At 38.8% G+C, this 121896-nt stretch overlaps 1 protein-coding gene and 1 long non-coding RNA gene across 4 annotated transcripts; one reads left to right on the forward strand and one right to left on the reverse strand.

The window, feature by feature from the left end:
- Nucleotides 1-67557: 67557 nt before the first annotated feature.
- Nucleotides 67558-68942, reverse strand: LOC139034727 (uncharacterized). Its single transcript, XR_011487236.1, has 2 exons — nt 68584-68942; nt 67558-68489 (listed from the first exon to the last, which is right to left on the reverse strand). It is a non-coding gene; the product is annotated as an uncharacterized lncRNA (long non-coding RNA).
- A 604-nt stretch (nt 68943-69546) lies between these two features.
- Nucleotides 69547-119054, forward strand: ZNF800 (zinc finger protein 800). Of its 3 annotated transcripts, none has more exons than XM_070466196.1 (6): nt 69547-69637; nt 70109-70227; nt 75215-75310; nt 84980-85123; nt 87267-88962; nt 117955-119054. In XM_070466196.1, exons 2-6 carry the CDS (start codon nt 70167-70169, stop codon nt 118139-118141), a joined length of 2184 nt encoding a protein of 727 aa, XP_070322297.1. In that variant the 5' UTR covers nt 69547-69637; nt 70109-70166; the 3' UTR covers nt 118142-119054. The 3 variants fall into 3 exon arrangements, with proteins under 3 accessions (XP_070322297.1, XP_020765996.1, XP_070322301.1); XM_020910337.2 differs by lacking the exon at nt 117955-119054 and adding an exon at nt 90182-91968; XM_070466200.1 differs by lacking the exon at nt 69547-69637 and adding an exon at nt 69929-69992.
- The last annotated feature ends 2842 nt before the right edge of the window (nt 119055-121896 follow it).

Below are 121896 nucleotides of genomic sequence, written 5' to 3' on the forward strand. Positions count from 1 at the left end.
TTTGTTTCTGTCAGGAACCTGGAGGAACTACCGAAACTTTAAATTGACTTCTTAGCTTGTGGTGTGTGCCCCCACCCACCTGCTAGTAAGAATTTAGCATGAAGGCTGGCTTGTGGTTGAAATTTTTTAGGGAAGAGTCCTGCCCTCCCCAAGACTAAATTTCTAGGTAGGTAACTTTCCTTTCAGTCTCTTGAATGGCAGAATTTTTTTCCTAGTTCCCTCTTACACGGGCTCTGTGGCCTTTTGAGTCTCAATTTTTATGAAGGGAGCTCTCCAATTAAATCTCTCACACTGAATTGTGGGCTTTGTGACCTCTCTTCTGTGACTTTATGGGACAGAGAAAACAAAAAACCAAGTTCATTCATTTTAGCAAATGCCCCACAAAGCAGAAAAAAAAATTCATATCTTTGATTATCTGTCTAGGTTCCTACTTTCACCGAGTTCTCCTTATTAAATATCCAGATAATTGACATTTTAAAATATTTTTTCTTGTATTTTATCCAGTATATTGTTTTCTGCAAGAGGGCCAAGTGGGTACTTTGTTAAATTGCTGGAAATAGAAACCTATATGTCAACTTGAAATTACAGTTGACCTTTGAACAACAAGGGTTTGAACTGGGCAGGTCCACTTATATGAATATTTTTTCAATAGTAAATGCTACAGTACTGAATGATCCAAGGTCCTTTGAATATGTGGGTGCAAAACTGCAGGTATGGAGGAACTGACTATAAGTCGTATGAGGATTTTCCGCTGTGGGGGTTGAGGAGGGGGACAGCTGATGCCCCAACATCTGCACTGTTCAAGGGTCATCTGGATATTGGGGAAAACTTGCCTAATACTGAATAACTGGATAGCATTTGACTACCATGAAGTGACATGTTGATAATACTCTTTACATAGAAAGCTAATAAAAATACAGTCAGCAATAATACTGTAAATACATAAATAAGATAGTAAAGCAGCATTTGATCATTACAAATCAGTACACTGATTTGTAATGCAAACATGTACACCTGATTTTATAACTTAATACATTATTTATGTTAATAATTGTGTGAACTGAACTGAACTGAATAGAAAGACTTTGGGTTTTGCAGGGGTGAAATATCATATTTCCCTTGCCATCCGCTCTTCAAAGACCCTCTAGTACCCTTCATTTTTCTTCTCCCCTCCTTGCAGAGGCTGGTACCCTGAACTCCACCGGTCTTCACCACCATTGCATCCTGACTAGGCTCTTTGCTTTGCCACCTCAGAGCCTTTCAACTTGTCCTTCCTCCTTTTCCCACCTACGCCTTGGTTATTTTTGCAGACAGATGGTTTTTGGCAAATAATGCCCTTCTTCCTTTCTCTATTTCTACCTTGAGGTTTATTTAAAAAGCAGCCTTTCGAAAGCTCACACTGACAAGATGTGATCTCTTTTTTTGCCACCAAGAGCCTTTTAAAACATCTCTTAAAGCGCTTGTATTCTGCCTTGCATTATCATTTTATGTTTTTCTTACTTCTTTTTTGGTTGGAATGTAAACTTCTTGGATGCAGAGACTCATATTCATAAGCGTGTTCCTCCTCAGATGCCAAAACCAGTGTCAAATACATTTGGTGTAGGTACAAGAAAAGCACTAGATGTAGTACAATCAAAAAAATATCTACTTAATTGGATGAAATAGACTAGTCAGACTGATCCCCTGGAGGACTGTATGGCAATCCACTCCAGTATTCTTGCCTAGAGAATCCACATGGACAGAGGAGCCTGGCAGGCTTCAGTCCATGGGGTTGCAAAGGGTCAGACACAACTGAGTGGCTCAGGCACAGCATAGCACAGACTAGTTAGAACACAGAGCACTCTTTTATTTTTTTCAGTATTAGTGCATGCAAAATTATGTATGGAGATAATAAAATGTATGGGAAAAAAATGTGTGGTTTGTATGCAAACAGGATTTGGAACCCTTGTGCTATGCAGAAGAAAGAAAATGATTTTTCAGAATATAGGTGAAAAAATAAGATAAATGATTGATTTGTTATATTGATCTTGTGCGTAAGTCTTTTTAAATGGGTCTTTATTAAATTTCACAGGATTATTGTCATGAATGAGAATTAGAGGAATTCTTCTAAGATATAATTAAGCACGGGCTAAATGCAAATTGCATAGTTTGAAGTTCACCCAAGAGTAGCTTAAGTTTAACATGACAGTTTTTCAAAATGTTATTTTCTGATGTGAGGACACCAGAATAACCGCAATCATTTTTTGTTGTTGTTCTTTTTGCAGACAGCAGATCTTTATTTCTGCTCCCTGTTAGGTCTTTGTGTCTTAAAACGCCTCTGCTTTTATGTGAGACATCACCAGTGGCCTCGTGGTTTCACCTTCTCATACTTTTCACCAGATACAAAGCATTTGGGTTTTGCTCTGAACTTTTGACTTATTCAAAACATGTTTACCATTTTTTTTTTTAATGCTTGCAACCCTATGAAGTAGGAAGCCTGAATCTTTCTACCCACTTTTTACTGACAATGAGAACATGAGCCGCAGAGAAGTTAAACGGTGGGTTGGAGGTGGTGGCATTTCCCCAGCAGCCCACGCTGCTTCCTCTTCCTGAGTGAAATTACACAGGCCCACAAGTTTTCCTGGAACAGACACGGGGCAGGCTGTGCAGTGCTGCTTGACATGCCTGAGTGACTGTGTACTCCATGGTGTCCTCCAGAGGACTGCAGGAAAAGTATTGGGTCAGAGAAGGCTTGTTTATGCATTGCTGTGTTGTTTGAACCAGTTTTCATAATGACGTCACATCATCACACTGAGTTATTCTCCAGCTGACTTGGAGAGCGGTTCACTTAATTTATGTCTGCTGCTTTCTAACTCTTTTACATTCAGATATGAACATTTTATTTTTAAAATTAAGTTTTGGGCTCCCAAGTCCCAAACTTGGAAGATCAATTAACATGCCTTTCGTTAATAGCAAAGTAAACACATCCTCAGCTGAGAAGCAAGGACTACTTTCAAATTATTTGCTTCTAGAACTAAATCCATGAATTAGCCCAATGGGTATGATGACATTATTCAAGAATCTAGGAAGAAATGAAGGATAAAACTGTTCACATCTTCTTGCTCCTTTAGTAATTCATGTACAAACTTCCCAAAAGGTGAGATTTTTCATCATACATTTGTCAGAGGCTTATTTATACTTTGATTTCCATTTTAAGGTTTTATTCAGCTTTGTGGCATGTTTTCACAGTTTTGTCATTTAGAGTCATGTCATTCGTCAGTTTTGCAATAAAGAATTAATATAACTCTAATGTTCTCTATGAATAAGACCTTTGATTCCAAAACTTGCTTTTCACTAATGAAGTAGTTTTAATCCTTGGATGATTGTGATTTGCTTCCAGACCAGATAAGTTTGTTCTTCCTTTTCTCTATTATGATGACCTAAGTCAGGACTATAGACCAGAACTTTCATTTTGCAAGTAAGGGAAAGTGTCAGCTATTCAATCATGTCTGACTCTTTGTGACCCCATGTCACCTGTGGCCCGCCAGGTTCTTCTGTCCGTGGAATTCTCCAGGCAAGAATACTGGAGTGGGTAGGCTTTCTCTTCTCCAAGGGATCTTCCTGACTCAGGGACTGAACCCGGGTCTCTGCATTGCAGGCAGATTCTTTACCATCTGAGCCACCAGGGAAGCCCATTTTGCAAATAAAGAGACCTCAACTTTTACTGCTTCCATTAGCTATTTTCAAGTGGTTCCCTTAAAAGTAATTCCTGGCCTTAGTTTGTGCACAATGAAAGTGTTGAGGTGAGGTCACCAGCAGGCCAGGAGTGAAGTGGGATGACTCTGTCTTCAATAAAGGGCTGCTGGAGGTTGGTAACTAGGGCAGCAAATGGGGTCTGGGGAGGACTAGGGTCATCGATGACCCTTTACTAGTTGAATGGAGGCTATGTAGGTGCAGTTTAGAGTAGGGCAGAGGTGCTGAACTTGGGTACAGGCTAATGTTCTAGATCCTCTTCTGTTGCTTTCTCACCCTAAGACCTTAGATAAATTACCTAATCCCTCTGAAGATCCTATTCCTAATTTATAAGATAGGAACAATAACAGTACCTCCTAGGGTCATTCTGTATATGTTATCTGTTGTTAAGTAACAAACTATCTCAAAACTCAGTGGCCTAAAACACAGTATTTCATTTGCTTATACTTTGGGTTGAGTTCAGCTGGGAAATTCTTATGTTGGCCTTTCCTGGGGTTACTCGTGTGGCCACAGTGATCTGGTGGTTTGCCTGGTGGATCCAGGGTGGCCTCATCCTGATTTGGCAGTCAGCTGGGACTGTCACCAGAATGCCATAGTCCTCTACTTGGCTGCTTCAGCAGCAAAGTTCAGGTTTCTTACATGGCAATGGCAGTAATTCCAAGGAGGCAAGTACAGATGTGCAAATGCTTACAAATCTCTGCTTACCAAGTGTCACATCTGCTAAATGTCTTGGCCAAAGGAAGTCATGACCAAGCCTAAGGTCAATGAGGGCGGGAACTTTGCCACAATGTGGAGGCTTGATATATGTGGGACAATTCATGTGGCAGTCTATACATACTGTCGGTCAAACATGACAGTGCATGGGAAATTTTTTAAAAGTGTTGTATCAGTGCAAGTTTTGTATGGTGTGTATGCACAAGTAGTGGTGGGACAGGGAGAAGACATGGTACCTGAAAACTTTAACTGATATTGAATTTACTGTCCTGAAAATTATTATTTAGTTTTTAATCTCTGAATTCCATTATAAAATTAAAATTAGTTAACTCTAGGTGAGCTCAGAAGTATAGCATGTGGAACCCAGATCAAATGATCAGTGTGTGAAGCTTGGAAAAATGAACTCATCTACAGAGACTTGGTCTTCCAAGAGAATTGGTTCACGAAACTGATGGATGAATGAGTCATTCATCAGAACCTGAAGGTCTGTTCTAAGTGAGTTTAACTTGAAGGTCAGAAGTCAATAGTGGTCAATGTCATGAGAACTCACCACACTCTCAGACTGTGGATGGAGATTGTAAAGATGAGGATTCATCTGAGACAGACTGGTGGAAACTAGGAAGGAAGCATCCCTACAACTGGAGGGGACTCGGGGAGGACAGGGGACATAAGGAGGCAGAAATCAAGACAAATGCCTACTTCTCTGGACTAGAAAAAAACACATGGGAAAGGAGGGCAAATAGCATATGAATTTGTGATTCAGCGCAGGGTCAGGCAGGTGCTTAGAGTCTGTGTATCTTGAGTGCCCTTCAAGTTAGTCTTTAAGGAATCTTGGGATGCAGAGGGAGGATGTGGGAATTCAGCAAACATTCTGAACCACAGGGCCCATTGTACAGGCAGGGCTGACTGTGGGACTGAAGCTATTAAGCTTCCTTAATAGCTTCAATATTATTCAACTTAGGAACTGAAGTGAAAGGGGCAGGTGTCAGTGGGCCCGAATGAGAAACTTCAAAAGTCTGATGCAAGTGTCCTGCAGGATGGTGGGTCTCATGTGTCAGTGAGCCCGGGAAGTTCATGGTTAAAAGTGCATGTTTTTGGACTCTTCCAGGATATTGTGACTTAGTACATCTGGCATGGTGCCTAGGAGTTTGCATTTTCAGGAAATGGCTTAGTGCTAATCATCTAACCTGTGCTGTACAATATGGTACATGTGGGGCTATTTGAATTTAAATTAGTTAAAATTATTTGGTAGAAACCAATGCAGTACTGTAAAGCAATTATCCTTCAATTAAAAATAAATCCAAAAAGAAAATAAAGGAAAAACAAAGAAGTAGGTTGAAATTAAATACAATTTAAAATTTAGTTACTCATCTACCAGCCACATTTAAAGTGCCCAATAGCCACATGTAGCTAAAGGCTCCAATATTGAGCAGTGCAGAATTAGAACATTACCATCATTGTAGAACGTTCTATTGGACGTATTGGTTCAGTCACTTATTCAATGATTGCTTTTCTTTGGACCACATCTGGTTCTGCCAGGTCTTCCTGGTTTTGTGCGTTATCCTACATCCATAGCTACATCTAGTTTCCAGGTGAACAAAGCCTAACCTACACAGTGGTTCAGGACCATGGACAACAGCACACGTAACTGTCTCTCCCCTCAAATGGTGTTAGTCACACAGTGTTTAAATCTAAGCAAGTGAAGAGCCAGGAATGGGAGGATGAAGTTAAGGAATCCAGTGGGGCAGCAAGCCATACTGACACGAGAGTCTTTGACCCACACTGAAAACTTCAGTCTGTAATGCCTCAGCTCACTGGTAGTGACTGCTTCTGGCTACATCAGCTCTTCTCAAGGAGGGACAGGAGGAAGGGAGCTTTGAATGGTTGCTGTTTAGAATGTAGCACTAAAATGCACCGTACCTCTAGGGCAGTGAAGTAGGAGAAAAGCATAGGGAGGATCAAGTAGGACTCTCTAAATTCTGGGCTGCCACTTACTTGTGGTGTGACCATGGGGATGTTATTTAACCTCTTCAATACTCAGTTTTACAATCTGTAAAATGGCTATAATAACATCAATGTCATGAAATGACAAAATATTTGTAATGCACCTAGTGTAAGGCCTGGCACACAGCAGATATTCAATAAATACTAACCTCTTCAAGATTCAGTTTTACAATCTGTAAAATGGCTATAATAACATCAATGTCATGAAAAGTGGTTGCCAGTAGCTTGTTGGGGGGACAGGGATAGGATAGGGAGAGATTAGCCATAGGGTACAGGCTTTCAGTTATAAGACCCATAACATGATCTAATGTAAAATTTGGTGACTACAGTTTCTAGCACTGTTTTATATAATCAAAACTTGCTAGAGAGTAAAACTTAAATATTTTCACCAATAAAAGGGGCAGGGAATATGTGAGGTGATGGGTATGTGAATTAACTAGAAGGAGGAAATCCTTTCTCAAGGCACATGTATATCAATACATCATATTGAATACTTTAAATGTCTTACAATTTATTTGTGCCTTAATAAAGCTAAAAAAAGAATCAAAGCATAATTTCATACTGATCTTAAATGATGAGTTTAAATCACCTGATTCCTGTGTAAAGAGATTTCTTTGGAAAATGATAGGATCACCTATGTTCTCAAGTAGATCAGCACACTAACAGTTTGAAATTTGGGGGGCTACATGTTAACTGACATAAGTATAAATATACATAATAACACGGACACAGTGAAAGATCTAGATGCTAAACCCTGTCTGGCCATTTGCCAGCAATACAGTGCTGAGCAAGTCGCTCAACTTCTCTAAGCCTCAGTGTCCTCGTATGTAAAACAGGGATAATAAGAACCTGCATGGATTTTTAAGAATCAGAGATAATATGCAATGCTAGGCACAAAAATGGTAGAATTGATTTTAAGTTATTTATATTTACCCTTGTCTGGGAAAGAGTTAGAGAACCTAGTATTAATAATGATAATGAATGTTATTAGGGAGTCCTATTAATTTTATTAAAAGCAAACATAAACTCACATCATATAATCTTAATTTCATTCTTTGTATTGAAGATAGTTATTTTAAGCCTACTTAATAGAAGATCACATAATTCTGGGATATATTACTTGTAAAATTAAAAAGAAATGGAATAGGTTAAACTACCAATTTTTAAAAATAAATAGTTCTGAAGTTTCACAACTGGAGAAAGTGTTTCCCTTTCAAATTGCTCTGAAAGCATGGTTTTACTTATCTGATGCATAACTTACTGTCTCATTTTAATCTGATAAAATGTGCCCTCCAGAGAATGAATTTTAATTTTCTTTGTTTTGACTTAATATAACTAGGAGTAAAACCTTTGATATGAAGGGAGAAAGGATTATGATTTGAAGTTCTTTATCTTCAGTTATTTTGACATTAATTTATTGTTAAGGGGAAGAAAAAGCCCTAAGAAATCTTTCTGTTTTGCATTTATGCCAATAAGCAGAAATCAAATGTGCTTCACTTGGATTTTTCTAATTACTGTATGTAACTCCTTTGTGAAGGTAAAACACTTGATAATTTTACCAATCTTTACTCTCTTTTGCTCTAGTGTATTTTTATTACAAAATAGAATGTACTATTTAAAAGAACTATTTACTTTCCTAATGACTTCCTCTTTCCACATTGGAACAGTGAAGTTTTCCTTCCTTTTTTGTTACATCTGTCTTCAGTGAGTAACGTGAAATCACTCAGTTGTTTCCGACTCTTTGTGACCCCATGGACTGTAACCTACCAGGTTCCTCCATCCATGGGATTTTCCAGGCAAGAGTACTGGAGTGGGTTGCCATTTTCTTCTCCAGGAGATCTTCCCAACCCAGGGATTGAACCCGGGTCTCCCGCACTGTTGGCAGATGCTTTACCATCTGAGCCACCAGGGGAGTCTTCAGCATCAAGCTATAAACACAGTTTTGCTCTTCTTTATACACAACAAACGCATACAAATTTGCTTGCAATGGAGACTAAGGTTAGCCTTTCTACACAGGTATGGTGAGTCTTTTGCTTTTATTTATTTATTTTGAAGGGCTTACCTGGTGGTTCAGTAGTAAAGAAACTGCCTGTCAAAGTAGAAGGCATGGGTTCAAACTCTGGGCAGGGATGATCCCTTGGAGAAGGAAATGGCACCCCACTCCAGTATTCTTGCCCGGAAGTCCCACGGACAGAGGAGCGGGGCGCGCTTCAGTCCACGGGGTCGCAGAGAGTCAGACACGACTGAGCAACCAAGTACGCATTTATTTTTTCCGGAAGTGTAGCTGATGTCTAACATACGTCAGAGGCGTGAGTGAGTGAGTGAGTGAGCGAAAGTCGCTCAGTCGTGTCCGACTCTGCGACCCCACGGACTATACAAGCCATGGAATTCTCCAGGCCTGACTACTGCCGTAGGTAGCCTTTCCCTTCTCCAGGGGATCTTCCCAACTCAGGGATCGAACCCAGGTCTCCCGCATTGCAGGCGGATTCTTTACCACCTGAGCCACAAGGGAAGCCCATGTCACAGGTATACAATATGCTGCTGCTGCTGCTAAGTCACTTCAGTCGTGTCTGACTCTGTGCGACCCCATAGACGGCAGCCCACCAGGCTCCCCCGTCCCTGGGATTCTCCAGGCGAGAACACTGGAGTGGGTTGCCATTTCCTTCTCCAATGCATGAAAGTGAAACGTGAAAGTAAAGTCACACAGTCGTGTCTGACTCTTAGCGACCCCATGGACCGCAGCCTACCATGCTCCTCTGTCCATGGGATTTTCCAGGCAAGAGTACTGGAGTGGGGTGCCAACAATATAGTAATTCACAATTTTTAAAGGTTATATTTCATCTATATTACTATGAAATTTTGGCTATATTTCATGTGTTGTACAATATATCTTGTAGCTTATTTTATACATAATAGTTTGTACCTCTTGCATACCTACCCTTTCTCCCTAGTGCTATCCACTAGTTTGTTCTCAATATGAGTCAATTTTATTTTCTGTTACATTCACTAGTTTGTTGTATTTTTCAAGTTCCACATATAAGTGATACCATGCAGTATTTGTCTTTCTCTTTCACTTAACATTATGCTCTCAAAGTCCATCCATGTTGTTGCAAATGGCAGAATTTCAATTTTTAATGGCTGAGTAGTATTCCATTGTATGTATATGTGTGTGTGTGTGTGTATCACATATTCTTTATCCATTCATCTATTGATGAACATTTAGGTTGCTTCCATATCTTGGTGATTATAAATAATCCTACTATAAACACTGGGGTGCATGTATCTTATTGAATTAGTGTTTCTGTTTTTTTGGGGGGAAAAACAGGGGTGAAATTGTTGGGTCTTATGGTAGTTCTATTTTTAGTTTCTTGAGAAACCTCCACACTGTTTTCCACTGTGGCTGAACTAATTTACAGTCCCACCAACAGCATACAAGTGTTCCCTTTTCTCCACATACTTGCCAACATTTGTTCTTTTTGATGATAGCCATTCTGCCATGTGTGAGGTGCTATCTCATTGTGGTTTTGATTTGCATTTCCATGATGACTAGTGATGTTGAGCATCTTTTCATATGACCATTGGCCATTTGCATTTCCTCTTTGGAAAAAAGTCTGTTCAGTTCTTCTGCCCACTTTTTAAATCAGGTTGCTTGTCTTTTTGATGTTCGAGTATATGAACTGTGTACATGTCAGATATTAATGCCTTATTGGTCTTATGATTTGCAAATATTTTTTCCCAGTTAGTAGATTGTCTTTTCACTTTGTCAATGGTTTATTTTGCCATGCAGGAGCTTTTAAATTTATTTAGGTTCCATTTGTTTATTTTTGCTTTTATTTCTTTTGCCTTTAGGAGACATCCAAAAAAATGTTGATATGACTTGCGTCAAAGAGTGTTCTGCCTATATTTTCCTCTGGGAGTTTTGTAATATCCAGTCTTACATTTAGGTCTTTAATCCATTTTGAATTTATTTTTGTATATCATGTTAGAGGATGTTCTAATTTCATTCTTTTATATGTAGTTGTCCAATTTCCCAGCACCACTTATTGAAGAGACTGTCTTTTCTCCATTGTATAGTCTTTCCTCCTTTATCATAGACTGATTGACCACAAGTATGTGGGTTTAAAGCATTTTTTGCTTTTAAAGCAATATATTTTATAGTGGCATGTGGTGGTGATTTATTAGAAACCACTTCATTGAGGTATGACTGATACACAAAACACTGTACATATTTATTGTATACAACTTGACGAGTTTAGAGATAATACAGTTCTTCGGGTCAAAAAGAGTCAGACACAACTGAGCACACACACATGTGAAATTATCACCATAATCTATGCCATAAGCATATCTATCACTCCAAATGTTTCCTTTCACCCTCTTCATTTACTATTATTTTTTGTGTGTAATAAGAACATTTAACACAGATTTATTGCTTTAGCAAATTAAAAAAGATATACAACACAGTATTGCTACCATGAGCACTAGGCTGTATGACTGATTCGTGATGCCAGTTTAAAAAGTAATATGAAAAAATAAATAAAAATTAAAAAATAAAATATACTATTCCAAGGAAAACCAGTCATACATTCCACCTTAATAAGTTAAAAAGGTAATATTATTTCACAAACATTCTTTAGAAGAGCGATCACCTATCTTTTTGTGTAACAGATTTTCAAACATTTATCAAAACCAGTTGCCCAGTGGGTTTCCTCTTCTCCTGCCTGAATTTTCTGTTGCTATTTAGTCGCTAAGTTGTATCCAACACTTTGTGACCCCATGGACTGTAGCCCGCCAGGCTACAGTCCATGGGATTTCCCAGGCAAGAATATTGGAGTGGGCTGCCATTTCCTTCTCCAGGGGAATCTGCCTGACCCATGTGATCTAACCCATGCACCTGTATTGGCAGGAGGATTCTTTACGCAGAGCTACCAGATAGGCCTCTAATTTTGTGTGCTCTTGCCTTATTTCATCCTAGTTTTATCCCACTGTTTGCATTTAATGAACATATTGTTCAGCAGTTTCTGCTTTATATAAGTAGAATCATATTAGGTATTCATCTCTGACATGCTCCTTTGCTTCAGTTTTGGATTTTTGAGATTCATCCTTGTTGAGGCATGATATTCCAGGTCATATATTCTCACTAGTGCACATTATCCCAGTGTATACACACACCATCACTTAGCTATTTGTTCTAATATTGACTAACTCTAGTGTTATTTCCTGTTTCTTTGCTATTCATACAATTTGGTTATAAATATGTTTGTCTCCTCATGTACATGTGCATGGTTTTCTTTAGGATATTTAACTAGTAGTGAGAATATGGAGTCACACAATATATAGATCTATATATATATATAGATATAAATGCTTTCCAAATTCGTTGTAATAACTGTGACAGCTAACAATCCTACCAGCTGTATATGAGAATTTCTGTTGTTTCAGTTCTTTGTCAACACTTGTTATTTCTGTACTATATTTGTGATGTGACCGTAGGCTATTGAGCTGTAGTGAACCTGGGTTAAAAATCCAGGTTATAGCATGTGACCTTGAACTAAATCATATCAGCTGGCTGAGTTCTTGTAATGATTAAATGATGCAACATATTAAAAGATGACTATGCATCTTTACACATGAAACTATGAATCATTATTGCTATTATTATTAATATCTATTCTTTCTGATAAGCTTTAAGGCTCTTGAAGAAAATTAAAGATAAAAAGATTCATTCATCTGATGATATTTAGAACAATTCCAACTTCCTTTCTAACAATGTCATTTGATGAATGTATATACAATATGATGCATACATATTTTACCCACATTCACCTATATATACAAGCAAATTGAGGAACAAATCACTTCTATTAATATATGTGGTGGAGAATATTCTGTTGGTTTGGCTAAGAACAAAAATATTGAAATATGTAGAACTATTTATCTTTCTTATTAAATAAGCGTTTAGCCCAGGAAAATTCTTTTCTGGATTTCCTTGAAGGCAGACAGGGCTAGTTTCCATTCCTTACCATTTTCTGAGGGAATCCATGATGGATTAAAAATGGCTTCAAGTTGTTTGACACCCCTCACTTTGAGAGCTCCTTTTCTCCTCCTTTTGAATCAGGGCTGGCCTGGAGTGCTTTGATCAACAGAGGACAACAGAAGTGAGGATGCCTATTCTGGGGCAAGACTCTAAGAGGTCTGACGTACCTCCTTTTGCTCCAGGAGTCCTGTTTACAAGTCAACCATCAAATAAGAATCCTGCTGGAGAAAACAAGTGGAGAGGTCCTGAGATTATATAGTGGGGCAGAGGAGCTCAACTAGACCCAGCCATCTGCAGCATTGCTAAGATATTGGGCTAGTGAAGGAAGCAACTCTGACTAGCCTCCAGCCAAGCCCAGCCACTGGCTGAATAGCATACAAGTGAATAGCACATGTGACTGGATGCCACGTGGAGCAGAAGAATCACCTAGCCCAGCCCTTTCCAAATCATAAAATATAACTTTAAAAGGTGCTATTTTGAGTCAGTGGGTGTTGAGGTAATTTGTTACACAACAGTAATTAAGTGGAAGAGTACATTTTTAAGGACGGTGTGGTGGAATGCTGCATTATTCTGTTTCTAGCCAACTCGCGTTCTTATGTTTGACTCTAGAAAGGGAGATTCTTTGTATATGTAAAAGTGAAGCAAGTGAGTGAGTGAAAGTAGCTTAGTCATGTCTGACTTTTTGCAACCGCATGGACTATACAGTCCATGGAATTCTCCAGGCCAGAATACTGGAGTGGGTAGCCTTTCCCTTCTCCAGGGGATCTTCCCAACCCAGGGATCAAACCCAGGTCTCCCGCATTCAGGTGGATTCTTTACCAGCTTAGCCACAAGAGTAGCTGAGGAATACTGAAGTAGGTAGCCTATCCGATCTTCCCAACCCAGGAATCGAACCGGGGTCTCCTGCATTGCAGGCAGATTCTTTACTAACTGCGCTATCAGGGAAGCCCAAAGCCCAAAATGTGTCAAAGACCAACAGTTATTCTGAACAGTGACCTGTGTTTTCATCAAATCTCAAAAAACTAAGAATTGCAGTATTTGGCAGCACAGTGATTTGTCCAACTCAGCCGCTGAAGTAGTACCAATGGATAGATTGTAAAAAGTTTGGATGATATAGTGTTAGTCGCAAATGTTTAGGATTTTTCTCTCAGATATCCTACTTTAATTATATTTTATTATTTGGTAGTTATACCCTGTGTAAGCATCTTCATGTTCTTAGATAAAACATTCTTATATTCTTGTTTTATTGGAATTAAATTACATCTTTAAGCTTTAAGTGGCATATTCTAGTTGTGGCTTTCTAGGATGTCCTGGGAAAGTCCCTACTATACTATTTATACCTCTATGAATTTACAACCTTTACAACCAGTCTCTGATTTTGTCATCTTTTGGTCTCTTGTTTTCATACATTTCCCTTGAGGTATTATGAAATAATTAATTACCCATCTCTGTATTTTTAAGTTTCTAATAGTACTTTTTGGCAATTAGTATATAGGATAATGGCTTCCCTGATGGCTCAATGAGTAAAGAATCTGCCTGCAATACAGGAGACACAGAAGACATGGGTTTGATCCCCAGGTCAGGAAGATCCCTTGGAGAAGGAAATGGCAACCCACTCCAATACTCTTGCTTGGGAAATTCCATGGACAGAGAAGCCTGGCAGGCACATATGGGATGGAATAAATTTCCTCTTCTATACTCTGTCTGATTCTAGCATTCTTTTGGGATTATGATTCAGAGCAGCTCACTGGGATGATGTCCTGAAAATTTGCCTTCTCTGTTATTATAGACATCCTGCATATGATTTCTCATTGGCAGGAGTCTTGAAAGTTCATCTAGCATTTTCCTTTCCCTCTCCCCAGCATATTAAACACTACCTCTGAAACCCTCAGTTTCTGCCTGGAGTCCTAGTTCAAATAGCACAGAATCAAATTAGCTCAGAATCACGCCTGTATTTACCAGACTTTGGGCATCACCTCTGCCTGATGATACCTGATAAACTTACCATTCAGCTGAATCAGATTCTCCAGAGAGGCCCTTGGCTTAGAAAAGATGAGCACCCTTGGTCATTCTGCTGTACCACATCCCCTTGTCTTGAAAGATGTGTTTTCAGTTTCTCCTTATGTCCTTATGGACCATGTAGCATAGTACAGGATGACTCCAGGCCAAAATTTTTTCCCAGGAAATGTGAAAAAAACAAAAAACAAAAAACCATCTTTATTATGGAAATAGTCAAACATACACAAAATAAAGAGACTAGAAAAGCAAATCCCCCAGCAATTATCAGTATATGTCCAATCTTGTTTCACCTATATTCCTAACCATTCTCATGTCTTCTCATCACCCTGCTGGATTATTTTAAAGCAAATCCAAGATATCATATCACTTCATCATAAATTTCTTTAATATTTACCTCTAAAAAATAAAGAATTTTAAAAACCATAATACTGTTATCATGCCTGCAATAGTTATCAATAATTTCAGGAAACAATGTATCCCAGGAAAATAACTTGAGCCTATATAATATTATTAATGTAAGTTTGAATTGCTTTTCTTAAGATGCATTGCCTAACCTTATTCACACAGTATAAAATCATCCAACCATTAGTTCATCTTCACTGACTTGGCATACACTGTTGAAAGATATTTAAGGATCACCTACAAGCTCTGTTTCCTATGTAATTGCCTTTTTTATATTAGCATTTAATAAGGTCGATTTGAGTAGTAATCTCTCATGGAAGAAATCCTGTTGTTGAAAACATCTCCACCCAGGGACAGAGGTACTTAGTATTTACTCCTTTGTCTCCCATCTTTTTTGTTTATTTATTTATTTTTTGGTCTCCCATCTTTTTGAAGCCAATTCCCATCCACGTAAAAATATCACTTTTAGCTCCTATTTTTAAAAATGAAAAGAATCTATTATCAGAAGAGTTTTAAAATAGTTTTATTGAGGAAGAATTTACATACAACAAAATACACCTACTTGGATAATTCAATGAATTTTTTTTTCATTTATTTTTATTAGTTGGAGGCTAATTACTTTACATCATTGCAGTGGTTTTTGTCATACATTGAAATGAATTAGCCATGGATTTACATGTATTCCCCATCCCAGTCCCCCCTCCCACCTCCCTCTCCACCCGATCCCTCTGGGTCTTCCCAGTGCTGGGAAGATCAATGAATTTTTAAAAATACATTCAATTAGGTAACAGACACCACAATCAAGCTATAGAACAATTACATCATCCCTAGAACTTCCCATATGTCTCCATGCCCATATGGCCCATGCCAATGTTCATATGGCTCATGCCAATGACCAACCTGCTTTCTATCACTATGTGCTCAGTTGCTTCAGTTGTGTCCAACTCTCTGCAACCCCATGAACTGTAACCTGCCAGGCTTCTCTGTCCATGGGGATTCAATAGGCAAGAAATCTGGAGTGGGTTGCCACGCCCTCCTGGAGATTTGATATTCCCGACCCAGGAATTAACTCACATCTCCTGTATTGCAGGCAGATTCTTTACTGCTGAGCCACCAGGGGAGCCCACTTAATATAGGGGAATGATTAAATAGGTGGTGATATATACATTTGATGAAATATTATGTAATGATTAAAATTTTATGTTTTAGGGGACTGTAAGACCCCAGGATAGATAATTTAAAATGCCAAATCATTTCCTAGTAAGATTGAGTCAAGTTAACATCTACCAGCAGAGTTTGAATATAATCATAATGTGATCATCTAACTATTGCTGTTGAAACAAGTACTTTGAAAAGATAGAATGTGGTTTAATCCTGTGTGTGTGTGTGCACAATATGGAATTACACAATAAAGCCAGAGCCAGTTTAGATGGCAAATGTGGTATCTCATTTTAAATTGCAATTCTTTGATCATTCCATTCCAGTCCCAAATTTCATTCCAGTTTTCATTCCAATCCCAAAGAAAGGCAATGCCAAAGAATGTTCAAACTACAACACAATTGCACTCATCTCACATGCTAGCAAAGTAATGCTCAAAATTCTCCAAGCCAGGCTTCAACAGTACGTGAACCATGAACTTCCAGATGTTCAAGCTGGATTTAGGAAAAGCAGAGAAACCAGAGATCAAATTGCCAACATCCGTTGGATCATTGAGAAAGCAAAAGAATTCCAGAAAAACATCTACTTCTGCTTTATTGACTATGCCAAAACCTTTAGCTGTGTGGATCACAACAAACTGTGGAAAATTCTTTAAGAGATGGGAATATCATAACACCTGACCTGCCTCCTGAGAAATCTGTATGCAGGTCAAGAAGCAATAGTTAGAACTGGACATGGAACAGCAGACTGTTTCCAAATAGGAAAAGGAATACATCAAGGCTGCATATTGTCACCCTGCTTATTTAAGTTATATGCAGAGTACATCATGCGAAATACTGGGCTGGATGAAGCACAAGCTGCAGGGAGAAATATCAGTAACCTCAGATATGCAGATGACACCACCCTTATGGCAGAAAGTGAAGAAGAACTAAAGAGCCTCTTGATGAAAGTGAAAGAGGAGACTGAAAAATTTGGCTTAAAACTCAGTATCAGAAAACTAAGATCATGGCATCTGGCCCCATCACTTCTTGTCAAATAGAGGGGGAAACAATAGAAACAGTGAGAGACTTTATTTTGGGGGGCTCCAAAATCACTGCAGATGGTGACTGTAGCCATGAAATTAAAAGATGTTTGCTCCTTGGAAGAAAAGCTATGACCAACCTAGACAGCATGTTGAAAAGCAGAGACGTTACTTTGCCAACAAATGTCCGTCTAGTCAAGGCTATGGTTTTTCCAGTAGTCATGTGTGGATGTAAGAGTTGGACTCTAAAGAAAGCTGAGCACCAAAGAATTGACACTTTGAACTATAGTGTTGGAGAAGACTCTAGAGAGTCCCTTGGACTGGAAGGGGAGCAAACCAGTCCATCCTAAAGGAAATCAGTCCTGAATATTCATTGGAAGGACTGATGCTGAAATTGAAACTCCAATACTTTGGCCCCCTGATGGGAAGAACTTGACTCATTGGAAAAGACCCTTATGCTGGGCAAGATTGAAGGCAGGAGAAGGGGATGACAGAGGATAAAACGATCAGATGGCGTCACTGACTCAATGGACATGAGTTTCAGCAAGCTCTGGGAGTTGGTGATGGACAGGGAAGCCTGGTGTGCTGCAGTCCATGGGATCACAAAGAATCGAACACAAATGAGCAACTAAACTGAACTGAACTGACTAAATATTTTTGTTTATCTGGCTATTTATGTATTTCCTTTGTGAACTGTTTTTCTTTTTAAAACAAACTTGGATAAATTCTACAAGTTTGATCTGTTGAGAAGGCACCTGGTTAGTGAGGTTTTTGTTTTTTTATTGAGAAATCTTATTTACTATGCTACAATGTGGTTTGTGAAAGATGGTTTAAATATTTAAAATATTCTTTAAGTTTACTTGGAAAGTCAGTAACTTAACAATACTTTAAATTGGAAAAGGCTCATACCGAACTAATTTGATCAGTAAATACTCTTCATTCTTTTCCCTTATTTCTTTGCTATTTAAAAAGCTTATTGTTAGGTAGGGCATAACTTGTTATGTTGTTGATTCTGCCGATTGTTTTAGAGATTTTAAAATATGTATTTCTTGCCTATATGAGTGCTAGATATTCAACTGCTCTACTCTTCATGTTTTTGAAAGTATCTGCTCCTATAACTTTTGACATTAACTTTTAATTTGAGGGAATTCTCTGGCTATCTAGTGGTTAGGATTCTGAGCTTTCACTGCCAGGTCTCAGGTTCAATCCTTGGTTGGGGAATTATGATCCCACAAGTCGAGAGGTGTGGCCAATAATAATAATATTAAATTTAGTGTGAGAAATAAAAAATAAAACTAATGTGCTAGTGCCAAAAGAAAATTGTTAAATGTACAGCTAAGAAATGGAAAGCACTCACCATCTGTCACTGCATTCCTTCTCTGAAGTACAATGAGAAGATGTAGAAACATACTATATCATTGTATTCAAGAAAATACAGAGTTGGAGTTAATGTGACCCATTTAGAAGACATGAGAGATGGTTCACAGGGAGAAGGATGTTGGCACCGAAGAAAAGCGAGGAGAAGGTAGGACCAAATCATGGAAACCGTAGGTGTCATTCTGAGGAGTTTGAAGTTCTTTCTGTAGGTAATCGGTAGAAATGAAGAATAAGAATTTAGAAAAGAGATGTAATGAGGTAATTTCCTGGTGGTCCAGAGGTTAGAGCTCTGCATTTCCACTGCAGAGGGCCCAGGTTCGTTCCCTGGTTGGGGAACTGAGATCCCACATGTGGCGTTGATATAATGAGAATAACATAAAATATATTTTTTTGGTACTCTTGAGTCTATATGTTCATAGCCAGGCTATGAAGGGTTTCTGTCTTAGTCCTGGAGATACTGCCTTTTCCCTCCAGATCACTTGTGTTTGCTCCAGTGGGTTGACCAAAGCAAAGAGAATGATTCCAATCACCACTCACTTAAGCAAAAGGAGATTTAATGCTTTTAACAGGAAGCATGTCTGAGGCTTCCCTGGTGGCTCAGTGGATAAGAATCTGCCTACCAATGCAGGAGACATGGGTTCAGTCTCTGGTCCGGGAAGATCCCACATACCAGGGAGCAACTAAGCTCGTGTGCCACAACTATCGAGTCTGTTTCCTAGAGCCTGGAAGCTTCAGCTACTGAGCCCACATGCCACAACTACTGAAGCCGATGTGCCCTAGAACTTATGCTCTGCATCAAGAGAAGTCTCTGCAATAAGCCTGTGCGTTCAACTAGAGGAAAGCCACTCCCCACAACTAGAGGAAAGCCCGCACAGCCTAAATAAATGAATGAATGAATAAATAAAGCTAACCCATTCCAGTATTCTTGCCTGGGAAATCCCCTGGACAGAGGAGCCTGGTGGGTTCCACTCCATGGGGTCCAAAAGAGTTGGACACAACTTAGTGATGAAACAAACAACACAGACCAAATAAATAAATAAATAAATGAATAAACAAACCAAAAAGAATGTCTGTTACAGTCAAAAATATTACCAAGGTCAGCAAAGATGAGTTCTGTTTGAGGTAGCTTCAGTGGACTGTCCGTGTCCATGGAAGTGTCCGCTTTATGACTGTGGTCCTGCCATTGCTGCCTGGTCCTTGATGGCCGGACATCCATTCTCATTGTCCATCCAGGGAAGGACATGGAAGTGCACCTCTGATGGTGTGATGACAAGGACCCTATACACCCTTACTCCAGTGATGCAGTTTCTTTGGATCACCAAACACCAGCTTCAGTAGGACTAGAAGACTCTCACTTAAAATAATAAGAGAATTCAACCACATGTCTAGTTGTCCCTTGAAAGGTAGAGGGGGAGGACTCCTGAAGCCCATTCTTGGTTGTCATCTAGTCAGCAGAGAGAGGTATAAGTTGAGTTCTCCCTTTGCTGTGCTGATTAGCAACTCTTCTATGAGAGGAGGGAGATAGTCAAAATTAAAGACTGGAGGACTGTGGATTCCCCTGCTGTTTGTGTTTGGCTGAGATGTTCTCTTAATATTTCACTGAACTGAGGACCAGGGGCCATTTCCCTGGTTTCAAAAGAACATACTTAAAGTTGGACATACTCCCAGAAAGATAAAAGTTTAAGTGTATGTGGATGTTATTCAATCGTTTATTCGACAAATATTCATTAAGGGTATACTGTGTGCCAGGTACTGTTTAAGAATTGCAGCTTCAACAAAACAAATAAAAATCACTGCTTCATTAAAAACCTATATTCTAGGCTCTGTTTTTACTGCAAACTTTGTGTAAAACCACCAGTATATAGGATTGTAGAGAATGGGTCATGGGTGAGTGTGTTAGACTCGCTCTGGGTTATTAGCAGGTGCAAAAGCAAAACAGTTCTGGAAAGAAGTTCCCATCCCATTTGATTAGTGGCAATGGCAGCTCCATGTCACGCCCACTTGAGTTACCTGCAGCCCTAAGACCTAAGATCTGTCCACCATTCCCTACAGTAGATCAGGCTTGGCAGTGTGGGCATGACCATTTGTGGGAAACACTGATGTTACTTCCATCCCAAATTTGATGGGTAACTTCCCCTCTGTGGTCTGGGACATTCCTTTTCACTGAGGGATGGGGACCATGGAGAGGACCAGCATGAAGAGGGGGTTAGTGGGAGCAGAGAAGAGTGCATCCAGGGATTGTTTTTTTTTTTGTTTGTTTGATGAAGGGAAGAGTTTGAGAGAGAGGATATACTAATAGCTTTCACCTATTGTACAGAAGGTAGAAGCAGAAATTATGTTTGCTTTCAAAGGCCGAATAAACAATATGATTTATTATATGCTTTTCAAGTGAAATAAACTTTATATTATTTTCCAAAGTCACAAATTCATACACTTAAATCACTTCTTATATGTACATATATATACTTATTAATTGAAGTACACTTGATTTACAGTGTTGTGCTAATCTCTGCTTTATAGCAAAGTCACTCAGTTACGCACACATATACATTCTTCTTAAAATATTCTTTTCCATTATGGTTTATCCCAGGTGATTGGATACCATTCCTTGTGCTATACAATAGGATCTTGTTGTTTATCCATCCTAAATGTCATAGTTTGCATCTGCTAACCTCGAACTCCCAGTCCATCCCTCCACCTCCCCGCTCCCCTTTGGCAACCACAAGTGTGTTCTCTGTTTCTGTTTTGTAGATAGGTTCATTTATGCCATATTTTAGATTTCCCACTTAAGTGATATCATTTGGTATTTGTCTTTCTCTTTCTGACTCACTTCACTTAGTGTGATAATCTCTAGTTGCATCCCTGTGGCTGCAAATGGCATTATTTTGCAGCTGAGTAGTATTTATGGCTGAGTTGTATTCCATTGTATAAATGTACATCTTCTTTATCCGTTCATCTGTTGATGGACATTTGTGTTGTTTCTATGTCTTGGCTACTTCATATATTTTTCTAGTGGATATTTACTTATTTACTTAGTTTTGGCTATGCTGGGTCTTTGCTGCTGCGCTCAAGCTTTCTCTAGCTGAATGGGCTTCTCATTGTGGTGGCTTCTCTTGTTGTAGAGCCCAAGGTCTAAGGTACCTGGGCTTCAGCAGCTGTGGCACACAGCTCAGTAGTCATGGCACATGGGCTTAGTTGCCTCGTGGTATGTGGAATCTTCCTAGACCAGAGATGGAACCCATGTCTCCTGTATTGGCATGTGGATTCTTAACCACTGGACCACCAGGGAAATCCTACTTCATGTATTTTTCAAAATTACAGTGATTCAAGAAAGCCTCCAAATTGTTATGTGGGGAGTATTAATAAGTGCTTTATCAGAAAACAAAAAGGAAATGGAAACAATTCAAATTGGGTTTCATGTTCTAAAATAAAACCAGCATCAATTAGAGATGAAAATTCATGAGGTTGGTTTTAAATGGTAACAGAGTATATAGACTCTCGATTGCTTTCCATAAATTTGGGTGAAAAAAGACATTCCATTTATTTTTAGCTAGTCTGGAATCAGTCCTTACAACATTCTCACTGTGCTGAACCTGTGGGACAGTTTATCAGCTTCCACTCCTGGTTGCTGACTCTCTCTGTTCTAGACTTTTGTGCCTACAGTATCACAACTTTTACCTCTTCTTATATAGATGGTATATGACTTGACTGGGCTGTTAGCATGTGTGGGGGAGGTTTTGCCTAAAGTATTTTAATCAGCATGAATTCTGTAATTAGTACAGTTCTCAGCATTGGCCTCTGCACACACACATCAGTACTTCCCAAACCCTGGTATACGCTGAATCTCCTGATGATCTTTAAATATACTGACGCTTGGTTCCCACTCATATATGTTTCAGTTTAACAGTAATGGGATGCAACCTGGGCACTGGAATTTAAAAAATTCCCCCAGTGCTCCTCATGTACAGTGCCCAAGATTTGGGCACTGCTGTACTAGATTATTATTTAAGGACTCTGAGTGTAAACCGCTCTCTGAATAAAAAGGAAAGAGCATTAATCCATGCAAATCATTGAGACACAGAGTATATAACTATTAAACTGCTCAGTTGTGTCTAAAGGCAAGTGGTAAGAAATGGTCCAATGACATCATTGAAATAATTTTGCTACATTTTTTCCAGTTCTTAATTTTTTTTCATATCATTATTCTTAGCTCCAGGCTCAATGCTTTCTCTTTCTTTCTGACATTAATATCTTTTACATATTTTTGTAACTCTCTCTCTTCACTCTGTCATCTCTTGGCAAGTCTTGTGTTTCATTTCTTGCTGTTTTTTGGGTTTTTTTATGAATGAATCCCTGAAGGCTGCTTTTATATGCTTTGCTAGAAGCACTGTTCATGGGTTTCTTGTGTTCCCAACTTGAACATTACCTGAAACTAGGTGATGTCAGCCAACAGTGAGGAAAGGCAGTCTTGCCTGGATACGCAGCCCAAATCTGCACTGACCTGTTTTTGCTGACGTCATTGGAAACTAATCTCTAATTTGTTTTCCATCATCATTCCAAGAACTCCCGCATTTCTCTGCTGCTGCTCCTCCTTGCCATTTGTTGCTTTCCAGGCTTCTCTATTATTGAATAACTATGCAGAAAAGAATTTCCCCAGAGGTATTAGATTGAATTTTTTCAAGATTAAAAAAAAAAGTCCTTCTTTATTAATGAACTGTGTGGACAGTTTGTGTCTGGGTTGACCTGTTTTTGTAGTTCTGCCTATCGTTTTGCCAAGATACAGTTTGAAATATGACCTAATATGCCTTGAACTTCCTTTTGGAAGCTATTAATATATTAAATAACGTCAGAACCAGAGCAACAATAGCCCACATCACAATTGCCTTAAATGGATAGGCTTAGGACTTTTTCTTTTTCCACACACAATTCTACCTAGTGCCTGCATTTCCTTTAATCACTTTTTCTGATTATAAAAATAATATGTGATGAGAAAAAATTGAAATTGCAGAATAATATTTTTAAATTGAGAGGGAAATCACCTATAATTATGCTGACATAATCACTGTCAATACTTTGGTATATTTCTGCTTAGTCTTTTTTCTATACATATTTTTCCTATCATATTTATGATAGAGATATTAAACATACAGGAAAAAAAAGAAAGAAAAAAGAAAGGCTGACACATAAACCTACCACCTAGATTCAATAATTATTTTAATTATTAGAATTTTCCATAAATAATTCCTTTTCTGTCTCTTATGGCTCTTTTTGTCTTTCTGGAACTCTTTCCATCTCTATCTCTGTTGCTCTTTTAGAAGAGTAAACCATGCTTCTTTACTTTCCCAAATATAAAAACATTCTCTTCTGTAACAAGAATAACATCATCAAAATTAAAAATAGCTTCCACATATAATCTTATACCCAATTTGTATTTAAAATGTCCTCAGTTTCCCCTGGATGGGGGTTATAATTACTTGGTTTTCCAAACCAGTCAAGGGTGGCCATTGGGTTATAATGTTTCTTTAGTTTCTTTTCATGACATCATCTTTTGATGAGAACCAGTCTTGTAGAATGTCTCACATTTTGGTGGGTGATGCTTCTTCCAGGTAATATTTAAACTTGTTCTGTTCCCTGTGTTTCCTACAGACAGGAAGTTAGATCTGAGGCTGTGGCTAACATTTTTGCAAGACTTTCACAGGTGATGCTGTGTAGCTCATGTTAGTTCATTTCAAGAGACATAAAATATCAAATTGTCTCACTAGAAGCTGTGCTGTTTGATTTCCTAATTAAAGTGATGCAGTCACATCCTTCCTTTTTTTTTTTTCTCTTTGTGATCAGCAAGTAATCTATGGCATGAAATTTTGGCACTTTCAAATAGGATCCAGTCTCTCATCATCTTTTCACCTAATGTTGTTAGCATCCACTGAGATTTTTGCCTGAGTTAGTTATTTCACTGGGGATTTCAAAACGGTGATTTTCTAATTCTATTCTTTCTATATTTATTAGCCAGAGTTGGTAGCTATTAAAGAACTTTCCTTCATACATTTTTTCCCTCTTAAAATGACAGGGTAAGTGCCTAATGATTTTCTCTTTTTACTAAATTTCAGAGTAAGTATTTCATAATTTTTTTAAGGTACAAAGTTAAGATCATAAGGCATATAGTTTCTGTATTTCTTTTTAGTTAGTATACTAGTATACCAGGGACTTCCCAGGTGGCGCTAGTGGTAAAGAACCTACTTGCCAATGCAGGAGACATAAAAAGAGATGGGGGATTCAACCCTTAAGTAGAGAAGATCCCCTGGAGAAGGAAATGGCAACCCACCCCAGTATTCTTGCCTAGAGAATCCAATGGACAGAGGAGCCTGGCGGGCTACAGTCCATGGGATCCCGGGTGTCAAACACGACTGAGGGACTAAACTTAAACTTTGGTCTATTTCTCCTATTAAAAAGCTCCATCATTTTGTGTATAAAGTCTGGGATTGGCAAGGGGGCTGCTAATGGGTTTCCTAAATTACGCCCATGCCCAGAAAAATATATTGTTAACCTTGGTGGAAATGATATTTTTATTTTAATGCAAAACCTACTGTATCATCTGTGGTGTGCTGCTGAGAGGTCCTAGGTATGGAATAATTAGTGAATCATGTGGTTGGATGTCCCTCTAGCTGGTGTGGCACTATCTTCTCCTGGAAAGGTTTTATTGACAGATGAGTCTACCTAAAAGTGGTGAACATTTATCTTGGGACATCCATGTTTGTTACCTGAGTGTGCAGGCATGCTCAGTGATGTCTGATTCTTTGCAACTCCAAGAACTGTAGCTTACCAAGCTCCTCTCACCAAAAGCTTCATGGCGGTTTTCTAGGCAGGAATACTGGAATGAGTTGCCATTTTCTACTCCAGGAGATCTTCCCAACTCAGGGATGGAACTCATGTCTCTTTCATCTCCTGCATTGGCAGGTGGATTCTTTACCACTAGCGCCATCTGGGAAGCCCTTACTGTTACCTGCAGTGGTTGTTATTTATTTGATATTGCTAGACATCAGTGATGGCCTTCAAACTACCTCTTTTTTTTTTTTCTTTTTTATGATCTTTTTTTTTTTTACATTTATTTTTATTAGTTGGAGGCTAATTACTTTACAATATTGTAGTGGTTTTTGCCATACACTGACATGAATCAGCCATGGATTTACATGTATTCCCCATCCCGATCCCCCCTCCCACCTCTCTCTCCATCCCATCTCTCTGGGTCTTCCCAGTGTACCTGCCCTGAGCACTTGTCTCATGCATCCAACCTGGGCTGGTGATCTGTTTCACCCTTGATAGTATACTTGTTTCAATGCTATTCTCTCAGAACATCCCACCCTCACCTTCTCCCACAGAGTCCAAAAGTCTGTTCTGTACATCTGTGTCTCTTTTTCTATTTTGCCTACAGGGTTATCGTTACCATCTTTTTAAATTCCATATATATGCATTAGTATGCTGTATTGGTCTTTATCTTTTTGGCTTACTTCACTCTGTATACTGGGCTCCAGTTTCATCCATCTCATTAGAACTGATTCAAATGAATTCTTTTTAATGGCTGAGTAATATTCCTTAGTGTATATGTACCACAGCTTTCTTATCCACTCGTCTGCTGATGAGCATCTAGGTTGCTTCCATGTCCTGGCTATTATAAACAGTGCTGCGATGAACATTGGGGTGCACGTGTCTCTTTCAGATCTGGTTTCCTCAGTATGTATGCCCAGGAGTGGGATTGCTGGGTCATATGGCAGTTCTATTTCCAGTTTTTAAAGGAATCTCCACACTGTTTTCCATAGCGGCTGTATTAGTTTGCAATCCCACCAACAGTGTAAGAAGGTTCCCTTTTCTCCACACCCTCTCCAGCATTTATTGCTTGTAGACTTTTGGATAGCAGCCATTCTGACTGGTGTGTAATGGTACCTCATTGAGGTTTTGATTAGTATTTCTCTGATAATGACAAACTACCTCTTTTAATGGCTTATTTTCAGGGATGACAGATTTGTTGTTGTTTAGTTGCTCAGTTGTGTCTCTTTTCTACCCCATGCACTGCAGCATGCCAGGCCTCCCTGTCCTTTACCGTCTCCTAGAGTTTGCTCAAACTCATACCCATTGAGTCGGTGATGCCATCCAACCATCTCATCCTCTGTTGTCCCCTTCTCCTACTGCCTTCAATATTTCCCAGCATCAGGTCTTTTCTAATGAGTCAGCTCTTCACATAAGGTGGCCAAAGTATTGGAGCTTCAGCAAAACTTGTTCTTTGAGGATTCTTTGGTTTTTATTTCAATAGCATTAAAGCTGATATTTGATTCAATATTATTACCTATAATCTATTGGACAGTCTTTCTTGGCTGTATTTCACATATATTATTTTCTTTAAAAAATCACATTAAATTTCTTTTGTTTGCTTGTTTGTTTGAAACATTTAATCTTCAGGAATGTTTAGATCCAGAAGTATGGTGTTTATTAAACTAATATGGGTAGATGAACAGAATTATTCTTCTCTATGAACAAACTATATCTCTGTTACATAGACCACAGAGTAAGCCTGGAAATACATGATTACATTTTATTTTTTCATTGTTTTGAAATGGGAGAGAATTTCTTTAATAGACTGCTCTATATCAAGGGCAGTAATCATGTCTTCTTAATAAAATCAAATCTCCAGAGCCCAGGATATTGCCTAGTAGGTGCTTAATAAGTTTTTCTTGAATCAAAGAATTAATTTTTCTCAATTACTGTTACTGGGGCCTAATGAAAGAAGAAATAGAGTCGTTCCATTAGTTTCTGAATAAGACAAAACCCTTTGCTCTTCTTAGATGATAGTTAATGCTTCCTTACAGCTTAAAAAAAAGAAAAAAGTACTTTAATCTTTGTCTTTTGGGCCAACAAAGTAGACATATTTTCCTTTACAAGGTGTTTTTCACATAACACACATACACATACACAAACATCATGGAAAGACATATAAAAAGAAATTGGACTTCAGTATTTTCAGTGCTGTATAAGCCTTAGTCCCATTCATTGTCATAACACCCCTGTAAAATGAGTATTTTTATCTTCTGCGTATAGGGGAGTAAATTGGCACCATGTTTGCAGTGAATGTGTTGAATCATTAGTGTCATAGAGTTTCTTATTCTTCTCTTAGGTAAATAGAATCTATCTGTACTTTTGATGGAATACTGTTTTCCATTATTATTAATTGCACTTAGTACAAAATAATTTCTTAATTATGGGAAAGTATCAGTCAGATTTTTAACACAGAGACTAGAAGGTAACTGAAGTATCCTCTGATGGACAAAGGTTTAATTGGCAAAGGAAAAAAAAGAACAGTGAAATAAAAGAGACTAACCACTACACAGAAATCCTTGCTATATTTGTACTTATCCCCAACCATCCTGTTATTGTCAAACCCATTTCAATTCCCCAGTTCGTGACCTAGAGTTCTTACTTTTGTTCTCCTTCTCTGGTTACCCTAAGAGTCAGACCTTCTTCCACACACAGTCCTGTCTGACTTCTCAAACCCAGAGGTTGCTCTGGGACTGTGTCTTTCATCCATTTTACATGGTTCATCTGTTCCTTAATTTCTAATACTCCATTTATCCCCAGGAAAATGAATCTACATGTACCTAAATGTACACCTGCATAGCCACCTCTTTTTACCCCATTTCAGAATCCCTATCTTATCCATAAACTGGCTTGAGGAAAGGTTGTACCACTGTCCTTTCAAGGGAAAACATACAGGTTGAACAGATGTTTGAAGTGCTAGGGGAGTGTTTAGATTTTGTTTCCTTCTAGGATTTTTTTTTGTACCACCAGCCTCCAACCCCACCCTGGAAACTCAAGGTGTACAGGACTCCTATAGACACTCTTCCAGTGCTGGTTAAACCTTCCCAACCAAGCCACTGTGACCTGATAAAACACAGAGTGTGCAAATGGGGTGTGGATGTGGCAGAGAGAGTGTGACCAAGGTAAGTTAGATGCTTCATTATGGAGGCAAATTTTATTTCTCCTGAATTACACTCTTTCCATTGCCTTCTTTAGTTACTTCATGCTTCCTGGAGCACTTGAGTCAAGGCAGAAACCATAATTACTCTACAGTTTTATGGTTTCTCTATTACTTATTTCTTTAATCCCTGTGATGTAGTTAATATCATTCACATCATATAGTTGAAAAATGTGGAATACAAACAAGTGATTGATAGCATCAGTAAGTGGTGGAAATTGAATTTAATCCAAAACTTTTGACTCCACCTCTGTGCTTCCAAACAAAACAGTATATGGGAAGTGACAAAAATGTATATAAGGGAAAAAGACTATATTTAGGATTGAAAAAAATTAGTTTAGCAACATTACATACAGAGTCATTATTGGAGTAGAAAATTGTAGAGAAATAGAATGCCAAATTTTCTTCTAGCTCACTAGATTGGTACATGTCAGCCCTATAAAAAGCTGTGCTTCATTGATTTCAGAAATGACAACTATAGCAATCATAAGAATGGAGGCCCATAAAATTCACGGGAAGTACCTAAAGGAAATTTAAATGAAAAACATTTAAAAATAAAAACAATAGATCTGTGTTAAGGAAAACACATCTTAAAGAATCGAAGTGAGGAAAATAAAAAACTCCAATCTTAGTTGTGGCAATAAAGAGTGAGTAGCTAAAATATGAATCTCTTTTCATTACAGTATAACTGCCAATCAACCAGAGAGAGTAACAGCCCATGGTGCTGAGGACCATTAAGCTTGACAAGGGGTTATATACAGTGACGCTCTGTATTATAAAAAGGTTTTCTCTGTAGATTCCAAAGCACACTCTTTATTTAGTGTAGAAAACATTTCAATATTGAAAAAAAAATCTCTGTTACAATTAAAATAAATCTATTTGGGCATTTCCCCTAGAATTAAATCCAGTCTAATTCCTATGTAATATACAGTAGTTAGTCCGTCTTTCATGTTAGAAGTAAAAGAGAAAATTGATAGGGGGAAAAAGTCTCTGTTCAATCTTGTTTATTGAAAAAGCATTCTATGTCAATTTAGAAAAATCTTTCTTTACCTATAGATAGTATATCTAGCTACAGACATTATAAAGATGGATTTCTCTCAGGTTTGATAACCATATGCTTATCTAACCTTGTCTTAATTTTTTTTTTAAAGAGGTATTTATTTATTTTGACTGTGCTGAGTCTTCACTGCTACATGCAGGCTTTCTCTAGTTGAGCAGGGCTACTCATTGTTGCAGTGTGCGGGCTTCTCATTCCCGTGGCTTCTCTTATTGCAGCGCACAGGCTTAGTTACCCCGAGGCATGTGGGATCTTCCCAGACCAGGAATCAAACTTGTGTCCCCTGCACTGGCAGGTGGATTCTTAACCAGGGAAACCCTACTGTTACCTTAATATTTTTAAGAAAAAATTTGTTAATACAACAGTATAAAGACAAGAAAATTCATCCATAATTCCTCTGCCCACTTTTAACATGTTGGTGTATTGCTTATCCAGATTTGAGAATGCTAAATGGAATAGGTTATGCTTCAGGAGGATATTTTCATAGGAATGGCACTCTTATTTATAAGAAAATGGGAAATCAAAACTTTGAAAAAAATTAAAGTGCCAATTATTTGTAATTATGCAATTATTCAATCAGGAGATTGTTCTCTTTCAATGCTCATTGACTCTAAGTGTTGAAAGGTACCCAAGAGGCCAGAATACATGGATCACTTCAATAGGTGGTGTTGCGCCTTTGACAGAACATGATTTAGTAATTGGCTTGGGTCATTCTGACAGCTTTCCCTTTTGAATCATTTTTATTGATTAAAGATTTTATAGTTCACTATTTAAGACTTTTTCAAAGTTATAAAAATATTTATTAGAGAACAGTGGTTGCAAAACATACATACTCATCAGAATCACCTGGGCAGGCTTACCAAAACACAGATTTCACAGTTTCTGATTCAGTATGTCTGGGGTGGGGCTTGAAACTTTGTATTTCTAACCAGTTCCCACCTAAGGTGATGACGGTGCTCCTGGCCCAGGGAACCACACTTTGAGAACCACTGATCCAGAGACTACTCACATGAACACAGCTTAGAAGAGGCAGTTTTCCCTTAACGTTGCAAAAAAGAGTTTCATTCTTTACAATTCAGCATCTTCCGTTTAGTTGGACACAACTAAGCACATTTAGGATGTCTCACACCACAATGATGAGCTCCAGGTTTTACTTAGGATTTTTAACATGGAATTTTGTAGTCTGGTTTTGAGGATGTCATGAGTATGTCAGAAACAAGCTCAAGCATAAACTATAGGAGTTCAATGTAGATCTCGAAAGGCATGAGAGAAGAAAAGCAATTCCTTCAAAAGAAAACCTCCAAACTGCTAGAATTCCATACTGATGTGCAGATTGTCTACGAAAAGTGAAAGTGAAGTCACTCAGTTGTGTCCGACTCTTTGTGACCGCATGGACTGCAGCCCACAAGGCTCCTCTGTCCATGGGATTCTCCAGGCAAGGGTAGTTGAGTGGATTGCCATTTCCTTCTCCAGGGGATCTTCCCGACCCAGGGATTGAACACTAGTCTCCTGCATTACAGGCAGACTTTTTACCAACTGAACCACTAGAAAGCCCTATAAAAGCGTATCAATCTGTATGTATGGTGAAAATGTCTGTTTCTCATGTTCTAATCCCCAAGAGTTTGAATTTTCCTCTTCAAGTGCTAAACATTGCACGTGAGGGTCATCTGGCTGTGACATCTGTTATCCCATTGATTTCCAGGGTTGACTGGGCTGATCTGGCTGCCTAACTGGCTGTCTTCTTCCCCCCTATCTACTCCATCACACATGTCCATCCTGAAGCAGCACGCTGGTGGAGGGCAATCTTCCTGAATACTGGAGCATCTTTCTTAGGTCAGATATATGCAGGTAGCTGTGCTCTGCTGCTGGAACCTCCAAACAAGCTCTTGAGGCCCATTTGTAGGAGAACAAAGGGTAATCAAGCTACAAAGACTTTAAATATGTGCAATTGAGCCTCTGCAAGTGGCTGTCTGCCTTTCTTAAAAAATAAACGTATTTTGTGGCAAAGAGATGGTGTAAAAGGAAGCCTTGACAGACTGTTTTCTTGGGCTTCAAAATCGTTGTGGACTGTGACTGAAGCCATTAAATTAAAAGACACTTGCTCCTTGGAAGAAAAGCTATGCTAAACCTAGACAGCGTATTAAAAAGCAGAGGTATTACTTTGCCAACAAAGGTCTGTTGTTGTCAAAGCTATGGTTTTTCCAGTAGTCATATATGGATGTGAGAGTTGGCTCATAAAAAAGGCTGAGTGCCAAAGTACTGATGCTTTTGAACCGTGGTGCTACAGAAGACACTTGAGAGTCCCTTGGACTGCAAGGAGATCAGTCCTGAATATTCATTGGAAGGACTAATGCTGAAGCTGAAGCTCCAATACTTTGACCATCTGATGCAAAGAGCTGACTCTTTGGAAAAGACTCTTATGCTGGAAAAGATTGAGAGCAGGAGGAGAAGAGGGGGACAGAGGATGAGATGGTTGGATGGCATCATTGACTCAATAGATATGAATTTGAGCAAACTCCGGGAGATAGTCAAGGAGAGGGAAGCCTGGCATGCTGCAGTCCATGGAGTCGCAAAGAGTTGGACACAACTGAGTGAACTAACAACAACCCTCCCCTAAGCCTCATTTGCATGACTCTGCCACTTCTCTTACCCATGATCAGTATCCTGCTACCTTCACAGATGTTCCTAGTCTAGAAGGCTCACCCTTCCTCTGCAGTACTCCAATCTTCTGATGCTGTATAAAGCATCTGCAGAGCATGAGATAAGAGCAAGAGATCCAGGGACTTCCCTGATGGTCCAGTGGTTAAGACTTCACCTTTTAGTGCAGGGGGTGTGGGTCTGGTCCCTGGCTGGGGAGCTAGGATCCCACATGCCTGGCGGTCAGAAAACAAAAAAATAAAACAGAAGCGATGTAACAAATTCAATAAAGACTTCAAAAATGGCCCACATTAAAAAAAAAATCCTAAAAAAAAGAATCAAAGATCCAGGGAGTCTCAGCCCTTTGTCAAGCCATCCACACTGGTGCATGAACTCTATAAAACTTGGTATTTCAAAATGTTTTTGTGGTCATCAAGGCAGGATACGGCATGGGTATCAAGTGACCTCCGTTGCAGCTCTACTTCTGCTGTGACTCAGAACAACAGGCAAACTGGTCCCAGTAAGCAAATTGGTGGGCTTCCCTGATGGCTCAGAGGTAAAGAATCTGCCTGCAATGCAGGAGACAGGGGTTTGATCCCTGGGTTTCTGGAAGATCCCCCCAGAGAAGGGCACATGAGCCCAGTCCAGTATTCTTGCCTGGAGGATCCCATTGACAGAGGAACCTGGCAGGCTATAGTCCAAACAGTGGCAAAGAGCTGAACATGACTGAAATGACTGAGCACATACGCATGCACAGGCAAATTGGTGAACTCATTCCTGTGTTATGTGTCCAAGAGTTCAGGACTTTGGGGTCCTAGAGGACCTGGCTTTGAACCCTGGTTTTCTGGTAGTCACTGACTCTGGGAATCTGTAAAAAATGGGAATAATAGTAATATATACATAGAGCAGGGTGGATGTAAAACTCAACATGTATATATATATATATATGTATATATATATATATATAAAACATATGTGTGTATATACATACATACATACATACATATATATATATATATATATCCATCCCAGTGTCTGCCACACAGTAGGCACCCAATACTGCTAGTTATTATTGCTATACGTAGAATGATAGAGTTGGGCTGGATAATTGGTACTCAGGAACTTAATTGATGCTTTGGTCACAGTGCTATGATTTGAAGTAAAATATATAGTTGAAAAATAATGATGGCTCTATTAGTCATCTAGGGCTGCCATAACAAAGTACCACCAACTGGGTGGCTTAAACAATGGAGATTAATTTTCTCACAGTTCTGGAGGCCAGAAGTCTGAGACTGGGGTATCAGCTGGATCAGACCTCAGACCTCTTCTGAGGTCTTTCTCCTTCTCTGGTAGGGCTGTCTCCTTCCTGTATCTTCACATGATTTATTCTCTGTGTCCAAGTTTCCTCTTCGTATAAGAAAACTAGTTATATTGGATGAGGGCTCACCCTAATGACCTAATTTAAGTTGCTTACCTCTTTAAAGACCCTATCTCTGAATACAGTCACATTCTGATGTTCTAGGAGTAACACAGGAATTTTGCAGCAAAACAGTTCAGTTCATAGCAATGGCTAAGCAGGCAGTGTTGGCCTTTTTTTCTACTGGGTTGGATGAATTATGAGGAATTTATCTTTAATGGAGTTTCAGTTTCTGTTTTGGTGAGTCATTTCATGGTGAACCTTTGGGGAGTCAAAAACAAAAAAACAAAAGAAACCCAAAACACCACCACCATCACCACCACTGAAACGCAGAGACAAGCAGTGGCATCAATCATGTCAAACAAAATAATTCGCAAACCACTGTTTGACGTGAGAATGTACATTCTGTTTTAAAACTTTTTTTCATTTAATTTCATTTAATTAACCCAATCTATTCCAAGTTATTTCAACATATAAACAACAGAAGGAAGTTATTAATGAGATGTCAACACGCACTTTATCTTTTAAATTTTATTTATTTATTTGTTTATGGCTGTTCTCGGTCTTCCTTGCTGCGCACAGGCTTTCTCTAGTTGTGGCAAACAGAGGTTACTCTCTAGTTGCGGTGTGTGGGCTTCTCATTGTGATGGCTTCTCATGTTGCACGGCACGTACTCTAGGAGTGAGGATTTCAGTAGTTGTGGTTCATGGGCTCAGTAGTTGTGGCTCACCAGCTTAGTTGCCCTGAGGCATGTGGAATCTTCCCTGATGAGGGATTGAACCCATGTCCCCTGCGTTGGCAGACAAATTCTTAACCCTTGGACCACTAAGGAAATCTGAGAGAGTACATTTTTAAATGCTCACAGATTTACTTCGTCTGGCTCCATTGTTCAGTTCAGTTCAGTTCAGTCGCTCAGTCGTGTCCGACTCTTTGTGACCCCATGAATCGCAGCACGCCAGGCTTCCCTGTCCATCACCAACTTCCAGAGTTTACTCAAACTCATGCCCATTGAGTCGGTGATGCCATCCAGCCATCTCATCCTCTGTCGTCCCCTTTTCCTCCTGCCCCCAATCCCTCCCAGCATCAGGGTCTTTTCCAATGAGTCAACTCTTTGCATGAGGTGGCCAAAGTATTAGAGTTTCAGCTTCAGCATCAGTCCTTTCAATGAACACCCAGGACTGATCTTCTTTAGGATGGATTGGTTGGATATCCTTGCAGTCCAAGGGACTCTCAAGAATCTTCTCCAACACCACAGTTCAAAAGCATCAGTTTTTCTGCACTCAGCTTTCTTCACAGTCCAACTCTCACATCCATACATGGCCACTGGAAAAACCATAGCCTTGACTAGATGGACCTTTGTTGGCAAAGTAATGTCTCTGCTTTTTAATATGCTCTCTAGGTTGGCCATAACTTTCCTTCCAAGGAGTAAGCATCTTTTAATTTCATGGCTGCAATCACCATCCTCAGTGATTTGGGAGCCCAAAAAAATAAACTAGGACACTGTTTCCACTGTCTCCCCATCTATTTCCCATGAGGTGACTGGGACCAGATGCCATGATCTTAGTTTTCTGAATGTTAAGCTTTAAGCCAACTTTTTCACTCTCCTCTTTCACTTTCATCAAGAGCCTTTTTAGTTACTCTTTATTTTCTGCCATAAGGGTGGTGTCATCTGCATATCTGAAGTTATTGATATTTCTCCCAGCAATCTTGATTCCAGCTTGTGCTTCTTCCAGCCCAGAATTTCTCATGATGTGCTCTGCATATAAATTAAATAAGCAGGGTGACAATATAAAGCCTTGACATACTCCTTTTCCTATTTGGAACCAGTCTGTTGTTCCATGTCCAGTTCTAACTGTTGCTTCCTGACCTGCATATAGGTTTCTCAAGAGGTAGGTCAGGTGGTCTGGTATTCCCATCTCCTTCAGAATTTTCCACAGTTTATTGTGATCCACACAGTTCAAGGCTTTGGCGTAGTCAATAAAGCAGAAATAGATGTTTTTCTGGAACTCTCTTGCTTTTTCGATGATCCAGTGGATGTTGGCAGTTTGATCTCTGGTTCCTCTGCCTTTTCTAAAACGAGCTTGAACATCTGGAAGTTCTCGGTTCACGTATTGCTGAAGCCTGGCTTGCAGAATTTTGAGCATTAATTTACTAGTGTGTGAGATGAGTGCAATTGTGCGGTAGTCTGAGCATTCTTTGGGATTGCCTTTCTTAGGGATTGGAATGAAAACAGACCTTTTCCAGTCCTGTGGCCACTGCTGAGTTTTCCAAATTTGCTGGCATATTGAGTGCAGCACTTTCACAGCACCATCTTTCAGGATTTGAAATAGCTCAACTGGAATTCCATCACCTCCACTAGCTTTGTTCATAGTGATGCTTTGTAAGGCCCACTTGCCTTCACATTCCAGGATGTCTGGCTCTAGGTGAATGATCACACCATCGTGATTATTTGCCATACTCCAGGCAAATTTGACCTTGGAGTACGGAATGAAGCAGGGCAAAGGCTAATAGAGGTTTGCCAGGAGGACGCACTGGTCATAGCAAACACCCTCTTCCAACAACACAAGAGAAGACTCTACACATGGACATCACCAGATGGTCAACACCGAAATCAGATTGAGTATATTCTTTGCAGCCAAAGATGGAGAAGCTCTACACAGTCAGCAAAAACAAGACCAGGAACTGACTGTGGCTCAGATCATGAACTCCTTATTGCCAAATTCAGACTTAAATTGAAGAAAGTAGGGAAAACCACTAGATCTTTCAGGTATGACCTAAATCAAATCCCTTATGATTATACAGTGGAAGTGAGAAATAGATTTAAGGGACAAGATCTTATAGACAGAGTGCCTGATGAACTATGGACGGAGGTTCATAACATCGTACAGGAGACAGGGATCAAGACCATCCCCATGGAAAAGAAATGCAAAAAGGCAAAATCACTGTCTGAGGAGGCCTTACAAATAGCTATGAAAAGAAGAGAAGCGAGAAGCAAAGGAGAAAAGGAAAGATATTCCTGTCTGAATGCAGAGTTTCAAAGAATAGCAAGGAGAGATAAGAAAGCCTTCCTCAGTGATCAGTGCAAAGAAATAGAGGAAAACAATAGAATGGGAAAGACTAGAGATCTTGTCAAGAAAATTAGAGATACCAAGGGAACATTTCATGCAAAGGTAGGTTCAATAAAGGACAGAAATTGTAGGGACCTAACAGAAGCAGAAGATATTAAGAAGAGGTGGCAAGAATACAAATACAAAAAAGGTCTTCACGACTCAGATAATGACGGTGGTATGATCACTCACCTAGAGCCAGTCTGGCTCCATAAGATCTGGTTTATTCACTGGTGCTATTATGGGTTTGTTTTTTGTGCTAATATGTGTCTCAGGACTGATAGCCTTACTTTCTGCAAAAGAATACTGATCACCTGCAAATGAGATATATTAGTGGCAAGAAACGATTTTAACATTCCATGTTTTTTGCTATGTGGACATCCATTAACTAATAAATTAATGCCCTCATGGGCGAGTGCCTGGCAAAGCTCTGAGATCCCTTGTACCTCTTGTTTCTGCCACACGCTCTTAATTCATGACACACTAATGATTTCTAGATCAGTAAATGTACTTGTTAAAATGTGTTTAAACATAGTGTATTGGCAAAACAATACTTTTTTCTTTAGAGCTGAGAAGAACATGTTAGCTTACCATAGTTTGGGAGCTGTTTTTGCAATGAAGTTCTCTAGGGTATGAAAAAAGATCATGTTTAATAAACTTAGTGCTTGGGATGTACTTGGTGATAAAAAGTGTCAATTTGTTATTCATTTTATCAAAAGTCTCAATTCATTGTGGGTATAATTGTGAAATGATTTTACCTTTTCAAGTTATGCTCTGCCTCTGGGTCATGGTTCCTTTGAGGCATTTCAGTGCAATTCCACAACTTTAAAGGCACGTAGTTATTAAACTAGTCCATTGATCATGTTTTTAAATGGAGCTTCCCTAGCCGCTCAGATGGTAAAACATATGCCTGCAATGCAGGAGACCTGGGTTCTATCCCTGGTTTGGGAAGATTCCCCCGGAGAAGGCAATGGCAACCCACTGCAGTATTCTTGCCTGGATGGAGAATTCCATGGACAGAAGAGCCTGGTGGGCTATAGCCCATGGGGTCACAAAGCGTCAGGCATAATTGAGTGACTAATACACATACACACAGCAATCATGTTTGAAGTATTGCTGTTGTTTAGTCACTAGGCTGTGTCTGACTCGTTGTGACCCATGGACTGGAGCCCACCAGGCTCCTCTGTCCATGGGATTTCCCAGATAAAAATATTGCAGCGTGTCACCATCTCCTTCTCCAGGGGATCTTTCTGACCCAGGTATTGAACCCGAGTCTCCTGCATTGGCAGGTGGATTATTATCTGTCTGAGTCACCAGGGAAGTTCCATTTAAAAGTAATAAGCTCACATACATTCAAAAGTAAAAATATATTCATATTAAACACATCTTTGACCCAAATCTCTGGTCATATCCTTGCCCAAACAAGTAAGACCTTTGCCTCTAGCTGCTTGCTGCTGGTAGTGCTGGAGGTGGCAGGGTGGAGGTAAGGGGAATAGTAGTGGTTGTTGGTGGTGGTGGTAGAAACGGGAGCAGTGGTTTGTAGCCTGGCTTTCTGGAGTGGACAGAGCACACAGTGGACACTATCTGAGGCCCCTCCCCTCCCCCTGCCTTCTCACTGCTTCCCGTATGGGGCTGGGGTGGGAAGCAAGCAGGAAAGGCAGAGATCTCCATATAGAATGGGCTGTGATGAAGTAGCAGCTTGTGACTGGCACCTGCACATTTGCATTTTGTATTATCAGCCAAACGCTATTCTGAGTTAGCTTTGTCGAGTCTTTGAAGAGTGCTGATAGGGACCTCCTCTTTGCCCAGTCCCTAGTATGAAGGGTCTGGCTTGGACTCCAGCCCCTATGGCCGTGGCTTCTGCCACTTCAGTTGGGGTCCACATCACTTGGAGTCCCATCAACTGTTAGGTGATTGTTCTGTGTAATAAGCTGATGGGAGATGACTCAGGCACATAGACCTCTTCAGTAGTGTCTTCACCCACAGACACTCAAGAATCCTTGTTGCTCCAAAGAGTAGAAATGAGGTGACCTCTCCCAGAGAAGTCTTCTCTCAGATCTGTCATCTGTCTCTGAAGTGTCATCAGGTACCTGGCCACTCCAGTCCTCAATCCCCTCTTAGATAAGGTATTTATCTATAGCCCCAGTGTAGTTGAGGAGGAGAGTTTGAGAATCCTTGACCTTTATGATCATCTTTCTTTGGTTTTCAGGAGGTAAAGGAAGAGAATAGCCTCATTTTAATAAAGCTATAGGCTCCCAAATCATGACCTTTTCTTTTCCAGTTCCTCTCTTCTTGGTTCTTCCAACATGGCACTTCTCCACAAGCCCCATGGGATGCTTCCTTCTCTTCAACAACTATGGCTTTGATTCAGAGTTTGGGGATTTTCTGGAACTTTTCTTTCATCTCTGGGTCTTAGTTGCCAATTCTAGGTCTCAGAACCTAAAGCCCTCCTGTTGCTTTAGTAGTAGTTCCCCTAAGTAGGAAATGAAAGGGATGGAGTGCATGGTCTTGAATATCCATCTAACTATGAGATTTGTAAACCATTTGATAAAGAAGAGGACTAAATTGCTCAAAAATAGTTTTGCAAAGGAAAGTGTTGTGCTATATATTATAGGGCTGGGACTACAAATGCTTTGGATCGTGCTCCAAACACCATCAGAATAGGTGTTACTTACTGCTTAATTGTTCTTCATTTACTGGGTGTTCTAGACTAAGGTCTGTGTTGTCTCTCATTGTTATAATATATTGCAAAGGGAGTATTATTAATTTTACCCATTCTGTGAATGAAGAAATCAAAATTTAGAGAAGTCAAGTGGTTGTCCCAATAATGCAAAACTTTCAAAGTGACATTGTCAGGACTTGAATATGAATATTCTCATTCTAACATTTGTATTATATGTTATTGTTCACAAAATGCTTTTACTAACTATGTCAGGGTGGTCTAAACTGTGGTATCAAGTAGACACAAGCCTGGACTCAACGCAATAGCGTTTCTTTCTCTCTCCTATGGCAGCCTTAGCATTTGTGTGGGTCAGGGGCTACTCTCCTTCATGTTGTCATGAAGGTTCCCTTCCTCTGAGGCTTTGCTGTCCTCTAGCAGGTTTTTTTTCCCTTTAAGTCAGGTTTATTTAGGTACAATTTACATATAGTGAATTTCTTCCTTTTTAGGCATACAGTTCAGTGAGTTTTGATGAATACATACAGTTGCATGACCACCGTTACATTTGAGATCTAGAACATGTCCATCAGTCCTGAAGCACTTTATGCCACTTTGCAATCGATCTCCCTCCCTTCCCCACTGATTTCTGTCCCTATAAATTTTGCCTTTTCCAGAATGTCTTATAGATGGTATCACATAGTAAACAGCCTTCTGTGTCTAGATTTTTTTTTCTCCTTGGCATAATCCTATCAGGGTCCTAATTTTTTTGTGTCATGAGTCACTTAGGCAGTCTGTTTGAGCTGCCAAACTTCTTTCTTGGGATAATGTTTAAAATACATGAAATAAAATATTAAAGATTCAGTTCAGTTGCTCAGTCATGTCCGACTCTTTGTGACTCCATGGACTGTAGTATGCCAGGCTTCCCTGTCTATCACCAACTCCCAGAGCTTGCTCAAATTCACGTCCATCGAGTTGGTGATGCCATCCAATCATCTCATCCTCTGTCATCCCCTTTTCCTCCTGCCTTAAATTAGGTAATTTAAATTAAATTAAATTAGGTAATTTAAGATTACCTAATGAAAATTAGGACTTTCCTGGTGGCTTAGTGGTAAAGAATCCACCTGCTAATGCAGGAGACATGGTTTTGATCCCTGGGTCAGGAAGATCCCCTGGAGAAGGAAATGGCAACCCACTCCAGTATTCGTGCCTGGAGAATCCTTGGACAGAGGAACTTGGTGGGCTATAGTTTTCCATGGGGTCACAAAAGAGTCAGACATGACTTAGCAACTAGACAACAATGACAATTATGTTGAAATATAGTCATTAAATTCTTAAAAGAGCTAATCTGTGATATAGTGGTGTATATTGCTGTTAACTAGTACATTAAATAAGAAGGTCTAGCAGTGGGTCTAATGATGACTATACTATCAAAATAGTGACAAGTATACATTGTATGTCAAATTTCTCCAGCAGCTGTAGTATTGGTGACTTTTATTGGTGAAAGGGCCAGTTACTGCTCATAGAGCTGTGCTTTGTTGCCTACATTAACAATGAAAGAAAATGCTACATTTCAAATAGAGGTTAGTGGAAATAAAGATTTCAAGTTTTTCCTCATGTAGATCATAGATTCCCTGAATTCTATCTGTGGATCCTTTGAGCTCCATGTACCCCAGATTAAGAATTCCTGCATCTAGGGCTTCATTATCATTTACAAGCAGCTTGCAGAACAGGGAAGGCTTGGAGGAGCAGCTGTGGGAGGTTTTCCGTGCCTGTCCTGGGAGAGGCTAGCATCACTTCTGCTCACATGCTGTTGTAGAGAACTTAGTCAGATGGCTCCACCTATCTGTAAGAAAGACCAGGAAACTTCGCCTAGCTGTGCACCCAGAGATGAGCTGGGTGGACTTTGGTGGCTAGCTTGTGGTTTCTGTCCCATGAACCTTACTGAGCTTAACCCTTTATAGGAGACCACTTTACAGTACCATTGTACTGACAAGAGCATGGTTTTCAGAAGTTTAATAATAATCTAATTTAGTTAGTAAACCAGAAGCTCTAGACACAAATATGGATCTTTTCATTCCAAACCCTAAGCTGTTTGCACTGTGTCTTGGTGCCCTTCTGATACCATGTAATAAGGACCACTGCAAAGATCTACTTGTATGAAAACATTAGGCCCTAGTCTATAGCGTCCTTACCTTTGGGTTTAATGCTTTGTGGCTACCGTCTTGAAACTCTGTAATAATTTTGTCTTTGAATTTGTGGTTTGGAAGTGAAGTCTGTTGGGACAACGTAACATCCTCTGGGGACTTGGAGCCTTAGTTCACACACAGTGCCACCTGCCCTCCTCTGCCCTGGAGGAGGGTCTTGACCACCTGCTCCCTGCCCCTGGGTGCCCTGGCTGTGCTTTGCCCCCTCTGCCCCAATGCCACCCTCTGCCTGGCCCAGCAACGTGGTGTCTTGGGAGGTGGCAGCATCCTGCACATTTGGAAGGTGATTGGAGACTCTTGAACATCCCCAGTCCAGGTGTTGACTATGTACTGGCATGGAGGCTATAATCCTTTGGAGCTTTCCTGTCCCCTGTGAATTGGGGCACTGGTTCTGGGGCCCTGCATTTTCACATTGCGCTGGATCCTGCAAATTATGTAGCCATCACTCCTTCAAAATCCCAGAAGAAGCCACTATGCTAAATTATACAACAGATGCATCTGCCGTTATTTCAGAAGTGTTTTTTTTTTTTTCCAGCATTGATTTTCCTACAAGAGGTAGAAAGATTCTTATTCTGTCTCCCGCAACCACATTATTGTGGATCAAATTCTTTAATTTTGCAAATTGTGATGAGAGATGACATTTTAAAGAGTCTGATCCCAAGAAAATTCAAAACTGGCATATTTCTGCAGATGAATTCCTCATAACATATCCTGAATGGTTGTGATGGGATGGGCCACACAGCGTGGGTAGGCAGAGTGTTTATGGGACCCAGAGAAACCTGGTCAGGAAAAACAGTTTAGATATGGAAGTGCCTGAGGCAGGTGCTTCAAGGGCAGGAAACAAGGTGAAGAAGAGGAAGGAATAGTCAAAAGGCAGTTCTCCTTTACTTCATAATTTTGCTTGGGTTGGGTTTTGCTTTGAAAATTCTTAATCTTGAGGAAAATGGCAGTGGGAACCTGAGGGTACGTCAGCAATGTTTATATGCACAAATCTAAAAGTAGCCTTTTTTCTTTTTCACCATAAAGTAGGTCCTTGTTGGGCTTCCCTGGTAGCTCAACTAGTAAAGAATCTGCCTACACTGCAGAAGACCTGGGTTTGGTCCCTGGGTTGGGAAGATCCCCTGGAGGAGGGGATGGCAACCCACTCCAGTATTCTTGCCTGAGGAGTCCCCATGGACAGAGGAGCTTGGTGGGCTATAGTCCCCCTGACAATCATAAGTTTGTGCTCTAAGTAAAAGTAACAATTTCTTGACAGTGTAAAGTTTGGCTGGAGATTTTGCATATTCTTCTATGACAAGTAGTTGTATCTCTAGTGCTATTATATCATGTCTCATAAAAAATGCTCAAAATGACTTATAGATACTTACAGTTGTCCAAGACCTGTGGTATTTTTCTTCCTCAAAATCAAGAAGGAAAATAAGCTGGAGGACTTAGAAATTGAAACTAGAAGTCACAGTTGCCAAACCACTCATCAAAACCACTCTTTAACTTCCTTTCCCACAGCCATGACTTCACAGGCAAAGCATTATTGCTTTAAGTAAAAAAGGTAAATGTCATGGGTTGAATTGGTCCCTCTACCAGTCCACCCACACCCCTCCCCCACCACTCCAGAATCATATGTTGAAGTCCTAATCCCTAGTACCTCAGAATGTGACCTTATTTATTTATTGAGTTTTTAAAAATTGTTGAACTAAAAAAATGTGCCTGATTTGCAATGTTGCATTAATTTCTGCCCTACAGCAATGATTCAGTTATATATGTATGTTATATATACTTTTTTATATTTTTTTATGGTTTATCACAGAATATTGAATACAGTTCCCTATACTATAGAGTAGGGCCTTGTTGTTCATCCATTCTATTTATAATAGCTTATACCTGCTAACCCTAACCTCCCACTCCATCTCTCCCCCACCCCCTCCCCCTTAGCAACCACAAGTCTATTCTGTATAAGCGTGTGACCTTATTTAGAAATAGAGTTTTGCAGAGTAACAGTTAAGATGAGGTCCTCCTGGAGCAGGGTGGATCCCTAATCCATTATGACTTATGTTCTTATGAAAAGGGGGAATTTGGACACAGAGGCATGCACACAGGGAAGACACCATGCGGAGATTCCTTCTATGATCCAAAGAATTATCAGGAGCTAGGAGGAAGATCTGAAACAGATCCCTCCCTACTTTCTTCAGAGGGAGTATGATCCTGCTGACACCTTGATCGTCTAGCCTCCAGAACCTTGAGGCAATATTTCTATTGTTTAAGCCATTCAGTTTGCTGTATTTGTATGGCAGCCCTAGAAAACTGACTCAGTAAGCAAAAGAATTGCTGAATCTGTAGCATCAGAAGTCATATATCACTTGTTTTTTAGTTGCTCAGTCTGAAGAGTCTGACTCTTTGCAGCCCATGGACTGTAGCCCACCAGGCTCCTCTGTCCATGGGAATCCCCAGACAAGTCTACTGGAGTGGGTTGCCATTTCCTTCTCCAGGGGATCTTCTGACCCAGAGACTGAATCCACATCCCCTGCAGTCCAGGTGGATTCTTTACCTCTGAGCCAACAGGGAAGCCCATGAAGATACTCCATTTTATTAATAAGTGACTGGTCAGAACAGAGAAAAGAAACAGAAAGCAGGCATTACTGAGGTGCACTGCAATGTTATTTTATTAAAACTTTTTTCTTCTATTCTTTTTTTTTTGGCCATGAAGTACAGCTTGTGGGATCTTAGTTCAATGACCAGGAATTGAACTCTCACCCTCTGCAGTGGAAAAGCAGAGTCTTAACCACTAGTCTGCCACAGAAGTTCCAAACTGGCACCTTTAATCACATCGTCAAGCAGCAAATGACCCCCAAAACTTTAAAACCTTTTATTTTAATTATAATTCTTAATGAATCACAGAATTCTCTGTCTGAAAGAAACAAAGAAGCCCAGTACATCCTGTCTTCTCTCTGTCCATTTCCAATAGAAACAGACATATATTTTTCTTATTGACTATGTCCCATATATTATAGCCTTTCTCAGGAATCTCTTTCTTTTGGCCATCTTGAGTAACATATTCCATGCTACATAATTTATATTTACTGCCTCCTCAAATAATTTGAGGCAGTTGATGACTCCTTTCTCTCCAGGCTGGAATGTCATAGCCATATTGGTGACTGGATCAATGATACAATGTTCATTGAACAGTTCACATGGACCAATGTAACTCTCATTGCCATTAATGCCCCATGATAATATAAGAGATGTCTTGATATTGGGTATAATTTAACTTCATTGAATCATATATTAAAATTGAAATACAATGGAAAGATTCAGAGACAGAAAGCAAGAATGCATCAAGCCTCTATGTTTTCCAGTTCATATAACTCAACTGGGTCTCATTCTAAGACCTGCCTTCATTAGCTAGAAGTTGCAAGGACCAAGACCACAGTTGAACAATCATGCTACTTGGAAATAATCACATAAAGATAGGGTATAAAGGAATTACATTCTTAAGATATGAAGCTACTCCCCAACTATATGTTTGATGTCTTTGTACATTATACTATTATGCTGTTAATCCCCTAAGGTCCCAGAAGACTTTTAGTGATAAAAGATTAATTTAATGATACCTGGCACCATGGGGAAGCCTGGGGGTGCACTGGCCACATTTGCACTAGATTTCAAAGAAAACCAGAAAGCCTGTTGAATTTGTCTTGAGTCAACACATGAGCTTCTCACAGTCAACTATCTGCATAATATCTGCAGTTTATAGAGACCAAACATGATCATATTACCTCCTATCTTGCTTTAAATATTTATAGTTAGCAATAATTAAAATAACATTTAAATTTGTCACTTAAATCATGAGTTTTATCATCTTCCTCATTTTGAGGCTAAGGCTTAAGGAGATGAAAGGGAAGTTAACTGACTTCTTTAATCTTGAAACCAGGCTTAGGCTAGAGATGATGATCTGAATTCCTTTAGTATATCACAGACCAAGCCTACTTACTTGAGAGCATAGAGCCTGATGTAGGGAAGATAGTCAGGCCTTGAGGCTTGCTGACCAGGGTGGATGAGGATATGATGCAGAGCAGTGGGTCTCAACCCTTTCAAATCCAATGTCCTGTTTCTACAGCTAATGTTTCATAATGCCTCCTTTATTATCTTAAATTGGGAGTCATAGGTAATATAAATTATATCCACATAGAATTCAAAAAAATCAATATAATAACATAGGTATAATATAAAGAGGAAACCAAGGAGAAGTAATTTATTATGAAATAATATCTTTCCATATGTAAATGCCTGGGCATGTCTAGACTAGAGGATATCCTGGAGGAGTCAGATGCTTGAGTTTCATTATAATGAAAAAGTTTGAATTTGAGAGAAGTAAGAAATTCCTCTGTACAAGAAATACCAGAAAATGAAAGAGCAAAAGTCCAAGTGGAAACGAAAATATCAACTAGAATGAGGATGTGTAATACAGACCAGGATCAGGCTAATTTGTATATGATGAGAGAAAGAGGGAAATAACTGTGACTGAAGTGTAGGTAAGAGCCAAGACAAATTACTACAGTTAAAATGGAGAAAATGAGGAAGAATTATATTCATGCACATGAATTTGGTCTTATTTGTTAGTACAGTGTAGAATAATTCCCTTCATTATAACATCAGACAGACAGTGATGAAATAGCACGCATACATGTGCACACACACACACAAAGCTTGTCTCCTGTCTTAAAATCTCAGCACACTCAATCTTTGGTATTTAAAAAGCCTTGGATATTATATCCTTAGACAGGCAAAGAGGAAGAAAACAGATTGGAAAATAATACTATATTGGAAGAGACTACCAAGAGGGTTGTTTGACAGGCTGCTGGGAACTTAAAATAAGACTGAAAGACAACAGACCATTATAAAGTAATTTTAATATTTAGTTTTTGCAGCATACATAACACTGTGTTACACAATACTAAAATATTTAACTTAGAAATGACATAGAATATTTACAAAAAACCCTTATTATTAACATTCATTGAGACCCTTGCATTTCTAAATGTATTAAAACGAGTCTCAGATTGCCTTGAATAGTTGTTCGTGTGTCACAGCAGCAAACACAGACTGATATAGAAAGGCATGTTGCACCAGCAATTCAAATACCACAAGCGGTCTGCCATTGACAATGTGCTTTGAAATGATGAACAGATCTTGCTAAGCTTCCAAACATAACATGCTGCAATCGATACTCAATTTACCTGGTAGTCATATTCCTTGAATTCATAGCATATTAAAATTATGCAAAAATATTTCATGATTATATGTGACCTGGAGCTAAATTCTAAGCTCAGATAATTATAACCAATTTTTTCACCTTTAAGAAAGTCTAGTAGAAGATTCAAAAGGCAGGCATGGTATTTCTCCAGAGAAGATATACAAATGGCCAGTGAACCCGTTAAAAGATGCTCAACATCATTAGCTATCAGAGTAATGCAAATCAAAACGACAGTGAAGGAACTCTCCTGGCAGCCCAACGGTTAAGACTCCCAGCTTCCAATTCAGGGGACACAGGTTCTATGCCTTGCTGGGAAACTAAGATCCCACCATGCTGTGTGGTGTGGCGCCCCAAAAACAACAACGACAACAACAACAACAACAATTACCCACAATGAGATACCACTGCATGCCAACTAGGATGTTTATAGTAACAATAATTAAAAACAAACGATAGCAAATGTTAGTAAGAATATGGAGAAATTGGAACCTTCATTCATTCCTGGTAGGACTGAAAAATGGTGCAGCTACTTTGCAAGACAATCCCCAAGGCATTTCCTCAAAAACTTACACATAAGGTTACCATGTGACCCAGCAGTTACACTCCTAAGGATATACCTAAGAGGAATGAAAACACACATCAACACAAAAACTTGTATATAAATATTCTAGCAGCACTATTTATAATAGCCCCAAATGGAAACAACCCAAATGTCTATCAGCTGATAAAATGGGTAAATAAAATGTGGTACATTCACACAATGGAATATTATGTGGCAATAGAAAGAAATGAAGTACACATTACAACATGGATGAATCTTGAAAACATAATGTTAAGTGAAAGAAGCCAGACACATAAGCATATGATTCCATTATAGGAAGTGTCCAGATAGGCAAATACACAAGCAACTTTGAATATTCATTGAAAGGACTTATGGTGAAGCTGAAGCTCTAATACTTTGGACACCTGATGTGAAGACCCAACTCAATGGAAAAGACCCTGATGCTGGAAAAGATTGAAGGCAAAAGGAGAAAGGGGAGACAGAAGATGAGATGCTTAGATAGATCCCCAACTCAATGGATATGAATTTGAGCAAACTCCGTGAGACACTGAAGAATAAGGGAGCCTGGCAGGCTCCAGTCCATGGAGGAGCGAAGAGCTGGACACGACTTAGTGACTGAACAGCAAAAACGTCATAGACAGAAAGTAGGTCTGTGGTTGCCAGAGGCTGGGGGAGAGGGGGATGGAGAGTAACTGCTAGTGGGTATGGGACTTCTTTTTGGAATGATGAGAAGGGTCTGAAATTAGATGGTGGTGGCTGCACACCTCTGTAAACATAGTAAAACCCACTGAATTGTTCATTATAACAGGATGATTGTATCAGTTATATGTCAACTATATCTCAATTAAAAATATATGTGTATATGTACATCTACATATATACACATTGTATACACACACTTAACGGGATGACATTATGTTTTGTGTGCATGTTTTGAGTATAGTGATTGAATCTCTAATCCCTACACACTGAGATATTTTACTTTGCTTTGAAGGCTAAAGGATGACTACTCATGGCCTTCAAGTGTCTTTCTAGCCTCACCTCACACCATGCCCCTGCCTTCATTCTTCCATGAGATCTTTGCACTTGCCAGACCCTACTCCTTTAGCCTCACTTCACCTAATTCTTTTCTTTTTTTTAAAATCAGGGCTGCACAGAAGCCTTGTACTTGCTTGCTTATTTATTTTTGGCTACTCTGGGTCTCCACTGCTGCTCATAGACGTTCTCTAGTGTGGCCAGTGGGGGCTCCTCGCTAATCGCTGTGTGTGGGCTTCTCATTACGGTGGCCTGTCTTCTTGCACACACAGGTTCTAGGGCACATGGGCTTCAGTAGTAGTGGTCCTGGGGCTTAGGTGCTCTGAGGCATGTGGCATCTTCTTGCATCAGGGATTGAACCCATGGCCCCTGCATTGGCAGACAGATTCTCAACCTCTGGACCACCAGGGAAGTCCTGGGTAATTCTTTGTCACTCTTTGTGTATGTGTGTGCTCAGTCATGTCCGACTCTTGGCATCCCCATGGACCATAGCCCTCCAGGCTCCTCTGTCCATGGGATTCTTCAGGCAAGAATACTGGAGTGGGTTGCCATACCCTCCTCCAGGGAATCTTCCTGATCCAAGGATCGAACTCACATCTCTGATATCTCCTGCATTGGAAGGCAGATTCTTTACCACTAGCGTCATCTGGGAAGCCCCAGTTCTTTGTCACATCCTTTAGCAAGTCTTCCCTGACCTCCCTGACAAGGTCAGACCCTTCTGCCTACCCTCTCATAATACCATACCTCTTATCATGTCGCTTGTCACATTATACATATTATATTTCCTTTTGAATGGGTGGCTTTTGGATTAATATCTGTCTTTTCAGTTACACTGTTCTACTTGAGGGGTAGTATGATCATGTCTGGTCTTGCTTATACCTATGTACCTTGAGACAGTATCTAATGTACACTGCCTGATCTGTTTAGATAGATGAGAAAATGTTTATTAAATAGTTAACAAGAGAGTCATGTTCTCTTTATTTAAGCCTTGTTATACCGCCTCTGCCCATTTGTTCATTCATTCTAAAATGTTCATTGGGTGCCTACTATGCGCCAGACCATATAATGTTGCCTGTGACTCATGAAATGATAACTGGTTTAATCAACCATGGTTAAAAAGGGAGGAGTCATTTTACCTGCAAACAATTCTGAATAGGCCTGCAAGAATGTAGGAATTCATCTCATAATGTGGCTTTGTATTTCAGTTCAGTTCAGTTGCTCAGTCGTGTCTGACTCTTTACAACCCCATGGACTGCAGCATGCCAGGTTTCCCTGTCCATCACCAACTCCTGGAGCTTGCTCAACTCATGTCCATCGAATTGGTGATGCCATCCAACCATTGCATCTCCTGTCATCCCCTTCTCCTCCCACCTTCAATCTTTCCCAGAATCAGGGTCTTTTCAAATGAGTCAGTTCCTTGCATCAGGCGGCCAAGGTATTGGAGCTTCAGCTTCATCGTTAGTCCTTCCAATGAATATTCAAGACTGATTTCCTTTAGGATGGACTGATTTGATCTCCTTGCAGTCCAAGGAACTCTCAAGAGTCTCCTCCAATACCACTGTTCAAAAGCATCAATTCTTTAGCAGTCAGCTTTCTTTATGGTCCAACTCATACCCATACATGACTACTAGAAAAACCATATCTTTGATTACACGGACCTTTGTCGGCAAAGTAATGTCTCTGCTTTTTAATATGCCATCTAGGTTGGTCATAGCTTTTCTTCCAAAGAGCAAGTGTCTTTTAATTTCATAGCTTTGTATATGGCAGCAACTTAAAGCTTCCTAGATTCTCCCTTCAGAATTTTGATGTTATTCTTGGTAATGTCACTCAACTAAATCACATGACTTAATCTTGTAAGTTTTTTTTTTAACTCCTAATCTAAATCTTATTATAAACTTCCAGCTCAACTATAAACTTAATATTGTAGCAAATCAAGCTACTGGGCTGTGTAAGAACTAGACACACTAACCACAAAGTTTTCTAATGCTTATCTAGACCATAGTACCTAACTGAAAACTACAAAACATCAGCCAATTAATTTTCATAAGTGATTTTGACTATTCAAGTAATCGTATTCTCTTAATGAGTCACATTTTATGCAAATTAATTTTTCCATATAATTAATCATAGCAAAGAACATTCTTGCAAATATTATGCATATTTGCACTAACTCCATAAATATACATGTACTTTGTTAGAAATATGGTTTCTCAAATTATGTATGAGGGCTTCCCTGGTGGCTCAGATGGTAAAGAATCTGCCTGCCAGTGCAGGAGACCCAGGTTCAATCCCTGGGTCTGGAAGAGGCACTGGAGTAGGAGATGGCAATTCACTCCAGTAGTATTCTTGCCTGGGAAATTCCATGGATAGAGGAGACTGGCAAGTCACAGTCCATAGGGTTGCAAAGACTGAGTGACTAACAGACACACACAAATATGTATTGAATAAATTAAGTCCTTCTAAGTTAATAATCATATTTCTGCTAAATGTTTAATAGAAGGAAATATTTTTTCTCTTTCAATTAATTTGACATTTTTAATCAGAAAGTAAATCAATGCAAGCTTATGCATGGAAACAATAGATTTCATGTCATCTGCAGGGAGACAGTGATTATACTAGACTGTATAAACGTCATGAGAGCAGAGATCATGTTTGTTGTTGTTGCTGTTCATCATTTTATCTCCCACCCCAAACCCTAACACTGTTATTGGCATATGGCAGGTGCTCAATAAATAGCTGTTACATGAATGAATCAAACTACTCTAATTCTTTCCTTGATATTTTTAGAGGATAAACTAATGGTGCCTGACCACAGTGTTGGCATTAACAGGTCAAGTTGTTGGTTTGTGTCTCCATTTATGAAAGGAACTGGTGAGTAAAATTGTATATTCTTGCTTGGAATTAGTAAAATTATATATTCTCACTTGGAATTAGGAATGATATATTCTTACTTGGGATTATTTTCACTTGTATAGTCTCACTTGGAATTAGTGGAATATTCTCACTTGGAATTGGACTTAAAGGGGAGAAGAATGTGATTTCTTATTGTATGGTTCATGTGGGAAAAGTTTATTCCAATTTACTCTATTTTGAACTCTGAGTTCTGAGGCGTGAGGTTTGGTTCAATCACCAGTCATTTGTGCACAGTGTCTGGATTGGAAATCACTGAAGAATCATCTTTTTAAACCCTAAAGTTTGTATCTCCTTTACAATATTTCTGCCAAGGGCCTCACCAAACTGAACATTTCCAAGTGATAGGGAATTTAACACCTCCTGAGACAATTCCTTCCAGTTAAGGACAGTTTGCTTAAAAAATTCTTTATTCTATCATACTGAAATTGTCTTTCCTGCACTTTTCATACCCAGCAAAGATGGGTGTATAGAATACCTGTTTTTCCTCTTCCATCTGATGACCCATATGTGTTTTTTAAATTTTATGTATGTAATTTATGGAGAAAGAAATGGCAATCCGCTCCAGTATTCTTGCCTGGAAAATCCCAGGGACAGAGGAGCCTGGCAGGCTACAGTCCAAAGTGTCACAGAGTCAGACCTGACTGAAGCGACTTAGTATTAGGTATCTAGGTATGTATTTTGTTTTTAGCTGTGCTGGGTCTTCGTTGCTGCGGGAAGTCTTTCTCTAGTTGCAGCGACTGGGGACTACTCTCTGCCTGTGGTGTGCGGGCTTCTCATTGCAGAGCACGGGCTCTCGGGCAGGCAGGCTTCAGCAGTTGCCGTGTGTGAGCTCAGTAGTTGGGGTGCACAGGCTTACTTGCCCCATGGCAAGTGGAATCTTCTTAGACTAGGGATCAAATCCATGTCCCCAGCATTGGCAGGGGGATTCTGAATCACTGGACCATTAGGGAAGTCCACCCTAGTATATATCTGGAGTCTTTGGTGGCTCAGCAAAATTTCCCCAGTTTGTATGAGTTCTCCACATAGGACATGATTTCACATCTCTTCCCTTCCCTGGTCATTCTCCCAGTGAATGTGCCTCTATTTGTTTGGATCTCTTTTGAAGTGTAGTATCCAGACAAATCCCAATATTTTAAATGTGGTTTGTGTGCAGCAACTACGCTCCTGTCAAATATTGGATTTGTAGATAGCCAGGAGTGTCCTAGAAATTTTCTACTGGGATTTTAGTGACAATTTCTATGACTCTGCAATAACCTTTCTGTCTCCCATATGTAAGCATCAGAGCTAGAGCATTTTAGACTGGGCAAAGTGATTTTTTCCCCTAGATCACATAAAAAGCAATGGGAAACTGACAAAGAATTAATCTCAAAAATATACAAACAGCCCATGAAGGTCAATACCAGAAAAATAAATGACCCAATCAAACAATGGGCCAAAGAACTAAACAGACATTTATCTAAAGAAGACATACAGATGTCTAAAAAACACATGAAAAAATGCTCAACATCACTCATTATCAGAGACACGCAAATCAAAACAACAATGAGGTACCATCTCACACCAGTCAGAATGGCTGCTATCAAAATGTCTACAAACAATAAATGCTGGAGAGGATGTGGAGAAAAGGAAAACCTCTTACAATGTAGGTGGGAGTGCAAATTAGTACAGCCACTATGGAGAACAGTGTGGAGATTCCTTAAAAAACTGAAAATAGAACTGCCATATGAGCCAGCAATCCCACTGCTGGGCATACACACCGAGGAAACCAGATCTGAAAGAGACACGTGTACCCCAATGTTCATCACAGCACTGTTTACAATAGCTTGGACATGGAAGCAACCTAAATGTCCATCGGCAGATGGATGGATAAGAAAGCTGTGGTACATATACACAATGGAATACTACTCACCCATCAAAAAGAATGCATTTGAATCAGTTCTAATGAGGTGGATAATACTGGAGCCTATTATACAGAGTGAAGTAAATCAGAAATAAAAACACCAATACAGTATATTAGCATATGTATATGGAATTTAGAAAGACAGTAGTGATGACCCTATATGCGAGACAGCAAAAGAGATTCAGATATAAAGCACAGACTTTTGGACTCTGTGGGAGAAGGTGAGGGTGGGATGATTTGAGAGAATAGCATTGAAACACGTATATTATCAGTGTGAAACAGATCACCAGTCCAAGTTCGATGCATGAAACAGGACACTCAAGCCTGGTGCACTGGGACAACTCAGAGGGATGAGATAGGGAGGCAGGTGGGAGGAGGGTTCAGGATGGAGGACACATGTACACCCATGGCCGATTCATGTCAATGTATGGCAAAAGCCACCAAAATATTGTAAAGTAATTAGCCTCCAATTAAAATAAATAAATAAATTTAAAAAATAGGAAAGAATATGTATCGCCTTTCATCTCCATGATCAAGGACCATAAGAAGGCTAGTATTTTTATTTTTCTTACTTTTGCTCTGCTTGTAAGTGAGATGATGTGTCTTAAGCGCTTAGTATGGTGTCTGGTCCAGATTCAATAAATCTTAGCTAACTTTTCCTTTCCCTTTTCTACCTCTTTATATTTTTTCTTGGATTTTTCCCTTTCTCTTTTAACACAACAATGTTGTAGAAATGAACAAGAAGATTATAAAGTATCTTCTATAGGCTCTTTTTTATAATTCCCAGAAGACATGAGTGCTTTGTTTTGCTTAAGTAAAATCCTAAGGGACAGTTAGATGAGATAGAAATGTTTCAAATGTTTTCAGAATAAAATATAGCATTTAAGTTAAGCAATCTTTACACATTCATTTTATTCATATAGTCAACTTATGCACTATTTTGCATCTTCATTCATCTGGCAGAGTTTTTTTGTACAGAAATGAGCTTCCTAAGACTAGAAAGACAGGATTAAAAAATGAGAGGTTTCAATTATTAGAGAAATGCAAATCAAAACTACAATGGAGTACCACCTCACACCAGTTAGCCATCATTAAATTCTACAAATAACAAATGCTGGAAGGTGTGTGGAGAAAAGGAAACACTCCTGTACCATTGATAGAATGTAAATTGATGCAGTCACTATGGAAAACAGTATGGAGTTTCCTCAAAAAACTGAAAATAGAGCTATTATATGACCCTGCAATTCTGCTCCTGGGCATATATCCAGACAAAACTGTAATTCAAAAAGATACATGTACTCCTATGTTCATGGCAGCACTATTTACAATAGTCAGGACCTAAATGTCCACCAACAGATGAATGGATAAAGAAGATGTGGTACATATATACAATTGAATAGCATTCAGTTCAGTTCATTTCAGACTCTCAGTCATGTCCAACTCTTTGCGACCCCATGAATCGCAGCACGCCAGGCCTCCCTGTCCATCACAAACTCCTGGAGTTTACTCAAACTCATGCCCATCGAGTCGGTGATGCCATCCAGCCATCTCATCCTCTGTCATCCCCTTCTCCTCCCGCCCCCAATCCCTCCAAGCATCAGGGTCTTTTCCAATGAGTCAACTCTTTGCATGAGGTGGCCAAAGTATTAGAGTTTCAGCTTCAGCATCAGTCCTTCCAATGAACACCCAGGACTTATCTCCTTCAGGATGGACTGGTTGGATCTCCTTGCAGTCCAAGGAATATTATTACTTAGCCATAAAAAAGAATGAAATAATGCCATTTCAGCAACATGAGTGGACCTAGAAATTATCATATCGACCAAAATGAGTCAGAAAGAAAAATACAAATACCATATGATATCACTTATATGTGGAGTCTAAAATATGACACAAATGAATATATCTAAGAAACAGAAACATACGCGCAGACATAGAGAACAGACATGTGGTTGCCAAGTGGGAGGGGGTGGGAAGAGGAATGAATTGGGAGTTTGGGATTAGCAGATGAAACTGGTATATATGGAATGAATAAACAGCAAGGTCCTACTGTATAGCACAGGGAACTGTATTCAACATCCTGTGATAAACCTTAATGAAAAGGAATATATATGTATAACTGAATCACTTTGCTATATAGCAGAAATTAACACAACATTGTAAATCAACTATACTTCAATAATATTTTTAAAAAAGGTTTCAATTAGATATTTTCTCAGATTAATGTATTATAGTTCCCGGTTTCACAAGTGATTAAGAAAAGAGAACTGATGTTGATAGGGGAATTTTTGAATATACAACAGCAATTGTTCCTTTAAAAGTAAAATTCTGAGAAATGTAAAGCAACTCTGTTCCCATAAATGAAACTTCCATTCCTGACAGCTGGCACACTATCTCCTTTAGCAAAAAGGTGATTAGAAACACACTGAATTTTGACTAGCGTTTTTATAGACATTTGTTTTATGAAAGAGAGTGACAATAGACTTAGGTACTCCCCCACAAAGTACTAAGAAGTAAATGTCATTCTATGGCATTGAAATCAATGATGTTAACTCTAGCATCTAGGGGTCACTAGGCAACTTAGTACTGCCTAGCAACACAGGTCTTAACAAGGATCTTGACACTGTATCCTATGGGGCTTTCTCCCAACTAGAAACTCTTCTGCCTAAGTGGAAAACGTCCTGATGCTGTTTTTCAAAATTCTTACCAACCTAACTTTTCCCTTATTCCATGTATGATCTTTGTAACACAGAAATTGCTTTAATAGTCTGATCACTTGAAAGTATAAGAAACACCCAAGAAAGCTTCCTGACTTTTTGAAAGATGTCTTCTAAACCAGCATAGGCTCTAAATCTAGAGATTTCTCAGATGCAAAATATGCCTCTTTCATTAGGAAAAAATAGAACTTTTGAATGGGAAAAATGAATGTCAATTTAAGATAAAAATGTGATCATTTTGTAGAAATCATTTTGGAAATTGCTTAAAATCTCAGATCAATAGAATGAGTGTAGATACCGATTGGTTTCTTAAAATGTTCCATTTATACAGTATTTTGTTGTAGTTTATGGGCTGGTAGTTTATGTATTCAACTGGAGTTAAGACCTAAGACATATGTATTGACTCAGTTCTCATAAGTCAAAAATGTACATTTCTTCTGATACTTTGTTGTTAGAGATGAGGCATCATCTCACGTTTATAGAGTTTTTTAACTTGGTATTTTAGATCAAGATCCTAATGAAGTTATATGTAAAAGAGCTAACTTAATTCTGTTCCACAGTTCTGAACTGTAGCCTTATTTTCAGTCTTGCAAATAAATCTTGGCCATAAGGAGGAGCGGTTGGGAAAATGAATGAAAAACTCAGAATGCCTTTTTGATGATGATACAGAATCATATGCAAAACTCTTCAATGACTAAATCACAGAGCATTTACAAACTGAATCACATAGAATTTACAACATATGATTGAGGATGAATTACTCTGTTAATTACTCTGTTACTCTGGGAGTTCCCTAGTGGCCTCATGGTTAGTTAGGGCAAGTCATGCAGGTTAGGAAAAAAAGAGGATTAGAGGAAACAGTGACAAGTTTTAGCTTCTTAGGCTCCAAAATCACTGTGGATGGTGCCTGCAGCCCTGAAATTAAAATACACTTGTACCTTGGAAAGAAAGCTATGACAAATCTAGGCAGCATACTATAAAGCAGATACATCACTTTACCAAGAAAGGACCACCTTAGTCAAAGCTATGGCTTTTCCAGTAGTCATGTATGGATGAGTTGGACCATAAAGAGGGCTGAGCGCTGAAAAGCTGTGGTGCTGGAGAAGACTCTTGAGAGTCACTTGGACTGCAAGGAGATCAGACTAGTCCATCCTCAAGGAAATCAACCCTGAATATTCATTGGAAGGACTGATGCTGAAGCTGAAGCTCCAATACTTTGGCCACCTGATGCAAAGAGCCAACTCACTGGAAAAGACCCTGATGCTGGGAAAGATTGAAGGCAGGAGAAAGGGGATGACAGAGGATGAGATGGTTAGATAGCATCACTAACTCACAGGACATGAATTTGAGCAAACTCTGGGAGATAGTGGAGGACAGAGGAGCCTGGCATGCTCCAGTCCATGGGATTGCAGAGTCAGACACAGCTTAGAGACTGAGCAATGAATGGCAATCAATCAGATATAACAAGCTTCTGGATGTGAAACCCCGAGAAAGATACCACATCACTTGTTATATTCCATTCAATAAATGTAAAACTTCTATGTAATGAAGAAGCATCAGATAAGTCCAAATTGACTCATTCTATAACTGGCCTATATTGAACAAAATGTCATGAAAGACAAAGAAAGCCTGAAGAACTGTTGCAGGTTAAAGGAAAGTAAAGAGGCATGACAGCTAAATGCAATAGGTGATCCTTGCAGCCATGAAATTAAAAGACGCTTACTCATTGGAAGGAAAGTTATGACCAACCTAGACAGTATATTAAAAAGCAGAGACATTACTTTGCCAACAAAGGTCTGTCTAGTCAGGGCTATGGTTTTTCCAGTAGTCATGTATGGATGTAAGAGTTGGACTATAAAGAAAACTGAATGCAGAAGAATTGATGCTTTGAACTGTGGTGTTGGAAAAGACTCTTGAGAGTCCCTTGGACTGCAAGGAGATCCAACCAGTCCATCCTAAAGGAGATCAGTCCTGAATATTCATTGGAAGGACTGATGTTGAAGCTGAAACTCTAATACTTTGGCCACCTGATGTGAAGAGCTGACTCATTTGAAAAGACCCTGATGCTGGGAAAGATTGAGGGCAAGAGGAGAAGGGATGATGAAGATGGGATGGTTGGATGGCATCACCAACTCAATGGACATGGGTTTGTGTGGACTCTGGCAGTTGGTGATGGACAAGGAGGCCTGGCGTGCTGCGGTTCATGGGGTTGCAAAGAATCAGACATGACTGAGCGACTGAACTGAACTGAACTGATCCTGGATTGGTTCTTACATTGAAGGGAAAAAGTCAATAAAAGGCATTATCATGATAACTGACAAAATTATAACATAGGCTGTGGGGCAGGGGGTGGTGGTGCTCAGTTGTGTCCGACTCTGTGCGACCCCAAGGACTGTCGCTCAGCCGAGATACTCTGCCCCTGTGATTTTCCAGGCAAGAATACCAGAGTGGGTTGTCATTTCCTACTCCAGGGCATCTTCCTGACCCATGGATGGAACTTGCATATCTTGCTTCTCCTACATTGGCAGTTGGATTCTTTACCACTGAGTCACCTGAGAAGCCCCAACATAGACTGTAGTCTAAATAAAAGTGTTGTATTAATGTTAAATTTCCTGAATATGATAACTGTATTGTGCTCATGTATGATAACAAAATCCTGGCTTTGAGAAACACACTGAAGTAATTAGGGATAAAGGAGACGGATGTATGTTTGAATCTACTCTCAGATGGTTAAAAAAAATCGTATATATTTAGATAGATAGATAGATTGAGAGAGAGAGCAAACAAACAGGACAAAATATTAAAAATTCGTTAATCTGGGTAGAGTACGGGAATTCTGTTTTTTCATGTGAGATCTTAGTTCCCCCACCAGGGGCCCCTGCCTCCTGCAGTGGAAGTGCAGAGTCTTAACCACTGGATCATCAGGGAAGTCCTTTCATTTGCTTTTAAATTTGAAATGTTTCAAAATAAAAAGTTAAAAACACAAAAAATGGCTTCTAAAAATGCAAAAATTGCTTTAAAAAGCACCCCATTTGTCAATATTTGCAAGTTAAAAAAAGTCAACTAAACAAAAATAATCACCCCTCATAAAAACAAAACCACAATCATGATGAATGGTTAGTAGTTTCAAGTGTCCAACTATGGCATATATTCTACAGTATTACTAATTCTATGCAATAGGGTTCCTTTAATTGTCCTTGTATGGTTGTTCTCTGGGCTTCCTTGGTGGCTCAGTTGGTAAAGGATCTGCCTGCAATGCAAGAGACCCAGGTTTGATCCCTGGTTTGGGAAGATCCCCTGGATAAGGAAATGGCAACCCACTGCAGTATTCTTGCCTGGGAAATTCCGTGGACAGAGGAGCCTGGTAGGCTACAGTCCATGGGGTCACAAGAGTTGGATACAACTTAGCGACTAAACCACCACCACCAAAATGGTTGTGCTCTACGTTGAAAATGAGTGTCCTATTAGGCCAAGGGCTAAAACTGATTTTTCCCAAGCCACTAAGGTTGATTTTTCCCACTAAACTTTTTCTTATGATGTTTATTGCAAAGACTGAACATTGTTTTTCTTTAGCCCAATGGAAATCAGAATTCATTCACTCAAGCCCATCTAATAACTTTTAATGGTTGTCTATTATGTGCCAAGAAGTGGACTAGGTGATGGCAAAACAATGAGGAAGGTTTTGCTGTGTTTCTTGTTGGATTCAGACTAATAGGAGAGTCAGTCATTTAATTAGAATGACTTATTACAGGTGCAGGACAATGGAGCTGTCATTTGTCTGTGGGAGGTAGTTTCTCAGAAGTGATATCTAAAGCGAGTCTTAAAAGATGAGTAGGAGTTTTCCAGGTGGACAGGATATTTATTTCCAGGTGTGAGGAGTAACATGTGCAAAAGCAACAAAGCCTTGAAAAGTTCAATACTCATTTTTGTGTGTGTGTGTTTCCAAAAATTTTATTTTTTAATATAAATTTATTTATTTTAATTGGAGGCTAATTACTCTACAATATTCTATCGGTTTTGCCATACATTGACTTGAATCCTCCATGGGTGTACATGTGTTCCCCATCCTGAACCTCCCCTCACCTCCCTCCCCATCCCATCCCTCTGGGTCATCCCAGTGCACCAGCCCGGAGCACCCTGTCTCATGCATCGAACCTGGACTGGCAATCCGTTTCATATATGATAATATACATGTTTCAATGCCATTCTCCCAGATCATCCCACCCTTGCCCTCTCCCACAGAGTCCAAAAGACTGTTCTATACATCTGTGTCTCTTTTGCTGTCTCGCATATAGGGTTATTGTTACCATCTTTCTAAATTCAATACTCATTTTTAATTGATACCAGATATAATTCAGAGGCATTAAAACCTGGGTCAGCTGCTTTAAAAAATATTTTTATAGTGAAATATAATACTTGTTTACAGAAGTGCATAAAACATAACTATCAGCTTGCTGAATTATTACAAAGCAAATATACCTTGTAATGATTATGTGGTAAAAATTGATAAAATGGTCAGGAACCCCAAAATCATCACCCCCTCAGTACACTTCCCAACCCTCTCAGCAAACCACTATTCTATTATTTAATAACTTTTATTTAAAAAATTTTTTTTAATTTACATTTTAAAATTTATTTATTTTTGGTTGTTTGGGTCTTCACTGCTGTGTGTGGGCTTTCTGTAGTTGCAAGGGCTATTCTTTGTTGCAGTGAATGGGCTTCTCATTGCAGTGGGTTCTGTTGTCGTGGAGCACAGGCAAGCAAGCTTCACTGGTTGTGGCATGCAGGCTCCAGGATATGCAAGCTTCAGTAGTTGTGGGATACAGGCTCAGTAGTTGTGGCTTGTGGTCTTTAGAGCTTGGGTCTTCAGTAGTTGTGATGCATGGACTTAGTTGCTCAGCAGTATCCTCCTGGACCAGGGATCAAACCTGAGTCCCCTGCATTGGCAGGAGGACTCTTATCCACTGTGACACCAGGGAAGTCCCTAATAGTTGCTTTAGCTAATGGATATATCACCATATATACACTTCTAATCATCTCTCTCTAAAATTCCCTCATGTTCCACACTTTCTCCCTACCTAGTTGAACTGCAAGTATACCCAATTTTTCCAACTCCAAAACACACACTTTTTCTACTTTTCATTGAGATTTGGCTTCTTCATGTAGAAAATGAGCAGTCTACAGAGATTTTAAATTAGGAAATAATATTATTAATATTTTTAAAACTGTAATTTTGTTGATAGTGTGGAATAATGGAGAGAGGGAGAGATGGTAGTAGGGAGACCATGGAGGTAGTTACTGCACTGGTTCAGAGGTGAGAGTTTGGACTTGAAGATTGATGGTGCCCATAGAGAGGTCACTATTTCCTAAACCTTTCTGAAGTATAACCAGTCGTCCATGGTGTCAGGTTGCATGTTGGGGTTAACTGAGCTGAGAAACCTGTACACAGGTAACCTGCATTACTTTGCATCTTTGCATGTGCTCCTCTCTGACTCCACGGCCTCCGCCTTGATAGATAGCCTGAATAGATAGCAACACTGTTGATTAAAATTTGGAAGAACAGGTTTTGTGAGAAGAGAAGTTCAGTTTGGGCCCTGCTAATTTTGAGATGTTTGGGGAAATTCAGATTGTGGGCTTCGTGGGTAGTTAGAGCTTAGATGCTTCAGGGACAGGGCTGAACTAGAGATAAAATTTTAGGAATAATCAGAATATATGTAACTTGAACCATAGGACATGGATTCAGTCCTACATTCAAATCTAAGATCAAACATAAAATTATCTGTTTCCTAATTTGTAAAATGGGATAACATCTAACCTAGGATCTTAGTAAGGATTCAGTGAAAAACTCGAAAGCACTTAGCACTTTGTCTGAATTCAGTAAGTGACAAAATCATCTTTAGCTATTATTATATGAATATGTGCTATTATATGAATATATGCTTCAGTCATGTCTGACTGTTTGCTTGTCAGACTGTAACCCTCCAGGTTCTTGTGTTCATGGGATTCTCCAGACAAGAATACTGGAATGGATTGCCATGCCCTCCTCCAGGGGATCTTCCTGGCCCAGGGATCAAATCCACATCTCTTATGTCTCTGGCATTGGCAGGTGGGTTCTTTACCACTAGTGTCACCTGGAAAGCCCAGCTATTCTTATAGCACAGACTAATTTATGAACAAACTCCATTATAACAAGTATTTTTTTTTAAAGGGGAATTCACCTAAATGCTATCTGAAATGCATTTGAATGGAAGACCTGTAAGGCATATGGTTTGGTGCCCACATGGCAGCATGCTGCATGCACTGTACCACCTGGCCAGCAAGACCTAAGTGTGCCTTTAGCATCAGGAATGGAAACTCTATGTCAGGGGTCCTATCAGGCAACGTATCTCCAGGGCAGCAACCCAGGTTACAACCTGGTGTCCCTTAAAATAAACATTTTAGGAAAAGCATTATCTTTTTTTTTTTGTATTCTGTTGCTTGCACAGTCCTTAGGTCTTAAGTTCTGTAATTGATAATAGGTCAACAGTTTAATATTTGTCCTTCAAAATCAATTTTTCTATGGCCCTTTCTAAACTTTCAGCCTCTATTTTGGCCCATAATTTGATTTTTAAAAGTTATGAATTTGTGTTGTAAAATGCCCCATCATAATCAAAGCTAGCAAAATCTGGACCTGAATATATATATCCAATAATTGCTTCTACTTGTTAGGTGTTCATACTGTGTTTTAGAGAGATATGTTTAGAACAGATGGGAAAATCTTAAAGAAAGAAACAAAATTATGAAAAAAAGTTAAGGGATCACCAAAGTATCCATACAGTGCCAGCAAACGGACCCACTTAGTCAGTTTAAAGAATTTGTCTGACTAGTATTTCCTTGTTTTGCTATTCTTAAAGGTCTCATCAATCATTAAAAAAAAAAGAAAGCAACCCAACAGCTTTAATTAGTTAGTATTATTCTTGAAATAATTATATATTGTGGTAGACTTCATGCAAAGATCATCACAATAATTCCTTCCATTCCTGTATGCATATCCCTTTGAAATGTGACTTGGCTACTCCTCCCATCAAGAAGAGAAATTTAAAATATGGCACCAATGAACGTATTCACAAAATAGAAACAAACTCACAGACATAGTGATCAGACTTGTCACCAAGAAGGAGGAAGGGAGGAAGAGGGACTGGGAATTTGGGGTTGGCAAATGCAAACTACAGCATTATATTCAGAATGGATGAACAAGATCCTACAGTATAGCACAGGGAACTATATCCAATCTCTTGGAATAAAACATAATGGAAAAGAATATTAAAGAATATACATATATATATACACACACATACATACATAAAACTGAGTCACTTTGGTGTACAGCAGAGATTGGCACAACACTGTAAGTCAACTACACTTCAATTTAAAAATTTTTAAAAAGAAGGGAAATTTATCTTCCCAATTTCTGAATATGTGCTGGCCTTCTGACTTTGTTTTTCCAATAGAATGTGGTGGAAGTGATGTCAAGTTCTTTCAGTTCCCACTCTATTTACTTGGCATGTTGCCATGGTATGAAAAAGCCCAGGATGATATTGAGGATGAAAGTCTATAAGGGGAGAGAGAGGTCCAGCCAATAGTCAACACCAGCTGCCAGCCATGAGAGCACCCAGTCAAGATGCCAGATGCCTGTAGCAGCTATGTGATGATCCCAGACAAGGCTAGACTAAAATGACTTTAGGGCACTGATTCTAGGGTGGTTTGCTATGCTGCAATAATATATGTGTATATGCACGCATGTGTGTGTGTGTGTATGTGTGTGCGTGTGTATTCTCCAGCCTTGTGTATGCATATAGGGGTGTGTGTGTGTGTGTGTATTCTCCAGCCTTGTGTATGTATATAGGTGTGTGTGTGTGTATTCTCCAGCCTTGTGTATGTATATAGGTGTGTGTGTGTGTATTCTCCAGCCTTGTGTATGTATATAGGTGTGTGTGTGTGTGTGTGTGTGTGTGTATTCTCCAGCCTTGTGTATGTACATATGTGTGTGTGTATTCTCCAGCCTTGAAGGTGATATGTTAATCATTAAATATGCACTTCCAGACTTTAAGTATCAAAAAGTTCCTTAAAGCTGTAATGATGTGTCACCTAGGTTGCTGCAGTGAACAATGAAAGGGAGACAAATGATTTTTCTGTGATGGTTTGTGCATAGTGTTTTTAGAGGTAGGGTGAAATTCTAGTTGATGTTCAAAGGCTTTTTGTGAAATTCAATTAAATTCTTGTGATTCTAGCAATTCCATTCCCACTTCATGAGCTTACACATGGCATTTTAATACCTCTCACAAATGACAGCATCTATTCGCTCATCTTTCACATATGATGTGATCCAAAACAGCTAGAGTACAGTGTAGGCAACACAATATAGCCAATAGAACACAATGGCTAAGGTCATGAGTTTCAGAGCCACACCCTTTGGGTTAGAATGCTGGTTCAGCTGCCTTTCAGCTGTAACCCTGATGAGTTACATAACCATTCTGGAAAAGGAAAAATTTTCATTCCAGTCCCAAAGAAAGGCAATGCCACAGAATGTTGAAACTACCGCACAATTGCACTCATTTCACATGCTAGCAAAGTAATGTTCAAAATCCTCCAAGCCAGGCTTCAACAGTATGTGAACCATGAACTTCCAGATGTTCAAGCTGGATTTAGAAAAGGTAGAGGAACCAGGGATCAAATTGCCAACATCCGTTGGATCATGAGAAAACCAAGAAAGTATCAGAAAAACATCTACTTCTGCTTTATTGACTATGCCAAAGACTTTGACTGTGTGGATCACAATAGACTGTGGAAAATTCTTCAAGAGATGGGAATACCAGACCACCTGACCTGCCTCCTGAGAAATCTGTATGCAGGTCAAGAAGCAACAGTTTGAACTGGACATGGAACAACAGACTGGTTCCAAAATTGGGAAAGGAGTATGTCAAGGCTGTATATTGTCACCCTGCTTATTTAACTTATATGCGGAGTATGAAATGCTGGGCTGGATAAAGCACAAGCTGGAATCAAGATTGCTGGGAGAAATATAAAAAACCTCAGATATACAGATGATACCACACTTGTGGCAGAGAGTGAAGGAGAACTAAAGAGCCTCTTGATGAAAGTGAAAGAGGAGAGTGAGAAACTTGGCTTAAGCTCAATATTCAGAAAACTAAGATCACGGCATCTGGTCCCATCACTTCATGGCAAATAGATGGGGAAACAATGGAAACAGTGACAGACTTAATTTTTTTGGGCTCCAAAATCACTGCAGATGGTGACCACAGTCATGAAATTAAAAGATGCTTGCTCCTTAAAAGAAAAGCTATGACCAAACTAGACAGCATATTAAAAAGCAGAGAGACAATCAAAACCACAATGAGGTACCATTACAGGCCAGTCAGGATGGCTGCTATCCAAAAGTCTACAAGCAATAAATGCTGGAGAGGGTGTGGAGAAAAGGGAACCCTCTTACACTGTTGGTGGGAATGCAAACTAGTACAGCCACTACGGAGAACAGTGTGGAGATTCCTTTAAAAATTGGAAATAGAACTGCCATATGACCCAGTAATCCCACTCCTGGGCAGGCACACCAAGGAAACTAGATCTGAAAGAGACACGTGCACCCCAATGTTCATCGCAGCTCTGTTTACAATTGCCAGGACATGGAAGCAACCTAGATGCCCATCAGCAGATGAATGGATAAGGAAGCTATGGTACATATACACCATGGAATATTACTCAGCCATTAAAAAGAATTCATTTGAATCAGTTCTAATGAGATGGATGAAACTGGAGCCCATTAAACAGAGTGAAGTAAGCCAGAAAGATAAAGACCAATACAGTATACTAACACATATATATGGAATTTAAAAAGATGGTAACGATAACCCTATATGCAAGACAGAAAAAGAGACACAGATGCACAGAACAGACTTTTGGACTCTATGGGAGAAGGTGAGGGTGGGATGTTCTGAGAGAACAGCATTGAAACAAGTATACTATCAAGGGTGAAACAGATCGCCAGTCCAGGTTGGATGCATGAGACAAGTGCTCAGGGCTGGTGCACTGGGAAGACCCAGAGGGATGGGATGGAGAGGGAGGTGGGAGTGGGGATCGGGATGGGGGAACACATGTAAATCCATGGCTCATTCATGTCAATGTATGGCAAAAGCACTACAGTATTGTAATTAGCCTCCAACTAATAAAAATAAATGAAAAAAAATAATAAAGCAGAGACATTACTTTGCCAACAAAGGTCTGTCTAGTCAAGGCTATGGTTTTTCCAGTGGTCATGTATGGATGTGAGAGTTGGACCACAAAGAAGGCTGAATGCTGAAGAATTGATGCTTTTGAACTGTGGTGTTGGAGAAGACTCTTGAGAGTCCTTTGGACTGCAAGGAGATCCAACCAGTCCATCCTAAAGGAAATCAGTCCTGAATAATATTCATTGGAAGGACTGATGCTGAAGCTGAAACTCCAATCCTTTGACCACCTGATTCAGTGTGAAGAAGTGACTCATTTGAAAAGAACCTGATGTTAGGAAAGATTGAAAGTGGGAGGAGAAAGGGATGACAGAGGATGAGGTGGTTGGATAGCATCATCCACTCGATGGACATGTGTTCGAGTAAACTCCGGGAGTTGGTGATGGACAGGGAAGCCTGGCATGCTGCAGTCCATGGAGTCAAAAAGAGTCCAACATCACTGAGCAACTGAACTGAATTATTCTGTGCCTGTTTCTCCCCCTGAAGAATGGAGGATAACAAAATCTCATTGGATTGTTGATATAAATTTCATGCCTGAGCCTAAAACATTAATTACTCAAAACATGTCAGATAATAATATTGTTATTTTATAAAGGGAATGATCTAGGTTCTAGACTGTTCTGTTACTATGTGACCTTCAGAAAACCAGTTAACCTCTCTGGGTTTGTTTTCTATCTATAAAGTCAGGAATGTTACTAATTTCCATGGCTTCATCTTTAAAATTCTATGATTCAGGGTGTTCAATATTTGTTTTACTCATATGCACATTCCAATTTTGTCTATAATTCTAATATTTCAGAATATTTAAAACTTATTCTATTAGCAAACAATTTTGAGGACTCTCTAGTGATGACCACTTTGAAATATAAACATCTTTAATTCACATCTGGTCAGCAAGCATTTGTAACTTTCACATATCTGAAGTAAGCCTCATGTTTTTGAAAATTTTAAATTGTGTATTCATTTTTAAGACCATGATAAATTTGCTTATTAAAGTAGATCTCCCAAAAGTTAAAATATTTCACCTTAAATTTTACCAAAGATCTCTAGTGTTAAATAAAATCAAAATTCCACTGTTAAGGGTCACATTTAAAAAATTTTTTCTATTGTTTTACATAAGCATATTTCTCTGTGGCTCAGTGGTAAAGAATCGCCTGCAGTGCCAGAGCTGCCGGAGATGCAGATTCCCTCCCTGGGTCAGGAAGATCCGCTGCAGGAGGGCATGGCAACCCATTCCAGTATTCTTGTCTAGAGAATCCCAGGGACAGAGGAGCCTTGCGGGATACAGTCCCTTGGGTTGCAAAGAACTGGACAGGACTGAAGAGACTTAGCATGAAAATATTAGAAAAATATTTTATTAGTTGTATGACAAACACTATCATGTGGATGCAGCTTATTTTATTTTAGAAATTGTGGCATTTCATTTTTAATTGGGATAATAGCTGAATAACGTTGCGTTGGCTTCTGCCATATAACAAAGTGAATCAGCTATATGTGTATGTATATATATATATATATATATATACGTGCCCACATATCCCCTCTTGGACCGCCCCCACCACCACCTAGATTCATTTCATTTTAGTTTGTTTTGTGTTGCTTCTTGACAACGGGACAGATAAAAATGATCAAACATACTAAGGTAACCAGTTAAATGTGCAGAATAAACAGCAGATGGAATTCCTTTTTAAAAAGATCATTTTTGTATCATTTTCCTGTTACCCCTATAATTAAGCTGCTAAAATCACTCAGACCTATGCCAATGCTGCATTCAGTGCATTTACAGTAACACATTTATTACTGGACCTAATACAAACTCTGAATTTTGAAAATAAATTTCAGTCACTTGTTTGTTCTTCCAAAATACATACAGAGCCTGTCTACTAAACCTTTTCACGGATCCGAAAACCGGTATCTTAACCATGAAGGTTTTCAGTGGATCGTGGGGGAGGGCGGGTGGAGATCTTTTTAATGGACTTTTTCTTTCTTAAAATTTTCATTTTTGCTTCTGGAGCCGCGGAGAAGGATCTCCCATCCCCCGAGCACCAGCACACGGGGTTGCAGAATTTGACAGTCTACTGCGATCCTGGGGGGGGTTTCCAAGCAGGATGAGCGCCGAAGAGAAGAAAAAGTGCGTACTGCCCACGTGATCCAACTTCACCTTCAGATGCCAGACGCCGAGCGCAACTGCGATCAATACCGATCTTCCACGGACTAGACTGTTTTCCTCCCAAAGACCTGATTGCTCTGAAAGTCACACTTCGGCAACTGCTGGGTTAGGGAAAAAAAAAAAAGAAAAGTTCCACTTGTACCCTTTATAAATGCGCTGACAACTTTTTCGGAATCACCACGATTTGCGGCTTACGCATTTGCCAAGCCTCTTCCTACAGTTCTCTCCCGTGCTTTTCCAAGCCTCCCGGTTTCGGTTCCACCGAAGGAAGAAAAGCGACAGCAACAGTTTGGTTGCCCAGCAGCCCGTCTCCCGGGCCCAACCACTGCACCAGTGGCCTTGCACCTCTAGGCCCGCGAAGCCCAAGACTTCGGCTCCCCGTCCGCCGGGGACGCTTGAGAGAGCCGCCGGGCGAAGACACCCGACTGTCGGCCGCGCGCACCCGCTCGGTTTCCCTCTCTCTGCCCAGCCGCCGCGCGGCGTCTCCCCACCGGCGGGGGCGCGGGCCGGGCGCATGCGCGCGACGCTCCCGGGCGTGCCGGCCACACTCCCCCCACCCACTCCGAGAGCTTGTCACTTCCTGCCCTCGCCCCATCTCCGTCCGGGGTCAGTCACTCGCTCCCTGTCGCTGCCGGAGAGTCTCTGCTTCCCCCTTCCTACTCGCTCCGCGGCGGTAGCTCAGGCTCTTCGGGGAGGGGGAGACCGAGAAAGAGAGAGACTGACTTAATAAAGTTTCCTGAAACAACTACTACCAAAAAGGGCCCAAGGTGGGGGGAAACCCCCATCCTTCCCCGCCCCTCTCCAAAAGCCTGAAGGACCGTTGCAGGTGGAGCGACGCTGGGGGGAGCCGGGCTCCGGCGGCAGCCGTTGCCCGGGCGAGGGGTGCCTCAAGTCCTGCCCGCTCCGGTTCCAGCTTTTTCGGTGGCGGCAGCAGCGGCTGCGGGGCGGTTCCTCCTGTCAACTGCCTGCGCCCGCGCGCCGCCCGCCCAGTTCCACAGCGCGGAGGGACGCCGTGAGCCGCCGCGTCGTCTCGGGCCGCGGAGGGACGTGGTGAGCTGTGGCGCTTCCGCGTCAGCGCCGGCGGGGACTCTTTGGGAGCGCGTCGGGCCCGAACCCCGGTCCCTTCGCGCGGTCCGCCGAGGCTGCGCCAGGTGGGGCCCGAAGCCGCCTCCCACGCCAGGCTGTCCCCGCGGCCGCCCGGCCTGCTTTCCTTCCTTCCGCCCGCCCGCCGGCCCGCCCCAGGAGTTCAGTAAGTTGGGCGCACTTGGTTGGGGGGACCGGGGCTCTGCCTGGGAGACCCCAGCGCACGTGTGTAGCGGGAGGGCCGGTGTGGGCCGGCCGCTGGCGGGAGCTACCCCTCGGCTGCCGCCGCGCCCCTCGCCCCGCGGGCCCTGGCGCTGGCCGTGCCCGCTGCGCTCCGCGCCTCCATCTCCGCGCGCGCCCGCCCGGGAAGGCGAGGCCGCCGCCGCCGCCCGCGCAGCCGGCCAGGCCCTCGCCCTGTGCTGCGCGCCCGGGGCTGCGTTTCCGGGTAGGGCGGTGAACCTGTGCGGGAGTTCGGGCTGGTGAAGGCTTCGTGCGTTTTTATCTTTCGGTTGGAGAGGAAGGTACAGGGCGCTGGAGGGGAAGTGGAGGGTGGGTGAAGGGAACGTTTCTGGAAAATGCAGCGAGAGCCCCCCCAGGAAGTTCATGGTGAGTGACGGATTTGTGCTTCTTTCAACAGCCAAGCCGCAATGAAGAGCTTCTTACAGTGAAAGGAAAGTAGGTCGCGCCCACTGAAAATGCCTTTAAGGGACAAATACTGTCAGACTGACCACCATCATCACGGATGCTGTGAACCAGGTATACCCCTTTCTTCTCCAGTTTCTTTGGTCTCCATCAGAGCCACTCTGCTCTCTGTTTTCTTTTCTTCCTGCCCAAGAAGTCATTCCTAACTAAGCAGGCTATAATTTTCCCCAGCATAAAACCAGTTATGAAGCTAAAAGCTTGTACAAACAAGAGGTCTCCCTTGCTTGATCCCTTCAAAAAAGTACTGCAGGTGTCACCTTAAATCTTTTCCACAAGATCAATTACTCAATCCCTTTTCCTTCCATTTCGAGGCAGCCTGTTGTTAGTAGTATACCCTCATGCTCTGTGAATGGTTAAAACTGAAGAGAAAGGAAAAAATAGGTAGTATTAGAATACTTTATTTTTATGAAAGCTGTTTCATTTAAACTTTTAAAAACTAGAAATTTCTTCTGCTTAAATAGTGTTGAAAGAGAGAATAATGCTTAAACCTAAGAATGAGTTTAGTTTGGGTTAAGGAAAGTTTGTCGAAGTCAACTTGTTGGGAGAATCAGGTATTAAGTGCGACCTCTTAAAGATCTTGGACAGAACACAGGATTGCAAAATCTGATTATTTAAGATAAATATTTTTAGGATATTGTTCAGAGGGATATTTTTTAGTTGACTTTATGAAACTAAAAAGGTGTTTTTTTGAGTCTCACAAGGAGTATTAGAGCACTTTAGTAAAATGTGATATATAAACTATTGATAGTTTTTCTGCTTATTGGAAGTTTCTGCATTGTTAAAAACGTTTAGAGGTACAGCTTAAAAGAGAATCCTTGAATACACACTGTCACTAAACCAACTAAAGGCTATTCTGTTAAGTTCAAAGGCAGTTGCTTAGCATTATTTTTGATGTAAAAATTCCAGGACTTTTTAGTACTTTTGCTTGTTTCTTGTTGGAGTTTTTTAACCACACCCAGTGTACTTGGTTTTGTCACAGTGGAGTTCATTTAGAGTACTTTTTGATGAATGGGGAAAATGGTGGTGGTGTTAAAAGGGAAGAACTTCTATTCTCTGGAAACTTTGGTACATGTTAGAATAAAATTTGTACTATGACCCTATCCCCACTAATTTGCTGAAAATAATAACCTCTGTTAATAAAACAGGCAATCCCAGAATGGAATCCAGTGTTCATTCAGTTACTCCCTGGTTTGCCTACCTTTCATCATCCTTTCTGCTGGACCTTTTGTGTATTTGAAGTGAATATATATCCCTTATGTTGTACCAGTTGTTGAATGGATTTTGCTAGTTTTGAAGTAGAAAACTGTGAATGACTTCTTACACTTCTCTTCCACTGTCTTTTTCTTCCATTTTTTTCTGAGAAGTCATTTAAGTTGAATTAGTTAATTAAATCATATTAAAGCTTGCCACTTGGGAAGAAATGTATTTTGTCATTCATTTATTTCTTTGACAAGTCTTTATTGAGCACCAGTTAGGTGCTGACTTGAGCACCAGTTAGGTGCTTAGGCACTGTTCAAGGCAATGGGGATATAAGTGGTGAACACAACAGATAAGCTCACTCCTTCATGGAACCTTTGAGTGGAAAGAGGTGGATGTAAATAAGTACACAGATAAGATAATTTGTGACCATACCTGATTTAGTGTATTCTGATAAAGTTTTCTAGATACTTTAAAGATATTTTCCAGAGATGAACTTTTAAATTTGTGTTGAAACTTTTCTGCTTCTTTTCCTCCCTCATTAACACAAAGTCAGATAAATTGCTTTAATTTTAAAAATTCAACTTTATTTTGCCAGAAACTTTTCTGATGCAGTTTATTTTTCAGACTGTTAGGTCAAAAGTAGTTGGTATTTCTTTGCTTTCTTAGTTAGAAGTAAACACTTTCTGAGGGTTTAGTTCATTGGAAAGGTAGAAGTGTAACTTATGAGGTAGTTAATTGTCATTATTTCACAGGAAGATGGAAGATAATGGACCAAGTGAGAGGATGTTTCCCATATTGAGAGGAATAGGAATGGTAGTTTTAAAAAGAGGATGCCCTCAGATGGAGGGAAGAAGATGACGTTATATTTGAGAAGTTCTTTTAATGAACTCTGCTGAGAGGTCTGTCCTCCTTTTGAATTATGAATAGTAGGTGAGTTCCTGAATGAGAGAGAGCAGTGTGTTCCTGGGGAGGGCTTGATAGGCGGGATCAATTTAGTGAGTGGTGGTGTTATAAGCCTATCAGTGTATGTAAAGTGTATTAGTTATGCTTTAAGAAAGTTTTTTTCTTAGAGAGATTTTCAAACATTCAAAGGTAGGATCGTATAGGAACCTTACGTAACCAACACACAACTCTGTCAGTTATCAGTATGTGAGTATGTGGACAGTCGCTTTTGATCTGTATTCTCCCCTCACCACAGTTCCCTTCTCTATCCTCCAACTGCCCCCCGACTCGCTACTATTTGTAAGCAAATCTCAGACATCTTAGGTTGAAGAATATCCTAAGAGGCTTGTTTTAATGGAGGAGAGATTCTTAACAGAAGTAGGTATTCTGGGAAGTATGTTCTTGGAAGGATGTAACGAAAGATGTTAACCTCTGAGACTTTGAGGTTTTTGGCTCGAGGGAGGTGCATTTTTTACCGTTAAAGGTCATGTGACCTGATCTTGGGATGAATGATAGGATGTGCAAGAAGAAATTTTATAAAATATTGACATACACAGTTTTTTAGGATTGAGATTATGTTTTCAAATGAAGAGAGAAATGGGACCTACACAGATGTGTATACAAGGTGGATATGTCCACTCATAACAAAACTAACCCTGGGGTTATTTGAATGGTGTCTCAGGATGTGTATGTATTCTGGTGGTACCAGTGATGGTGATGGGTAACAAAATTTTGCTCTAGCTTTAAAATGATGTTGTCATGTGGACGTGGAAATTAGTGAAAGGTTTCTGGAGAATGTACCTAAATGCGGAAAGGGGGTGCTGAAGAGAAGTTTCCATTTTTTTCTCATATTTCTCCCTTATTTATTACTCATTTTTCATTCTTGCTTTACAGAATTCTTACCAGTTGGAGAGTCAGACCTTGGGACTTTTTAAAATTGTATAATTTCCACCCTATCTTTTATTAGTTTTTCTAATCAGTTATTGGTTGTCAGAATGTACAAATACTAGAAAGAGATCCATCTAATCCAAATAAATGATATCATCACTCTATTTACAAATGTTTGCTGCTGTTTCTCTAAGGGGTTGAATTCTACTTAGATTTTGGAAAAGATTTTTCAGTTTTTGGTGTCGGGAAAGCAGTTTACTTATAGATGATAATAATGGTGATAGAACATTTATTGAGTCTTTACTGTATTCTAGGCTTTGATTTAACCAGGAACCTGTGTTAGCTAATATAATCCTCACACAACTCTATGATTTAGGTACTTTAAATATTCACATTTTGGAGATGAGAATAGGGAAATCAAGAGAGTATAATTTGCCCTAGCTGTATCTAGTAAATGGCAAAAAAAGAATTTCAGCACAGTCAGTCCAGGTCTGGAATCTTTTCTTAACCGCTGCAGTTAGTGCCAATGTCAGATGTTCTCAAAATGAGTTGTATTTGTGTGTATGTTTTTAAAAATACCCCCAAAGTGTCTCTTAAAATTGGGAAAATTTTGCTTAATGGAATGATTTGTTCCTGAGACACAGTTTTTCCTATTTGTGTACACTGAACTTAAGAGTTGAAGCCTAGAAGAGAATCTAAGGCTGTGTCTATACACATAGCACAGCAGGCTTTATCCCCCTTATCAGACAGTTCAGAGCTTTCCAGGCCCAGGTCCTGAAGTAGTGTAGCACCCATTCCTGAAGTAGCCCTCCTTATCTTCTCTCACTGAGCAGATGGTGGTAAAACATTAAAACGTACTGAAAAAGGTGATTAAAATGACTGCTTTTTCTCCACCACAACTCTCTTTACCTGATGTCTAAGGAAAACTCAGTTTTCCTTTTCAGTTACCTTGTTTCTTATTACCGTAACCCTATTTATTATATATTTATACTAATAATCTGGAAGTCTTGGCAAGCAGGGATGATGTAGACCTCTGTATATTTACAATGGGAATATTGTTTTTACTTGCTGTTAGAAATGCATTCTTTCTAAAGTGCATACTTCCAAAAGCCTGGGCTAGTGAAGTGTGAGGCAGAAAGTGAAAATCACCTCTATAAACCCGACCCAACAGAAAGAACCTTTGTTAAGTTTTGTTGGTATCCCACTGTCTCACCAGACTTTTTGTGTTTTTATTAGCATTTATACGTAGACACACATATACATTAAATTTATTTCTGTGGCTATTGAAATATATATTAGTATAATTGAGATCGTATTTTATAACCTGCTTGTGTTGCTTAACAATGTATTATTGACATGCTTTGTTGTCAGTACATGTAGGTCTAGCTCGTGCTGTGTAACAGCCGGGAGAGATTCTGTTGTATGGATATTTCATAGTTTATTTAGTCTGGTTCTTTTTGAGAGACTTCTAAGTTGTTTGAAATTTTTCTCAATTATCTACAGTGCTGCAGATTGCTGCAGTGAACATTCTTGTACATCTCTCATTGTGCACTTGACCAGTTCTTTCCTTAGGCAGTGGTTTTTGAGTTTTGCTCTCATAATTGCCAGAGAGCCGTACTAGATTGTCTGGAGAGTTTTGGAATGGTTCATGAGGGGTGGCTAGGCTATTCATTGCCCTAGAATTTGGTTAAATGTAGTAGTTCCTCTTCAAGGGGAATAAAAAGGCAAATATGACTAATATGTACTAAATAACACCAAAATAGTAAGATCTTTGCAGTTGAACTTAATGCATAGCCTCAGCAGCCTTAGTTTTACCTTGAATTGAGAAAAATTGCAGTTATATGTTTACCATTATTTTATTTTTCCTTAAAAAGCTAATGGTGAAATACATACAAAAAAGTGTGATTGTCATTTAACATGATTATAGCAAACCATTGTTTTACTTCAATAGTAAATGATTTAAATAACCCTTTTTTGTGGGGATTGGGGTGGGTATTTGTCTTCCATGTAGTTTATATCCTGGAACCTGGAGATGCTCCTTTGTTACAGCAACCACTACAGACATCCAAATCTGGTATTCAGCAAATAATTGAATGCTTTCGATCAGGTATGAATGTTTTAGGATGTATTTTCAATCTTCACGTAGTACCTTAAAATTACCTAGAAATCCTTAGAAATAATTTTTTAAAAATATATGCATTGATTTTCTTTATAATATACTTTTAATTGTCTTTTTAAAAAAGGGGACGAGTAAATATTGCTTGATTAGAAATTCTTTTTCAGTACTATATTATATACTGATGTAAAAAGTGTTTAGAATGATTTAAAGAAATATGTGGTATATTTGCTGGTAAAGTGTCTCTTAAAGATTCATTGTTATTTTTTGGCATGTTCTTTATAAACTCTCAGAAGACAGTACTAAATTATACAAGGTCTTTATGAGCTTTGGCAGGATAGATTATTTACTTGGAATGTCTGAGATGTCTCTTGTTCTAGATTAATTACTTTATCATCTCTGTTTATGTGACTCACCATCTCCTACCTAACCCTGGAGTTTCACTATCTTTAGTAGATCACGTGATAGAAAAAAGACTTATTCTAGCCCTGATATCTTCAGATATATTTCTTTAACTTTTCTTTCCATTATATTACTATAATAATAAATATATACTAAGTATATTTGTGCAGTTACAATCCAGTGCTCTAAAGTAGGTATTGCTCACTAAGTAGAAGTGGTTGAAAACTATTAGAAGTCCTATCAGTAAAGTCTTAGGTTGTTGTGATTCTTCTATCTGCTTGTCCACCACTTGTGGATTTGGCTTCTTTGACATTGTAGGGTGTTAAATCAAGTATGAACTAGCAAATGCACATGGCTGATGAATACCTAAGCGATGGACATCCTAAGTTTAAGGATTAGAATACCTTTTGTTATTATTTTAAAGGTTACTGTATCTTAATGAAAAAATTCTGAGATTCAGAGAATTTATATGAAGCCACTTGTATTGATGAGAAATTTTTTAAGGTGCTTGTTTTTCAATCATTTAAAAAGGAAATAGTATACATTTGATTTATTTTAGGATTCTAAAAAGTAGATTGTTCATTTAAGTTAATTTCTGACTCTGAGATTCATTTCTTAGCACTTTTCATCTATAATCGTCATGGCATTGCTTTTATGTATTTAAATCAGTATTTCATGTCTGCCATAACAAATACCTGTGCTCATGCTGGATGGTGGTATAACATATTTTATTGTGTTTTTTAAATTGCTTTTTACTTTTGATAATTGCCCTTGTTTAACGAAAATAATAGGTCAAATCCTCCTGTGGTAAATACAGTTAAAATTTTACTAATTAGAGGCAACATTTAAGTATGTTTCTGGCTTAACAGAAAAATGGTTAGTTTTTTTTTAATTAATTTATTTTACTTTACAACATTGTATTGGTTTTTCCATACATTGACTTGAATCTGCCATGGGTGTACATGTATTCCCCCTCCTGAACCCCTCTCCCATCTCCCTCCCCATCCCATCCCTCTGGGTCATCCCAGTGCACCAGCCCCGAGCATCCTGTATCATGCATTGAACCTGGACTGGCGATTTGTTTCACATATGATAATTTACATGTTTCAGTGCCATTAATGGTTCTTAATTGCAGTAAGAGTTTCTGTTAGCTACTTTTAGTACAGAGATAATTCTTGTTGTTCTTTCTCATATCATGGAAATGAAGATAATAACTTCACAGTTATATTCTTTGCCTTAGGTTCCTTTTTTAAAAATTTGCAATTTGAAATTTTACTATTTGAGTTTATTACAATGTTATTTGATTAAGAAGTTAAGAATTGTTTCATTTATTTGTGCTTTGTCTTGGAAAAAAATTCCTTTTCAACAAGATCCTATACCAAAATCTATATATTTCTTTTACCTTGAAAGGTGAATATTTAAAAATGAAGTTATTTGTTTTCTTACTGCACTGTGGTTGTATTGGTTTTCTGTGTTTGCCATTTCTTTACTAAGATTAAGGAAGGGACTGTGAAATGGATTATGTGCTCTTTCTAAAATGTCTCTGGCAAATTTGCTTTCTGAGCTTTTTTTTTTTTAACAAATTCTGAAAATACTATAAATTCTAAGTACTCAATCATTTAAATTAGAGATGGTTTAGAAATACGCTAAATGGTACAAAGAAACTAATTTTGAATTTAAAAAGAACTGTTTTACTTCACTAGTGTATCTCATAGCTAAGTAATTCTGATTTCCTGAGGATAGTAATCTCTTACATATCTGGATAATCTCAAGTCTCCTAAGGTAGCTCTTCTTTAGCACAGAGGTATTTAAGCCTCTGCTGACTGAAACCTTGGGAGGATGAGATGGAAGTTTGGGCCACATGACAGGGTCTAAGATACCTTCTCATTCTGAGACTTGTAAGTTTCTCCCAAGCAGTCCCTCAGTGACTAATCTCTTTCTAGGCTGTTTCCATTGTGGCTTGGTCACACACATTTCATTTAAAGAGCTATAGTGGTGTTTTATATCTGACAGGTATTTGAAGATAGAACTTTGAAGTCATACTTTTGCTCTTGTTAACATTCAGAAGCTCAGCCAGGTTGTGCAGTAATGATGTGTTAGGATATCTCTTTATCTTCAAGCTCAGATAGTTGTCAACTATCAACTCCTGTATCAGCTCTGTTTAAGGGGTTTATGGCCTATACCGGGCTCTCTATGACCTGGTATTAATTCCTGCCTAAGCTGGAAGTTCATAAAAGGCTGAGGAAGGAGTTGACTTAACTTTTTTAGGTCCACCAGGTTCATGTGTGCTGTACTGACTGGTTGTATTGACTGCTTGACCAATTTTGACTCATTTTCTTTGCTTCCTACTTCAACCTTTGCTTTGGACTATTTCCCTGGCTTTAAATTACAAATACTTCATGACTTCTAATATCTATTTTTATCTGCTTGACTTAAAAATTAATCTGAATAGACTTTTCTTTTTGGAATAGGAAATATATGTATGTGTGTGTGCTAAGTGGCTTCAGTCATGTCCGACTCTTTGCACCCCTATGGACTAGAGCCCCCCAGGCTCTGTGCGTAGAATTTCCCAGGCAAGAAGACTGGAATGGGTTGCCATTTCCTTTTTCAGGGGATCTTCCCACCCAGGAATCGAACCAGTCTCTCCTACACTGCAGGCAGATTCTACCAACTGAGCCACCTGGGAAATCCTACATAATATATACCTGTGGCTTAAAAATAATAATAATACAGAGGTATAAAAGGAAATACAGAAATAAGTGTCTTTGCTCAGATAGTACTAATACATGGTTTGTATCTTCTTCCAGAGACCTTCTACCCATATATGAGCATATATCCCTTAACTTTCTTCCTGATACAAATGGTAGCTGACTGGGTATTTAGGTATCTTTGGCTTTAAACAGTACATTCTACTGTTGTTTGACATCTGTCCATATATAAATATCTCATATTTTTTAGAAGGCTGCCTGTTTTACACCTACCTAGAGCTTTTCTCTCTGAAATCTCTGATGCTTGGGTGACTTGAGACAGGCTGCTCTGAATCCTGGCTTCAGGTCCTGCCTAAACTGTGCCCTGCCCTTTGCTTGAACTTTTCTGTAGTTCTGTCAGTCCTTCTAGGATCATGTCGGTGACTTTTTGTCATCCAAGTTTCCCTCCTTTCTATTAAATTTTTTAGAAAAAATTGAAGTTGAAATATAGTTGATTTACATTGTTGTGTTAGTGTCTGGTATACAGCAAAGTGATTCAGTTATATATATGTGTGTATATATATATATTCATTCTTTATCATATTCCTTTTCAGTTTGATTTATTATAGGATATTGAATATAATTCCCTGTGCTATACAATAGGATCTTGTTTATCCATTCTATATATAATAGTTTGTATCTGCTAGTCCCAAACTCCAAATCCATTCCTCCCTCCATTAACTTTTATTTTAGCTTCCTTTTTCCCCCATCCTTTCCACCCAAACTGAAACAAAATTTTAAATAACAAAAAGATGTATTTCCGTGACATATATAAAAGTTGATTTAATTGAGATTAATATTCTTTCTTAGTCTCATAGTCTTCTGGTAGAGGCAAAGAAGCTGTGGTATGCCCTAAGGTTAGAGACAGAAAAATGGGAAACGGGGAGGATAATCGTTTTGTCCAGTATTCAAAACTGGCCCTTGAAGTTGGCATCTTTTTTCTGAGTTTTTGAAATATATATCTTTTTACAACATTATACAGTTGACTTGAACAGCATGGGTGTGAACTGCATAGGTCCACTTTTTGTGGATTTTTTTCGATAGTAAATAGTACCAGATGATCCTCGGTTGATTGGATTGAATCCCGGGATGCAGAACTGAGGATATGAAGAAAGGGAGTATAAGGAGGACTGTAAGTTATGTGTGGATTTTTGACTGCATGGAGAGTTGACATCCCTAAATCCTGCATTCCTTCAAAGGTCAACTGTATTATAGAAAAATCTACTACCTATAGAATACACTACTACGATGTGCAAGGGACAGTGACTTTTTGAATCTTAGGGAGGAATAAATTGCAGTGAAAAGTGAGAATTGGCTTTGTGTGATGTTTGCTATTGTCGTTATCTAACTAAATTTAAGTTTGGTCTTTAGTTGCTTAGAGATTTTGTTTGTTTTTTACTGCTAAAGTGACATTTCTTTCAGTTAATGTAAACTGTGACTGGATGGTGGTGCCTTAGTCCTGATTCTGTAAGCAAAAGCTTGGGACGAAAGTATGACTTAGAGGTACATATCTGCTGTATCATATGATGGATTTTTTTTTTTTTTTTTGCTTTTAGTTGATACATAGCAGTTGTAGGAAATTTAAAATCAGATTGCATATTTTGGGGATAGATAAGAAAAATGTAGCTTTATTTTATTTGTTATTACATTCATCTTCAAAGCATCTCACCTGAGGCTGTGTTCTTAGAGCAGCCAGTCATGTTGGTTTGGGAATTTCTCAAGGGCATAGATCATATCCTTCACTTTCATGTCTTCAATGAATAACATTATCCCTGGTATTTAATAGATGTTCAGTAAATGTGTGTTAGACTAAACAAATGTTTCACCAGATAGGCACTAAAATAATTTCATTCTGCTTATAAATTTATTGTAGCATGTTGCAGTATTCATAATTAGTAATTTTTTTAACCAACCCTTGTAGGTAGTGGTTTTAAAGGAACAATTTTGAAGTTTTCTTATATTAAGGATGGATGATCAGTTAGAAATTCCCTTTATACTGGTCTTGGAATTCAGCGGGTGTGACAGGAATTATAGATTTGCTTGCAATGTTGGGAATGATACTGTGGTTCAACAATCATCCTAAAGAAACTGAGTTCATGTGTGAATCAACAATAAAGCATACAGTGTACTATTCAAAAACCTTTATTGCTGCAACTTAAAAGGGTCATTGACCAACATATCAGTATATTAAGGGAGAAAAAGAAAGCTTCTCTTTATTTGGGCTTCCCTGATGGGCTGGCTCTGATGGGAAAACATCTGCCTGCAGTGTGGGACACCCGGGTTCGATCGCTGGGTTGGGGAGATAACTTGGAGAAGGAAATGGCAACCCACTCCAGTACTCTTGCCTGGAAATGGACAGAGGAACCTGGTAGGCTACAGTCCATGGGGTCACAAAGAGTTAGACTGGACTTAGTGACTTCACTTTCACTTTGTCCTAACTAAACAACTTAAGCATATTTTATTAAAAGATGTAGACACTATTTTTGAATGTAAACTATGTCGCAGTGTCTTCAGAGGATTGTCTCTTAGCACAGAAGAGTTAGAATTAATATGTTATGTCAAGCATCTGACATGCAACCTAATGTGAAATTGAATACTGATCCGTTTTGAAAACAATTTTTTTTAAACTTTATATCAGTATATACAGTGTATTTTACTTTAATTGATAGCACAGGATCAAACCTTCAATGAGGTTTAACTAAATTTTATTGAGCGCCCATTATGTGTGAGGATCTGAAATGTTCATTAGTTACAGGTGTCAAAAGCCTTCTCTTTGGAGGGCTGGTTTTTCGAAAGATACTGAATTGATGATCTATGTAAACGGTGTAAGTAGTATGTAGTGACTTCTAAGATGATTTAAAAACCTAAGGTGAGAAAGAGTGTTATCTATAGGAGAAGGAATAATTAGGAATAAGGCTGCATATCTCTCTCTCTCTCAGGATTAAGAGTTGTGGAGGAGTTTTTGTTGCTGTTTGGGTGAACTTTTGTTGCTGTCTTGTCTCTTTTTTCAGGTTAGAGTAGGTTTTAACTGTTGGCAGAGGCACAGTTGGTTGGCTGTGTCAAACTGTTAGTGAGCAAAGCAATCAGAAAATGGTAGCTGATTAGAATAAAGCCATTATGTCTCCAAGGGAAACCAACAAAACCTTAAATGGTAACTGAAACCAACTTAAGGAATAACTTTTGCCTGTGTTTATGGAGTGAGGGCACATCTTATTTTTCTCATTTGTAATACATATAAGCAGAATTGGAAAATCACTCAGGTCCCATTTTTTACTTTCTGGTTAACTTTATATGGACTTTTAAAAAAATTTATAGGGAAGATTTTCTTAAACATAGAGAGAACTCACCAGTATGTCTAACAAATGCCCATCAGGCATGGTCCTGAAAGTTGTGAACACAGTGGTGACCATCAAAGATACCGTCTCTGTCCTCTTAGAGTTTCCAGTTTAATGGAGATAAAAGTAATCACAAAACAGATAATATAGTATAGGTGTACAGGGTACTCTGGGAATATAGAGGAAGAATTCTTAACAGAGAACAGGAGGGGTCTGAGAAGGCTTCCTGGAGGAAATGACATCTAACATGGAATCTGAAGGATTGTTAGAAGTGGACCAGACCAGGGAAATGGGGAGAATGTTCTAGGCAGAGAGAAAGAAACATAGGAGAAGGTCTGAAAAGTGAGAGAATTTGGTGAATCGAAGGACCTGAAAGAAATTTGGTTTGCTTGGTTCAACACAATTGTGTTTGTATGTGCATAAGTGGTGTGAGGGTGGTAGAGTATTTTTTGTGATTTGATAATTAAGATTAATTAGTCAAGGTTAGAGTCAAATACTTTTTTTTCTTGTTATGGTTGGTTGAGATAACCTGGTAGATGATACCTGATTTAGGGATGCAGCCTTAAGTTTTTATAAATAACGTTTTTTATGTATAACTTCATGTTGTACTTTCTAGTCATAGCTAAACCTAGTTCAGATTATTTCTGTTTCCTTCAATCCTTTTAAACAGTTTAGTATCTTTAAAGGCAGAATTGAATTTGTAGTATGGGTCTAGCTGGTTTTTACATTTAGGATTAAAATACGCAAAATTTTCCCATGATTTCTTCTGTCTGGTAATACACCCACCTATACTTACTAAGAATTATATGTAGATCAGTTACAGAAGTTTATCTAAAGTGTTTATCTCAAGTTTATCATCAGCCTACCTCTCATAGTTTGTCAATCACTTATGAGGTTAACTATGAACTAAATATATTAGCAATTTATTGCCAATATATTTTGTAATGTGAAATAGACTAGAGAAGTGTGTGTGTGTGAACTTACTTTTACACAGTGAATAATACCCAAGTTATCCTCTGAATCTTTTAAAATAAATGTTTTCTTGTTTTGTGGTAGTATGATCCTGTGGAATAAACTTTGAATTGGATTTGGGAAGTGGTAGAAATTATTTCATTATATATATATTTTCTTCTCAGTAGAAATCTGGATTTATGATTTAATTCTTCTGGAATTTAGGTTCATATTTTCTTTCATATTCTCTGAGATAGGTTTCGTTTGTTTTATAAGATGAATAAACCAAAGTGCAAAGATTATATAACTCTTTAAGGCCACACAGCTAGATGATATCAGAATTGGAATCTCTAAAGACTTAGTAAAATTATAATGTGGTAGTCTTTTTGCAGTAGAAATTTGAAGGCTAATGTCTTCAAAATGATGATAAAATGCAACATGATAAAAACTAAAAATTAAAGGTAAATAAATCACAAAGATTGAATCAGAAATGCTTAACTTCTATGGATCCTACTGTATTAATTATCCTACTGAGACTGTGTTTATTCCCTAGTAGTCCCAAAGCTTAATAGTCACTGTGCCCCTGGATAGTCTTCATGGTATTTTTCAGGACACTTTTGTTTTTTTCCTATTTAATTCAATATTATTATTATTTTTAAGAAACTGAAGGCTCACTAATTAGTGAACACAGATCAATTTTGTCCATTTGCCTGTGTCAGAGACCAGTAGGAAGTAGTGACAAAAGAGGTTCTATTTGTGTTTTATTTTAAATACTTCAGGAGTGCTTGTTGCTGTTTATTTTCTGCCTGCCTTTTGATCTTCCATTATAATGCTTATATTCTGTAGATAGGTGGCTTTTCTTCAATGAATATTTATTCAGTGTTATTAGAGCTGCTGCTGCTAAGTCCCTTCAGTCGTGTCCGACTCTGTGCGACCCCATAGACGTCACACCAGGCTCCCCTGTCCCTGGGATTCTCCAGGCAAGAACACTGGAGTGGGTTGCCATTTCCTTCTCCAGTGAGTTAAAGTGAAAAGTGAAAGAAGTCACTTAGTCGTGTCCAACTGTTAGCGACCCCATGGATTGCAGCCTACCAGGCTCCTCCATCCACAGGATTTTCCAGGCAAGAGTACTGGAGTGGGGTGCCATTGCCTTCTCCTGTTAGACCTGAGAACTTTGTAAATAAGACAGACTTGGTCTTGGCCACTTTGGAATTTATAGTCTAGTGGAAGACAGGCTTTAAACTAGTAGTTCTGTCAATATTTAATTAATTGCAATTAGGGTGAGTATTTTAGGGACAAAGGCTTTGAATAAATTTCTAGTAGTATTAAGAGACCTAAGCAAAGTTCAAAAACATGGACCAAGGATTCTTTATTGTCCACTAAATGATGATAATACCATGTTGGCCCAGAACCGCAAGTAGTTTGAGCTGAATTTAAAAAGAAAGGCACAGATAATCTTGTGAGACAGTTTTGACCCTCTTTAAGTAATCAGGGGGAAATGTGTTACTTCATGTTTACTTTGTAGTACAAAAGAGAGCTGGAAGAACCAGCCAAAAACTTGGGTTGAGGTGGCATTTAATTCTTCTGTACCACTCCAGGTCTTGTTGCATCAGAATCTCCAGGAGTGTGTCATGTACGTTTTTATTACTAGGTCATTGTGATGATCATGCAGATACTAGAACCATTGCCAAGATATCCCAGGAGTTGACTGGCTGCTGAATTAGAAAAAGACCATCAGTTTCAGGTGTCCTAACATCCAAGTGGGAGAAGGCAATGGCAACCCTCTCCAGTACTCTTGCCTGGAAAATCCCATGGACGGAGGAGCCTGGTAGGCTGCAGTCCATGGGGTCGCTAAGAGTCGGACATGACTGAGCAACTTCACTTTCTCTTTTCACTTTCATTCATTGGAGAAGGAAATGGCAGCCTGCTTCAGTGTTCTTGCCTGGAGAATCCCAGGGATGGGGGAGCCTGGTGGGCTGTCGTCTGTGGGGTCGCACAGAGTCGGACACGACTGAAGCAACTTAGCAGCAGCAGCAGCAACATCCAAGTGATAAAATTTTGCTTAGAATGTAGTTTATAACTTATTTTTGAGTATAGTGTGGTAGATACTGGCAGTGCCTGCATTTTGTTTTTAAAGAGTAAAACCACACTTCTGGATTGTCAGCAGTGATTTTCCAGTTTAAAAGTATGTTAAAGTTACCTTTGTGTTTTCTTTTTTCCCTCAGGAACTAAACAACTTAAGCATATTTTATTAAAAGATGTGGACACTATTTTTGAATGTAAATTATGCCGCAGTCTCTTCAGAGGATTGCCAAATTTAATTACCCATAAAAAATTCTACTGCCCACCAAGTCTGCAGATGGATGACAGTAAGTTTTATTCATATGTTCATTTACTGTGTGTTCTTATACTATAGCTGCACATTCACATTAGAATGGTATCAGTATCTAGTTACAGATGACTTAGTGATGGAGAACAAAATAAAATACTTAACTCAATGTAATATATTTGATTTCTTAAAGAGATATCTGTTTTTTAATATCTGTCATTTGGATTTTGCTAAAGATAAATGAAGTTAGATTTTTACCACGTTTATTTGTATTAAAATATTGGATATTGTTTTTGAATGTTTATGTGGACTATACAGTTTATATTCAGGATTTTTGTAAATTAAAATATTGATACTTGACGGGGGTGTTTGTATTTTTACCTCTTAGCAGCTTGTTACCATATATGACTCATTATTTACTTAGATTCTCCTTAAGTAAATGAGAAGGTTGAAAATAGAGCAAAGAATGAGTAAATAAATTGATTTTTGGGGAATTGTGGAGAGCATTAAAAAATATTTGATAATCTTTCTAATGTTTCCTGGGTCTTGATTTGAAGATCAGTTTTATTCTCAGTGAAATTTACTTGATATGTCATTTTACCAGAAATTGGATTGTGTTGCAAGCTAATCTGAAATAGCTTTATGTAATAAAGGCAGGTAATAAGCTAATGAAGTTTTTGTGTAACCAAATGTTTGTTGAATTAAGTATATTGTCTGTGTATGATTAAGTTGCAGTGTATGTAATGATATTTTCTTGCTTTAAAGACCTAACATAAATTCCTTAAAATATTTTATTAAGTCATAGATTACTTTCATTGTTTTTTGTTCAGGGATTTAACTCTTGTGGACTTAACAAAATATAGAAGTTATTTTTATCAGTTTGATATTTCAGTTGTGTTGTGGATTTTGTGCATTTTTCAACTTAATCTTTTGTGGATGGGAATAGAGTGTAAAACTCCAAATAGCAAAAGTACCACTTTAATTATTATCGTGAAGTGATTTAAAGTATATAATAGGAAATAGATGAAACAAAAATTTCATATTTGTCTTGAAATTTTTCCTTCCCCTGTTATATCTTACTATACTTCTTTTATCCTTGAGATGTGAATGAAAAGGCAGTCTAGAAATTAGTTTCAAATCTAACCTTGCAATTAAGGAACTAGTAGGAATTTAATTAACTTTCTGGTAGTTATTCTGTGTTAGTGTTTGGTGTGAACTAAAGTTAGTTGAATTTTAGAGGGAAATAGATAAATGGATTTGCTGGATTACTGTATACTCTTCTGTAATACTTATTGTAGAAATACTTGTGTGAAAGTATTCTTCTTACAGACTCAACTTTATCCATTTTAAAAAGAAAGATTAGTAGACTAGAAGAGCTATGATAAGTCATTTCTTGATTTCTAAGTGGTTATCAGATTTGATGCTGTATTTGTAGCTAAATTTTAGCATTGTATGTAGGAACATAACCAGTGTTAGTCAACTCTGTTACAATATGACTGTTAGGTTGCCTACAGACAGAGTAATTATATTGCACAAGAAAATAAAACTAGGTCTGTTTTTGGAATTAATTTGTAGTTTTTAATCATTGGTTTAATAGAGTTGTGCCATGTTAAGACTGAATTTAGCAGACACTTCTATACATCATCATTTGTGTTTCTATGTTTTCCTATAAAATCTTCTTCTTTTTCTTTCTCCATAAGATGTTCAAATGTCCCCATACAATTAGATTATTATGGATTAAGTTAATTGGAATGCTGTTATGTTTTCTTTAAAAAAATGATTTTTATACTAACATACTTCATGGTATTTTATCCATCTTGGGTTATGAGAATTTTGACTTTCCTTTGCTAGCCTAAAAATACGAAGTATTATTTTTATTGTTTGGGATACCCATCTGCTTAAATATTTTATATTAAGGGCCCTTATATTAGAAGTAGCTCTTCAGATTGTATCTATTCCTTAACATTTGTGTACCATGATGAGATTTTAAATTAAAGCAAATTTTAAATTAATCAGTACTAGTTTTTCAGCCTCATAAAATACTGAGAAGTAGATAATACTCTTGTAAAAATAAATACAAATTAATAATAAAATTTAAGACAGGTTAATAATACATTTAAAAATATTAGAGGACTAGAGCAGGCTAATTATTTCAGATTAAAATGTTGTTTTTTCCTTAACAGACCTTCCTGATGTAAATGATAAACAAAGCCAAGCCATAAACGACCTCCTAGAAGCCATATATCCAAGTGTGGACAAGCGAGAATACATTATTAAGCTAGAACCTATAGAAACTAATCAAAATGCAGTGTTTCAATATATTTCAAGGACTGATAATCCCACTGAAGTCACAGAGTCAAGCAGTACTCCTGAACAGCCTGAAGTTCAAATACAGGAAACTAGCACTGAACAGTCTAATAAAACAGTTCCAGCTACAGACACAGAGGTGGAAACTGTAGAGCCCCCTCCTGTCGAAATTGTTGCAGATGACGTTGCACCTCCATCTGATGAACAACCGCAGGAATCACAGGCTGACTTGGAAACTTCTGACAATTCTGATTTTGGTCACCAGTTGATATGTTGTCTTTGTAGAAAAGATTTCAATTCCAGACGAGGTGTTCGTCGTCACATTCGAAAAGTACACAAGAAAAAGATGGAAGAACTAAAAAAGTACATTGAAACACGAAAGAATCCAAACCAGTCCTCTAAAGGACGCAGTAAGAATGTTCTAGTTCCATTAAGTAGGAGTTGTCCAGTATGTTGTAAATCATTTGCTACAAAAGCGAATGTAAGGAGGCATTTTGATGAAGTTCATAGAGGACTAAGGAGGGATTCAATTACTCCTGATATAGCAACAAAGCCTGGGCAACCTTTGTTCCTGGATTCTGTTTCTCCTAAAAAATCTTTTAAGACTCGAAAACAAAAGTCGTCTTCAAAGGCTGAATACAATTTAACTGCATGCAAATGCCTTCTTTGCAAGAGGAAATATAGTTCACAAATAATGCTTAAAAGACATATGCAAATTGTCCACAAGATAACTCTTTCTGGAACAAACTCTAAAAGAGAGAAAGGCCCCAATAATACTGCCAGCAGTTCAGAAATAAAAGTTAAAGTTGAACCAGCAGATTCTGTAGAATCTTCACCCCCTTCCATTACCCATTCTCCACAGAATGAATTAAAGGGAACAAATCATTCAAATGAAAAAAAGAACACACCGGCAGCACAGAAAAATAAAGTTAAACAAGACTCTGAAAGCCCTAAATCAACTAGTCTGTCTGCTGCAGGTGGCCAGCAAAAAACCAGGAAACCAAAACTTTCAGCTGGCTTTGATTTTAAGCAACTTTACTGTAAACTTTGTAAACGTCAGTTTACTTCGAAACAGAACTTGACTAAACACATTGAATTGCACACAGATGGGAATAACATTTATGTTAAATTCTACAAGTGTCCTCTTTGCACTTACGAAACCCGTCGGAAGCGTGATGTGATACGACATATAACTGTGGTTCATAAAAAGTCATCCCGTTATCTTGGGAAAATAACAGCCAGTTTAGAGATCAGAGCTATAAAAAAGCCCATTGATTTTGTTCTAAATAAAGTGACAAAAAGAGGCCCTTCGAGAGACGAAGCAAAACATAGTGATTCAAAACATGATGGCACTTCTAACTCTCCTAGTAAAAAGTATGAAGTAGCTGATGTTGGTATTGAAGTAAAAGTCACAAAAAACTTTTCTCTTCACAGATGCAATAAATGTGGAAAGGCATTTGCCAAAAAGACTTATCTTGAACATCATAAGAAAACTCATAAGGCAAATGCTTCCAATTCACCTGAAGGAAACAAAACCAAAGGCCGAAGTACAAGATCTAAGGCTCTTGTCTGGTGAGGAACAGTTACAGAGTTTTGCTTTATTTCCCCCCATCGAACTAAAAAAATCATTTGACCATAATTTATAGCTGGTTCCATTTTAACACGTTTGCTTCCATATATCTTATGGCAGTGGGAACTGCAAGGTAATGTGCATATTGCATTTACCTCTTCAGTGACCTTTATTCCAATGGCTTGGGAACAAAAGTTAACTTCAGAACTTAATCTTCCACAGGACAATGCAATATAGTTATAGATAGATGGCACAGGGTCAGTGATTTCCTCTCAATGTTGTAAAATATATACATTAATACTGGCTTATGTTTACAATAGAAGTCTTCTGTTTAACTAACTTTGCACAGGTTTAATTTGATTCAGTGACTTAGTCTACTAATTAATACATTGTGGGAAAGTTAAGTATATTAGAATGAATTTGTGAAGACGATAATTCTAGGAAAAACGTCTTTTGAGGCACTGTAATTATTGTAAAAATTAATCTGTGACGGCTAAATAAAGTGCTGCACTCAGAAAAAATACAACCCCCAAATTGAATTTAGAACAGTTAGCATTTATTATTTACGTTTAACATAGTGCTTCCAGGCAAAGGGGAAAACTCGATAAACAAAAGTTTGGATTATTTTTCCTTTTCCTTGGAAGTATGTGTTAGTTACTGTGTTTTAGTTTTGATCTATGGAAAGTGATTGTTTAGGTCCCAGATCCTCTTTATTTTTACCTTTTTGTTTAAATAAACTTTTGGTGATCATTTCAACATAGTTAATATTTTTAAGTAGGTTTTTTTCTTTTTTTTATGGTTGTGTGTTGAAAAGTAAAATCCCTATTAGGAAGAAAGAAAATAATATTACTTTTTTAGAGGGTTTTGGAACAAATTAGATTTTTAAAATGCAATATAAAATAAAGCATAGACTCCCTGTACTTTTTTTTGCAAATCTCCCTGTATTTTTAAAGTTTACCTTCAGTACCTGTGTCCCTCGTATTAAGGCATTTAATATATTTAATTAGTATTATTAAATTAGTTTTGGGTTCAGGTTCTAAAGCAGTATACTTAGTTTTGAGTGCTGAGTAGGTTAAATGTTGTGGTTTGACTATCACACATTTTTTTTTTGTGTGGAAAACTTGAGATGAAATCATCCTTTAGAAGAGTTATTGTATAGTTCTAAAAATAAGGTTTTATTGGTAAACTCAAAAGTGTTCATTTATTCCCATTTCTCCTCAGATAACTTCAAGTGATGTACGAAAAGGTTTGGAGTTCATTTTTGTGGAAAGACTTTAAATTGGTGTTAGAACCACTAAACATCTTCAAATGGTACTATGAGGAAAAAAGAAAAAATTTGGATAAATATATGACTGTAACTGCTGTTTTCTGACTAAAATAATAACCATCTAACCACTTGTTTCTAAGGCACTGCCGCTTCCAGCACTTTCAAGTAGCTGTGACATTAAGTACTGTCATCACAATCCATCAACTAACCACCCTTGTGCATTTGGTCTACATTTTCTACACAAATGGTGCAAATTTTGTTATCCAACAGTTTGTTGATTAAAGTTATCAACAACCTGAAGAAAATATCACCACTGGTGATTTTTAATTAACAAAGACTTTATCTTAGCAATTTTAGTTTTGTTCCCCTTCATTTGGCAGAATTTTTATCTGGATTGTACAGATACATAATTTCCTTGAGTGTATGTTAGGACCAAAAGATAATTTAATATCAGCACATTATAAATATTTAGCCTGCTAAGTATTTGTAATTATTTTTACATTCATTTATTTTTAACTTGTTCTACAGCACTTAAATGTTTGAAAGTTTCATTTCAAAATTTATACTACAGGAAAGTTGCAGTTCATTTTCACCCATGGATCATCACATTGTTCATTTGTAAACATCTGAGGTTTTTATGAAAATTAAACATTCCCCTAAATTTCTTTAAATTTCATTCAAAGCACTTTAATGATAGATGCAACTTAAATTTTCAGTTTTTTTTTTTTTTAAAAGACCGCACATTTACTGGTGTTAATATGAAGGCAGTAAATAGCTTACTGAAATTTTATGGATGCAGACAATCCCTGCACAACCACTTCTTACAATATTAGTTTATTTCTTTTAAATATTGCTAAAAAAGGAAGATTGGGGTGTAAACCCTGCTTTTCCCCCCCTCTCCCAAGTAAAATCTTAGATGACCACTTTAGATAATATTTGATTCCTACTGTAAAATTTAAAAAATAATGAATTTTTGTCCATTTTTGTAATCAAGATTTTAGGGAAAACAGAAGTACATCTATCTTTAATGAAATATTGGGCAGGTTTTTGTGTATCAATACTTTATACTTTTTAGAATTACTTTATTTTTTAATAATTTTTAGTAATTTTTGTCAAATTATAATTTTAAAAGGTACAGCAGGAGAATATACCGTGTTTTTATATAGGTTCACATGTGGACTTAGGAGGGACCCTGTCCATCTATATACTTTTTGTATAAAATTTTAAAATGTTGAAGATCCACAAGGTCATAATAAAATGATTTTATAGCTAGAAAAGCATTTACCCTTCCCAGTGCTTTGCACTAAAATATACTGTGAAAGGAAAGTAGAAAGACTGTAACTTGCTGGAAATGTTCTATATTGAATGTACGTGCTCTTGTTGGAAAAATGTACTATATGTGATGGAAATAAACCAGACTCAAAGTTATTTCAGCTAAATGTGCTTCAGCGAAGGTGCATTGGTTGAAACTTAGATGTTTTATTATCAAGTTTAAATTTATTCAGTGACTGAGCGGCTACACTTGAAATTTATCCTGATCGTTTTATTTTTAAGAGAGTGATAATTTCTCTTTAATTTAAAAACAGATTTACTTTTCCACATATGGAAAACTTGTACTTATAGGTCTAACTTTAATGATTAATAGCATAATATATTTAGGGAACTAAATGTTGTAGCTGTTATTTCATTTATAAACCATCTTCATTAGTCGCACATTATTAAACCTGTATGTTTGACTTTTGCAAGGTGTTATCTTTTATGCATTCCTACACACAAGACATATTCCAAAGATATTTTTCCAGACTTAACTGCCTATAACAAGTGGAAAGATAATGAGGATTCCTAAAAGCCTTGGGGTAGCTCTTTGCTGCAGCCTCCCATGTGTATGCCAGCCTTTTCCTTTCTGCTTTACTTGTTAAATCCTGTAGGGAAGAAAGAGAAAGAGCCTGATGCTCGTGGAGCCCAATTGCTGCAATTCCCTTCCTTCACTCACTTGTTTTCACAGGACCATTCACATAGTTTGTCTCCTGTGTCTTAACATTAGGGCCACAGAGCAGGAATTTAGGATGGAGCATCAAGGGTCCCAAGGACTATAAAAAGATTTCATCTGGGTCATAGAGTTAAAAAAAAAAAAATGCTACTATGTCAGGACTTGTCTAAATGAGAAGGGCCTGGAGAGATTAAGAATATTTTATCATAACAGCTACATTAATGGATCATGGGAGACATAGGAGTTTGAGAACTCAGACCAGTTAAGAAGAGTAGAATGAACATGTAAGAAGTGATGGGAAGTTCTTTGTTCTTCCTATTCCTTTCTGGTCTTCCCCATCCTTAACTTTTTGGTTTTATTTTGACTCTTGGACTTTGTCATCTCAAGAGGATCAGGCTTGAGGCTTTTGAGAAAAGGCCTAAGAAATTTGGGCCAGATGCTTTTTGCATGTAGGCTGTATAAGCAAGTATTTGTAGCACTTTTTGTTGTGGAGTTAGGAGGGGCAGTGGTTAATCAGGTAAAGAACTATCAAGAACGCCTTACTTTAAGATCTGTCTCTAGGTACAAATTATATCTACCTTTGCTGCTGTTTGATCAACAGTTTTTCTATAGAATTCAACTTACCTTCTTTCCTGAAGATACCTTTACTCCTAAATTATATTGGTGGAAGAGGAAAAACAATAAAAGGTATGGCTTGCACTTCAACTTTTTAAGTTTGTATAGTGCAAGTGAGAACTGGATTAGTATGGCTGACACTAAGCAGGTGGTTTTTTTGTTTATTTTTTTATTTGACCTTGCTTTGCTGCTTGTGGGATATTAGTTCCCTGACCAGGTTTCAAACCTGGGCCCTAGGCAGTGAGAACATGGAGTCCTAACCATTAGACTGCCAGGGAGTTCCTTAAGCAGGTGCTGATTGTTTAACATTGCAGATACACTTTGAATGCACAGTAGCCATTTTTGGGGTTCATGTCCCTTTCCCCCTAATTTCTCCCTGCTTCAAGAACAAAACCTTTTAAAAGAGTGTGTACATTCTTAAAGAATAATAAATTATCCATCCTTAATTTTTGGCCTAGTTTTATTTATTTTTATATAAACACGCATAAAGATAGGATCTTGCTCATATATATACACACACACACATATAAATTTTGGCTCATATATATATATATACACCCCCATATATATATAAAATTTGGCTCATGTAAATATGCGCACACAATACACACCAAATTTGCAGTTGACACCTTGCCTCTGTTGAAAAGTACCTTTAAGAATGTATTTATTACATTGCTTTATGGTCAGTAGGCTGTTCTAGTAAGTTTGCTTTAGAGAGCCTATGGATGCAGTAGTGGGGAGTTTATGGTTTTGCTATGGTTTGAGCTTGTAGATACAGAGAGAGAGCTTTCCCAGTAGTTGTTACGGCAAGTAGATACGGAGATAGAGGCCCAAGTAAGTATCCTGCTTACTTTCATAGTATTTCCTGCTATGAAGATACAAAAAATGTCTTCAAGTGGCATGACCACTGAGAAAGGTTTGAAATGCTTCTGAAACTGTAGAAACTAGGTCTCCAGGTTTCCTGTAGTGGCCTAAGGAAATAATCTAGATCCTTAGGAGTTTTAGAATTTACTTTTCTAGTGGAATCTTTAGATTACCAGGATTATGATTCAGACAGGGTCTCATAGTTGACCTCTGGCTGAGCTGTAAGATAGGGGCAACGTGAAGTTGGCTGTGCTGTTGGGCAAAATCGTTTTCTATTCTGTGGTATTCTTTCTCTCTTCTCTGACTTTGAAAGCTAATGGAAACCTCAAGATAGAAGAGGAGTAAGTGTCAGCAGTCTTAAGATTGGCTATTAGTTGTTTGGTTTCTAAGGCGTTTGGCCCATGACAGACTTCGAATAAAATGTGTTTCATTTAAACTGGGCTTCCCTGGTGTCTCAACAGTAAAGTATCTGCCTGCTAGTGCCAGAGATGCTTTTTGATCCCTTGCTCAGGAAGATCCCTTGGAGGAGGAAATTACAAACCCAGCAGTATTCTTGCCTGAGAAATCCATGGACAGAGACCTGGTGGGCTACAGTCCGCGGCGTCACAAAGAGTTGGACACAACTTAGCAACTAAACAAGAACAATTACTTTGGCTTTTCTAACTTTCCAAATTCTTTACTCTTCTCCCTTATAATTTGTTTCTGCACTCTTTTCCTTTCACATCTGTTGTGAGCTGCTCAGTTCAGTTGAGTTGCTCAGTTGTGTCCAACTCTTTGCAACCCCATGGACTGCAGCACGTCAGGCTTCTCTGTCCATCACCAACTCCCAGAACTTACTCAAACTCATGTCCATCACATTGGTGAGGCCGTACAACCATCTCATCCTCTGTTGTCGCCTTCTCTTCCCGCCTTCGATCTTTCCTAGCATCAGGGTCTTTTCAGATGGGTCAGTTCTTCGCATCAGGTGGCCAAAGTATGGGAGTTTCAGCTTCAACATCAGTCCTTCAATGAATATTCAGGGTTGATCTCCTTTAGGATGGACTGGTTGGATCTCCCTTGCATTCCAAGGGACTTTCAAGAGTCTTCAATACCACAGTTCAAAAGCATCAATTCTTCATTGCTCAGTTTTCTTTAGAGTCCAACTCTCACATCCATACATGACTATTGGAAAAACCATAGCTTTGACTAGACGGACCTTTGTTGGCAAAGTAATGTCTCTGCTTCTTAATGCTGTCTAGGTTGGTCATAACTTTTCTTCCAAGGAGCAAGCATCTTTTAATTTCATGGCTGCAGTCACCATCTGCAGTGATTTTGGAGCCCCCCAAAATAGTTTGTTTCCATTGTTACCCCATTATTTTCCGTGAAGTGATGGGACCAGATGCCATGTTCTTAGTTTTCTGAATGTTGAGTTTTAAGCCAACTTTTTCACTCTCCTTCACTTTCATCAAGAGGCTTTTTAGTTCCTCTTTACTTTCTGCCATAAGGGTGGTGTCATCTGCATATCTGAAGTTATTGATATTTCTCCTGGCAATCTTGATTCCAGCTTGTGCCTCATCCAGCCTGGCATTTCACGTGATGTACTCTGCATATAAGTTAAATAAGCAGGGTGACAAAATACAGCCTTAACGTACTCCTTTCCCAATTTGGAACCGGTCTGTTGTTCCATGTCCAGTTCTAACTGTTGCTTCTTGACCTGCATACAGATTTCTTAGGAGGCAGGTCAGGTGGTCTGTTATTCCCATCTCTTGAAGAATTTTCCACAGTTTGTTTTGAACCACACAGTTCAAGGCTTTGGCATAGTCAATAAAGCAGTAGTAGATGGTTTTCTGGAACTCTTGCTTTTTCGATGATCCAGCAGATGTTGGCAATTTGATCTCTGGTTCCTCTGCCTTTTGTAAATCTAGCTTGAACATCTGGAAGTTCATGGTTCACATACTGTTGAAGCCTGGCTTAGAGAATTTTGAGCATTACTTTGCTAGTGTGTGAGATGAGTGCAATTGTGTGGTAGTTTGAGCATTCTGTGGCATCACTGTTCTTAGGGACTGGAATGAAAACTGACCTTTTCTAGTCCTGTGGCCACTACTGAGTTTTCCATATTTGCTTGCATATTGAGTGCAGCACTTGCACAGCATCGTCTTTTAGGATTTGAAATAGCTCAACTGGAATTCCATCACCTCCACTAGCTTTGTTCATAGTGATGCTTCCTAAGGCCCACTTGGCTTCGCATTCCAGGATGTCTGGCTCTACTTGAGTGATCACAGGATCATGGTTATCTGGGTCATGAAGATGTTTTTTGTATATTTCTTCTGTGTATTCTTGTCACCTCTTATTATCTCCTGCTTCTGTTAGGTCCATGCCATTTCTGTCCTTTATTGAGCCCATCTTTGCATGGAATGTTCCCTTGGTAGCTCTAATATTCTTGAAGCAATCTCTAGTCTTCCCCATTCTATTGTTTTCCTCTATTTCTTTGCATTGATCACTGAGGAAGGCTTTCTTTCCTCTCCTTGCTATTTGGAACTCTGCATTCAAATGGGTATATCTCTCCTTTTCTCTGCCTGTCACTTCTTTTCTTAGCTATTTGTAAGGCCTCCTCAGACAACCATTTTGCCTTTTTACATTTTTTTTTCTTGGGGATGGCCTTGATCACTGCTTCCTATGCTATGTACAAACCTCTGTCCATAGTTCTTCAGGCACTCTGTCTATCAGATCTAATCTCTTGAATCTGTTTGTCACTTACACTGTTTTATTGTAAGGGATTGGATTTAGGTCATACCTGAATGGTCTAGTGGTTTTCCCTACTTTCTTCAATTTAAATCTGAATTTGGCAATAAGGAGTTCATGATCTAAGCCACAGTCTGCTCCTGATCTTGTTTTTGCTGACTGTATAGAGCTTCTGCATCTTTGGCTGCAGAGATAATCAATCTGATTTCAGTATTGACCATCTGGTGACGTCCATGTGTAGAGTCTTCTCTTACGTTGTTGGAAGAGGGTGCTTGCTGTGACCAATGTGTTCTCTTGGCAAAACTCTATTAGCCTTTGCTCTGCTTCATTCTGTACTACAAGGCTAAATTTGCTTGTTACTCCAGGTATTCCTTGACTTCCTACTTTTGTTTTCTAGTCCCCTGTAATGAGAAGGGCATCATTTTTGGGTGTTAGTTCTAGAAGGTCTTGTAGGTCTTCATAGAACTGTTCAGCTTCTTCAGCATTACTGGTCGGGGCATAGACTGAGCTGAGCTTCTAGCTCTTATCTTTTTTTTTTTTTTCTCTTCTGGTTAATTAACAGATCATTAGTACCAAGACCACGAAAACATTTTTTTAAGAAGGTAAGATGGTGGAAAGAGAGCTCATTTCTTCCTGAATATCAGTCTATACTCAATTTGTCAGGTTTGTTACTTTTCAAGCTTCTTTCTCTGCATATATTCACCACTGTCATGCCATAAACGGAGGGGAATTTATTGAATACTGAAGGTGCATCTGGTTCAGAGCTGGAGGTTTTACTGCCTGTGCACACTCAGCAGAATTAATTTGCTTGATTGTGTATTTTTAACTACAGCTTGATAATTTTGTTCAGTGTCTTGTACGTTTTTATATATAAGTACACTATAAGTACTTATAAGTACACTATAAGTACATGTTTGATGTTACAGTAAGTAGTAGCCTTTTCCATCTAAGTTGTGCTGATTTAATTTATTTTAGAAAGTGCCACCAGTACTAAAATGAGAGTTTATAGTAATAAAGAGAATTTCTTAGTATTAGCCAACAGTAATTAGCATTCATGGAGTGATTACTATATACCAAGCACTTTGCTAGTCTTTTACATACCTGGTGCCTCTAATCCACCAACAATGCTATGAAGTAAGAACTGTTCCTTCATTATCCCCACTTATCCCCACTTTACAGAATAGAAAATAGAAGCTTAGAGAAGTTCAGTGGTTTAGGTTTATTCAAGTTCACATAGCTAGTAAACAGAGTTGAGACTTGACTCTTAAGTCTGACTACAGACGGGGTTGCCTTAATCAGTATACCTTACATTTGCAGATTTTATTGTTTGCGAACTATTGACTGCATTACTTGTTGGCAGCTTGGTGTTATGGTCTGGAGGTAGATTGACTGGTGAAATTTTTGGATCCACAAATTATTTCTTATGTGACCTTGTGCATGTTAAGTTAGTTAAAGATTCTACATCCTAGTTAGCCTCATTTATAAAATTACAGTAATATTTCTTACCTGATAGAGCTGTTCTTAGAAGAAAACCAAAGATATGTGTAAAACACTTAGGGTGGTCCTTGTCATGTTACAGTAATTGTTAGATATGATTGCTGTAAGTAATCATAGTATAAGTGTGGGATTTCAAAGTATAAATGTGGGATTTTTTTATTACCTCATAAAGTTAAGTTTAAATGAAAATGTTTCCTTAGAGAGTTCATTGCTATATATTAGATTTTAGCTGCTGCTTTTGTGTTTGACTGGGAAATGACAACCAACTATATTATTACTTGCTACCAGTTTTCTTCTAATCTGATGTTACTGGCTTATCATTCCTACTCCTGTGTTTTTCATTTATCTTGAAAAAGGTATTGGTAGTTTTAAACTCATTCATTGTAAGTTAGGCTTGTTTTTATCATTACTCCTTAAAACAACCCATCTGTCTTAAAGTTCTCATTAGTGTCTGTTATATCACACAATATTTTGGTTTTGGGCATGTGTGAAATATTGACATGGAGCAAATATTGAGTAACATAGTTGAAACACTATGAGCTAATTACTTGAAAGCAAGTATTTAGTTGTAGAAAGAGTGGATTCTTCAGGAGATCATGATTTGGGCTGAGTCAGGAACTGCTTTGGTGAATGTGTTATGAAGAGATAAGTAACGGTACTTTTCACAGGTCGTGCCAGTGGTAGTCATTAGTGGCAGTATTCCACATTTCAGCTGAGGCCCAAGCACTGTTAAATTATCTGCTGAGAGATTTCAGTGGCATACCTGTCTGTTATTGATCATGTTTTTTTTAACCATAAGATGACAATTTTAGAAATTTTTGTTTATGGGGATAATTGCAACACCAGAGAACCTTTGTCCCTCAGTTTGGATAAACTCTTATATCTTGAACTACAGATCAAGTGCTAGGGTTACCACTCCTGGGTTGTGTGGCTGCATGACTCTGACAGTCAAATTCTTACGTCAGGTATCTGAGCATATTCCTGGTATACAAAACATTGTAATGTTTAAGCAATAGAATGATGTGGTTGAAAAAAATAGCCAAACCCAAACAAACAAATAACCCCACTTTGAATGCTTGAGTAACTTGCAGCCTATCTGGGTATCCTGCTCTATGTAATCTAGTAACACTTTCAGCGTAAGAGCGTGTACTAATGTTATTATCAGAGGAGAAATTATTATACCAGGGTGAAGCCTAAATGCATAGAACTCTTTTTACAACTCAGGTTTTGAATATTAGTTAATTCCTTCTATCTGTGGAATTATCTTGAAAAGAAATTAGCTCTGAAAAATGGAACTGTGGCTTTTAGAGTTTCTTTCTAAGCTGTGCAAAAATAATATTTTTTAAAAGTTGAGGCTCTTCTTGGCTACGTTGATGCTTTGATAGACCTAAATTCCAAAGTACCTGGTTGTGTCTGGTAGTTTTTATTTTGGATGAGAAGAAAAAGTGAGGAATACTTATAAGGGAAAAAAAATAGCCAAATACTAGGAACATTGTGTGCACAAGTGATTGAATTATATGAAAAAAATAACGTTCAGGGGAGAAGAGTTTTTTGTAGTGTTCTTGGGTTTTTGACATATAAATTGTTAGAATCGTTCTATATAAGCTTCTGTAGGAGAGTGGCCATGCCATTTTCATGCCTTTTGCCCATTAGATTATTTAATGAGTTCCTTGGAATCCAACATTTGGACAGTTGTAGATGTTTGAGACTTTCTGAGCTTCATTCTCCTTTCCTTTGAACGGGCAGAGTTTGAGGACATAAGATGGGCTAAATGGGATTGTCATAGAGTTAGACATGAACACACTTAGTGAAATTTGTGAGTCATCTTCGATATTTATATCCCCAAGTTAAACTTTCCTCACCACGTTTTCATGATTTTCCAATTTATCCTTTCTTTGGCTGTCTTGACTAGCCACCTGTTGTTCCTTATGATTGTAAGTGGACAAAATCACTTACTTGCCTTGAAATTTGGATACATACAAAAACACACCAGAGGAAGAAACTTTTATTTATTTATTTTTCTTTATTTTTTTTTATTTTTTATTTTTTTTTCCATTTATTTTTATTAGTTGGAGGCTAATTACTTTACATCATTACAGTAGTTTTTGTTATACATTGAAATGAATTAGCCATGGATTTACATGTATTCCCCATCCCAGTCCCCCCTCCCATCTCCCTCTCCACCCGATCCCTCTGGGTCTTCCCAGTGCACCAGGCCCGAGCACTTGTCTCATGTACCCAACCTGGGCTGGTTATCTGTTTCACCCTAGATAATATACATGTTTCAATGCTGTTCTCTTGAAACATCCCACCCTCGCCTTCTCCCAGTGTCCACAAGTCTGTTCTATACATCTGAGTCTCTTTCTCTGTTTTGCATATAGGGTTATCGTTACCATCTTTTCTAAAGTCCATATATATGTATTAGTATACTGTAATGGTCTTTATCTTTCTGGCTTACTTCGCTCTGTATAATGGGCTCCAGTTTCATCCATCTCATTAGAACTGATTCAAATGAATTCTTTTTAATGGCTGAGTAATATTCCATGGTGTATATGTACCACAGCTTCCTCATCCATTCGTCTGCTGATGGGCATCTGGGTTGCTTCCATGTCCTGGCTATTATAAACAGTGCTGCGATGAACATTGGGGTGCACGTGTCTCTTTCAGATCTGGTTTCCTCGGTGTGTATGCCCAGAAGTGGGATTGCTGGGTCATATGGCAGTTCTATTTCCAGCTTTTTAAGGAACCTCCACACTGTTTTCCATAGTGGCTGTACTAATTTGCATTCCCACCAACAGTGTAAGAGGGTTCCCTTTTCTCCACACCCTCTCCAGCATTTATTGCTTGTAGACTTTTGGATAGCAGAGGAAGAAACTTTTAAAGGAGATGGTTTTGTTGCCTTTATCTGCCCTGGATCTCTTTTCAGTTTCTAAGTGTATAATTGTAATGATATGAATTGTTAATTTGTGAGGTTTAAGATACTTCTTTGAAGGTCATTTCTTTCTGAGACAGTTAACTGAAGCTAAAGAACACAGTGTCTTCAAACCACAGATTCTGCAAGATGGAAGTGAGACCCAGCCACCACTCAAGTTGCCGGGTCATCTGATTGCACATGTGTGAATCCATGTGCACCCTTTATAAAGCATCATTCTACTCTCTTTATTCTTGCAAGCACAGAGTTTTAAAATTGATCCATAGCTGGTAAAGAGAGGTTTGTTTGAGAGCATTGTGGGGAAATACGAGAGAAATGGCTCAGCCTTAAGAGAGTCTAGGAATAATCATACAGACTGGCTTCACCATGTAGATTTCAACTAAGTACTAGAGAAACCAGGAAAAAGTAATGCAACTCTAGTGACTGGGTGTTGCTCTTTTAGCAACAGGAGTATGGCTTCTCGACTGCTATTAGCCCTTCTCAGACTCTGCTTTTACCTTTAAAAAAAAGGAAAAAAAACCTTTTACCTCATTTGCTATCTTAGTGCGGTACGTAACTGCCTCATTACTGCTGCTGCTTGCCTTCTTGGTGTCTTTCAGCTACTTTCCCTCTCCATATAGCTTGAATTTAGACTGCTGAAAGAGACAGTCTGATTGGTTTCATTGGCTGCATTCTTGTTGGGCAGATCTCCCATACCAGGCCTCTTTGTGGGTTGCTGGCCATACTTTGGCTGTTCTGGCAACGTTGGTCCTACTGTTGGTGATCATGATAGCAGAGTCAGTGCCGTAAAACATGGCTCTGGACCCAGTAAAAGGGAGTTTTTGGTGCCAGTCTTCTAAAAGAGGGATTGGTATTTCACTTTCAGAATATCATAACCTTTCCAGTCTACGTGATTTTATTCCACTTTAAAGGTGACAGAACTAAAGGTAACCTGTGGGCTTGACTGTTTGTTAGTATAGCATCAACAATGCTTTCCATGCTGAGAAAAATGTGAGAAGAATTCTCTGATCAGCACCTGCAGGTCCTTTCCTGAACCGCCTGGTGCTGTTTCCTTCTTTGGCTTTGTAGATTCAGAGACAGCCTGGAGTTTCCACTCAAAAAGAACCATTCCATTTCCTGTAACAGCATATTAGGCCGTTCTGTCAGTTGCTGCGATTTTCCAGACACCCACAATTATGCTGCACAATTTGAGTTGGTGATTTAGTGAATCCTTAAAGTACTGCTTCTGCTCTTCTTGTATTTTCCACATTTGGGCATACTCTGCAATAGCTGCTTTATATCGTCTCATTCATTCCTTCGACGACAGGCACTACTGAGTGTCATCATGTGTCTGGCACCATTCCCTTTTGGGAAAACAGAGTCGCACAGTGGTTAAAGCATGGATTTTCAAGAATCAGGCTTACTGGAATTCAAGCCATGTCTCCTTTTCTTACTAACTGTAGTTTGGGCAAATTACTTAGTTTTCCTAAGCTTCAATTTTCTTGCCTGTAAAATGACAGTATTAGAAACTATGGTATATATAGGTTTGTTGTGGGAATTTATAAAAGTTTAATGCTATATGTAGTATAATTAGCACAATGCCTGGCTCATGAGCTCAATAAATATATGTTAATTCAGTTACAGTGGTCACTACAATTGCTGTGAGTTTGCTGCCAAAATACTTTCCAGCATTTGGCAAGTAGTTTCTGTTATCTTGCTTTGCCATTTGATACTTGTTGCCTTTTTGTTGGTATTAATCCAACCGTTTAAGAAAAAGTCAGATGTAACATCTGTGATAAAGTCAAGATGGACAGCAGTTTATTAAGTTAGAGCATATTATTTTATGGGTGGCTTATTTTTGGCAGCACCTTTTGCTAATTGTTCAAGAAATTGTTAAACTTTTTGATATAATTTTGCTTCTTTGTGATTAATATCTTATAGAACAAAGCATAATTTTTAGTAGCAAAATTCAGAACAGCTTTCAGTTTTATTATTTATTGTAAACATTAGGCTATGGGTACAAGAACATATTCTGAGTTTACAAGTAAGAATTACATCTTGTCTTTGTATCCCTGATGCCTCCCAGTGTACCTGGCATATAATTGGTGCTAAGAGAATGTTGAACGAAGGAAAGAAGGAAAGCAGGAACATTACATCGGTTGTTTTCAGGCTTATTTCAGTCCATGATATGTCTTTGCTTTTTAGTTTATTTTCCTATTACCTCATCTTCTAATCTGTATAGCTTCTCTGCCTGTGTATTTCTCTTTGTTTCTGTTACTGATGGCTTCTCTTTTCTGACTTTTTTATCTGACCCTCCTAACTTCTGCTATTGCTACTAAGTAATGGTGACAGGTTCAGTTTCATGGGAGTGCTGTGTTGACTGTGTACCCTGATAAATAGTCTATAGTCAATTCCGCACTGTATGGGTATACATTTAGTGACTTTTTGATAATTTTTTTAAAATTTGTCCTTGTTTAATTCATGTCTGTGGAATTCTGTGAAATGCAGTTCACATTTCACTTTTATATTCCACCCCCAAATGTAAACAAAGTATAGAGTTGTTGATTGCCTCTCCTGTTATTTATGTTATCTTAGGAATTAGAATTAGTTATTTCAGTTATCCGATTCTCACATCGCTTCTTCAGAACTTTTACCTTGCTCTTAAAGCCTTCAGCCCTATTTTGCTTCCTTAATAAGAGGCAGCTTTGCCTACATCATGGCAAAAGTAGGAAACATTTCTTTACGCTCCCCTTTGGCATCACAATTATTTTTTTGTCTTCTGTCTTTGGTTCTTTGAAGGAAGACATGTTCTTCTTTTCCAAACTTAGCACTTCTACCCTTGCCAGTCTTCCTTAAACCTTCCTCCAGCAACCCTTCTCTCTGTCCTCCTCCCCATTTCTATCTTCCTTTTCCCAAACTTCTCCCCCTTGACCTACAAACATGCCCAAATTCCTTTCAGTCAATAAGTGAACTTCCCTTCCAGACTATCTTCAGTCTAGTTACTGCCATCTTTTCCTCTTTACTTTCACTGTCAAACTTCCATTCAGTTCAGTTTAGTCGCTCAGTCATGTCCGACTCTTTGCAACCCCATGGACTGCAGCACACCAAGCTTCCCTGTCCATCACCAACTCCCGGAGCTTACTCAAACTCATGTCCATGGGATCAGTGATGGCGTCCAACCATCTCATCCTCTGTCATCCCCTTCTCTTGCCTTCAATCTTTCCCAGCATCAGGGTGTTTTCTAATGAGTCAGTTCTTCACATCAGGCGGCCAAAGTATTAGAGTTTCAGTTTCAGCATCAGTCCTTCCAATGAATATTCAGGACTGATTTCCTTTAGGATTGCCTGGTTGGATCTCCTTCCAGTCCAAGGGACTCTCAAGAGTCTTCTCCAACACCACAGTTAAAAAGCATCAATTCTTCAGCGCTCAGCTTTCTTTAGAGTCCAACACTCATCCATATGTGACTACTGGAAAAACCATAGCTTTGATTAGATGGACCTTTGTCAGCAAAGCAATGTCTCTTCTTTTTAATATGCTATCTAGGTTGGTCTTAGATTTTCTTCCAAGGAGCAGGTGTCTTTTAATTTCATGGCTGCAGTCACCATCTGCAGTGATTTTTGAGGCCAAAAATATAAAGTTTCTCACTGTTTCCATTGTTTCCCCATCTGTTTTCCATGAAGTGATGGGACTGGATGCCATGATCTTAGTTTTCTGAATGTTGAGTTTTAAGGCAAAGTTTTCACTCTCCTCTTTCACTTTCATCAAGAGGCTCTTTAGTTCTGATTCATTTTCTGCCATAAGGGTGGTGTCATCTGCGCATCTAAAGTTAGTGATATTTCTCCCAGCAATCTTGATTCCAGCTTGAGTTTTCATCTAGCCCGGCGTTTCTCATGATGTACTCTGCATATAACTTAAATAAGCAGGGTGACAATATACAGCCTTGACGTACTCCTTTCCTGATTTGGAACCAGTCTGTTGTTCCATGTCCAGTTCTAACTGTTGCTTCTTGACCTGCATACAGATTTCTCAAGAAGCAGGTCAGGTGGTCTGTTATTCCCATCTCTTGAAGAATTTCCCACAGTTTGTTGTGATCCACACAGTCAAAGGCTTTGACATAGTCAGTAAAGCAGATGTTTTTCTGGAACTCTCCTGCCTTTTCGATGATTCAGTGGATGTTGGCAATTTGCTCTCTGGTTCCTCTGCCTTTTCTAAATCCAGCTTGAACATCTAGAAGTTCACAGTTCATGTACTGTTGAAGCCTGGCTTGGAGAATTTTGAGCATTACTAGTGTGTGAGATGAGTGCAGTTGTGCAGTAGTTTCAACATTCTTTGGCATTGCCTTTCTAAACTTCCATTAGGCTCTCACAATACTTTAGCACTATTTTCACTACTGTAGTTGCCTATTTTGTTGTCTCCCCTCTCCATCAGACTCTCAGGAGTTACCTGTGCCTTGGTCATCATTGATTCTCCAGCGCCTAGGGTAGTTCCTGGTACATAGTAGGCATTCAGTAAATATTTATTGAATGAATGACAATATTGAGCCATGCCTATACCCTTCACGTGTGAATCATCTGTAGTTTTTTCTTTCCCCTACATTTCTGTTGAAAGTTCACTTGAAGGGCATCAGTGACCACATAAATGCTAAACCTAATGCCTTCTTGCTTCCCATTGTACCTGACCTCTCTGTGACCATTGTGAAAAGTGAAAGTTGGTCAGTAGTATCTGACTCTTTGTGACCCCATGGACTGTATAGTCCATGGAATTCTCCAGGCCAGAATACTAGAGTGGGGAGCCTTTCTCCTCTCCAGGGGATCTTTCCAACCCAGGGATCAAACCCAGGTCTCCCGCATTGCAGACAGATTCTTTACCAGTTGAGCCACAAGGGAAGCCCCTATGACCATTACTGCTTACAGAAATTTACGTTTCCAACATTTTCATGGTCACTTATAACTGGATCACTTTGGGCTGGTCTCAGCATGGTATTGTATCCAAAAGAAACAGACAGACTTCCAAAGCTTTGGAAAATGAACCTTTTACAGTTTTACAGACATCTTCTAAGAAGATAGGTACAATTACATTAAGCTCAGCAAACTTCATTTAAGTTTTCTTTACCCATCTCTTCCCAAATTCTCATACAGCTTGGCAGCTTCACTCAACCTTCCCTTCTGTAACTCTTCCCCCAAAATCTTCTGTAAACTTCCTACCAAAACATTTTTAAAAAATACGAGTATAATCTCTTTTTAGAAATTATTTATTTACTTATTTATTTTTGCTTGCACTGGGTCTTCACTGCAGCGCTCGGACTTCTTATCACAGTGGCTTCTCTCATTGTGGAGCACAGGCCCTGGGTACATGGGCTTCAGTGGTTGTAGCACTCGGGCTCAGTAGTTGTGGTGCCCATGCTTTAGTTGCTAGATGTCTTGTGGAATCTTCCAGGACTAGGGATCGAACCATGTCCCCTGCATTAGCAGGTAGATTCCTATTCACTGAACCACCAGGGAATCCCCCTACCAAAAATCTCTTGTCCACTTTTTTCTAAGAATGACTCTGTTCTTACCAATTTAAATCACTTACCAGTTTACTCACTTTAGCCTCTCAGCTTCTTCCAGCTCTTTTGTATAACCTTTTATCCTGCTGAGCATTTCAAAAATCTAGAGGCATTCTCTTGATTTCATTTTTTTGTCCTTACCGGTTTTCTTTACATGATTTCACTTAATTTTAAAACTTTAGCTCAGACACCATTTTTTTTCATTGAGTGTATCCTGATCTAGGTTTGGCTGGGTCTCCCTTTTGTATGTTCCTATAGTGCCCCATATACAACTAAATTGAAGTTATCTATTTGTGTCTTTAAGCATATTAAGGACTCTGGAACATGTGTGTGTGTGTGTGTGTGTGTGTGTGTTAGTCGCTCATTTGTGTCTGACTGTGCAACCTCGTGGACTGTAGACTCCTCTGTCCATGGAATTCTCCAGGCAAGAATAGTAGAGTGAGTAACCATTCCCTTCTCCAAGGTGTCTTCCTGACCCAGGAATTGAATCTGAGTCTCTTGCATTGCAGGCAGATTCTTCACCATCTGAGCCATCATCAGGGAAGCCCTGGAACGTGGTGGATGCTGATAAATATTTATTGAACTAACACTTCTGTGAGTTCTGATTCTTCCTCTCTTGGCACTGACTTTTTTATTTTGTTTCTAGGCCTTTAAACATGATCAGACTTTCCTTATTCCTTTTTCTTTTTTTTTAATACTCCTTTGCTGATTCCTCTTTCCTAAAGCATCATTTATTACTTCTGTGAAGATGACCCCAGACCTATTTTCTAGTCTAGTGATTCCGATTATTAGACCACTTGTTTTCAAAGTTATGTGTCAAGCATCTCCACCTGGATATTTCTCCATATCTTACTTAAAAGCAACAGAAACTCAGTAAACCAAACTTAGCTTCTTTTTAAGCTTGTTCCTCCTTTATGTGTTCCCTGTTTCAGTTATTTACACTCCTACCTTCCTGGTTACCTGAGCTAATTAGAATCCTAGGAACTACTTTGACTTCTTTCTCTCTCTCACATACTTTACCTGATTGATCAGTGGTCAGTGCCTGTCCATCCTGCCTTGGATGTGTCTCACATTTGACTTCTTGCCATCTCCACCTTTGGTATTAATAGTTTAGTTAGGACTCATATCTCTTACCTACACTGCTGCAGTAATCTCTTAACTGACCTCTAATCTGTCTTCCATGCTGCTGTCAGAACTATCTTCCTAAAACACAGACAGATCTGTTGTTACTGTGTGTTCACTGCTCAACTAAGTTACTCATTGTCGAGTCTCAGCTTAAATTTCACTTCTATATAAAGACAGTCTAAAATTATCTCCCTTATAGTTCTGTTTCATGTTCCTTCCCACATTGTCAGCTAATGTAATTTTTAGTTATGTTTTTATTTGTGCATTAATTTGTTTAGCATGTGTCTTCCCACTGGAGAGCTTTATGTAAGAGACTGGGAGAGTTGTATAGAGCCTGTGCCTAGCACAATGCTTGGGACATTAAAAAATCTTTGTTGAATGAGTGGATGAATAATAGATAGCTTATCAGTATATGAAAACAGGAGATAGCAAAGGCAGAAAAGCTTTAGAAGCTTCCTACATTTTCCCGGACCTTGGTCTATAGTTCTGGCCTTTCTGAAGTAATGATGGGCTTCTGCCTTCTGCCGTTTGCGTTTATTTCCCTAAGGATATGAGTCAACAGTTGCATTACCCCACACTCACGCTAATGCTGATGTGACTGTAGTTGATTTGGGGGCTGTAGGGTGGTGGCAGCTAAGGTTTGATTACCTGTTATAAATGCATAGGTGGTGCCCTAGCCATGCAGGCAAACAGGTATTGGCTAAGTTGAGTTAACCCAGATTCTTTTTTAGCCTCTTGAGTGATTCAGGCCTTTGTACCACATGTTAATTAAAGTATTTATCACTCGAAGGACTAGTTGTGTTTTACATGAGGTATTTATTTGCCTTTTAAAGATTAAAGATTTTAATTTAGCAAACTTCTATTGAATGGAAAATGAAAAAATTATTTTAAAATATAGAAACAATAAGCAAATTAAACTCCCCTTCCCCATGGAGCCTGTTCAGGTTTCAAAAGTCAAAGAATTTCATGAGTATTCTTCAGATTTCACTGTTTTAGGCTGGCTGTATCCATTTTGTAGACATTTTGAGCTCCTGCTTGTGCGAGGCACTGAGTTAGGTGCTAGGATTACAGAAAGAAGAAGTGCAGTTCCTGTTTTCAAGTACTGTGAAAGAAGAACACATTATAAGGATACACAGAAGTGGAATTGTAAGGCACACTGGGATTGGTGAAGGCTTTTCATAATTCATCCATTCATTTTTAAGTTGAGTTTTGAAAGAGTTAGTTAGGCAAACTTTCCAGGTAGGTACAGAGGACATGAGACCCCATATAAACCAAGAAAAGGAATTACAGCCAAATCAAGAAAGGTCTTATATACCAAGTGAGTAGTTTGAATCATATTTTTAAAATTTGGGGTAGCTGTTGAAGGATTTTAAAAACCAGGAGCCTCTGATAGCATTGAGGAGACTAAACTGGAGCCAGGTTAAGGGTAAGATTTATGTTGAGGAAATCAAGCAGAAGCCACATACACTGTATTCATAAAAAACACCTTGAATTTATATATTTTTCCTAAAGTTATTATGTGGTTCTGTATTATTTCCATAGTTCATATGGTTACAGAATCTCTTGAGAGGATAGTTTTTGTTTTGTTTTGACATTTTTTCATATAGTAAAGCGCACATAACTCTTAGAATTACCGAGACCCAACTCACAATTTTAATCAATGGAAAAGTAGAACTGGCACCTCTTGACTTCCTCATTTTGTGCATTTTGAGTGGAGCTGACTCTTGAGTGTGAAGGTTGTGATAGGAAGTAATACCAGTAACTTGCAAGAAAATACTGGAAGAGGATGGCCAAATGTTCTGGAATAGGTATGGTTTTCTCATACTTTAGAACCCTGCCCTGTTAAAAATTGTATCTAGATGCATATTAATCTTATATTTGAGCCTGTTTGTCACGTTTGATAAATCTTTAGCATGTCATCACTCCTGTATTCTATTAAGAAAATGTGGCAACATAATTCTTTTTTTTTGCCAAGTTACTATTTAAAACCAAACTATGACTAAAACTAAACTGACTTAATTTTGTTCATGTGTCCATCATCATTTTGCTTATCACACAGATTTTAAGTTCTGCTTCTTCTGTGAATCTTCTTCGTAGCTCCAGCCCATGGTGACCTCTTCCCTCTGATGAACTCGGAACACTTTTCTTCTTTTCCCCCTCTTCATCCTTTGTTATCAGTGCATTATCATTTAACTACAGGGTCCCCATGATTATACTCTCAAGCCCACTGAGACTCAAGACTGACAGTTTTGCTCTGCAGCGTGTAAGCTCATGAATGAATGGATCATCAGGCCTGTCCCCGTTTTCTCTTCTTCAGATGTCCGTGTCCTCTCTTCATGTCCTGTTTTTACTGGTCTAAAGCTTCTATTGCTCTACCCTTGGCTGCCCTGGGTCTGCTGGTATCTTGTGTTTATGAAGATTATGAAGGATTTTTAGGAGGTTCTTGGGCCAATTTTAGGGGAATACAGGGGTGATTTTTCAGCTTTTTCCTGCCTCAGAATCCATTAAAAAGCTTCCACAAAGATTCTACCTCTTTATAATTATTTTTAATATTTATTCATGTATCAAAATGTTTTGAGAATCTGTACCTTAGAAGCAATTGTGTGTGTGTGTGTGTGTATGTATATAAAAGGAGGACTAGCCAGATTATTTATGTATTTGTTGGGTGTAGTTTGTGGCATCTCATTTCCCCCACCAGGGATTGAATCAAGCCAACAGCAGTAAAAAATCCAGAATCCTAACCACTAGGCCATCAAGGAACTCCCAGGACTAACCATATTTTTACTTTTGGAACAGAATAAAAAGAAAGAAGACAAACTCTTATCAAGTTCACAAACATAAATTTTCTTCCCAGACTCTTTTGCTTACTATGCTGCTTTTGTAGCCTAATGGGAACAGAGCAGGCTGCAAAGTAAGGCTCATAGTTATTTTATTTAGCCATCTGGTATATACATTTTGTATATACCTTCTTTTGAGTCAGAATTCTGTTAAATTGTAGATGGGAACTCTAGAGATGTAGTTTAACCTCATTTTAAATGGAGAAAACTGAGGTAAGTGATTGCATGAAGTCAATGAAGAAGTCAGGAGTAGAGACCATATATCTCTTAAAGATGGTTTTAGTAGATAACAACCTATACATGTTAACAAAGTTAAGCAGTACAAAGAGATGTACTGTGAAAGGTAAGTTTTTTTTCCTACCCTATCTCTTGGTTCTCTTATTTTCTTTCCCTGAGTTAAGAAGTTAGTTTCCAGTTTTCTTGGGCTTTCGTGATGTTTTATGTGTATATAATCTTATAAATGTATATATTCACCTTTATACACACTTTTCTGTTCCTGGTGGGTTTTTTGTTTTTCTTTCACTTTTTAGCATTAAGTCTGAAAATTGTAGAATCCATATATTTTTATGCCTTGGTCCATGAACTTTCCATTTTACTATATATCCTATCAGACAACTAACTTTTGTTAATGTGAACAAAGTGTTATTCTTTACTTTTAGCATATCAGATTGAGTACCTCATATGCAATATAATGTGGTATTTCACATTTCTTTCAGAGAGATCATGGTCATTGATTTATTTATGATAAATATTAAAGTTAAAAAATTAGTGAAATGTGCATAATAATTATTACTGCTAGCTACCAAAAATAGCTTATTGGGATATTTTCTTTTCTATATGAGAAATGGTAGGTGAAATTTTCAGGGAAATAATTTACTTTTAAACTTGTGTAAAAACCTGTATGGTATGTTCCAAACAGTTTTATATCTCAGTGCCAGTGATAAGCAGTGGTGCTATAAATATTAAACCACAAATATTTATTTTTCTAAATTAAATCTCCAACTTCATATGCTAATCACAGAAATATAGTTTTTCATTTGTTTCATAAGATGGTTTATAACTATGTTTTATTTTTGAGATGACTCATGTTTAATCTTTTTGGGATGATTCATGTCATCTATATAAACATATATCCTCAATTTCGATCATTCACGGTTTATTTTGGCTAGCTTATCTGTCAGTGAAATTATTGCTTTATTTTTCATACATTAATGGGGCCTGTTAAAACTGCTTGATTTTAGATCTTTTGGACCAAACTGTATCACAGAAGACAAATCCATTGAAAAAAAAGTGTACCATACCAAGTGTCCATGATAGGATTCATAGAGGCCGAGTGTTTATATTCGATTACTAGTAATCCTGCATTCTCCCTAAAGATGGCAGTACTTCTCCACATATCATTTACTAATTCTATTTGAAAATAGTATTAATTATAACTCCATTATTGATTGGAAAAAAGTTAATCAGACTAAAAGTGTATTTTCATAACCACAGTAGTTAAAATTCAGTAGTGGTATAAATAAAACTGTATCCATGATTTTCATAGCATTGGTACAACTTCTGTGTGTGTTCTCCTTGAACACAGGGTCCTAACTGCATTCTGACTTTGGAATTCTTGATGTGATGCTGTGAACATCTTGTCAAGAATTGTGATAAGTCATGTTAGGACCTGGCTGTATTTATTATTAGATCTTGTGCCTCTGGAGATGTTATTAGAAAACAAAAACTGACAAAACACCCCAAACAAAAACAAAACACGTTAAGTAACTGCATATTGCATATATTTTTGGACACGAGAAACGTTTTGGTATTTATTCTTCAGTAAAGGTTTATATGTCCAGTTCTTGAACATTTACTTTTTGCTTAGGTGACTAATTCTTTTGATAGATGAAACAGTTACCTATTGGTGCCAGAAAAACAAAAATAAATCTTCAGCCTTCTCTGCTGTAGAAACTAACTCTAAATTCACAAGTTAGTGCACTGGAACATGGAGAAACAACGCTGTATTTTGTTCCTCCTTTTTCCATTATTCCCATTTTGAATTAAATTGTTTTTGTATGCATGTGTTTGAAAATCACATGGCATCGTAACTTGAAGATGGTGAACAGCAAGACAGAGAGGGCAGGCTAGCCTCCCTGCTAGGCCTCACACTTAACTTTGACATGGTCACTGCTTTCTAAAGCTGGTCCTATTGGTTCATCTAGGGCCACTATTGATTCAACTAGCAAGGTGACTGGGTGCTTAAGGACTGTGTCATTCTAGCCAGTCTCATAGATAAATATTTAAGTATAAATGCCACAATGAGGTTGTTTAGTTGCTAAGTCATATTCTTAGCAATTGCCTATACAGTAGCCTGCCAGGCTCCTCTGTTCACGGCATTTCCCAGGCAAGAATACTGGAGTAGGTTGCTGTTTGCTTCTCCAGGAGATCTTCCTGCCCCAGGGATCAAACTGTATCTCCATGTTGGCTGCTGGGTTCTTTACCACTGAGCCTACCTTTATGGTTCAGTTGCTCAGTCATGTCTGACTCTTTGCAACTCCATGATTTGCAGCAGGCCAGGCTTCCTTGTCCTTCACTATCTTTCAGGGTTTGCTCAAACTCCTGTTGATTGGCGCCATCCAACTATCTCATCCTGTCACCCCCTTCTCCTCTTGACCTCTTTCCCAGTATCAGTGTCTTTTCCAGTGTGTTAGCTCTTCGCATCAGGTGGCCAAAGTATTGGCGCTTCAGCTTCAGCATCAGTCCTTCCAGTGAATATTCAGGATTTATTTCCTTTAGCATTGACTGCTTTGATCTTCTTGCTCTCCAAGGGACTCTCAAGAGTCTTCTCCAGCACCACAGTTCGAAAGCATCAATTCTTTGGAGCTTAGCCTTCTTTATGGTCCAGCTCTCACATCCTTACATGACTACTGGAAAAACCGTTGCTTTGACTATATGAACCTTTGTCTCCTGGGAAGCCCAAAATACTAGTTTTTAAGTTTGTCGTGAGATATATCAGGGACACTGACTTCTGTTTATGGTTCAGTGTAATCTCCCCCAGTAGACAAATATACATGGAAAACTAACTGTAATCTGAAGGTTTCTTGATGAACATTGAATCAGCTCTTAGTGACCATTATCTGCAAGCTCTGGTAGTATGATAACGTTCAGTTTTCCCATAGGAATATACTTGCCACTCAGACCAGATATTCATCAATTTTCAGAGCATCCTTTCTAGTAGACCAGAATGCAGACAGATGGCCAGCTTTTGCTTTCATGATTTCTTTCTCCTTAAGCAAAGTTTTTCTGCATTAGAGTTTAATAAAACTGCAGTAATGTAATTCAAACAGCCCAATGCCTGGCATACAATAAATGATAATAAGTGTAACTGTTGTTAAGTTCAGGTTACCTTGATATACTTTTAATGTCAAAGACAATCTTTTGCGCCATTTCTTTGGCTTACTAATCATTCTCATCTTTCACATTTTGAGTTACTTTCATTGTTTAATTTCTTTTTCTTTTAACTCCTTAATTGCATTTATCATTAGTGTTGAATCCATGAGCTAATGAATTAGGCCAATCCCTTTTGGCTTTACATGATTCTGCTATCCTTTTGTTGTTGAAATATTGATACTTTTAAAATTTTAAGTTTCAAAAAAAAAATAAATAAAATTTAAGTTTCTTATTCTAAAATACCCCATTCCCTACAGTTCTTCCATCTATAATGTGAATCTATTGAAAGAGATAATCTTCAAGTTACTGCTCAGCTCTAGGATGTAGATTTTATATCTTATTTGAGTAGATGATGTCAGTTGTAGGCCTTTCCATCTAATCAGTTTATCTTCATTTCAGATCTGCTTAAATTCTTTCTCATCAAGTTATTTTGAAAGTGGTCTGAATTCTTAGAATAGTAGGATGACCATGGGAGTTGGGAGGCATGACTGGACAATCTAGGGGTAAAAGTACAATGGTGGTAAACTCAACAGTCAACAATGATGTTACGGATCTGGCAAACATACACTTGAAAAATCAAATTTTGTGTATGAAAATGAGTACAGAGAGGAATAATTGAGGTCAGTTGATCTGTCACTCCAGCAACAATTGTCAGCTTTCTCCTCTCCATCATTCTGGGGATAAGTTAGTCTTTTAAAAATGGCAAAATAGGTTTAGGGAAACTGGAGAAATTGCCACAGCTCTTTCTTATGTTTATAAAAATACAGATTATAGTGCATTTTTGAAGCTGGTGGTCTCATGATAATACACACTTTAGGACAGTCATAAATAGAAAACATTGCGGGAATTCATAAAAAAAAAATGGATAGGTCATTTAAGACTGCAGTTAATCAGGGAAAGCATATTAGAATGGCTTAGGGTCTTGAGTATTTGAATACATGAGAGAAGGGAGAAAACATTTTATGTTAGGGGAGTGGAGAGTCAAGTGGTTTGATGTGAAGTTTCTTAAATGAGGTCCATGAAAGAGAATTGAGACACTGCTTGTCAAATGATAACCTTTACTCCAGAGTTGGAAAAAAATGAGCCTCATGCCACTTCCATTCATCATGTAACTGGATAAAACTATTGATGCCTCTTGGTACATCAGGCTTCCCATTTTCATGTGCTCTCTCATGTCATCACCAATTTCATTTTAGGACTCTTTGGAAACTGGAAAGGCTGTCAACATCTTCAAAATAATCTCTCTCCCCTACTGTCTGATAATTACTCAAATGGTAGAAAAAGTTTGATAGCACTCTGAGGTCAGATGTGCACCTGTGATGTCAGGTATGCATCATGGTTTTCCTTCTCTGATGAGGAAGGGATAGCCACATGTCATTGTGCCTCATTTGTTTCCATGTCAGCAGCTGTTACCACCTTTCCAAGAGGTATTGCCAAGAGATGGGAACAGAATGTGATGTTTTTCTCTACTAGACAGAAATTTGCTGCCTTTCCAGAGGTCTTAATTGAAATTGAAGGCGGAGGAAATAATGGGACTTGACTTTGGCTTGAAACTCTGGGAGGAATTCAGTGTTCTAATACACAGGCTGCCTTAATCTGATAAAGCATTCTATGGAATTTGGCTTTGGTTCTGTGTACCTTTTTGAGTCAAGGAATTCAACACTTATGGCCATGGAGAATAAAGTTAACAATTGATTATCGAAGGTTATCTATGTGTTATTATGTCAAAGACCATATTAGAATTTCAAATCAAGCCAGGTGTTTACTGAGATTTACTACTGAGCCATTAAAATTTTTAAATTTCTTTCAGGAAGTCACTATTTTTCCTGCAAGAAAGGATGAAGGAGGCATTCCTTTCTTTGTAAATACTGCTTTTTGTATATTGCTTATGTTCAGGAAATCAGTTTCTAGTGCAGTGAAGTATATAGTGTATGTATGCATTTCTGTGCATGCTTCTGGAAAGCATGTCTGGAAAGCAAAGTCCATGTCTAATCAGAATCTCACTAGTCTTTGACTCCCCTGAAAGGATAAGAACTAATAACTTCGCTAGTGTGGAAACAGTGGGATGCTCTGGATGAATCTGAGCAAAGGAATGACAGGAAATTAGAAAGCTCGTCTGTAGAATAATGAGATGAAAAGCTTTGGCAGGACTGAAGGGTGATTTAGGGATTCAGGTTAGCCTTAGGGTTGGAGTTATCTGAATAATCTGAAGGTAATTTTCTAGATAGAGCTTTTCAGAGAGAGGAATCTCAAGTTAATCTTTTTTTTGGGGGGGGAGGTCTGAGCACAGTGCTTGAAACATAACACTCAAAAATGTTGAAATTGCTGTACAACACACCAAATGAAAGTTGGATGATAGCATCAAAAATAAATGTACTTCTGTCTTATCTGCATTTAATCCTGCTATGTTAAATCATTTGGTTTAAAATAAGGATTTTGGAGAGACACTGCTTTATAAAAAGTTTACACACCCTTTTTGTTCCAGCAGTTGGTTACCACAAATTTTTGGCCACTTAGTATTTGTTCTTTCTGTATGTTTTATTTCTGATGATTTTTTTTTTTAATTTTACAAAAATGAATGTCTAGACATGATTGTTTTATCCCATGCCTACCTACAGAGGGAAGGAAACTTGCAGGGTGGTGTGGTTGATCAGTACCTCATCCTCTGTTTAAGCAACATTCCAATAAACATCTAAGCTTGGATTTATGAAAATCCAAAATTATGGAAAAGTTAAGGAAAATCTCACAGTTCTGAGATCTGGAATTTATGTATTAATGGATCTTCTATCAGTTTAATAACAAAGCCTTATAATTCCTTTCATTTGTTATGGTGGTATAAAATTTTAGTATCACCCAAAAGATTCCCTTGGTATTAAGTGCTAAAAACTTACATTTGTTATGACTGGAATACCAAGATAAAAGGTTTTGACTAGTTTATTGTAATACTTTAGTTTTGCTCCCACTAAGTTCTTTCAAGTTGAAGAGCAAATTATTGAATACATTGTTAAAACATTGGTATTATCTAAAACATTTGTTCCAAAAGTGTGGTAACTTTTTTTTTCCAGCAAACTTTGTGTTCCCAAGTCTGTGGAGATTACAAATCAAATTAGGTTCATTAGAAACTCAGAAAGTCTTTTTTTTTCACCTGAAGTAGGAATACTTAATCGAATAAAGGTATAACTTCACAGAAGACAGTGGTTTTGATTCAGTGCATAATGTTTAAGACGTAAACGGCTCTGAAATATTGTGATTTACTCAGAACTTTTGAGGAGGATAAATTACTTCTGTGGAAGTCATTAATTCATTCTTAGAATCTTTTGATGTCCATCACTTTGCTACACAATGTAAAACATAATTTTGAATTGGTAGAAAGAATGGGTACATAAGAATGGACTAAATGCCTTTTATTAAGTTACTTAAATTTTTTATTATAAAGATAACTTATTGAATACAATTTGGGAAATTGTAAAGATTACCTGTAGCCTCATTGCTTGAAGATAACCACCTAACAGTTTGGAGTGTTTCCATTATTTTATACATGTATGGTGTGTAGTATGTGTAGTATGGTGTGTAGTACATGTATCCACATGTACACACATATGTATACACCCATTCCCATACACTACAAATGAGGATTAAGCTATTTTTTAAAAATTCTATCTAGTATACCTTTCCATATGAATAGATACTATATCCTGGTATTCTTTTAATAACAGGTTAGTATCAACTCTTAAGACTTTATTCTCATTGTTGGCTACAGGATAGTCCCAGTTTTTCTTTAAATTGCTGTTTCATTTTTGCCTGTTTTTTTTTTTTTTTTTGCTGTTATAGATATTGCAGTGAATACCCCGTATGAAAATTTTGCATGTATTCATAATTATTCCTTAAGGGAAAACTCTCAAACTAGAACTTCTGGGTCAAAAGAATTTAAGGGTTTTGATACCTTTTCCTAAATGGCTAAGAACATGTTTAATGACACTTCAGTTGGATGCAGTCTTCCCTTGATGAACACAGGTTTATCTCCTGTGTCTACGACAAACAACCTGTTGGGCAGAAATGGCATCGCGCTGAGTTGGGGTTGGCGGCTCCTTGAATTAGCGGGGAGGCGCCGGCGCCTTCGGCCTGTTTCTAACCGGCGTGTCTTTGTCTCTCTCCCTGGGGATCGCTGCCGCCCGTGCGGGCCGAAGCCTCGGGAAGCCGTCGCCCCGCAGCGCCGCCGCCCTGCGCCCGGCCGCCCCGGGGAGCCGCTGCCCGCCCGCGGGCGCCGTCACCACGCGCCAGGCCGCCGCCAGCTGCCGCGCCAAGCTCCGCGGCGGCGCCGCCCGGGAGCGCCAGCACGCCGCCCGCGGCCTCGGGAAACCCGCGGCCCCGTGAGCGGCGCCGCCCGGCCGCGCCCGGACGCCGCCGCGCTCCGCGCCGCCCAGTACCTCAGGCCTCGCCCGTCGCGCCTCTCCTCCCGCCGCACCCGCCGGAGCTCTCAAGTCCACTCTGGCGTCGGCGATCTCCCCGGGGGCCTCAGCTACCACCGCCCTGCCGTCACCCCGCGCTTTACCGACCTCTGTCCCACGCAGCCCCTCAGGAGGACCGTGTGCCTTAGGGCCGGCGGGTGCGAGGACAGCCTCCCTGCTAGTCGTTACTCGGAGAGCAGCACTTCCTCATCCCGTCTGCCACAATCCCGGCTTCTTTGAGAATCTTGCCACTGGAGAGAACCATCCTCTTCCCTCCTAATTTGTCGAGTTCCTAGTCATTTCCCTTCATTATTAGTTCTTCAAAGACTAGCTCCCATTTTAATCTTCTTCACCTCAAATCCCCTCATCACAGGCTGGTGACCGCGCTGTCCGGAGTCGTGTAACCCATAACTGTGGGTAAACTTGAATTCCAGCCTCCAGTCCCCTCCTTGTAACTTCATACCCAGTGACCATTTGTTCCTCTCCGAATCAGCCCTTGCTCCCAGGTTCTAATCTGCCATCCTGGGGCATCCTCTACTGGGTTTGCACCGAGGTTGGTGCGTCTCCTGGGCTGCTTAGTCTGTGACTGAGCAGAGTCGGGGCATTTAGTGAGACGCCAGACTCCTCCAACGAGCAACTTCGGCCTGCGTACTCCTCAGCAGCCTGACTGAAACTTTCTTAGAACCGTGCTACATGAGCCTAAGGCTCTTCTTGCCCAACCTCCCTCTCCTTTTTTAGGTGTCAGACTTGCATTATGGTATGAAGACCACGTCCTGCTCCTGATTCTTTGCCTCTTTTCCTTCACAGATGTCCCCTCAATAAAAGTCTTCTAAGTTAAACCCTGCCTCCGTGTCTGCTTCTAGGAGTGGTGGTTGTTATTCAGGCACTAGGTCATGTCTGACTCTTTGTGACCCCAGGGACTGCAGCATGTCAGGCTTCCGTGTCCTTCACTATCTCCCAGAGTTTGAACAAATTCATGTCCACTGAGTCTATGATGCCATCCAACCATCTCATCCTCTGTCACCCTTCTCCTCCTGCCCCCAATCTTCCCCAGCTTCTAGGAGGACCTGACCTAACACCTTATCAGTCACTCCACTCTGATCACCATCTTCCTATCAGCCTGGATCCCTTGTTCACTGACAATTAACTTAATTTTCCCCACTATTTATCAGTCCTTGTCACTTTCTTGTCTAGCCTAGATCCTGTGATCCATCACTATTATCATCCTCCTTGAAATATAGTCCCCTCAGTGGTCTTGAACTTCAATTTTTTTCAATTTACTTTCCTGGTAAAATCTCAACTCTGAATGAACCTTACTGTCTGCCTTCCATTGGCCTGACTGGGACAGCTGGACATTTTCTTTAAGAAAAATCACAGTTTTACTTTGAATCCTTTATCTCAAACCTCAAATTGGTGCTATTGTTCCTACTATAGTCTCAGTTTCCCACTTCTGTTTATACCTTTTCATCTCTCCTCAAAATTTTCCAATCTCCTCCTCCCTGTTTACTTTAAATTTCCCTTGAAAAATACATGTTACATACAAACTATCTTCCCAGCACAAGACCCTCCACTCCCAACCCAGCTTCCTTGGTAACCACCAACTTCCTTTTAGTGACTATGGAGGAAGTTTCAAAGGCCAGCTCCTCCTCTCAACCTTTGGATCTCAACCTTTCCTGCCTCTACAAGGACTTTTTTTCTTTAGGCTTTCCCTTTTCTTCTGCGATGTCAATTTCTGTCTTGAATGAATCATTCTCATGAGCCTGCAAACACACTCCAGTATTCTTAACCAAACCTTCCCTCAGGCACATCTTTTCCATCTATTAGCCATTTCTCAGCTCTCTTTCATGACCAAACTTCTTTAAGGAATTATCCTATAGGTTGTCTTCATTTTCTGATCTTCCATTCACTTTCACAGTGTGACACCCCCACCCCCACTCCTGAAAGTGCCCTATTTAAAGCCTCCACTCACTTCCATATTGTTGTTAAGTCGTGTCTGACTCTTTGTGACCCTATGGACTGCAGCAACCCTGTCCTTCACCATCTCCCGGAGTTTCCATATTACCCTATCCTATCCAAATGGATATTTTCCTGTCTTCACCTTGACCACTCCCTGCTTCTTTAAAGGTTCTATTTTCGTATTTAAGACTATTCTGTCCAGGTTTTCTTCCTGCTTTACTGTTTTCTCCTAATGTTATGCTCTATCTCCTGCCTAACTTTGAAAAGTTGACGGTTTTTGTTTTGTTAAAACCTCCACTGGGTCCCTTTTTTCTTTCTATGTTCTTTCCCAGGAGGATCTTATCAATTGCCATGTATTTAAGTACTGGCTTTATGCTAATAAGTTACAAATTTATGATTCCTACTTTGATCTTTAAGTTTTAGACTCACATATCTAATTGCTTGCTTAATTAATATCTTCCTTTGATTGACTCAGATCTTTCAAACTTAACATGTCCAAAATCTAATTCCTCATTCTTACCCCAAAACTGTTTCCCCTGTTACAGTACAAAGTGCCACCATACAACCAATTTCTCAAGCCAGAAACCTATATATTGTGTTTGATTCTTTTCATCTCTCCCATATATCAAGTAGACCAGCATAATATAGCCATTTGGTCCCCCAAATGTATCTTTAATGTCTTCTTTTCATTTTCAATGCCATCACTTAATTCTAATCACTGTTCTCACCTGATTATTGTGACAGCCAGCCTACCTGTTGTCCCTACTTTCACTCATGACCCTTGACCCACTTAAATACATTCTTCGTAGAGTGGTGACAATGACCTTACTCCTCAATTGAATTGAGTAAATTGTAAGATAAAATCTAAACCCTTTATCAAGACTCACAGAGTCCTGCACAATCTGACCCCTACCTATCTCTCCAACCCTATCTATGCTCCTCTCTTATTGCCCACCATGATGTAGCCACGCTGGTTCCTTCAACATGCTTTTCTGCCCTGCAGGGGCTTAGCGAAATTGAAAGTCGCTCTGTTGTGTCTGACTCTTTGTGATCCCATGAACTATAGAGTCCATGGCATTCTCCAGGTCAGAGTACTGGAGTGGGTAGCCTTTCCCTTCTCCAGGGGATCTTCCCAACCCAGGGATCAAACCCAGGTCTCCTGCATTGCAGGTGGCTTCTTTACCAGCTGAGCCACAAGGGAAGCCCCAGGAGCTCAGTAAATGCTGTTATCTCTGCCAAGCTGCTCTCCTTGGTTAACCTCTCCCCAACAACAACCCTTAGATAACTGCTTAAATATAGCATATTTAAAAAGGCCTGCCCAGAGCATTGTTTGCAGATAGTGCTCACCTCTCTCTGATTTGTTTTCTCACTTCTTTGTTTCTTTGAATTCCTTATCTCGATTTGTACAATTATTTGTTTATTTACTTTTTGTGTCTATGTTTCCCATACTGGAATGAATGAAAGAGACTGTGTCTGGATGTCTAGATTCTTCAACACTGTGTTCCTAGCCTGAAGCACAATACCTGGCACATATTAGGTGAACAATAAATATCTGTTAGAGGAATAAATGAACACATTTGCTAATTTTTCTGTTGGGAGTTCATTTTTTATTGATTTGTAAGAACTCTTTATATATTTAAGTCACTAACCATTTGTTTATTCAATATGTTGCCAATATTTTGCCCCTCGTCTTATATGTATCAATTTAACTTGTAGTATCTTTGA

Source organism: Odocoileus virginianus, chromosome 1, assembly GCF_023699985.2.
Source record: "Odocoileus virginianus isolate 20LAN1187 ecotype Illinois chromosome 1, Ovbor_1.2, whole genome shotgun sequence".
NCBI lineage: Eukaryota > Metazoa > Chordata > Mammalia > Artiodactyla > Cervidae > Odocoileus > Odocoileus virginianus.

Coding starts and splice junctions, on each gene's coding strand:
- ZNF800 (XM_070466196.1), top strand. CDS start 70,167: ATGCCTTTAAGGGACAAATACTGTCAGACTGACCACCATCATCACGGA. Junction 85,124..87,266: donor AAGTCTGCAGATGGATGACA/GTAAGTTTTATT, acceptor TTTCCTTAACAG/ACCTTCCTGATGTAAATGAT. Junction 88,963..117,954: donor AGATCTAAGGCTCTTGTCTG/GTGAGGAACAGT, acceptor TGCGGGCCGAAG/CCTCGGGAAGCCGTCGCCCC.